At 41.3% G+C, this 144,179-nt stretch overlaps 1 protein-coding gene across 2 annotated transcripts; it reads left to right on the top strand.

Annotated features, from left to right (window-relative positions):
* Positions 1 to 37,450: 37,450 nt before the first annotated feature.
* NETO1 (neuropilin and tolloid like 1) lies at positions 37,451 to 126,361 on the top strand. 2 transcript variants are annotated; one of them, XM_040985119.1, is made up of 11 exons: positions 37,451 to 37,762; positions 39,521 to 39,574; positions 39,808 to 39,945; positions 46,436 to 46,684; positions 100,158 to 100,199; positions 100,317 to 100,444; positions 110,760 to 110,988; positions 121,054 to 121,167; positions 123,640 to 124,198; positions 125,119 to 125,191; positions 126,005 to 126,361. In XM_040985119.1, exons 1-10 carry the CDS (start codon positions 37,735 to 37,737, stop codon positions 125,177 to 125,179), a joined length of 1,602 nt encoding a protein of 533 aa, XP_040841053.1. In that variant the 5' UTR covers positions 37,451 to 37,734; the 3' UTR covers positions 125,180 to 125,191; positions 126,005 to 126,361. The 2 variants fall into 2 exon arrangements, with proteins under 2 accessions (XP_040841053.1, XP_040841054.1); XM_040985120.1 differs by lacking the exons at positions 100,158 to 100,199; positions 100,317 to 100,444; positions 110,760 to 110,988; ... (2 more) ...; positions 125,119 to 125,191; positions 126,005 to 126,361 and adding an exon at positions 46,885 to 47,105 and having other exon boundaries at positions 37,489 to 37,762.
* The last annotated feature ends 17,818 nt before the right edge of the window (positions 126,362 to 144,179 follow it).

Below are 144,179 nucleotides of genomic sequence, written 5' to 3'. Positions count from 1 at the left end.
AGAGCTCTAAAGTTGCTTTATCGTCAGTGGAAAGACAACAATCATTGTTGCAAAGGAGGGTTTGGAAATCGGGCAACCCTGTCAATTAACAGGGCCACTGGAGGAACGTCCAAAGAAGAATATACAATTGATAAAAGCGTATAAAATAAATAATGCACCACAATGGCAAAAGAGACAAAGAAACGCAGATAGGATCAACAGAACAGGGCTTCGATCAAGCTCAGCCTCCCCTCATTCCTTGGGCCACCAGCATGGAGACTTTCTCACAGGCTTTCAGGTCGCGCACCAGTGTTCCTCAGACAACTACATCGCCTCGCTGGAATCATACCAGCTTTGGAAGTTCAGGCTGCAAAAATGAGTGTTTGCAGCCTCCCCCCTTGCCGGCCCAGGTGTGGTGCACAGCCACGCACCACCAGCACCAGGCAGTAACGCGTGGCAGCCACACACTGCCACAGAGCAGCTGGGCAGAATCTGCGATGAGTAACATCCCAGGCCAGAAGGCAGGGGCAAGCCCCCCGTTTCTTTCTGAGCTCGCTAGGATCGCTTCTCACACTAAGTCTCATTTAAACTCCAGTAAAAGCATTTGGGATCAGTTCATTTATCCATGATCCTGGGGAAGGTGAAAAAGGAAAGCAGAGGGAAGGATCTGAAAAAGGAAAGAGCAGAGTATCAGTAGACGTGTGAGCAGGCGAGAGCCCACAGGACACCTGCGGAGGCCTCTGAGAGAGCCAGGGAGGTGTCTCAGTCACGGCTGGTAAGCAGGGAGGCCGGGGCAGACCCATCCTCCAGGGTTGAAGGTCGCTGGAGGGAAGTCAGTTTCCTCAGAGCTTCCAGGCTGTGCTCCCCTGAAGGATGCTTTTCCCACAGTGTGTCCTCAGGGCCGAGGAAGGAAGCAGGAGAGGAGAGCTGCTGAGCTCTGAGCAGGCTCCTTGCAGCTTCCAGCCGGCCAGGGCAGCCCAGCCCAGCCCAGGGAGCAGAACAGCTTCCATTCTGCAGCCTTTGGGTTCCAGAACTGCAGTGCTTTCCATTTTATCCATTTCACTGTATTTATTATGTGCTTTGGTGAGTAGAATTTCCTGATTGTAATCCTGTTCAATTATTTAAATTCCCTTTTGTTATTGCTTATTATGTGTCCTGTGGAGAAAATCTTCCCTCTTGTGAGATCCTAAAGCTGTTTTACTGTAAATTACCATATGAAAAAAAATTTCAATTTGGCTTCTTTTGTTTAAGGCTTTTCTCCCCAAAGATACAGAGGCTCCTGGAAAGTTGCCGTTCAGAAAAACACTTGGTGCTTAATCACTGTTCAGGGTCTCCAATGGTTGTTACAAACACGGTCAACATTGGCAGGCCGAGTGCTGTTCCGAGGACTCTGTGCAATGATATGTTTTGGTCCTCACAACAGCCTGGGACTCAGAAACTGCTGTGGTTCTTTCCAGGGTTGCAGAAAGTGACTGAGACGGCTCTCCTGCTTGTCTGCCCTGGCTCGCTCTCAGTGCCCCGTGTGCAGCTTCTAACACATGTGCTCAGTCGGTGGGCTGGGATGTCTGTGAGCCACATGGAGACCCTCCATCCTGCGCAGAACTGCCTGACCCATGTAGTCCATCTGTTGGGAGAACGTTTATGTACAGGACTACTTTTAAAAGCTTGAGGAGAAAATAGAATTGAAAGAAAAATATATCTGGTTACTAAAATTTCATAGCTTTTCTGTACCACAGAGTTTTAGTGAACTTTTGTGTGCCTAAATTTCCAAAAAAAAATGTTCTTTTTACCAAAAATAAATGTATCTCTTAATTCTACTTCCACAAGTGTTTGAGTTGTCCCTGTATTCCATGCACAAAATGACCCGAGAGAAATGACCGCTATCCATCTACAGTTTTGCCTTTCCCTTTTAGGATTGTTAACAGCAATGTGAGGTTTGCATGTTTCCACACACTGCCACGCATGTACACACTGAGTAATGCACACTCAGGGCAAGCATGTCTCCTCAGGCTCCCTCCATTTCCTACATTGAAAAAATTCAAGTGCTGACCCTGAGGTTTTATAGCGAAATCACAGACATTAATTAATTCTGAACATAGTCACCCTACTCTGAGGTAGAACCCCTCAACCTCATCCTCTGACCTAAGCAGGGCTTAGCACCTGCCAATCATCTTTGCCCCAACTGTTTTCTTTCCCACTCCAGTCCCTGTTAGCCATTTTTAATGTCTGTGCCGTCACCCTCTTAAGTCTGCCATGGTCTGCTCTAGGAAAAGTTGCCACACGGGGTCTTTCTTCTCCAGCCCTGTGGATCTGTAAAAAGCCCTCAGTTCTCCACAATCTTTCTGTGCCTTTCAGCTGGGTGTTGACTTCAAGCTGCCATCGGAAGTCATTTGTTGAGGATGTGGTGTCCATCAGTGGAGACGTTTGCGCATGTATCTGGGCAAGTGGCCACCAGGTTCCTTGGATGTCAGCTGAGCTCGATATTAGCAAGAAATAAACTTTACATCTTAAGCTAAGGAGAATTTAGTTCCCTTTTGCAGAAGTTTGCCTTGTACTTTGATGCAGTAATGCAGTTAGCCATGATAGGTGGAAGGAAAACCAGTTAGATCCCATCTCCTTTGTTTATTCACAAAAGAAACTATCCAAAGTGGAAAGGACAAGGGCACAGACATGACCGGCAGCACAATGAAGGTCAAACACAAACGCTGCGGGTGAGACAAGGCTCATGTCCGGCCACTGAGGCCATGCGGGAGTGAGCCAGGCTCATGTCCGGCCACTGAGGCCATGCGGGAGTGAGCCAGTGGACGGAAGTCTCCCGTCTCTCCCTCCCTCTCCAACTCTGCCTTTCCAATAAAAACAAGATGATCCTTTATAAACAGATGGCTCCACTGTTCCTTTGTGTTTCCTGCACCCATGAAGCCTGAACTAGCGGCTCGGGACAGCCATGTCATCCTTGGGTCAGTTCCCCTTGTGCTACCTCCTGGGTCCACGCTGGTTTTGCATGGGTCCCATGCTACGTTACGGATTCTGGCTCAGTCCCACCCCTGTTACCCATTCGTATTTTACCTTCCATTACTGAAGTTTTGCCCTTTGCTGCCCACGTGCTGCCCAAGACCAGGTCTTTGATCTGAGTATTTGAAGAAAGGCTGTGCCACATGACAATTCCCCTCCTTTCCCTTGTCCCTCTTGGGCTTGCCAGTTCTCTACAAGCCCTGTGGGGCTCGCTCTTGCATCAGCTGCCTTCCTAGCCCGCACCAGGACCTCCTTGAAGCACTGCGCTCCTCATTCTGCCCCTTCCCAGCATCCCTTCGGCCTCTCGCTGACTCCAGTTCTTTACCATGTCCTACCGCCTCTCTGCAGTGCAGCTCTAGCCTCTTGATCTCTAGACCTTAAACCTGGAATATAAAAATATGAGCTGAATATTAGCAGACAGTAGGTCTGCTGGAAGAAACGCCGTTTTATAAATCACTCTTTGATATGCTTGGGCATCAGCCAATCATGAGCTTTAATATTTTGTAATTCACATGTCTGAATATAAATGTCACTTAAGCAAATATATCAACAACAAAGACGTTGTAAGCTTTTACATAGTTTATTTAAAGAAAAATAGGATTTTCCCATATTTCATTGTTGAGGAAAAAGTGAGTTTAAAATATTTAAAAATACTAGTCAGCGTTGCTTCACAGTGTCAAGTACATCAAGCATGAGAAATATTTATTGTTATTTCTTGTAATTTCCTATTGTTGAACATCTACTGATAACCATAAAACATTTGTTAAAAACTTATCACGAATATATCTCAAGTGCCTGTGTCTGGAAACCCTACAATAATATGTCTGTATTTAAAAATTCACATTGCATCATGCTGAACAGATACATAAACAACTATTTATTATGTAAGCAATGGAGTTTAGGCAAATGCAACCGATCTGGAAAGCAATCAGTATAATAAAGAGACTAAATGTTAAAACCAAAGAAAAGAGGTGCAAAATCTTGTCTCAACAAACCACATGGAGAACTTTCCAAAAGTTCTGGCCAAAATAGGACCACAAGCTTCTGAAGGTCTAAAAGTGTGAAAGCATCACACATAGGAAAAAAAAAAAAGATCATTTACTTTAAAACATAAACTTCAGATCTTTTGTCGAGGTAAGTATGATACTACAGCTATCCCTGGAAGACATTTTCAAAGCAGCCCCAGAGCCCTGCGCTTGCCGCACCTGCACTGATGAGGCTCCAGGTATGGGCAGTTTTGTCTCCAGCCCAGACCACGCTCTAGCTTTAACCACTGACTGTGATGAGCTGTCAACAATGCAAACGCGGCTGAAATTAGGAAACTAAGGATCTTCAGTGTTCCCTGAAGCTGAATCTTTGAGTTCTGCATTCTAAAAACTATAGGGAAGTATGACATATTTATGGGAGAAAAGTCTCCCAAATAAATGCCATAGTAGCTTCCCACTGACACACGTAGGAGGTGTTCTGTTCTGCTTCTCTTCCCGTTCTGATGCAAGACTGTGGGCAAATTGGTGTTCCTTTCTTGGCCTCCATACCTCATTATTCTGAAGTCAGGTGAGTCACAATTGTCTCAGCTTTATTTAGTGTCTCGCACCTGAAATGATAGTTCTGTCATAGAAAGACGTGAGCATGCGGAGGAGCTACTGTAACAGAAGAACTTGGCTGGGAACCCTGCTTCATCGCAGAGTGCATGGGGGGGTGCGTATCCTCGACATGACCGTGCCCTTGAATCCAGGCAACAGCAGGGAAGGTGCAGGATGGCTCACGCAGCAGACCACAAATAGTTTGAGAGAAACATGTGCACAGATGATATAATGAAGCTCTCCAGGGTCCGGGAAGGTGAAAATAGAAGTGTCCTGAATTCCTTGCTCCACAGCATCTTTGAAGTATAAAGAAAACTTAGGTAAGCCTTCTTTTCAAGCATTAGCCACTCAGGCAAATCTGGAGATCCGATCGATCGATGGATCAATGAGGCAGGCCTGTTGAGCACTGGAAGTCAGTTAACTCTTTCCTTGAGGAGCAGTGATGTCATGTTAACTCTTTCCTTGTTTCTGTGTTTCAAATGATTGAAATACACTGTATCTTATTTAAGCAGAAGCACAAGACCTGTAAGATGAACACAGCTCACTCTAAGATGTGCTGTTACAAGCAGAGTCAAGAAGCCACTAAATGTATCTCTTAAAAGCAACTATTTATACAATTGACCTTATGTTTCCAGTTTTAAATCATCATCAAACTTTGGACAGGTACATATTCTATTCTAAGAAATTAACCTTTAGGTATTTTGAGGCATGAAAGGCAAGCTCAAGGCCTGCTGGAGTCCGAAGGCTTCACCACTGGGCTGAGAAGGCCCAAGTGCCTTTTCTATCTTTGCACTTAAACTTAGAAGTTACATTTCTGCCTCAGCCCTTAAAATTGGCCTTTCCCATCACACAGAGGTGATGAGCTTTGCGCTGCTATCTCAGCCGAGTGATTGATCTTTGCTATGCCGCCAAGCATCAGAAATCTCACAGTTCTAAGTTTAGATGGGATTCTGCAGTAAGATTGAATGATTGAAATGTAACATCTCCTTCTGTGCAATAATTGAAGGCACATCCTCTGTGTTATTTTTGTAACTTTCCGGTGAATCTATCGTTATTGCAATATAAAGACATCATTCAAAGTCACAACACACCCAGTCATATGTACTTTACGCCTTCATTGTAAAAATTAGTTATCTCTGTTAATAAATTTTCTTATCTGTTACAACTTATATTATAAAAATTATCACTTTTATAGCTTTTAGTGTGGAAATTATTAATTCCAATTTTTTCTCAAAAGGGGGGAATAGCTTATATTCTCATCTTGCCAAATTGTGTCATTCTGGCAATGGAAATAAAAATGAATTTACTAATTAGGATGAGTTATTTTCATGTTTCCATTTGTTTAGCAAGTAGTATTTTGCATTTAGTAAATTTTACATTATTTTTGAAACTCCAGACAATGATCTATCACCATCCAAACACAGGAAAGTATTTTTAACCCAAACGGGCTAGCGCACTTCTTACCCCTCAGACTTAGGCACATCAATTTTAATACTTAACAATGATATGAAGTGTCACTGAGAGTGACTCCCACGTTGCCAATGATTTATGGCTGCTGCATTCCTTAGATCATATGTTGCCACCACAGAGCGGCAGATAGGCAACCTCCATCTCAGAAACAATACACGCGCCGTCATTTTCCAGGGAATGTGTTTGTTTGTCAGGTGTTAGGAGAGCTCAAGCTGGGATGCAGATCCTGCCTGCCGGGAGCCACTGCATGCTACCCTGTTTCTGGGAGGAGACACGTAGCTTTCAGTGTTAAGAAAACCAACACCTAGAACATGTAAGGGCACAGCAAATTTTATTGACTAAATTATAAAAGCCCTTCTTCCAGATACTTGCTCTAAAACAGGTCTTGAGAGAAATCAGAGATGAGCTGCAAGCCTGAAGAAGCAGGACATTACCCCGCTTCATCTTCCGAAAGCCCGAATCGCTTGTCACTAACAACGGGATCAGTAGCATTTGGGATCGGGAAGCAGGATGAGATTGAACTTGAGATCTGTCAGGTACAGTTCAAACTGGGGCGGGAGCAGGACTGGGAAAAGCATTTCCCTGCGCTCACTGATAATGGAAATCAGAATTCTGAAGAAAGCATTGTAACACAAGGTGGCTAGGATAAGAATGACGCTGTGGGCAGACAGCCATGGGAGCTAGGTGCAGGTGAGTATGGGAGTTTGCGGAGGACCTGCTGTAAGGGCGGCCGTTCAGCAGTCAGACCTGTGCAATGGCAGGAACAGCGGCTTGAGTGCCCTCGTTGCTCATGGCATCCCTTGTTTGTGACACCATGCGCCTGTTGCCCAGAAAGTAACTTGGTTGAATGACTTCTTTCTTCAGCTATGGAGAACTTTATGCCCAAAGCACTACCTCAGCAGACAGCACGTGCCACTCACCTGCTTGTTAGAAGTGGGTGCCCTACGAGGGTGAGAAAAGTAAGCATGACAGGCACAAGCAGGACCACAGGTAGCTCAGGATTGCAAAGGACTCCCATGAAAAATGAAGCAATGTGGGAGAAATAGAGAAGTGGTATCCCGGACACTGAACTTATGCACTGTGTGGCCAGAGCAACACTCCACACATTCAGTGGAGACCTGGAGGAAACAGAGGAGGAAAGAGAACAGCTCACAGGACAGCAGAGCAGTCAGTGTAAAGGCCCTGGAGTGGCAATGAAGTCTGTCTAAGGAAGGCAGCGGACTGGCAAAAAGGGGTGGGAAGCAGAAAAAAATCAGAGAAGTTATAGCAGCAGTGGCTCACCAGAACTTTCCTTAATGCGAAATCAGAACCAGATATTACTTGAAAGTCAATGAGGACTTGAGCGGGGTGAAAAGACACAGCTGTACTAAGCATCATCATTGAGAACACGATTACATCATCAGGCAAGTGGGGACAGGATGCTTAATGGAGTCAATTGCACAAGCAATAAACAGGACTAGATTGCTGCTAATGGTGCTGAGGTGGCCTGGGTGAGCAAACCACTAAGCATCCCTACAGCATGTGTTTATCTGATCCTCTCGGAGCAAAGAATACCCTCCCTTTCCATGGCAAAGCCAAGTGGAGAGCAGAGTGGAATGGAAATCAGCAGAGAGGGATGGATTGTGCTTCCAGTGAGACAATAACAGAATATCCAAAGCCGTGGGTCTGGTCTCTGCAGAAACACAGCCTGCGTAAAGACGAGGAGTTGCTACTGCCTTTGGAAGGTGACACTCTTGAGTGCCAGAAGAAAAAAGAGAGAAAAAGTGATAGATGAGGAACACAGCCTCTCCTTTGAGGACAGCTAAGGCCACGGCCGAACTAATAACATCTGTAGTCAGACAGCCACGGGAGAAGATCCATCTGGAGAGAGAACCGAGGCAGTGGAGTTCCCTAAGGATGAAGGGCACTGCTGACAGGTCAAGTGCAGCAAAGGTAAGAGAATAGGTGGGAATCGAGAAACGAGGCAGAGAGAAGAAAAGGAGCTTTCATTTTAGTTATGCAAAGAAAGAGAGAGAGACCCGATTTACCATCCTATGGCTCATTCCCTAAGCAACTGAGAGGGGCAGTGTTGTGCCAGACTGAAGGCAGGATCCAGGAGCTTCAACTAGGTCGTTCATGTGCGCGGGAGGGGTCCAAGTCCTCGGTTATCCCTCACTGCTTTCCAGGAACATTAGCTGCAAGCTGGATTGCAAGTGGAGCAGCTGGGATCGAACCATTGCCCATATCAGAGGCTGGCATTCCAAGAAGCAGTTTAACCTGATGTGCCAAAGTCCTGGCCCCAAGAAAGAGTTTTTCAGGAAACATTATAACTCAGTTGATCCATTTCTTTGTTTCTTAAACAACTCGCTCATCAAACATAGATCGTATTCATTTTTATTTTTTCAGACAGTATTTTCTTAAAATTATTTTCTGAACATTTATCTTTGAATTTCAACTTTTATGAATGTTGAAGGAACTTTGAAACAGTTAAAACAGACTTGTTTTTAAAATGATTTAAAATTGATGGGTAACATATGATGCGTCTTCTCTGTTGTGTCCTGCATGCTGTTTGAAAGTATGTGCACATTGTTAAATCTAGCTAATTAATGAATGTGTTACTTCGTGGAATCAGCTTTTTGTGATGAGGGCACTTCAAATCCATTCTCTTCATATTTGCAAGAATAAAGTATGCCATCACTGACTACAGTCGCCATGCTGTGCAATGGACTTCTGGACTTCACCCCTGCTTTAAACGTGCGAGTGCAGTCTGGCCGGCATGGACCCACTCCTTCCTCTGTCCTCTCAACTGCCCTGATCGTCAGCACGGTCTCCTATTTCTGTGCGACGCACCTGCGACTGAGATCACGGGAGTCTTGCTTCCCTGTGCCTGACATACGTCAGTGCTCATAATAATTACATTGCAATTTTAGTCATGCCTGAACAAGACGGAAAAGAACTAAAGCTCACACCAGAACTTGCTACCTGTAAACTTCTACAGATACTAACATAACAGAAATCTTGGGATAGATTATATGGCGACCCAAAGGATCGACTTCAAGCACTGTTGTGTTACATCCCTTATCATACCATAAAATATGAGAATGAAATGGAAGATAATCCAGGTATAAAATAAATGTATCGGTGATTAAATCAATATTGTCCAATGACCACAGCATTATCAGTGGCTCTCTTCTATCTTGGCTTTGGGCTTTTTCTTCATGTTTCTGTGTCCTAATGGATGGGGGACAGAAAGACCTTCCAGACACAGACTGAACTTTCCAAAGGACAGAAAGCTGTGAATGTGTAAAGCTGAGAGTCCTAATTAACAAATTCATTTCATTCAAGACATTTTTTCCTTCAAAAAGGTACTGAAATTAAATGCTAAATACAAAAACCACTGCTCTCCTCCTGTTTCCAGAGGCTGTGCAACAAACTGCTGCATACCCAATGGCCTAAAACAAGCGAAATTAGCAGTTCCACGGGCCTGAAGTCTAGAAGCAAGGGTCGGGGCGGAGACTCCCAGGGAACAAGGGCTCCTGAGCTCTCCCTGAGCTTCTGGAAGCTGCCCTCCCAGCGGCCCCTCCATCCTCACAGGGCCTCCTTCTGCAGGGTCTTCTGAGCACAGAGCTCATGGGCCCAAAGGCCCTCTAACACCTGGACAATGTCACACCAGTATCTTCACCTCTGCCAAGACCCTTGTTCCAGAAAGATCAGAACTGCATTTCCAGGTAGACAGGATTTGGGAGGACACCATTCAACTCACTCCCGTGGAGACACAGTCTTTATTGTGTGCTAACACTTAGTATAATTATTGTGAGATTGATTTCAGTCACTTGACAAGCAGAGAGAAAGAAAGACACGGGGGAAGAGGGATCTTCCATCCTCTGAGTCACTCCCCAGTGATCGCAGCAGCCAGGTGCAGCGCAGGCTGAGCCAGGGTCCCTCTCTGTGACCCCCACAGAGGTGGCAGTGGCTTCCAGGCACATCAGCCACGAGCTGCAGCTGAAGCAGAAAAGCCAGGTTGAACTGGCCCTCCAGAATGGGATGCTGGGGCCACAGGCTGCAGCTGAACCCACTGTGCCACAAGATTGGCCCATACGGGGTAAATCTTGATGCTTGCTTTTGCTCCTCAAATACATTTCCGTAGTTTTCTATTTATCCTTGAGTCCAATTAGGTAAATAAATGGAAAACAATAACATGCTCTTTAAAATGACTCTCACTTGACCAGGGCAACTATTAGAAAGCACACAAGTAGTTGAATAGCAATCCATTAGTATTTATAATGGTTCTTAATTAAAACAGCATTTCACTGTAAATCTCAGAAGCAATTATTTGTTCTGCTGCTGGTCAATTTTATTAACATAACAGTTACTCTAGAAAACAACAGTTAAACAATTTACTGATTTTTTGGAGTAACATACATAGAATGTATTGATTAAGTTGATTTGCATTTAGTGGAAATGAGAGCATAGAACATGAAGACAATAGTCTGAACTAATTTTTTGTATATTTGAGTTTAGAATTAAAGTTACATGATGGTAGAACTTTGGCTATTTTCTAAAATCTATTTATTTCTATTGAAAAGTCATGTACACAGAGAGAAGGAGAGACAAAGCTCTTCCATCCCCAATTAACTCCCCAAGTGACCACACAGCCATAGCTAAGTGGATCTGAAGCAGAAGCCAAGAGTCTCTTCCGGGTCTCCCACTCAGGTGCAGGGCCCCAAGGCTCTAAGTTATTCTCCACTGTCCTCCCAGGCCACAAGCAGGGAGCTGGGTGGGAAGTGGGGCCGCTGGGATTAGAACCGGCGCCCATATGGGATTCCAGCACGTGCAAGGCAAGGACTTTGGCTGCTAGGCCACTGCACTGGGCCCAAATTGTGGCTATATTTTAACATTAAAATTTAGTGATACTAAGTTTTATTCTAGCCGGTACTTGTAATAGCATTATATACAAGTTTGATCCTCTGGAGTTAGAAATAATTAAGCTCTCTTAATGCATCTACTCTGGAACAAAGAACTTATACAATTTACATTTTCCTCCTTCTATTTAAGAGATTTATTTTATTTTATTTTACTTTATTTTACTTTATTTTATTGAAAGTCAGAGGTAGAGAAAGAGAGAGGGATCTGCCAGTTGACTCCCAAATGGTGGCCACAGCCAGAGCTGAGTTGGTCTGAAACTGGGAGCCTGGGGTCTCTTCTGGATCTCCCACATGGGTGCAAGAGCCCAAGGTCTTGGGCCACCCTCTGCTGCTTTTCTAGGCCATAGGTAGGGTGCTGGATCAGAAGTGGAGTAGCCCGAACTTAAACCGGGGCCATATGAGATGCTGGTCCCACCGGAGCAGAACTAGCTTGCTAAGCCACCACACTTCCCCCCACCCACCTTACACACATCCACCTCTTTTTCAGTCAGCGCCATTGACCACATCAACACTTGATGGCCTGTGTTATTTACTTGGGTGAATTACAGTTTATGGCAACTAACTTTTCTCAATGTTTTAATTGATAACTCATCCAATTAAATGCGACATCCTCTTGTAATGATAGGTACTCCAGTAATTTAAGTGCAAGCCTTCTCTATATGCCACCTGCAGTGTTACCAAGTGACTGAATAGACATAATAAACCCCCTTTAAGGAGTAGCTATCAGTTGTAATTGATACAATTTTAAATATTAGCAATAACTACAAAAATTTTAAACTTTCTGATTGAGTCAACATTTGTAGCATGTCATTCCTAGGGACATCGGTGTTCCACTGTCATAAACATAGAGATTTTTAGTAATTATCCGTCTTTAAAGACCAACCTTTTTTTTTTTTTTTGCGAAAGTTCAGAATTATGAAGTGGCTGTTATGCTTGAAGGTTTGTTGGGTTTCTAACCTTTACTACTGTGTGAAATCTATACGATTCCCTAGTTACAGCAAGAAGGTCACAACTCATCGCTCTATCCACGATACACATGGGAGAGATGCCCAACATACTGCTGACAACATGCTTAGGGTGCAAACACTCATAGGAACTCAATTTCTATTTTATATTGAACCATATAAACACGATATAGCTAAATTGTAGCAAGATGTGATTCAACTGTGCAACACACATTGGGTTTGGAAAACTATTTGAAAAAGGCAGTGTCTGATGAATGTTTTTGAATTGACTAAATATTAAAATCAAACACTAAGTTTTGTTAAATATTACAATTTTTGCATGAAAATATCAGATAAGATATATTAAAATTATTTCATCTTTTAAGCTTTAATGACATAATGAGCTCATGAGTAGGGATTTATTATATTCATGACAAATAATATCTCATGTTCTACAGAGTCTCTTCGAAACAAACTAAAAGTAGGAGGCAGAAATAAGATGATTTCTAATTTTATTAATCTCATGTCATTAAAATTACACGATTTTATTTTCATTAATAGTACCAGACACTTACTTTTTTCAAGGCAATGCTCCCTTGAGAGGCACCTTGCGGTCTTTTGCTCACAGGAGACTAACCAAGATTTTCAAATAGTTAAGGACTGACAGAAGCTCTCTGAATGATGTAGCTTTCTGTCCCTTGCACTTCACAGGTTAAATGGCCTCTGGCTTTGTCATTAATTCTGTGACAGTCATGATTAAGTCACTTTCTCGTCTAGCGCTCACCTTCCCCATTAAAAGCCCAAGGATGACAGAGAAAAGCATTTGACTTCATCGCAGCAAAGATATGAAATGAATGAGACAGAATTCTGAGAATGAATGAATGAAACTGGTTTTTAAAAATAATGATCATAAGAACATTACAGCTTGCCTGCTTCCTTCAATTAATTTTCCAATTAGAGAGCCAAGCACCGAAATGGCAAATCAAGGCAAAGACAAGCTTCATCCACAAGCCAGTTGTTAAGAATTTATGGTCTTGCCTTTCACCATGTTCTCTTTCTGCTGTGTGTTTGGAATAATATGAATGCACTTGCGGTGTTAAGGGTTTTGCTGTGAAGCTGAACCAGTCAACTCCTTATAAACTATTTTACCCAGGGTTGGGAGACACCCTCCTGCTGCCTTGGACTCCACTGATCTAATTACAATGGTCTTCTGTTGCCCTGGAAAGTTCTAGAAACAAATCCAACTTGATTATTGCTTGCATGAAAAACAAAACAATACAAAAATGAAGTCTCCAAAATCTGCTGTTATTCTCAAGCGATAGAGACTTTTGTTTTCAGTTTAAAACCAAATACTACTATAAATATCCCTTGGACATTCTACTTAATGAAGATGCTCTAGACATAAAAGCTGCCAATGAAAAACTTAGTTAAGTTTCTCAATTAACTGCATTTAATTAGAACTATGTAATATGGAGTGGATCTATTTGTATAGCTTATCCTAATCAGAGAGGTTGTGGTTTGGTCAAACCAAACAGATCATTAGAAAAGTAATGGATATCAATAGGAGAAAATGTTCTTCTTTCCAAATTAAGCCCTCATCAGGCTGGCACAATCAAGAAGAAAATTAGAGCATTCTTCTTGCGTCTACACATGGTGAGCACACTCCCATGACTTCAGTAGGCAGCAGTTGAATTTGCATGCCTGCTGCAAGACAGTTGCAACACAGCCCAAGAGTGCACCTTGCTCGTGCACACAGCTCAAACCTGTCACCTCCCCATTTTTGAGGCTTTGATGTAAAAAAGAAAAAAGATAAAACAAACAATAAAACCAAACTAAACAAAGAAATAACATGCAAATTATATGATGTTGGTGGTGTGTTATCGTCTGTTTCAAAAATAAAGAAAACAGAGTTTCTTCCAGCATTCAGGAATGCACACCAGTGCTTAAAATGAAATTGAGTAACTGTGCCATTAGCACAATTACATGAACAGAATAATCACCCCCACCCCCCCGGGGGGCAGGGTGATCGTTTCCGTGCGTGGAGGCAAACGTGACACAGGGACATCACTGCCAGCTGGAAGTAGGTTGTTTGTTCTCCATGAAATTCATTGCTATGAAAACAAAAACAAGAGCATGGAAGTGCAATGTCTACACCATTCTGTATTCATGATCATGACTTAATACTGCATGTGAAAATGGTTCATGTTCTTACAGGTCTGAACAGTCTAGAATAACAGTTTTGCTTGTTGTTAAAACTGAATATAAAGGAAAAACCTGAGCTACATAATTCAGTTTCCTATTAGTGCTGGGTCTGACCAGAAACAATCGGGGAATATTAAACTCACACCAGCCTTGGCTTAGGCTAAAGTGAGAATAAGAAATCTGAGTGCCCACAGCTAAGGAACTAGTTTGCTGTCATATGATTCGTATCTCTGGGTTCACTTTGGATTGATTTAGGTTGTTGATTGTGGCAGTAACGTTCGGCTGGCAACTAACTCAGTGGAGGATCCTAGGCTTTTGCAGGTCTACACCTCCCATTGCAGACTCCACGTCTCTCTTCTGGCCTTCCAACTTCACTCGGCGTCACATTCAATGCGCACAGAGGAGTGGACACTCTTCAGCCTTAGGGCTGAAAACAGAAGTAACCGAATATCTCTAGATGAGAACCGTGGGCCACCTTCACGTACGGAAAGGTGCATACTGGTGGCCCTCCTCCTTGCTATGAAGGTGCAGGTGTCACCACCGGGGGAGCTGAACTTTCTTGAGGAGGAGTTCCATGGAATGGACGCTAGCTGACCTTAACAACACTAACACTTACCTTGTTTCTCATGACTCTAAACCAAATAGAACAACACATTTCGTAAATAAACTCAGATTTGTCACCTTTTTTAAAACTTCTTTTATTCTGGAAACGATAGAGTAAAACACAAAGAAATACATGAGAAGACAACCAATGTGAAATATACACTAAAGTTCCCAGCAAGATGAATAAAAACAAACTGCACTAATGTGCATTCTCATTAAATTTAAAATAATCAGGATAACACAATGGAGAATAACTTCAGATAAAATTAAATTAATTGTAGCAGATTCTTAGAATATTTAAAAACTTTTAGCAGCACCAGACTGTAAGTGCTAATACAATATTAAGAAAAAATGTTTTTATCATATACGTTTATACCTCACCAAAGTATCTTTAAAATAAAGAACTGATAAAGGAGTTTAAGAAATGAAAGAGCTCATGAAATTCTCCATCCTGGTCAGCTTTTCTTAGGGAATTATATGATGATGTGACCCAGCCAAACAAAGTGTTAGAAAGTATGAAATATAGAATGTATCAATACAGTTCATTGTTAACTCTAACTAACGGAAAATCAAGCACAAATAAGGACAGGCAAGTCTTCATGAGCATCGCCGGCACCTAAACTTGCCGAGTGTTGAATGTTCTTTGAGTCATCTGTGTACTGTTAAAATTCCGAGGTCAGTTGGGTTTATTCCTAAAGGCTTTATGCACGATTGATTTTGACCATCTTCTAGGTCACTCTCTTTTATCTGTTGCCTTGCTTCTATTTCTCCTGTTGAATGCCAGTGAATATGAGAAATCCAGACAACATCTTAAAACCTCATGTCCCCAGAACAGATATGAGCTTCTTTGCATCCTCAGCACCCCAAAACCACCAAAAACAACAACACCACCAACAACAACACAGACTAGACCTAGACAAACCTAGTTCCTCAAGCAAAACACAAATGACAAATCCATTCACATACATAGCTAATCTATCCATTATCCATCTCTTATTATAAAGCTTGGGCCAATCCCATAGAGGCCACGCTATCTGAGAATGGACTGGCACAAGTGCATGTGTCAACACCCACGGATCGATCTAGCAAGGAGAGGATGAGGGAGAGACAAAGGTCAGATGCCCACTGAAGTAAAGAAATCACCACTTAATTCCTAATTTCTAAAAATCTTATTAATGTAAGGAGAGCAGACTTCATGCATCTCATAAGAACAATTCTAAGATAACCCCCTCCACCAGCCTCTCTCTTCCCCCTCCTTGCTGTTTTTCTAGATTCCAATATGAGGGATTCTTTACTACAAATTCAAAAGTAAAAAAATAAATAAACAGCTATATCAATTCATAAAAGCAAACAATTTTATTTAAAATTTTCAGTGAAAAGAAAAATTCCTGCCATGAAATGCTGTTTAACTTCATAATGACCACTGCATGATCCTATTGTTATAACACTAAATATTCGTTTTCTTGTTCAGTATATCACATTTTATATGTTAAGAGGTAATAAAGTGAAAGAGGAACTGAGTAGGTAAAGATGGCTAAGTCCTCCGTCTTACTGCATGGAGTAAATGTTTAGGACCCAGCTTTCAGAAACCAAGATAGAGTGGCCCATGAAAATGTGCAATTGCTGAAAACAATCCCTGAAAGAGGAGAAATTCGAGTCAGACAGAAAGAGCCCAAGAAGAGCAAGAGGGACATTGTTTGTCTCTAAGAAGCTTTCTGCATTATTTCGTGTTTATTTATCTTCATGCATTGTTTGGTTAAAATTAAATCTCTGAAATTATGAATCAAGCAATGCTATATTTCATAATTAATATCTGGGATAGATTTTTGTCCTTTGCTGTGCAATATATAACCAAAAATTAGCCCCTAGTGATCAGTGGTCCAAAGTTTGTAAAATCCAAGTGGTGATGATGTTGATCACCAACTGAGCCTGGCAAATGGAATCGACAAACAGGATTCGGTCGTCATGAAATGGACAAGCCCTCAGGCCTACCACTCACCATCGTACAAGATATTAGAAATTGCTCTCAAGCAGCAGCAACACAGAAAGAAAATAAATGGGCGAAAATTAACTCACATAGGTGTCTTGATTCTTTTATAGCTTAATATATTTTAAATTAAAAAAAAATCAGCAACGAGTATACAGCAGGAGCATACGATAAGGGAGAGCAGTGGAGAGCAGCTGGAAGGCGGTTGCTGTTCCGCAGTCTCTCGGGTCATCCATTTAATCATGCGTTCATGAACTCGTTAACAGCCTCGCACTCAGTTAAACAAGCAGTAACACAGTGCAGAAGAGGCACTATCTAACGTATCAAACTGTTGATTCTGGGGGCTGGCCTGTGGTACAGCAGGTAAAACTACTGCTTCGGATGTTGGCATGACATATGGACTCCAGTTCAGGCCCTACTACTACACTTCTGATCCGGTTCCCTGTTAATGGCCTAGGGAAAGCAGCAGATAGAAGAGCTTTCTCTCTGTCTGTGGGGAGCTGTAGAGAGCCTGCAGCCCACACCCTAAACAGACGGGCGCGGAACTGCTGCTTCCTGCTGTGGTAGAAAAAACAAGTCACAGGAAGTCTGCTGTGATTGGCCCAGGGGTGCGTGGGTGGCGCGTGGACAGCGCATGATCTGTGTGATGATTGGCCTGCCCGCTGCGTGCACAGGTGACCTTTACGTTGATTGGCCGGGTTACCCAATATATAAGGGAGCCAGAGAAATGAGAGAGAGAAAGAGAGAGAGAGAGAGAGAGAGAGAGAGAGTGAGAGTGCCTTGCCAAGATGTAGCTGCTGCGCGCCTCGCGATGCGTGGTGGCTGCATGGCGGCTGCTGTGCGGCCACTGTGCACCGGTTTTGCTGTGTCATCTCTACAATAAAGGTTCCACAAAGTCAATGAGTGTCTGGGTTTGACTTGCTGGCCAAGGGACCCCGACATCTGTCTCTCCTTCTTTCTGTATATCTTCCTTTCTCATAAAAATAAATAAATTAATTAAAAAAGAAAAGATTGGCTCTGCTGGATAGGATGTGCTACAGCTGGGTTCGATCTTTGGCTTCCTGTGCAGTTGAATATTGCTGAAACCCTGGAATTAACAAAGCGCACCCCTATTTGCAGGGAACTGCGACACTTCTTGTGAGCATAATTATATCTTCTCCATGCAAATGCAATGATCAATATTATTTTTAAATCAACTTGTGTGTCTCAATTTAAATAGGCTGAGCTGTTGCATGACAAAATATTTATGTAAGTATTATTTTTATGATTTTTTTTCTTCAAAAACTGCTAGACTGACAAAAATAAATGCAAATTAATATAAATCTTGCAAAATGAACAATTGCTTACCAGGTAAGGGAAAGGATGGTGGGTTATTGCAGCAAAACCATGCAAAACAGCAGGATCTTTGTAAGATAAATACTGACCCAAAGCCACACGGCTAGACATGCGGGGGCGTTTGGAAATGGCTGCAGCAGAGGGTGTGCACGCTGAAGTGAGTCTGTCTGTAGCTAAACACCTACCTGAACTAATATAATAGTTTTATCTGATTAAAAATATGCAACATTTAGTTATTCTAAACATTTAATTATTTGGTTATAATATGTAGTCTTTTCATGTATACCTCAATTTCACAATTTTTGAAGAATCTGTGAGCCTACTACAAGGTACATCTATTCAGGGCCCAGTAAAATGGCTCCACTGGCCTACAAATGCGGGCATCCCAGCTGGTTTCTAGTTCGTGTCTTGACTGTTCCACTTCCCATCTAGCCCCTTGTTGTGACCTGGGAAAGCAGTGGAAGATGGTCCAGGCCTTTGGAACCCTGCACCTGTGTGAGAGACAGTTTAGGCAAATTTTATAAATCTCAAAGTCAAGTAAAAACAGTGAGTGAGTGAGATTTTATTAGCAGTGATATGAATGTGATGCTGTTCTAAGCGCTTTGCATATAGAATCTCACATAACTAAAAAAAAAAAAAGGATTTGAAAGACAGACTTATAGTAAGAAATAGACAAAAAGAGAGATCCTTAATCTACCGTTTCACTCCCCAAACTTTTGCAAGCTATTGCTGAGGCTGGATAAAGATAAGCAAGGAAACTAGACTCCAGCTGTGTGCCCCATGCATGTGTGAAGGCCCAAGTGTTTTCTGACTTCCTGCTACTTTCTCAGATGCATTAGCAGGGGGCTGGGTCAGCGGAAGAGCAGCAGCCACTGGCACTGGGGCTCTGCAGCAGCCACTGGCACTGGGGCTCTGCTGGCAGCCACTGGCACTGGGGCTCTGCTGGCAGCCACTGGCAGCCACTGGCACTGGAGCTCTGCTGGCAGCCACTGGCAATGGAGCTCTGATGGCAGCCACTGGCACTGGGGCTCTGCAGCAGCCACTGGCACTGGGGCTCTGCAGCAGCCACTGGCAATGGAGCTCTGATGGCAGCCACTGGCACTGGGGCTCTGCAGCAGCCACTGGCACTGGGGCTCTGCTGGCAGCCACTGGCACTGGGCTCTGCAGCAGCCACTGGCACTGGGGCTCTGCAGCAGCCACTGGCACTGGGGCTCTGCTGGCAGCCACTGGCAGCCACTGGCACTGGAGCTCTGCTGGCAGCCACTGGCAATGGAGCTCTGATGGCAGCCACTGGCACTGGGGCTCTGCAGCAGCCACTGGCACTGGGGCTCTGCAGCAGCCACTGGCACTGGGGCTCTGCAGCAGCCACTGGCACTGGGGCTCTGATGGCAGCATGCCATGGCCATCAGTGGCTCACTCCACTGTGCCACAATACTAGCCCTCATACAATGTAGAAACAAAAAACTACCTGTTCCATTAGAAAATTATAAATTTACTGAAACAATGAATTATTGCTATGCCCAGTTTTCAGACAAAGACATTTAGGCACAAGGAAATTAGACTTTAAAAGGTCATGAGAATATTAAGTATCGGAACTGAAAGTTAAACATCATTTTTTTGGTACATATGAACTGCCAAGACACATTCATGAAACTGATCCATCCATGTGATAGGATGCTATTAAACAATGAAATAGAGCTGGGTACTAATTTACAAAAAAACACAATGAACTTTAACTGTATTTTACTACCAAGGGAAGCAAGCTCAAAAGGGCACACATTGAATGATTCTATTTAAAACAAGTTTTGGTAAAGACAAAAGAATGGGTGTGGAAAATAAACTGTCTTAAGGAAAAGAACTGGGAAGGATTTAGACGATTGGACGAGGAGTTTTAGTTCTGTATATTAATTAGATGATGCTTATCTGACTATACATTCTTATAGTCTAGATATATGTGCATCACAAAATTGAACCTTAAAATATTTTAATGTTATTTTGCAATTCCATAATTATCTTTAATTGCTATTATAGGTCTAATCTAGTTGTTGGGCAGAGGGAATGGGCTTACATGACTAAGGAAAACAAGAGTCTCGCAGCTGCATGATGAGTCAGCAGAGCTGCTGGGTTAGCTTCCGGCTGAGTCTGAAGGACCAGCATTAAGACCCAGTCCAAACACTGACAGTGTCGAGGCCCAGGAAGTGCCAGGGAGAGGTGAGGAAACAAAACAAAGCAAAAACAGTCACCAGGAAGGATGCTCTGCTGCTCAGTCCGCGGAGGCCCCTCCTTTTGGCCAGTCCCATCTGCATTAACAATGTAATCTGCTCATGGAAATATATATTGATTCAATGAAGAATCTTATACACAGATACCGCCATGGGTCCATCCAGAATAATATCTGATCACATGTCTGGAAGTCGTGTGGCCTGACTAAACTGAATGAACTTTAGCTATCCCATTCAGTTCATCAGAACATTCCAGGGTGAAATTTAGCACGGGACAACTGAATCTACCTATTAAAATTGTGATATATGGAGCCCTGCACTATATTTCGGTAGCTAAATCCTCACTTTGATGCTTCAGGATCCCATGTGGCCACCAGTTCATGCTCTGGATGCTCCATTTCCTAACCAGCTCCAGCCCAATGGTTTAGGAAAGCAGTGGAGAATGGCCCAACACCTTAAGACCCTACACCTGTGTGGGATACCCAGAACAGGCTCTGGTACTGGCTTCGGAGCAGCTCAACTCTGAGCCATTGTGGCTGCTTGGGAAGTGAACCAGTGAATGGAAGATCTTTTTCTCTGTGTCTCCTTCTCTCTTTAAGTCTGTCTTTGCAATACAAATAAATATGTCTTTTTAAAAGTGTGATATAGCATTTCTGCTGGTGGTTGAGATAAAAGAGATGACATCAGCTACTTCAAAAGTGGTGCTTTGGCTGAACACAGTAAACCTAAAGAACAAAGCAATCGTACTTCATAACCTTTGCTTTGAATTTTTCATGCAAATGCAGGTTACCTGTTCTGAATGTACTGAACATATTCACTGGAACAGACGGGTATAAGTGAGTGGTTTTTTAGGTTTTCTCTCATGTAAGCAGAAATCCAAAAGGAACCTCATGGTACTGGATTAGACTTGGAGACAATAATGTTAACTTGTGGTTAGCTCAAGATATAAAAATGGCTACACATAGAGGCAATTACAGAGTCATTATATGTGAGCTAGCGGCACGCACACACACGGTTCTAAGGAATAGTGTCCCAAGGGTAAAAGAATACACACCTTCCAGATATTAGTTACTGATATTTTCCAAGTCTACGACCAGGTCAAAGAATAAAACAAGGTGGACTTGGTCTTGTGGTTCCAAAATATAGGGAGGTCTTTTAAAAACAGAAGGATATTACATGTCAAAGATATGCCAGATTCAATTGGAAAGAGCTCCCTGCAGTTGAAGCTGGAATGATTTGTGCAATAAAGTAACTAAAAGTTTCAGATAACAAATTGAGGTTAAACAAGTATGCGTGAACACAGTAGCAGCTTGTCAGATGAACAATTTGCGTTAGGTGTCTCCCATCCTACAGATTGTCCTTTTGCTGCATCGTTTCATTTGCTGTTGTTCACTTACTGCATCATTTCATTTGCAAAAGTGTTACTGTGGTTGTCTTTGTCTGATATGTTGCTTTTCCTGTTTTTGCTCACATTGTCTGAGCTTTTTCTGTAGTATCACAGAAACCACTGCCAATACAATATCAGGAAAATTTCCTGCTATGTTTTCTTATAGGAGTTTAACAATTTCAGTTCCTATTTTTAAATAATTTGTTTTTGGATGATTTTGTGCACAGTTGCAAGGGAATGGGGAGGTCTTAGAGAACTGCAAATAAATCTGCCATATGACCCAACTATCCCGCTCCTAGGAATATATCCAAAGGAAATGAACTCTGCATATGAGAAAAGGATCAGTAATTCTTTATTTACAATAGCACAATCTACAATAGCAAAGACATAGAAACAACCCAGATGCCTGTCCAAAGAGGAGCGTTTAAAGAAACTGTGGTATATCTACTCCATGGGATGCTACTCAGCCATGAAAAAGAATGGAATTCTACCATTTGCAGTGAAATGATGCAACCAGAGACTATTATGTTCAGTGAACATGTCATATGCTTTCTCTGATATAAGGCATCCTTCATGCAAATCATAAGATCAATAACCCTTCCAATACTGTTTTTGCAACTCATGGGTTTTGATAGTGTTTTTATTTCCATTTCTTCAAAATAGTTTCTTTGCTCTTAGTAAATTCTTACTGACTTGTAGATCACACAGAAGCATCATTTCCTCCAAGGAGATTCTCCGTTTGCTCTTTCATTTCTACATTGACAAACTGGCTATTCAGTAGCATGATACTTAACTCCACCTTGTGTAAATGTTTTTTAACTTTATTCCTGTTGAGTTTGTCTTATGGCTTCTCATTTAAAAGAATGTATAGTAACATTGTAATAGAGACCAGCATATCCAGTAGTGAAGATGCAATGCAGCATTCATCTCTACTTCTAAATCAAAGATGGACTCCCAATGCAACTGTTAAATATATCTTGACAACAGGATGCTTGACTGTCATTGTTTCTGCCAACAATGTCAGGACACACTTAAATAGCAGAATGGTGGACTTATGACTGCCTATGAAGGGCTATGCTATTGCAGTAATATGGGGGAAATAGGCTGGGGAAAGTGGTAGGGGAAATCTCAGAGCCTATGAATTGTATCATAAAATTAAGAATAAAATGGAAGAAAAAACACAAATTATAAAAAAATTTAGAAAGTGTATATAAAAAATGTATGATCCATTGCAGCAAGTAACTTTAAGGTACATCATTAAAAAAATTCACTGTCATTATTTGGAAGAGCTACAGACAGGGGGAGAAGGAAAGACCGGGAGGTCACTTTCACCTGCTGATTTGTTCCCCAGATGACTCTGATAAGGACTACGATGAAAAAATTATGTGGATGAATGCAAACACCAGTGTAGGGTCATGTACTTAGCCAAAATATAATTAAAAGTTGAGAATAGATTTCCAGAAATAAAACTATAAAAAATGCACCCCTTCTTTGCACATTTTATCAAAGCTGTTTCTCTAGACGTGTAGTTCTGCAATTCAAAATAAAGGTATTAGATTAATTAGAGTTAGAATTTAAAGGAATCAAAAAGTGGGTATGTGTAGTCACGTGTGTGTCTTTGTTTGAAGATTTTCCATGGCAAAATACTGTGAGGTATTGGTAGATATCATGGGGAAGTCGGTTGAAGCCCCTCGATGGCTACATCAGCATCAGAGAGCGCAGGAAGAAGCCCTCCTTCTGCTCCACTTCCAGTCTAACTTCTTGCTAATGTACTTGGAAAGCAGAATTTCCTAGTTCCAGAACTGAGTCCGCACTGGGGACCCAGATGGAGTTTCTCGCTCCTTACTGAGCTTGGCTCAGCCTCCGCTTCTGCTGACATTTGGGAAGTGAATCAGCAGCTGGAAACGCTCCATCTCTTCCTTACTCTCCTCTCTGTCTCTGTCTCTCTCTTTCTGTTTCTGCCTTGCAAATAAAAATAAATGAATACACATTTTTAAAACCAGTCAAAACTGATTTCATGTAATTTTTTTCTTAACATCATTTAAGACTTCTTGAAAAAGAAGTAATTAAGCAAGTGAAAATTCTTGCTCCAGTTAAATATCTATTTATACATATACTAGTGGATATACACGCATAGCCAAACACGCTGAGTCATAGTGATGACTGGAAGATGAACTGAAAGTATATCATAGGAAGATGTATTAATAATTACAGTAAAATAAGTGAATGACTGTCACTATTAAAGAAATGGAAGTTTTTCAGGTGTTCCTAAGTGGCTTACCAAAGCAAATGTAATCCAAAATGCACCAGTGGAATGCTTCTTTATTGCCTAAGCAAAGTACAGGTACACCATATTTTAATGGTGCAAGTGAAAGTCTATCCTGTCTTCCATTTTTTCCTCCAAATTCTGCTTGCAATAGGTTTTAATTCTATATTCAGTTTTCTAGGAGAGCAGATTTTCTTTTTAAGCATCTCTATACATATGCATGTAGTTATGAATCCTGGGTTATGTGCCTAAAATAAAGGAATATGAGTCAAAGGTATGCACTAAGAATACATTATAAAAAAATCCATACTGCTAAGAGTAACAAGAATAATGTGTTAAATTTTTAAAGTATGTAAGCTTGCTAAGAAAAGGCAAATCCTTCATTTCCAAGAGACGAATGAGATTATATTTACATGTAAATCTATACAAATGAAATATAAAGCATTATTTGGATATATGAGCATTTACTAATTCCTTAATTATTATTTAATCAATTTATCTACCTTCTCATTTATATTTCTGCTTTCAAATACGGACCCCCTTTCCCCAATTATTGGGAAGCAAGCGCTGCTTTCCGAAGGTGCTCCTTACTCTTCCATTAGTGGAATCGCCTGCTGCACTTGTCCTTGGTTTTCCAAAACACACAGTTGTAAGAAGGGTGATTTTGGTTCCGCTCACTGCACTCCGCGCATCAGTCCGACCTGCTTCCCTCACTGCCTTCTGATGCTGTTGCCTGTTGATTCTGCCACGGTCTTGAAAAGGAAAACCAAAACTCCAAAGATGACCCTTAATGTAAGAGCTTTCATCTTCCCTGCAGAACTTTGTCATTTTGCAAAATAAAGCAACTAAAAACTAAAAGTAAAAATAGTCTCTACTAAGGGTTGGCGTCATGAATATAGATTTATGCCGAATGTAAAGGCAGCATTAACACGGCTGCCCTAGTAAGCTACTAAAGCTGTGACAACTATTGCAAATATGTTTCCCATTCTTCAGAGAGCTAGTGTGGATCAATAATTGACACAAGATATTAACTGGGAAAATAAGATAAAGAGCATGTGGACATGCTTCATATTACTGACTCACAAACTTTGTAAATTCAAAAGTATTTGAAAAAATTCTCCAAAATCTATTAGCAAGATTTGAGATAAATTTTCAGACTGACTCTAAGATACCTAGGGAAACACTGTAGTAACTCTCCATATTTCATGTTGCATGCCTCATGGCAATTTGGAAATGAAGTGACATGCAAAGCAGAAGGAGGCTATAGGTATGACTACAATACGGTTGACACTCGGTGTGCAAGAGGACTTCGTTCAGAATCATCAAGAAAAATTATCGTTGAATAAAATCCTTTCTGAATTTTTACACTTTTGAAAACTTTTGAAGGCGTGCTTTTGCCTCCGTGTAAGTCCAGTAACATAGTATCAACCTGACATATTTTCCTATTAGTTGGCACACACACATAGCAGCAGTTCTAATGAGCTTGTCCTGAGACTATTGTCAAGATACTAAGTTTTGATCTGTTACATCTGTTTGACTTGGGTGTCTTCCGCCAGACAATTTTTCTCAGTCTCTTTATAACTGATGTAAATGGATTGCTTGCAGACCTGGTGATGCATCTCATTGTAGTAACGCCGTTGGTCTCTGCTGAGAGGCGGTGAGCTTCAGTTGCAGGTTTAGTGAGTATGGCGATGGTAATCTCATTATGTTTCCCATGGATTCTGTTACCTTGCTTTAATTTTAATTTTCTTGCTCTGTTTTTCCACAGATCTTCCTGCATTCATCCAACATGAACATTCTGTTTTTTTTCTGGCTGTGATTGTCTTTATGTAACCTTGCTAAGATTTCCTACCAGGTTCTAGTTTATGCAGTTTCTGTTACCCTTAAGCCAAAGAAGACAAGAAACTTGGACAGCAATTCCCACTCTACTTTCTCCCCACATAACTTCATATGCAAAATACTCACATACTAGTTGCTTATTTAGACAACAACATTTCTTAAGAATTTTCTTCACCTGCACTTCCATTTTGCAACATCTCCCTAAAATCATTATCATTCTTGTTAAAATATCTCAATTAAGTATTTAGTAAGCTAGACATGTTGGTAGTTTTTCTTTTGGCTTTTGAATTTAAGTGCTACTTATCTGCATGACTGCATTTATGAAGGTTTTCTCTAATAGCTTGATATCATAAACCATTACATTTTTTTCATAATGGCTGTGGCTTGATCAGGGCAGAATCTGAAGACGGGAGTTCAGTCTGGGTTTCTGACATGGTGCTTCTTTCCCTTGTGTATCAGTAGGAGATCGGATTACAAGTGCAGTCAGTAGGGCTCAACTTCCCTCATATGAGATGCTAGCATTACAGACAGCATTACAGGTGGACTAACACCCAGCCCCACTGGTCTTGCTTTTTGCTTTGGTTACTGTGTGGATATGTGTTACAAATCTGCTTTTGGTCTTTTTCTGAGGTTATCCACATTTGATATCTTCATTACTTTCCTTTTTCCCATGATTTGATGAAATGCTGTTGTGTGAATTTGCTTTGGAGCACTGGTTAAGAAACCCTGGTGGAATACCTACCTGCCAGCAGAGTGCTCGGATTGGAGTTCAGCTTTGGCAGCTGATGGCTCAAGCAGTGAGGCACCCATCAGTCATGTGGGAGACCCACAACAAACTCAGTGTTTCTGGCTTTCTGCCTGCCTGCCTGCTCCAAGCTCATTGGGCATGTGTGAATTAATCACATAGAGGTAACTGACAGTTTTGCTTCCTTTAAATAAAAATAAACAGGGCCCGGCATGGTGGCCCAGCAGCTAAAGTCCACAGCCTGCACACACCGGGGTCCCATATGGGTGCCGGTTCTAATCCCAGCATCCCCGCTTCCCATCCAGCTCCCTGCTTGTGGCCTGGGAAAGCAGTCAAGGATGGCTCAAAACCTTGAGATCCTACACCCATGTGGGAGACTCAGAAGAAGCTACTGGCTCCTGGCTTCGGATCGGCTCAACTCCAGCCATTGCAGCCGCATGGGAAGTGAATCAACAGACGAAAGGTCTTTCTCGCTGTGTCTCTTCCTCTCTGTATATGACTTTCCAATAAATAAATAAAATCTTTTTTTAAATTAAAATAAACAATTTTACAAAATGAATTATTTTGTTCATCTGAGTCTAGTTATAGATTCAATACATACTTTTAGATTGAATTATTTTATCTTTTACTCACATTATCATTCATTTGAAATATTCCTTCCCCCTTTCTGCTACAAGCTTGCCCGCTCCCATTCTGAGTTACATGCTTGCTTCCTCACATTTATCTTTCAGGTCAGTATTGTTTTTTCTCTGATGCTTTCAGCAAAAGTCTTCAGTTTTGGGTATTCTAATACATTCCTACAAATAAGTTTAGTTGAAATATTATGCAATTCATTTTCCCTCTGTTCCAGTTAAATATTGCTGTAAAATAAACCGATCCAAAATGATCATTTAAAGTAACAACCAATTAATTTGCTTATGGTTCGTTGTTTCAGGAGTTAGACCTGTGTGCACTGGGCAGTGCTTGTGGTTGCTCTGAGATTACCCATTCAATAGCAGCATTTGTTGGTCTGATGAATGTTTGGTAGTCTGAGATTCTTCCTCGTAGATATCTTGTAGGTGTGATACCAGGTGACAAGGAGATTGGTCTAGGCGCATCCACTCATGTGGTTCACCAGGCATTGTCATTGCCAGACAGCTTCAGTGATGAGTCAAGTCCTCTCTCCAGCAAAGACTCAAGCTCCAATTTGTAAGCACTAGGTGTGTCAACGCCATCATTCGTTTGCTTGTGTCTCATTGGCTTCATTAAGTAGAGTTAAGTTGATTTTGTGACGGGGCATCAAGACCTTATTGCAAATGAAAATGATGACAAGGAGGAAGGAAGGAACTATTGCAGCCATGCTTTGATTCATTTTTTAAAAATATTTTTAAAGACTTACTTGAGCCAGAGTTAAAGAAGAAACAGATAAATTCTTCCATCTGCTTAATTGCTCTCCAGACCCTAGATGGATGACATGGGCTAGCACTGGTCCAATTCAGACAGGAACTTCCTCCAGGAATTCCACATGGATGACAGGGACCCAGGCACTGAGGCCATTTTAAGCTGCTGTTTTTAGGCTAGTAGTAGGAAAATGAATCAAAAGTGGAACAGCCAGTACTCAAGGCAGCGTTTATCCAGACGTTAACTGTGGTGTTTGTTTTTTTTCCCTGTTCTTGCACAAGTAGTGTGATGTAACTCATTTGTCCTATGGTACTGGAAGATGCCTCTCCTTCGTTCCTTCCTTCCTTCCTTCCTTCCTTCCTTTGTTCCTTCCTTTTTTTTTAGTGTTTTCCTCTTTAGCCAATTAATCCTGGCCCCCAATCCAACCTTACAATATTTATGTCCTACTATTATTCTTGGTCCAGAGATTCCAGAGACGTTTTTGATTGCCCAAAAGAGAGCTGGAATGGAGGAGGTTAAAGGATTGAAAAGCCTCTGTGCCATTGAGCACGCCAGCAGGTGGCCGCCCCGGACTCCTTGACATCTCACTCAGCCACACTTCGATCATGTTGAGGAGTACAAGTGTGTCAGCTTAGACGTACCGGTGGTCTCAACAAAAGTTCAAATCTCACATACTCTTCTGCAGTGATTGGAGTATTCTTCTTTGAAGAGACCAAAACTGTTTCTCTGGCCTTTTTAATCTGACTGTGTCCTGAGACTGATACGGCAGAAAGGCAAGATGCCATGTTTGGGTGTTACACATTAGTTCTGTTGGTGTTCTGTTCTGTTCTAACTTCTGTTACCAACTTGTAGAAGTGCTAATAATCTAAGACTACCACTTTGTAAGACCCTCAGTCCCTCTGTAAAACATTGCAGAAGTGAGTGACATTGTGATGCAGTGGATGGAAGTTGTCACCTGAGACACTGGCATTCCATATGGCACTGGTTCAAGCCCTGGCTACTCCACTTCCAATCCAGCTTTTTGCCAATGTGCCTGGGAAAGCAGTAGAGTATGGCCCGAGTATGTGGGCCCCTTCCAATCATGCAGCAGAGCTGGAGGAAGCACTTGGTTGCAACCTTGCCCAGCTTCAGTCATCAGGTCCATTTGAAGGTGAAACACTGATGGAAGATTTTTCTCTCTCTTTCTCTCCTCCTCTGAAGGAAATAACAAAAAAAAAAATCTTGGAAAAAAAACACATTGTAGGATGAGGTATCATTGCTGAGAAGGGCAAAGTCAGAGAGTTGAGTGAGTGAACTACAGAAACCAAGGACCACCGAGCCATCACACTTACTAAAATAGTAAAGCAATTAATCTGGAAACTGATCCTCAACTCTGGCTACTCCAGGTGATGCCACATGGGACAGAAACTGCCTTTCCAAAGCCTTTTTGATGACTATTTTAACACAAATCTAATAGTAGTTTGTTGCACAGCAATGCATTCCTATAATAGCATTTGGAAATGAGCTAGTGCTCCCAAAATAAAAAGCTGAAAGAAGTGACACTGCCTTTGGAGCTCAGCAGGAGTTGGAGGCCTGACAATGCTTGAGAGGACTGCTAATAGAGCTGGTAAGACAGTGCAGAATTGCTAGCAGAAGTAGAGAGGAGTTGGCATGTCTAGTGATGGAAAGTTTACTAGAAGTGTAGCAACGGAAAGGATGCCTAGTGACGTGGTGAATTTGGCTGAGAGGTGTGAGAGGAATAATACCAAAGTACTTCATTTACTTCTATCTGATGACACACAAAACATAGCTGGAAGTAAGACTGACCATCAACCAAGAAGGAGAATTCAAAAGAAACTTAAAAGAACAGGACCTACACCTTGGTAAATTCAAAACAAAACATTTCCAATTTTTCCAGATGGTGAAACTCTGAAATATTAAGAACAGCTACCCAAAATTTCAAATATGGAACTTAGTAAATGAAAAGGAACTTCATGATTAAGCTGGAGTCAAAATTTAGTAAAAAATTGAAAGAAACTGCAAAAGATTAGCTTTGAAACACTTGAATGTTTTTTGTGGAGTCTCATCACTAGACAAAACATGACAATGAATATTCTGGAAAGCGTTCCCCAGCCTCTCTCAGACAGCGACATTTCCCAAAGAGGCTTGAGGATACAACTTCTGTCTGGCCTAAGGAACCCCAGTGAGATCTAATGGAAACCTAGATTGAGAGAAGCATCTCTGCTACCCCGAGACCATGTGCCTTCTCTGTCTAAGCCAGTGCTCAATGCAAGGCCCTAGCTCTCTGCAGTCTTTTTGATACAATTGTCATTTTCTGGGAGATCAAACTATCATTCTTAGTTTAAACACTGTGTCAAAGTCTACTCATGTTTAAGGAAGCTGCTAAGATTTTGCCCAATTAGTAGTTTTAAAGGAAGGAGGAATTACACAGGTTTGAACACATGACTCAAAAGCAAGCTATAATCTTTAGGTGAAAGAACTCTGATTTGTTTTTAACTATACGTTAAGAACATATGACCCAGCTATCCCATTCCTAAGAACATGTCCAAAGGAAATGAGATCTGCATATGAGAAAGAGATCAGGAATCCTTTATTTACAGCAGCACAATCTACAATAGCAAAGACATGGAAGCATTGACACTAGTTATTCAGTAGCATGTTACATAACTCCATCGTGCAATAATTTTTTGTTTGTTTTAATTTTACTTAACTTTACTCCTGTTGTTGATTTTCTTGCATGGCTCCTTGTTTAAGGGAATGTATAGTAACATTGTAATGGAGACCAGCATATCCAGTAGTGAAGATACAATGCAGCATTCATCTCTACTTCCAAATCAAAGATGGACTCCCAATGAAACTGTTAAGTATATGTTGACAATAGGATGCTCGACTGTCATTGTTTCTGCCAACAATGTCAGGACACACTTAAATAGCAGAATGATGGACTTATGATTGTCTATGAAGGGCTATGCTACTGCAGTAATATGGGGGAAATAGGCTGGGGAAAGTGGTAGGGGAAATCTCAGAGCCTATGAATTGTATCATAAAATTAAGAATAAAATAGGAAAAAAAGAGAAATAAAGTGAATGCCTGAAATTGTATCTATGTACTTATAATCTTCATTTTCCCCCATGTTCCTGCCAGCCCACTCATGTGTACCTATGCTGCGCTGGGAACTGTGCTGGCATCCCTCGGAATGCCATTGCGCTCTGCAGTCTTGAACAATTGTTTTCTTTCTATTCCACTAAAAAGTTAAAAAGAAATGCAATTGTGACAGAAATCATAAATTGCAGTTAGCCCATTTATAACTACAAAAACATTTAGTGCATTCTAAAGAACTTTAAAGAAAATCAACTGTGTATGTCAATTAGAAAATTATGTTGAGTACTATTGTTTGAAATGATAATTTACTTTAAAAACATAGATGGTATTTTTCCTTGGATTCAGAGAATCACCAAAGCTGTAATAGTTGGCAAGAATTGTCCTACTTTGTTGCTATTGCTGCTTTCTGAAACTGTATTGCTTTGAAACTTCCTCTACCAAAAAAAAAAAAAAAAAATGGAGGGAGGTGGCACACAGCTGCCTTATCTTCCTTTGTTGTATCATGAGTGCATATGCAGACTTTAAAAACATTTCCTTATAGCATAGCAAGTAAAAGAGAGAAGGGACACTAAGGAAAAAATATGATGTAAATAAGCAAGGCTTTGTTTCAAAGTTTACTTCTGTTTTTCTTGCCACAAAATGTGTTTCAAGGGTCAAATGTAAGCATGACTCTACATTCCACATAGGCGTATTTTTTAATGAGAGTTTGAGAGAGAGCTTCCATCACGAGTGACTCTTCCAAGGCCCACAATTGCTGGGATTGGCTCAGGCCAAAGGCAAGAATCCAGAACTCATTCCATGAGAAGCAGGGACCCAGATCTGCAGCTCTGTCCTGCTAACTGCCTTTGCGGGGAAGACTGGAAGCACAGCCACTGCTCAACCTCATGTTCTCTGAGAGTGGCTGCAGGAACCACACACCCCAAGCAACTAACACTGCCCCCAATTCACTCCCACGGTGATCTTCAACAGCAAATCTTGATTGTTGTTGTCCAACATATCCACATAATTACAAATCACATCACACCATAGATCCTAAATAGCCAGATCTAGAATTTTTGTGTTATGCTAGTAACTAATAAAAATTATATTTGATCCAATGAATGTTAACAATATTAAGAAATGTTTCCTTTGCATTCATTGCCAGATGTTTTGACGTTGATGATATACAGTTGCTCTTCATCCAGTAAAAATTCTTTTCTCAGCTAATAAGGGAACTGGCCACCCCCATGGTCAGAGGGGCTGCCTTGTCATTTGAATCTGTAACAAAGGCAGATCCGGTACACACCTCTGCCCTCTTGCCCCAGGATGCAACCTTATCAGCGTTCCCTAGTTGGAGTTTATTCAAAGAATATCAGTTATTAATTGGTCTGGAACTTATAATTTGGTGCTATCTTGACAAGGCACTATCAATTAATTATCAACCACAATGAGATGAAAACTTGCAAAAATTTTAGCTAGACTGGTGAATCATCCAGCTGATTTTCTCCAGCTCCTATTTTCCCCAAATAGACAGTATTCTGCTTTTTTGGACTGCATTGTCACTGTGAAGGAAGAGCAGCCACTGCATACTAGGAGGTGCTGGGTAAGCACCGGCCAGGTAACACGTTGCTATGAATACTCCTGCCCGTGAGTGGCTCGTACTCTTGTGCTGTGCTGCAATGCAAAATATTTATACTTCCAAGGAAACCGCATGTTATGCTTCTGTAGTCACAAATGTAAAATACGCTGCTGGCCTTGGAAGTAGGATTGGTCACATATTCTGCTCCAGGAAGAGTGTCTGCTCTGTCAGAATACACCTGAAGGGTGTTGAAGAGAAATATTTAGCTGTTTGACCTAAACCTGACTTCACAGTAGTACTGATGCTAGTCAAAGACTACCATGCTAATGCCACAGTGCTAACAATTTTGATAATGCAACAATATGAGTTATACATTGTAGCATCAGTGAATCAGAAAAGAAAGCAGACTATATCATAACCATGTAATTAAACCAAGTTATTTAGCAAATCAGGCACCAATGTAGCATGAAACATGTCAAAAGTATTTCAACTTATTTTTTTCTTTTGAAACATTGCATTTTAGCATTGGAAAGACAACTTTTTTCTCAACATGAGTGTTCAATGCACTCATCATAGGCTTTTATTTTATTATTATTATTTTGCTTTATGACATGGTTTAATAGGCACTGGGGTCTCTCCACTTCCTGCCCAAGTTCCCTCCCTTCCCCACTGATTTCTCCTCCAGTTTTATATTAATGTCTTTTGTAAACTTTCACAAGTCCATCATGCTGCCACTGAGATGCCTCTTAATGTGAGCATGGACAATGTCGGGAAAGATAACTGTTAACATGACATGCATTGCTACGGTTGCCTTCGTGCAGAGTTAGTGTGCTCTGGGAGTTTCATTATGTCCTACAGAGAGTTACTTATACAAATATATGCAAGTACAGAATTTGCGTAGGCAAATACAGTGCACATTAGGATAACAGCAAGTGCTCTATACCATTTGTCTACCGGATTTTGGAAATCTTGCTTTCATTATTATGAAGGTGCAAAGTAAAAGGAAACCCAAATCATCTGATCATCATCGCCGTAGTAACTATGTTAGGGTTAACCTCAGGGAACTGAGGCAGAGTTCCCCAGGGCAGCCTATCAGCTGTTGGCTTACAACATATTTCTTGAAAGTGGTCATGGATTGTGTAACTTGATTACAGGCACGTAACCCTCCCTGGGCTTTTCTCCCTGGGCTCCTCTTAGGGAGGACTCTGCAAGTGCCACTCTGTGATCCCACGTGAGAGGGCAGCTTGCCAAACGCGGAAGATGAGGTGGAGGATCAGTCTGCATGTGCAAAGGGAGAGGAGCAGACGTTAAGTGGAAAGTGGGACCTGCTGCCAGGAAGGCTGGGATCCAGGTGGGCATGGTGCCAGGCCTAAGTGTGGGTCCTGGCTGGGTCCCTGTTATCTGAGGGACCTGCATGAGCCGTGGCCCACACCTGCCCTGGGGTTTCACTCCCACGTGCTCAGCAGGTTTCCCGCAGCCTCCTGCACAGCCCGGGAAGGAGATGGACAGCAGTGCTTCACAGCCACTGTTTGTGAGAATTTCAGGTCCTTGTCAGTCCCCTTCTGCCCTCTCCCTGGGATTTTAATCTCCTGTATCCACACACCTCTTGCCTACACACCAGCACTGCTCTTATAGAACTCACCAAGGCAACTTCTTAGCCTGGGTCACAAAAAAGCATGTTCTAGGAAGCCTACTTGGGATTCAGAAAAAAAAAAAAATCAAGTCTTCCTTCCTGTAATTGCAGGTGAGAAATGCAATCATTCTATTTAAAATAATCACTCTTATGCCCACCAGCATGACTGTGGGCTAGAGAGTGGAGTCGGTTGGGTTGAACTAGGCTCTGATACCCACTGATGTTTACGAGAGCTGAATGGGATGTGGGACAGACTGGACCAGCTTTTTTCACACACTGGGAAGCACAGGAGCCAGGGCTGGGGGCGGGCCTGGTGGGGGTTACTGGAGGTCACTCTGACTAGACTATAGTTCTAGCTGGTGTATGCGAGGGACAAGTGTTAGTGGGATGGGTTGGTCTGGGCAGCATCCATTGGTTTCTGTAACAGATGGGGCTGGAGAGAGAACTGATCCAGCAACTGCAATTACCAGTGCGTGCATATGCTGATGTAGGTGAAAGACTGAGGCAGACCCCTTATTGGCAGCACACAAAAGATTCAGGTCTGGGATCACCTCAGACGAGGTCTCTTTGGGAATCTCTCCAACTGAACTGGTAGACTCAGAACCCCAACCATGGGGAGAATTGAAGGCTCGGAGGACTGACTGTCAAGTGCATGTGTCAGAACTGAGCCTCCTCAGTGGATAATACAGAACAGTGGACGGCATGACCAGATGCATGTGGAGGGTATGTCAGTCCCTGGGGACTGCAGAGGAATCTGATACAATAGCACAGAAAGAAGGGCAGAACAAACTGGGCAATGACCCCAGCCAAACATTGGTAAGAAACATCTGGGTGAATGAGACTCTGGGATGGACTGTGTCCGGCAAGGTGCCTTGGAAGGATTTTTATCATCCTTGGTCACACACCATCTATGAGCATGCAGTACATATACCTGGTAGCTCACGCCTCATCACCTGCCTCTCCTCCCCCAATGCAACCCACCGCTCTACACCTGCAGCCCCTGTGGGTACACGCCTCCCTCATCTGCCAAGCGCCTCCAGGACCTTAGTCCTGGTGCCCCTACGTGGCCGGGGACCCGCCCACGCCACACGCAGTGTCTTGGTTCCCTTTAGTCCTGGGGGTTCTGCTAGCAGGCCCCGCTCTGCAGAGCGCACAGTCTGCCCAGCTCTCACTCTTCTCTCCTCTGTGTGTGTTTCAATCCTCCCTTCCCCTCCCTCTTCCTGTCCCTTCTTCCTCACGGCCCACCCAGCCAGCTCAAGTGAACACACACACACACACACACACACACACACACACACACACACACACACGTCTCCGTCACCGTTAGAACTGGAAATGCCCGGAGCTGGAGACCGATGAGCTCGAACCTCCTTGGCAGGAATGGTGGAGCTGCGTTCAGGGCTCCAGCGGCCTCTCCTATCCTGAGCCAGGGCCTGGGGAGGGCTCTGTCAGCTCATCCCTGTGCATGGGCCTGAGATTCCACCTGCTCCCAGCGCGGCTCAGGACCGCGGAGAGCACCTGCACCCCAGCCCGCCTGCCCGCCCGCGCGCGGGCGCCCACGTGGGCACCCTAGCGCCACAGCAGCAGGTGCCAAGAAGTCAGCCTGGGCCGGGGGCCGCGGGCAGCTCCCCGGTCCGAGCGCTGGCCCTTCTCCTCTCTAGGCCCTTGTTTTCCTCCCGGCTTTTGGAGGCGACCCTCTTAGTCACAGCTCAGCGCAGATCCGCGGAATTCCGCCCTCAGTTCTTCTTACTGCCACCGTCCCCACCCGGTCTGTAGAAGCAGAGGCGTGGGATTCGGCGGCGCGCTCTCGGGGGCGTCCCAGACGCCTGGGACCGGGGAGGGGGTCGGACTGGCCTCTGCGGGGTCTCGGCCGTGGTCAGCGAGGGCGGAATCCGCAGAGGCCCGAGAGGCCGGGACGGACCGGGAGGGGGAGGAGGTGCTGCGGCAGCGTCGAGGGTGGGACTCCCCACACCCGCTCCCCGGCGTCCGCGGCGCTGCCCCGCGTGGGCCGCTATTTCCTGAGCTTGGACTCGCTGTCCCCGAGCTGGGGCTCTTCCGCGCCGACTCTCCCGCAACTCCTGCCTCGGAGTTGGGCGCGCAGGGCGCGAGTGCCCGTGTGTGATGGACTAGGTCTGGGCAGAGCCGGGGTTGTCTTGGGGGTGGGTTCGGTGCCTTGCTGAGGACGAAGGGGCGTCCCCACAAAGCCCGTGACCGCTCAGGACCGGTTCACGGTGGGCGACCTCCGCGTTAGGCCCACGGAGGAGCCGCGAAACTTTCCCCGCCGCTGGGACCGGTCCTCGCCGGCTCACCCGGCCAGATCCCGGCTGCGCGGCGAAGCCTTCCCCGCAGCACAGCGCAGCGCAGAGGGGCTGGCAGGCTCCTGGACTCCCTCGCTCCCAGGGGCGGTAGGGGTAGGGGACAGCGGGCGCGATGCCTTACCCTTAAAGACTGAAAACATCACCCTAGAAGGGATCTCCGCAGGATTCTTCGCCTCTGCCCCTTTCCCGGCCAGAGGATCCAGCTCGCCTCCACTGCCCGGCTCCGGCCCCTTGCCCGGGGACTGACCCGTGGCCGGCTCCCAGCGCGGGCCTCCCCCTCCCCGCCCTGGGACCCAGGCGGCTGGCACTGTCCCTGCGGCCACCTCCAAGGCGTTTTCCGCCGGGCACCAGCCCAGAGGGGGGGCTGGCCACTAGGACCTGCCCGCTGTCACACCGCGGATCGCCCAGCTTGGGGCAGGGGCTGAGGCGCCCCCGCCCGCCCCGCTGCCATCCAGTAACTCTGCCATCTTCCCGCTGCCTCCGCCCCCACCGGTCCCCGCCCCCTTGGCCGGCGCGCTCCCCTCCGCCACCCGCGAGCCCTCCTCCCAGACGCCCACCCGCGCGCTCCGCTTTCCGCAAGATCGCAGAGGTGGCGCGGAGCCCGGCGAGCCCATGACGGACCCCTTCCCCCGGTCTTCGATGCCTCAGCGGAAGATCCCCAAGGGCTGGCCAGAGGACGGCTGCTGCTGGACACCCTGCCCGCGAGGCCGCTGCGACCTGCAGCTCGGCGTGGACGCAACTGGCGACTGAGCGAGCGCCAGCCGTCGCGGCCGTCGGTCCGGAGTGGCTCCACGCCGCGGCGCCCGCAGCCCGGCCCCGGCCCCGGCCCCGGCTCGGGGCGCCCGGGCGCTCTCCCCGCGCCCGCCGCCGCCCGCGCGCCGCCTGCCCGCCGCGCCCTGCTGACAGCTGCGGCGGCGGCGGCGGCGATGCCAGGGAGCAGGGCGCAGCCCGCGGCCGCGCTCAAGGTGGCGGCCGGCGCCCGGGAGTGATGCGAGCGCCATGGCGAGGCTGCTGGCTTCGCGGCGGTGAGCGAGGAGCGAGCGCGGCGAGCGCGAGCCCGGGCGCGGGGCCACTCCTTCGGGTCTGGCTGCCCTGTGGGCTCGGATCTCCCTCTTCCCCTCCCTCTCTCTCTCTGCCCCCTTGATTTTCTTCTCGATTTGCGTCTTCACCATCTTCGGACTTCATCCTCTGGCCGCACCACTGCGAGTACCCCCGTCTCTAAATGGAAGTAGTGGAGCTCGGAGCCTCTGGTGTAAGGCACAGACATGATCCATGGACGCAGTTTGTTTCCCAGTGAGTACCTTTCCCGCCGCGCCGTTCGGCGGGCCCTGGAGCCCGGTGCAGGGACCCCGCAGTCCCCGGGAGTCTCGGGCAGGTGCAAACTTTCTGCGTGGCAGCCACCCAGGACGCGGCGCGGGGGCCGCTCGACCTCTGAGTGTGCGGGGAGGGGGGCAGCCTTTGCTGGGGAGTACCACCCTTCACTCCGAGGAGAGTGCAGCCGACGAACCCCCAGGAGTGCACAGGCGGGAAGCCGAAGCTTGTGGGGGTTAAGACTTTGTGAGATGGGGAAAGAGGGTCCTTCTTTCAGGGGTCCCACATCACTAGGGGCACTAAGGTGTCGCCCAGGGCGAGCGCCAGCCTCGGCGGAGCTCTGGCGCCCGGGGACCTGGAGCGTGGCGTGGCAGCGTGGAAACGTGCGGAGCGGAGGTGGGAAGGCTCCGGGTGAAAGGAGACATAAGAAAACTGGGGGTGGAGATTGGAGCCAGCCTTCGGTGTTAATCCTGTGCCACGCAATTCAGACACTGGCTCGGCCGTGAATTCAGCGCGGTGCATGCTTGAGAAAGTGATTCCAGGCAACACGGGGAAGGCAGTCAAAACCCTACCGACTGGTGTGTGTGTGTGTGTGTGTGTGTGTGTGTGTGTGTGAGAGAGAGAGAGAGAGAGAGAGAGAGAGAGAGAGAGAGAGAGAGAATGAATCATGGCAAGTTGAAACGCTTACTGCTTACAAGCACACTCAGAGTAACCACCACCAATGTTTGAAAGACGGAAGCAGGTGACCCGGCCGAGTGTAAAGTAACGCTGTGTACACTTTCTCTAATCATTGGTATGGGGCCCAGATCCTTGCCCACAGCACTGGGAAGCAGAAATATATGAAAGGCAGGACATAGACCCCATATGTGCTTGTGCAATTGTCCACTACAGTACATTTTAATAACTTGAAGATGAAAAGCAGAGGCGGTGAGGACTAGGTGCTTTTGCACCTGGCTGGCTTGCTTTAGGTTTGGCCAAGGGGCTGAATGAAGGCAGACCTTGGCAGGAGTGCAGAGGTCCCTGTCAGACTGCGCTGCCTATGGGCTGTTCAGTTACAGACCAGAAATTCTTTGATCTTGAAAAAGACTCCATCACCTGCCAGTAGAAATCACCTTTTTCAAAACACTGATCTCTTTCTGGAAAACTTGAAGCACTAAAGCAGATGGAGCGTTGGGAGAGATGGATTTTACAGTTAGCAGGTGCCGAGGAATGGTGACATTTTGTACAGGGCTTTTAGAGACATTTCTTCAAGCTACTGAATTCCAGCCATAGGAATCGGTTCTGCTCCCTTGCTCCCCTCCTCCAGATCCTATGGGATCTTCCTAAGTGTTTTCCAAAACAGTCAGTTTGGCATCCTTGGGGTGGGATCTTCTGGTGCTCCGGGGACTCTTGCCTTTCCTGTTTTATGACCAGTCCTGTCCCTTAGGGAAGCAGGCTGGCAAAGCCGTTCCCTAGGGTGACTTAGGGTGGGCCCTGACACCCCAGCTTGCCTCTGAGTCAGGGAGCATTTGTCTAAGGAGTTTGTGTGTCTTCTTTTCTCAACTTGCTTTACTTCCTTAAGGGATTGTCAAGTTCTCCTAATTTGTATGTTTTTATTCTGTTTTTCCAAGTTGTGAGTTAGTGTGCAACAGTTGAGAGTGGTAAAACTTATGTACTCTGGTATCATTTTTAAGTTATTATGTTTTTACAAAATTTGATCATTTGTTGTATACTATCTCTAATTTTTCTTTTCTGTTTCAGTTGTAGCAAGTTTAATCATCCTCCATTTGTCTGGGGCAACCAAGAAAGGAACAGGTGTGTTTCTCTGGAAAATGCTGGTAGAAGTCCCCTAATTACTTTAGATTTTACTATTTCCCAATAATTTTAACATTCCAGAAAGTCTGAGCATTTCATGGTATGTGTAATTGATAGGTTTTAAGCAAGACAACATTTAGAAATTAATTTACTAATGGATATTCTAATAATGTGCTTTAAATTTAATATTGTAAAAATTATTCATTTATTTATCCATTTACTTATTTTTGCAGAAAAGCAAACCACTTCAGAAACACAGAAGTCGGTACAGTGTGGGACTTGGACCAAACATGCGGACGGAGGTATCTTTACCTCCCCCAATTACCCTAGCAAGTACCCCCCAGACCGAGAGTGCATCTACATCATAGAAGGTGAGGGCAGCCCCTCCGAGATTGTGGCATTTCTGGGGACAAACAGCTGTTAGAGCTGGATGAATACACACTGGCAGCATTAATACAGGGCTAAGGCAAAGAATTCTGAGAAACGGGAACAAACCCACAACTTACAGCTTGTAACAATTGACTAGGTAACTTGGGGTTTACGAAGTAATAGAGTGAATTGGGTAGCTGGCATGTCATTCCCCAATGTCTAACCGTTTGAGAAGATGACCTGTTAATCAGTTTAGCAAATATTAGAACATCTTACACATTTTTTTTCATTTTTCTAGAATATTATAAGATACAAAACAATGTTACAGCTGCATGTATAAATTGTGTTTTCAAAACACTAATCTGATAGGCATTTTCACAGGAGATGTCATCATATTTTACAGTTTTATTTATTTATTTACTTCTTTCTAAAATTATCATTATCATTTTATGATACAGTTCCACAGGCCCTGAGATTTACCTTCCCCCTTCCCCAATTCCACTCACCACCCCCAGAGATTTAAAAATGTATTTTTAAGTGGAAGAGAGAGAGAGAGAGTGCCTCCGTCTAGTGAGAGAAAGGTATTAACTCTGCAAGTGGCACAATGGCAGCAAAGGCAAGGACTGGGCCTACCCTACTGCTAGAGAATTTATACACAAGAACCAATCGCAATCTGCCATGTAAGTTTTTAGAACCCGATATTTGCGTCATCTCCTCCAGGGGTCGGCAATGATACGAATCCGGAGTCAGGAGCCAGAGATAGAAATTTGAACCAAGGACCCCTTTTGCATCAGGACATCTTAACTAAATGCCCATCTTGGACTAAATGCCCCTTCCCTTGCAATATTGTCACATTTTCTTACTTAAAAAGAAAGTAACAGAGACATAAAAATGTATGTATTGATAGCATATGATATGATATTTTGATACACACATTATAAAATGCCCAAACCTTTGAGCAGATAGTATTGCTTTTAAAACCAAGGTCAGAATTCTGAATGATGGCATTTTCTTTCTTTGCTTGTATGCCAAAACTCAGTGTGACTTCTCAGTGAACGTTTCGCATTTTCACTGACATTATGGACACCTCTCTGCTAAGTACAACTTGTTCAAATGCGTGAACAGGTTGGGGCCAGCACTGTGGAATAGTAGCCATTTTTAAAGCCATCATCTAATATTCGAGTTCTGGTTTGAGTCCCATCTCCTCTGCTTTCCTTCTGAATCTGTGCTGATGCGCTTGGAATGGTATCAGGCGGTCCTCCAAGTATACGTGCCCTGCCCACCCATGTAGAACCCCCCAACGGAACTCTGAGCTCCTGGCCTTGGCATGACCCGGACCCAGCCATCAGCAGAGAAAACCGATAGGTGGAAGCCCTCTCTTTCGTCTCCCTCTGTACTTTCTTGATCTCGGACACTCTGCCATACAAGTGATCGAAGTGTTTAATTCTTTAGGTGATATTACCTAATATCCTAAAACTTCCAGCCCTCATCCATCTTCCCCTATCCCAACTCACACCCATATGTGCGCACATGCCCACACGCAGAGGGCTGTGTTCATGTCAAAGACGTGCATTCAATACCTGCTTAAAAATCAGAGATGCTCTTGGTACCACTTCTGAGGCAGGCATCTGTCTGCTCCCTTTGTGCAAAAACAAAGACACCCCAAGCTACAAGAAAGAAGAGAAAGCTCTAAAATTAACCAATTTTAGTACAAGCACTGGGATCCGACAGCTTTACTTTCTTTTATGATTAATAGCAAAAGATATTGAAAAATGGAGATTGTGGACTGAAATTGGTTTTTCCTCATATTGAGTCAATATTTTATAAATATGCTAATTACATATGTTCTATTTAATATGCTATGAATTTTGTAAGAACTTACATATATTGGAGCTTTTAATCATACAAATGGGTATTTTTGTTGTCCCCATTTTTCAGATAAGTGAACTGAGACAGAAACGATAGTTGTAATTTTTAAAGCCATGTAATAAAACTTATGTTTGGAACAATGATATTACAAAAAATCTAAAGCTATAAAAATAAACAAAATTTACTAATTCCAATTTTCCTATTTCAAAGATCAACTCAGAAGCATTTTCTTATTATTTGATTTAAAAAGCATTGCTGAGCTTTCTTTTTAATATTACATGCATGAGCTCATTAATCCATATTTATGTCAGAACCCAAGACTAATATGGAGAAATAAATAGATCCTCCCTTTGTTACAATCTCAGACTTTTACTCTTTTTGAAATATATGAGGCTTTTCTTGTCACTCATTTATTGAATGAACTAACGCTGAACAACCCCAAGAAGTACCTGCTCTTCCAGGTGGAATGTAAGACACGAATCCAACAGACATGACGCTTCCCTGAGGCTGTTGTCTACACAGTGTGGTCCAGGAGTTCTTTCCCTTTCAGCAAACTGTCTAAGGTGATGCTAGGACAAACCCAGAATGGCCGGAGTCGACATACGGCAAAGAAGAGACTAGGAACAGGGAAACCCACCTTGCTCTTTGTTCTGGAGGTTATCGTCCTCCTCACAGACTCATGCGGAACTTTGGAGATTGGTGGGCCCAGTTGTTGTCTGAGGGTTCCACCTGCTGCAGAACACATCAGGAATTAGTCTCAGACGCAGAAAGCTCTGGTGTATCATCTGTCCCTTCCAGGAGAGTCTGGGCATGATGGTACATACAATGTTGTATCTTTCAAAAGTTTGAGTAGAGAAATAATGTGAAGTTTCAATGTGGAAACCACTAAAGAAAAATAGTGTAACTTAAGGAACTGTTGAAAAAGATTAAATATATCCTTTTAATAATCTATACTGAAGAATCGATGTTGGTAGTGGGATAAAGAGTGGAAATGAGGCATGTTTGGAAAGCTCATGCACGAATGGTGGAAAGGAGAATTAGAGAGTCCCACGGCTTTTCTGAGGTTTTCTCGTCACTTAAGGAATGCAGGTGCAGAGAGAGGGTTTAAAGAAAAACAATGTGTTCAATCTTAGTGTTTATGGTGATGTCTCATGTAGGAAATGGATAATTTTCAGTGGAGAGATCTGTACTAAAGTTACTATCTCATATTCACAGGTAGAGAGATTGTTGTTGAAAGCATTAGAGAATATTTAGGGTACTGTTTTTCAACTCTTGAAAAGAATAGACACCTGGGCGTGTCCCCTGGAATTCTTGTGTAACTGATCTTAGAGCATTGGCCATTACCGTAAGTCTTCCCTTGGAAACTATTGGCACACAGGCTGGTTGGAGTACAAAGGTGGGAGTAGAGATGTCAAATAGATTCTGGAAAATCTGTAAAGAGCAAGTAGAGTTCAATAAGAGCAACAGACTGATAAGGAGCCTCCCAGGAGCTGAGAAAGAGGTGAGGCAAGGGGTCTCATAGCACCAGAGGGGTGGAGTAGCATTCTAGAGTGTTCTGAGATCTCAACTCATATTTGTTTGCTTGTTTTGTTGTGTCTTGGGGGAAGAGAGTTGAGTGGACATTTGGGAACAGCAGTATCCATAGTGAAAACCAGTATCTCTTTCCATGCCTTTTTAATAGAAAGATGTATTCATTTATTTATTTTAAGGACAGTTAGAGAGGGAAAGAGAAAAACAAACACACACAAAGAAAGAGCTCTTGGATCTGTTGATTTTCACCCCATTTGGCCACAATGGCCAAGAGTGGGTCAGGCTGAAACCAGGATCCCGGAATCATTCGAGTCTCACATGAGGGTTCTGGGGCCCAATATGTGAGCTATGTTCTGCTGCTTTCCCAGGTGCCTAGCAGGGACCTGCACCAGAACTGGAACAGGTGGGGCAGAAAGCAGCAATCATACGGGGTGCTGACTCCCGAAGTGACAGGCTGACCTGTCTTACAATGATATTGTCTCCTTCCTCCATTAATTCATTTCTTCCTTCTTTTCTTTCTTTCTTTCTTTCTTTCTTTCTTTCTTTCTTTCTTTCTTTCTTTCTTTCTTTCTTTCTTTCCTTCTTTCCTTCTTTCCTTCTTTCCTTCTTTCCTATTCTTTTTCTCTTTTCTTCTTAAACGGGTCAAATTGTCTCTATTCCTTTCTAAAAAGCATGGCCATCTTGTAGAATATTATGAATTTTACATATAAGAAAGAGACTAGACTAGTAGTCATTGTCTTGCTGGGATGGAGAATCCAGAGGGGTTTCAGAGATCCTTGAACAGTCTCAGCTGGTCAGTGTCCCTCACTGAATCTGTGTCTCTGTGTGTGACTCACATGGATGTGCTCCTAGCTCAAAACCAGTCTGAAGATTCTCCAAGAGACTGAGACTCGCACGGAAACTCCAAAAATTGTGGCCACAGATAGTGAAGAGGAAATGCTGAAATGGAAGGCAGCGGTGAGCTGAGAGATTTGAAGGCAAGGAAAATCTGCGTGTATGGAGTCAGATCCAGATAATTTAAAACAGTTAGCTTGTATCGCATCAACACTTCTCACCTACAACTAAAACTATATAATGTGCTTATTTTTAACAGTTACACGACCACCTCCTAAAATTCAGATTGTATAGATTTCACATGTGAATTTGTACATTTAATTCAATCATAATCAATAAAGAAAATGAATCCCTCATGCAACATGTGAACTACTAAAAGCCATAAAAATTTCATGTTCTCTGAAAAACAAAACTGTTTAAAGGTTTGTTTATATCCATATTGGAAAGAATTTGAGTGTCAATGAAGCTGAAAGTAAGCATGAATGAATGTATGACAGATGGACAGCTATTTCCTAGGGGAAATAAGTGGGTATGTGCAGACTCCTGATAGATAAGGATTCTAAGAAATTGGCACGTTGATTTGTCTTTTCCTGGCCGCACATTGTTTATATCTAAAATGATTGTCAAACAATTTAAAAGAGTTTGCTTACTCATAAACATACACAAGCTTCTGAAAGACAAGATAATTAGGCATATGCGATTTTATATTACAGGATGATAATGATTTCAAATGGTGTCCAATGCTAATGGAAAAGGGGCCCAGTCCTAAAGTATTTGACTATTTGTAGTCCAAGACTTGAGGGATGAACATGGTTTTCTCAGTTGATTTTAGCAGAGATTTCCTATTTGCAGATTTCAAAAACTCTTCAAAGTTTCCTTAGTTCTGTCATTACGTTGTTGCCATTTGTCTTATATATTAATTTGAGATAAAAGTACATGTAATTTTCTTGCAACGATTATAAACACCTCTCTTGGATCTCCCATAATTTGGAACAACTTTGGAAATTAGATATAGTTCAAAAAGCTGTCTTTCAACATGAATTGAGGTTTAATTTACTGATCCAAAATTTTAAATCCCAAAAGTGCAAATAACGTAGATTATTGTATGAATCTTTTGATAGCCAAGTCATTCATTTTCCTTTTCTGAATACATTTTATATCCATGCATGCAGGGATTTCACTTGTAGGTCCTTAGTAGTTTGTGCTGTTACTATATATTTATGAACAAGTAGAGCATGGATGGCTGGGTGCTGCTTTTAGAGGTCTTAGCTTTAAACTTGCTAGAGGAATTTAATCCTGGGGAAGGTCAAGAAGGTGACGGAGCACTGAGAGAGTACCAGGCCAGTGATGCTTACCAACATGCAGGAATGACTGGGGGCTGACATCCAACAAACAGCTTGGCCTTCTGGAGAACCCCGCCTGCATGCAAGCCTGGACTGCTAGATTTTTTTGGACTGTTTGGTCCAGGGCAAATGAAGGATGGAAAGTCACATAGTAATGCATTCACAAGACAAAATTTAGCCGTGTTGGAGAGCTGTAAGAACATTTATGGAGATATGATTTATGAGATGTGAGTCTGGTCTTTCCTGAGTAGATGTAAGAAGGAGGCTTACTTTAACAGAGATTTTCTTAGAGGTGCAGGAGTTAAATTGCAGCTGTTCATGAGAGCAGTGAGCTACATAAACACTTGAAAGAACATAATGTCTTAGAAAACAGGGAGTCTTCGGTGTGACATGAGGTGACGAGATCCTGGAAGTAGAATATTCTAGAAGATGCTGTGTGTTGAGTACACTACTCATTGTCAATAGTTGTTAGAAAGCCTTTGAAGAATTTAATCTTAGGGTGGTCAGATTTTTGTGTGCCTACCTTTGTATATGCACTTGGGTCTAATCAAAACAATGCACCCAAACTACTTGAATGGTTGTATAACTGCACTGAATAATTTTCAAGTGGTTTCTTGCCTTAAACTTGAGAACTTGAGAAAATGCTGCAAAAGAGAACAATTTGGATTAAATATCAGATTAAGTTATAGCAGAATAATATATTGCGTAATATTTTCACTTTCAAAACTATCATTTAGGCATTTCAGTAAGAATATTATCTTCAGAATACAAAGGATTACATATTTCATCTTCATTATCTGGGAAATATTTTGTAAAGATTGATAGAAGATACACACATATAAGAAATGTAATAGGAAAAAAAATTAACCTCTGTATTTACAAAAGGCCTCATAACCATGATGTTTCCTTTTCACAGCTTCTCCAAGACAGTGCATTGAACTTTACTTTGATGAGAAGTACTCTATTGAGCCATCTTGGGAGTGCAAATTTGATCATATTGAAGTTCGAGATGGACCGTTTGGCTTTTCTCCAATAATTGGACGTTTCTGTGGACAACAAAACCCACCTGTAATAAAATCCAGCGGAAGATTTCTATGGATTAAATTTTTTGCTGATGGAGAGCTGGAATCTATGGGCTTTTCAGCTCGATACAATTTCACACCTGGTAAGTAGGGTTTGTTTTAAACCATCTTTTATCTCTTTAATTTCTGTGTTCATAGTGCAAAATCTTTTGTAATTCAACATTATAATTTCTCAAAGACGTTTCCGGTTCTATTTAAAACTAAACCTACAGTGTTCTCTATTTTCGCTTCATAAATTCTGAAAGGAAAATAAAATTTTCTTAAAACTTTTCCTACACTATAGGAAAAGCATAGTGACTCAGGAATTTTAAATGATCACCAACAACACAATTAATTAAATGGACCTCTGTTGTGCTGACATGTATAATTTGAGAAACAATCTGCAAGAAGTGTAATTCTACATGGAACCCGGCAAAATGTGTCCATCCAACAGTCTGTGCACAACTGAGCAAGGAGCAACTGAGCTGATTTGTTTGAAAATTATCATTTTTAGAGCAAATAGGTTCTATTTAAGGCAGTCCAATCTCTTTCAGAATGTAAATTCCTAAGAGTTTTTGATGAAAAGAAAATTGAGACCTGTAGGAGCCAAATTTTCATTGAAAGTTTGGCAGACAATTTATGCAATATAAGATTATGTAATCTGTGTCGATTTTCTTTTAACCTGCTAATATTAAAAACAATCTGTGGTGGTGAACATCTCACTCCATGAAGAGTTATTATGCATTACGGTAAAACTGCTTACCACACTTTAAATTATAAGAGCACCATGCTTATCAACTTGAGATTGAGGAAGTGACTTTTAAACAGAAGAAATGCTTTGAGTTTCATAATGCATGCTATCTGTAGCTCTGTTTTTGAAGTTTTCACTGTTTTATATAGAATGTAATGGGTAATAAGGGAATTTGGAATATCTGCAAAATTTGTTAAAGTTTCTATTCCGTTTTACAAAAGTGGAACTGAAATTTTGCAGTGAATATACAATTAATCATGACTTTCATTATGACAATACAATGTATATTGCATCAAATACCAACTCTATCATATGCTCTGACCTTAAGGATTAGAAACATTTTCATTTCACAGAGGGATTGTGATTTGAACTGTGTTTTGCAAATATTTGTACCTTACTGAAAGCATACATGTTTCATATGCCATGATTTAACCCATTTGATGTGCTTCAAAGAGCCATGATTGCTGGCAGTGGGTTGTAAGGGGCGATGCGTTGGGTTTCCTTGACTGATGACTGTGTATGGAACCTGGTCTGAGGCTGGCTCATGGCACTCTGTAGGCTTGTGTAAGTTGTATTTGCATTCTGAGTTTGGTGATCGTGAGTATAATGTCTAGGATTTAAAGCCGTGACTTCATGAAGAATAGATTGTCAGCTCATAGACTTAATCAACATAACTACCTGTTCCCTGCTTCTTGAGATAAGGACAGTATGGCGGTTGTGATGTGTAGCGGGTTTAAAATGGTGCTCTATTTCCTGGGCAGTGTTCTTCACTCCTCCTTTCTTTAGAGCCTTCCTTGTCGTCATCTGAAAAGCATTGCTAGGAAGAACTGAACCCAAAGGGAATTTGAGCTGACTCCATGAAATTAAGATGAGAGAATGATCAGTTAAGTTCATCTCCCAGATAAACTCGAGTACAGCCTAAAGGAAAACCTCCACTTGGCTAGGAAAAAAGAACAGGCCCACGGAGGCTTGCCTTGCACTGTGAGCTCCCAGGCAGGCGTGTGAGCAGAGCAGCACTGTAGATCTTGGTGTGTAAAGAGGCAACACTGAGGGGGCAACTAGGTACTGAAGTTCAGAGTGTACAGAGTTACGAGTGACATCTATCTATAAGAACTCCAGATTCTGGAGCCAGCGGGATTTTTGCTATTTTGGCTTAAAGTTGGTTGGGCAGTATGCGTCAAGTGATGGCCTGGTGACATTCTTCAACTCAGGTTCATGATTCAAGGTATGAAACATTGCCGAAGTCATCAGGGCGTGCAGGTGGATGCATGATGGAAGTGAGGTCTTGCTCTCCGGCCTACCTCAGAGTTGGATTCCAGGGCAACTGCAGGTTGCCCAATCTGGCTTCTAGTTGCATGGTTTGCCTTAAGTGTTGGGCATAGTCCTTACTACTCTGTCTCTTACTTATTTGAAGCGTAAAATCAGGACAATAATGACAGTTTCATGCAGCTGTATGAAGGACAGATGGATCAATTTATATTTATGAAGTGTGAGGACTTCTAAGTTCTCAAATGTTGGTAGCTATTGTATTTTCTCATAACCTGATCATATATTCTCTACAAATTAAGCAGGCTGGGACAACAGAAAATGTCCCAGATTATTTTTAAAATTATATTTCCTATTTTCTTTAGGAAAGGCTACTATGTAAATGTTAATAGATATACTGTGTTACTTTTTCTTGTTAGGCCCAAACTTTCAAGTGAGGTTTTAGCTATTTCTGCTGGCAATCATATAATACATCAACACAGAAAGAGTGGCAAAAAGAATAAATGGTCCTTTTAATTTTTAAAGATTTTTTTAATTTCTATTAGAAATTCAGATATACAGAGGAAACTTGGAGAAAGATCTGTTAGCATGTTCACTCCCCAAGTGGCCATAATAACCAGAGCTGAGCTGATCAAAACCCAGGAGCCAGGAGCATCTTCTGTGTCTCCAATGCAGGTGCACAGTTGCAAGGCTTTGGGCCATCCTCTATTGCTTAGCCAGGCCACAAGCAGGGAGCTGGATGGAAAGTGGAACAGCCCATATGAGATCCCAGCACATGCAAGGCAAGGACTTTAGCCACTGGGCTATTTTGCTGTCCTCTTAATTTTTAGGAATTGACCATGGTCCAGATTGTGAATACCCATTGTAGAGTTTCAGGAAGTTGATGTTGGTATCAGCACATTAAGGGTTTTTATAGCTCTTAAGGACAAATTATGTCTGCCAAGCTTAACCAAGGAAATGCATGATATAGTTATCTCAAGGAAGTTTATGAGGACCCATCAGTTATTCATGCATTATTATGTACATATATATAAACCACATGCATGCATACATGGACATATATTTTGTATACACTTGAGCATAATATGTACTTTGCATACATATAAATTTTTTAAATAAGAATCCTTGGAACTACAAAGCCAAAATTCATGTCTAGAAAAGTTTGGATTATGATTTGAAAATAGCATAGTGAGTATGGTATCCAAATAGCACATCTCATTTATTTAATGTGCACAGACCACATCCTTGAGCAACGGATTTCAGAATTCTCCTACATAACCTGGACCCTTGGGCCTGGTGGTGATTTATGTCTAACCAAGCAAGTGCCATGGGTTAGAAATCCCCTCATTCCCGGCTTCCTTCATGGCCGATCTAAACACCAAATGTATCAACTCTACTCCAGCATTGTTGGTACTTATCAATTTCTGAGGCTCTGAATTCTTTTCAGCTTAGCTTTTGATAAGCTAGCTTTATAACCCTTGGGTTCTGCTGTTCCTGGTGGCTGCACGCGTTCCTTCCCAACGACACACGTGCACTAGTGACCTGGAGGTCGTGTGTGCAGGAAGGGCAGGAAGGAAGTAGAGCAGACACCACAGAAAGCAGCCTTGGAGCAGACTCTCCCGACTCGTCTGGCACATTTTGGTGATTCCTCACTTTGCAGTTCACTGGTGATTATTTTTTGGATACCATGTCATTTCCCAAGCCCATGGTGCCATGACGGTTCATCTAGGGTTATCATGAATCATGCATGACAAGGATTGTGAGATTGTGGAAGAAATCAGCTGGTTCCGTGCTGAGGTCTGCACAGCACAGAGGGTTATTTTTTTTTTTTTTTGCAGAAGTGTGAAGTCCAGAACCCTGGTGGGTGGCCCATGGGCCACACCTGCTTGTTGTGTTCTGAGGCCAGCTTGGGGGTACTTGCCATCAGTTCATTAAAACTTGAAGATGATTTATACATAAAGCATGAAAACATACCAAACATTTAAAATGCTCATTCGAATTTCATTGTGTTGTTTTCTCCCTTATAAGTAACTTCATTTAAAAATATATATATATATATATATTCAAGCAGAATTTATTGGAGACAATTGAATAAATAGGATATATTTGGTGATATATTTGGTGATATAAGTTTCTGAAAATACTGGAATATATGCCATGCTCGCATCACTGATTCCTTCAAGTGTGGAGGAGAGAAATGAGGAAGATTTTAGGGAACCAGAAGGAAAATGTGTGTAAGTTGATTCAGTTTTCATAATTAATGCTTTGATTTTTAAAAAATAATGCTGTAAGTTTGATATTATTTGGCAAAAATAATAATTTAGGATCAACAATGATAAAGAAAGCAATGATGTTGGTAGTTTTAAAATGAGTGTTTGGGACATTATTTCATGATAGGCCACGTTTTTTGCACTCTAACTAGCAATGCCTTTTGATCACATAAGAATAGACAGTTGCTCAGACTCCTTTAGCAGTAAATGGTATTAAGGCAGGGGGAGGCGTGACTGTACCCGGGCAGTGTGCTGCTCTAGCCTTGCTCTCATCCCTGCGAGAAGAGCAGCGCCCAGGTCCTGCCTCCTGGGAGGTGCCATTCCAGTCTCTTTGGTTAGCCTTGTTCTTTACTTTGTACTGGAGAGAGATATGGGTAACTGTGCAATGGGAACTTAACAGAATCTGTCACTTTTGATGACATGCTCTTCTGTGCTAGTTTTAAGACACAAAGGTGGCCACAGCTTACCAGAGAAGACTTAACCTCAGAGAAATGCCTCAAGCAACCAAACCAATGAAGCTGTGTTGGGCTCTGGCATGGAAGTGAGTGGACTGCTTGAACATATAGAAAGTTTTGTGATGCTGATGCTTGCTGGGGAGTTTTCCTCTGAGACGCTGTCTTTAAGGCCTGTCCGCTGAGTTCAGCCCATCTCGCCTCATACTCCACGCTGACTGACTTCGAAAACACTGGCCAGAGTCCATTGCACTGTTGTGGTTTGGACTGAGTATTTAAAAAATGCCACTCTGCAAAGCAAATGACACATAGTGCTTGAACAGAATGTCATCACGACTTTGATGCTGTGTCAGTGTTAACCCTACGCCTTCTATGTTTCTTGTTTAATCAGCAAAGTGAGCGCATTCCAGGTGTTAACTCTTGTTCAAGTTTCTCAAGTTTGTTAACTGGATCATTGGAATTGGGTTACGTTCTGCCAACAAATACAATGGATTATTTCTTTCTATTTTTAATAGCTAAAATATGCATTAAAATATGAGAAAGTAGATAGTTTTATTAAAGTTGCTTAAAGGTGAACCTTCGTTACATGTTCTTCATGTAACAAAGAAAGTTTAAATACTTTTAGGTCAGTATGTGCTATCTTTTCTATTATATTTACATCATCACCTCAAAATCTTTTACTTTAGTCCTGGCAAAGATTGCCAAAGGGAAAATTTAAGCATTGAAATCAGTTTTCTTCTGGAGGCATATTTTTTGAAGAATGAAATTAAAATTTGTGATTCAGAGAAGTAACAAAATTATGAAAGGTGCCCTTCCTCTGATTCTTTCAGTGCAAGACATGGTTGATCTGATCTGTGCAATAGTGGGCTCATGAGGAGGACTGAGAAATAGAGATGAGAATGCTGTTTTGTTTAGGTGGGTGTTCAGGAGAGAAGTTGAGAGTAGGAGAGAAAATTTCCAGGATTAGCTCCCATCTGTGCAGAGAATATTGAAAGGTTTTTAAGAAGTTTCCTGTACAAAAAGAATACCTTCTTCATCTTGCTTCCTGAAGAGGCAGGGCCTCATGTTTAGATGTGTCTGTTTAGTGACTAATTGCTGGAGTGCATATTGGGACTATGGTAAATATGTGATTGGACCGCTCCGGGCAACCATGATGCATTCTGCAGACAGAAAGAAGACCTTAGGGTTCATTTCACTTAGCCTTCTAATTTTAGAGACAAAAAGCTAGAGGTCTAGAGAAAATAAGTTACTTGGGTTAATGAGTTCAGAGCAGCTGCTGTCCAGTGCTTATCAGGAATGGAACCTTTGGGTTGTTCCACCTGCCACGAAGCCTGAGACTCTGGCATTACTTAAATCACATATTTCAACCTTCTTGCAGTTATATTGAATTTTTTTAAATCAAAGAATAATACTATATCATCAAGATATCACTGCTCTCCAGTACATGAATTTAAACATCACTTGTTCCATTTGTCTTAAAAATCTTTCAGATACCAGTAACCAACACACTATGGCTTTTTCTTTCCTCTACCTTTCTCAGCCCAGCTTAGTCTCAAGTGTATGATTTATTCATTCTTAAATATCTGATATTACTGACATTGTCTTCTGTGTAGATAATCATCTCCTTAGTTGAAAATTGTAGCTCACAAGCCAACCACTTGAGAAATTGTTAATGTTTCTCTTAGCTGTAGCACAATGACTCCTTTTCCCTGATGCTTATCTCTTTGACTTACTCTTGTGAAATGTGGTGACTCCACCCACCCATCCTCTGTCCCAGGCTGCTGTAACAGGTGTGCAGAGCAGGGAGCCTCAGTTCAGAGAGACAGCTGGACTTAACCTGTACACCTTCAGACACGCTGGTGCAGACGTAGTTATAGGGTAGCTAAGGGCAGACTTGAGTCAGTCATTAGGTCAGCTCTTCCTGTCAGATGACTTGCATCTGCCCTTAGCTTAAATTCTCATTATGAGAAATGCATAAGAAAGCTTGGCAAAAATAAAATAAGGAAAAAGCGCACATACTTTGTCTCTTTTTAGTTCTTACGTTTCTGTGTGTCTCTAGTTACCAGGCTTCCTCCTATTCTGGTAGCATCTGCTTATGTGGGTACTTCTGATGCACATCTATCCTGTGATTACATTTGTAAAAAATGTATTTTTCAAATTATAAGCAGCCTTCATATTTTGCAAAAATGATAGCATTATTATCTAGAATTTCATTTCTTTTAAACATTTCATAACAATGGATAATTAATTTAAATGTATGGAAATTAAATCAAGGAATTATCAGGAAAACCACGCTCTGTGTCATTTGTCTCATTCACTAAAGTCATCTACATTAAGATTTGTACACGATTATAAGCACTTCTATTTATCTCATTACTCTCTTTAAAGTACAGGCACAGGTGACTCTAAGTCCCATGTGATTGTATTGACTGATTTACTTTCCTCAACAAATATTTAAGGATACACTTCACTAATGCTCCAAAAGTACACGTTGGTACAAGATCCTAAAATCCTGTGCCGTGAGTTTATGGTAGCCTAGAAGACCAAGCACACGTAATAGGTACATGATTCCTCCATGACATAGATGTCTGTGTCATAATTCCTGGCGTCTTTCCATCTGTTGTATTATATGGAAAAAGTACATCTAAGTAAGATATTTTATTAAGGCTGTTGATGAGTTAACTATGCTATGTGGACATTATCCTGGGTTACCGTCAGAGCCCACCATCATCACCAGCGGCCATCGGGGTGTGGAAGAGCAGGCAAAACATCTCAGGGTTACCAGACTTCAGCTTCTGTTGCTGGATTTAAAGCTTGAGGAAGAGGAAGTTTCTAGACTGTGGGTGGTTTCTAGACAAATATAGTGAAGAATTAACTCACCTTGAGCCTCCAAAAGGAAACAGCCAGATTCTAAACCAGTGACGCTCCTGTAGTCTTCTGATAGCCAGAATGATCAGTGGTGTGTTTGTGCTGGGCAAGCCGGCGGTCATGTGGTGGCTTGTTTCAGCAACAATGAGAAATTAAGTAGCTTTTAGTCCCTAAAGCTTGTAGACTGCTCCAGGAAAGAGTGGAAGGTTATGTTCATCCACTATAAGAAATAACATTTAAGGACTGGACACTACGCTGTATGTAATGTACCAAATGTATCAAAACTGTATGCAGTTTGCCGTTATACATGCGGGTCTACATGTCACCGTTAAACTTTTAAATGAGGAAATCATTTCGGAGGTAGGAAGTTTAGGGAAGCCTGTAAGAGTTTTGAAAAACGAGAGGGAATTATGGTAGAGAAAATGCACATATCTTAAAACATATCTGAATCGACTTAATGGACCATTCATAGAAATATGAAGGTTAAAATTGTGGCTGATGAGAATGTTTACAACATGAAGGACACGTATTTGAAAACTGAAAGAGAGGGAATCCTTGTATTGTGCCTGAAAACCTAGCAAATTCATATTCCTGGAGTTATGTGGAAGAAGAACTTTCAAGCGATGAATGAACTTGGATATTTAAGTTCACTGACAATTTCGGGACTTTCTGTAACAGATTGAAAAGAAGCATCCTACCCAGAAGGTCTGGCAGCCTTCTGTTAATCTTGCAGCAAGGTTAAAAAAAAAAATCAAAGCATTCAGTCTCACTGAAGGTTCTTTTAGTGGATTAAGTGAGTGGGGTTATCTAGGAAAGACTTTAGAGAAAGCTCTGGACACGTGGAGAAAATGTCCTGGTGTCCACAGAAGACACATGTCATTCTTGAATGTTGTATGAGCAGAAATAGTGCCATCTGGAGCCACAGGGGACAAAATGAAAGAAGCTGCTCTTACACCTTCCCTCAATGTATACAGGCAGGAATATAACGACTCACCTGTCAGTGTGCTGCCATTTATGAGCACAGACCATGGATTCCAAAAGATGGAGCTTTGAGCCTGGAAGGAAGGACAACAACAACAAACACAGGATAATCCCCAAACTGTGAAACCAGGAGTGGAATTTTTCAAGTGGAATTTTTCAGGTGGATTGTAAAATTAATTTTTTCTCTCCACTTTTCGTCTTTTTGTACAGTAACATCTGTAAATGCTATCCTCAGCCTAGCCCATCGTTGTGTTTTTAAAGAAGGCAATGTGCTTTTCTCGAATTTTATAAATTCATAGGTCTGAGTTAATTCTATCTAGAACCTTTTTCCGTACCTGGTTTAGGGTATTGGAATGCTGAGATGTAGAACGTTTGAGCTGATGGACTTGACACTCCAGTGAGTTGATACTTACAAGCACCTTAACATGAGGCAATGTGGTTTTCATGAGGCATGGTGTGACTTTGCAGCCAGAGGTGGGACTGTGGTAGGAAGAGTGACTGTGTGCAATGATGCCTGGATCCTGTGTGCGGAAGCTGTGGAGATGTTATGCTGAATGGCAAGGGGAAGCAGTATTCTTGGGGCTGGATTTAAGGCTGTTAATCAGGAGAGATGCAAAAGTAAGCAGGCACAGACATTGTGGGACCTGGTTAAAGCTGCTGCCTGGGATGGCCACATTTCTTTGGGAGTTCCTATGGTTGGGTCCTGCCTCCAAGCTCCCTGGCCAGTTTCCTGCTAAATGCACCTGGGGGATAGCAGATGTCAGTGTAAGTGCGTGCGTCACTGTCATCCATGTGGGAGAACCAGATGGAGTCCCTGGTTCCTGGCTTCAGTCTGGCTCAACACCAGTGTTTGGGGGAGGGGGATGAATGAAAAGCAACATATATACCTCTGCCTTGCTTTCATATTTATGTAACTGAATTAGTACACATTATAAAAGGGGAGAGCATCTCAGACTATGTAGGAGAGACCAATGCAATCATAACGATTTTTAGATGTTGTGTAGGCAGACAGCTCAGGGTCAGAATCACAGTGTGAGAAGTAGCAGGTGAACGTCAGCAGGTTCAGAGGCACGAGGCGCTGTGATGGTTAGCAGGTGGTCGAAGCCTGGGTATACCAGGGGGAGATTCTCTCTTATAGCCTCCAGAAAAGCACATGACTGCTAACATCTCGATTTTAATTCAAAAAGACACATTGTAGACTTCTGAGCTGTGGCACTGGAAGAATATCTTTGTATTGCTTAAAGCCCTTAAATTTGTAGAAACTTGCTATAGGAACAAAAGAAAACTGATACAGCATGCAAATGCATGTTTAAAATAGGCATTATTTTGGGAAGTAAATGATGTAAGAATTTACCAGTGGGATGAAGAGCTTAATACTTAGGATCCACCTGCGCAAACTTTGAAAATAGCTTGACTTTGAATGCAGGAAGGGTGTACAGTCCCTGGAACTGGATTTTCTTACACACAAACTAATCACCTGTGTGCGTAGGATCCTTGCCTTTTTATGTCATTTGATTTTACATGAACATCATCCTTATGGATCCGTCTGACTAAATCCCAACAAAATAATTTACAGCGCTTTGCAAAGATCTGTGTGAGGTGCTGGTATTTGTGTGCGGCAGGGATGGCTGGTGGAACCTGGCAATGCTACAGCCTCTGCCTCTTCATGGTCTGTCTGCCTGAGGCCTTTGCTTCAGAAGAGCTGCGCTGTCTTGGCTGCTCATTCTCTTGGCCGACTTCCCACCACGCCACAGCTGCGCTGACTTGCTTGAAATTCTGTTCCAGTGTGTCTTGATGCCATTTTCCTCTCCCACCTACTCTCAGACACCTCACTTCACCGAGACGATCCCCGCAATTACAGTGTGATTACCATATCGCTCGGGCTATTCACAATCAGCCAGGCAAGTGCCCACAGAACTGTGCAGTTGACTTTTTAAAGCAAGAGGAGATATTAGCCATAGATATGTCACTTCTATTCTATTCTCTATTGATCATCACCGAAACGAGAAGACTGTTCTAGTCCCTAGGAATTTTACTTCAGGAATTAACATTTCAAAGCCCTAGGAGAGTCTGAGAGAAATGCAGTTTAACAAGTCTGCTACAGAAGTCAGCACTACCTCAGGACATTCCCGAGTCTGTGTGGCCGCAGAAAGGAGTGGCCCATCCCTTGGCAGGCTTGGCGCTTGGTTCCAAATGGCATGGTCAATGGTTGTGGTGGTTAAGTAAAAAGCACAGTTGAGGGTTGCCATGGCAATGAGAGGTCACATCTGACATATAGTTTCCCTGGGCATACAAATGAAATCTGCTGTTGTAAATAACTGGTTGAGTCTTGAAAAAAATTATTTTTTAGCATCTTTGTATGTTCCCGTTACTCTAATAATCACCTCCAGATAATGCTTTTATCTCAATTCCAATTAAGAAAAAGTTGTTGTTTAAGCCGTAATGCAACAATGCTGCTTTTCTGTTTATAGCTGCTCGGTAGCTTGAAAATCCTAGCCATTCTGCTCACTTGCTTCTTTGTTCTCGTCCACTTCTGGAGACAGGGGCTGCACGCCTCTCTCCGTGCCACCCCTGGCGGCACCCCTGCTCCGCCCGCGGTCTCTCACATCTGCTTCTGCACCACACCTTTCGATGCTGCCAGCCTCATGTCTATGTCTATGGATTGTTCCCACATTTTGTAGAAAAAAGAATCTAGATACCATGTATATCAGAACTATTTGTAAGTCTTCCATACAGAATTGTGGTAATTATGTGAGTAAACAGGCTACTTGGTTTCCTGCTCAAATGTGACTGCCTTCATTTATGTTCATTGTGCTAAACATTTCACTGCCTTGGGTTTAAAATCATCTCTTATCCTAGACTGCACCGTGGCACACTGCACAGCCCAACTTCCTGTTAACCTTAGGTGAAATGGTCATAGAAATATAATTTGATGTGTCATTTTCATTTTTGGTAGGTCATTTATTCTTTTATGAGTAGAAAGTACACAAGTTCTAGATAAGCTTGAACATGGGCCTGCTTATAGTATTTGCTCACAGAAAAATAATTACTAGTGATTTGATGTCACAATTTAATACTTATATCAACTAAAAAAATGATTTTTTTTGTTTTAAATTGTGCTGGGTGATGTTCACTTCAATTCCAAGACTGGGAATAGTTGAGAGTATTTTAAGTCTTTGCTATTGACTATTGGTACAGTTATTCAGCTTTCCTTCTTTGTGGGCACTCATGCATATTGTAATATGAACATGGATTTACATTTAAAAGATACATTTTAAATACATGGTTAATACTATTCCAATTATATCTATATTGCATATATATTAAATATTTATACATTATATAATAATGTATGCATCAGTTAATGGCTCAAGCATATTTATAAAATAACAAAGTATAAAAAACCATCTAGATATTTTACCTATATATTATATTTAATGAAAAAGAATTAAATAGGCAGTTTGATGCATATTGATGACATACTGAACACTCTATCACAGATAGATACTACCTGTTTATGTGCGTTAGTGTATGAATGAGAGTCAAGTAGAGGTTACAATGAGACGATTGTGTTCAGACTGTTGCTTAGGCACTTGTACCACTGTAGGCAGCAGGCTCACGTCACACGTCAGGGCCCCTGACACACATCACTGCAGATGTTGCTGCCGTATGACCTTGTGTCCTGATATTTGTCACCTGTGCTCACGTAGATGTTCTACAGCAAAGGCTTGGTAAGCCTGAGCTGCTGTAGATCCTGTACTACTTGCTGAGATACAGAGGCAGCATCTTCCTTTGAGTACCTTGAGAAACTTGCAATGCGTTTCTATAAGAATTGCTCTCCAGTACGGTGCTTGCCCTAGCAATGTCAGGTGCACCTAGACAAGTGAGAGCCTCCCGTGGTGTGGCAAGCTGCGTGCCTTGCTGGCACAGCTCCTGCTGATCCACAGACCCTTGGGTTGTTCCAGCAGACCCACTGCTTCAATTTCCATCACTTCCTTCTGAGGAGGACACAGGAAAGGCAGCTGTTCCTCCTGTGACACAAAGTTTCTTGAAAGAATTCTTTGGATTCTCAGAGTTTTGTCAGTATTTGGCAACAACTGTTGCTTGATGAAATGTATTTGAATGATACCAAAGTGAGCAAATGTATGAATATGGGAAAGGATGGTGTTAAATTAACAGAAGGTAAAATGAATGAAATTCCTTGTGTAAGATTCAGTAATATGCCGGTGTGTATTTGGTAGTCAAGGCCATTTCTGGCTTTGAAAGGAGAGAAATTGAAATAAGACCCCAATAAATTTGATTCAAACAATAGAGCGTTCTGTAAGTCTCCTCGATATCGTATAATCACAAGAAAAGTGGGAAATACATTAATATTTTAAGTTTTATAGCCATATTGTAAACCCTTTTAAGTGGGTGATTTATAAGCATGTGGCTGGTGGCTTGAGTAAAATGCAGAACAAACGGAAACAATTCAAGTAATCCAGGCAAGCACTCACAAGAGACAACAGCAGAGGAATGTCTTAGCAATGTAGTGAAGGAAAACATGAATTCAGTTGCACTTAATGACAAAATAAGGATTTATGTTGTGATAGAGAAGTAATTATGAGTGAGATTATTATCTTTAATGATTTGCTGATTAGCTATGTCCTGAGTTACATTGGAGAATTTGAGAATAGAATGTCATGTTTACTTTTAAAGATGGTAAAATAGATGTACAACTGAAATATCTTTGCATTTGTTTTCTTTGTACTGTTATTAACAAATTAGATCTGATCTAATGAAGAGTGGCTGGGGAAGGTGAAGAACTGGATGCAAAAATCCAACCAATTAAAATATCCAGATATTAAAATAGAATGTTATTGTCTTGCTGTGCTGATCCGAAACCAGGAACCTGGAGCTCTTCCAGGTCTCCCACACGGGTACAGGGTCCCAAGACTTCGGGCCGTCCTCCACTGCTTTCCCAGGCCACAGGCAGGGAGCTGGATGGGAAGTGGAGCTGCCGGGATTAGAACCATCGCCCATATGGGATCCCGGCACATTCAAGGCAAGGAATTTAGCAGCTAGGCCACGGCGCTGGGCCCGGAACTGATGTTTTTAGATAATGTGTTCCACAGCCAGTAGAAAAACGCATGTTTGCTTTGGGATTAACTGCTCAGATACACTACGATCTCTTATCTATCGCACTCTTATTGGTGAAGCTGGGATTCGTTTTCCAGTGGTGCTACTCTTTATCTTCCATGGAGCTCTGGCATCTTTCTTAAAAGGGAACTATTTGTCCTTCTACCATTATTTAGGCAAAATTTCCCTTGGCCTTTCGACAAGCATAATCATGCTACTGCTTCCGTCATCATCATCATCACCATCATGGAAGTCATCATTGTCATCAGTGTTAGTAATGTCCCTGCTTAGCAAGATCCTTATGAATCAATTTCAAAGTTTGGTGTTAATAATTCTTATTTTCCAGGTATAATATATACTTCCCATAGAATAATGACTCATTGATTTAAATATAAATGGAAAAAAGTGAATAGCAATTTGAATAACAAAATAATAATTGAACAATTTTTTTCATTTTGAGTATGTTTTCCAGAAACATGCCATACATACCAATGTAGACTTAAAAATAATCATTTGTGAAACAACGCTAAGCTTACAGAAAAGATACAAGGAAGAGGCAAATATCCTTTCTCCCTCTAATGAACTTCTCTGTTCACATTTTATTGAATTGTATTATCAAGTAGAACAGAAGCTGAGTAAGCTCTAACTGCACATTAACTCCACGAAGAACTCAAGATCTTATTTCTTAGCTGAACTGTGAATATCCAAGTGTTGCAGTCCTTGGCTTCCTTGCTGGTGGCAGGTGTAGGGAGCACAGGACAGAGCCAGGAAGGACTCAGCTCAGCAGATGCAAACTCCAGGCTGGGGCGGGGACTTCAGACTTGGGTGGTGGCCGAAAGAACACAGATTGGGAAGTAAGGGGTGCTTGTTTTCTAGTAAGTTGTTCTGTGGCTAGGATACTACCAAGAAATGAATGAAAGCATACAGCCTTCTTGCCCTGTAGTTCTCACATGTCCAGTGTGTGTGTGTGTGTGTGTGTGTGTGTGTGTGTGTGTGTGTGACAACTGTGTGATACATTTGTAAAAAAAGTTAAATCAAATGCACACAATTAACTCTGAAAACACAGCCTTTGAGTGTTACTCTCCTCTGTGTTTATAGAGTACTCTCAGGAATCAGTCCCTGTTATGACACTCACACACATAATGCTCATGATAAAAAATCATTGGCCCACACTGACAATTTCTCTAAAAGTACACATTTTAATTTAAAAATCCTTAAATCGAATTTTTGGAATATTTGGTCTGATTATCTTTTCCCTCTCTTCACGGTAAGGATCTTTCTCTGACTTAGTTTCTTTTGGTCTGTCCACCAGCTTGGATTCACTCCCCTCCTCTTATATCCATCTTTTCCATCTCCCATGGACTCGTCACAAATAGAACCTAAGACTAGCTGGATTACTGGGCTGTTTGCTGAGCTATTCATATTTTCTAATGAATATTTATATACATTTTTACAATAATATAGTGGTTATAAATACTATTATGCCGGTTGAATTCCTTGAAAACAGCACTATTTATAGGACATTTACCTTATTGTACATTTATGTTACTTTAAAATTTAAGTTACTATAATCTTTTATTTATCTAACTTTAAATATTTAGATATACTTTACACTTAAATGCTGCAATCTTATATTTGAAATAATGATTACATGTAAAAATTATTTCAAAGATGCTCTTTTATCTGTCTTGATATTAATATCTTAGAATTTACTTGAGTTTCATGTTGGGTTGTGTAATGCAGATTTGGGGAGAATGCCTTCAGGTGCCTGGCATTTCCTGGGATCTTTATATATCACATTTCATAATTGTTTCCTTATTGCTTGTGCATCTGCAGAGGGATGTTTGAGATACGGAGGCTTCACTGGCACTCGAAGACTTATTCTTGTCCCGTTTGCTCTGTTAGCTGTCTGGTAGTTAGGAGCACAGCTTCTTGGTTTCAGCAGTGACTGGTTGTTGCTGGACCAAGAACAGAGACAGCCCTGCTTCCTGGAAGGAGAGAGGGCAACCTGGAGCAAAATTGTAGTCATTTTTCCGAGTCCTCCAACTTGGTGCCAGCTGCTGTGGCACCCCCAGCTGCTGTGGCTACCCGCTTCCATCCCCAGGCCCATCTTGGTTCTTTTTGGAGGTTCTCTCTTGCAGATATTTCTTTGTGCTAGATTCTCCTTGGAGAATGGTCCTATAATCCAATCCTTGCTGATGACGAACTTTACCTAATGAGAAATGTATTCAACAGCAATGGCAATCTATTTTGTTAGCTTTATTTTGCTTTTGATTAATGTAGAATAATTTAAAATGTCTGGGATACAGGGTGATATTTTAACACAAACATATTGATTGAATTAGAAAATGTAGCATTTTATTTTATTAGCATTTCTTTATGATGACCCAAAACTACTGAAAACTTTTTATTTCTGATACTTCTCTGCAGTGGGGTGAGCTTTGAGGGAGAAATACCTTTGAAAAGCCTGGATGTTGCTAATCCATGAACTCCCACCATGCACCCAGTACCTTGTTCACCAAGTACCTTCCAGTGTGGCCTTGTTTGTCAGGAGAGGAGCCAAGCAGGACAGTCAGGGTAAACAGGACGACTGAAAACAAAAACTTTTCTGAAATAAACTCCCACATTTGAGCCACAGGATATGTTTGCCTTTCTCCTCCCCTTTCTTTCATGTGGCGCACACTGCTGTAGCTATGTTTACTGTATACCTCAGGGAGAGCCTGTACTTTTCTGTGACAAAACAACACCAACAAAAAACAAACCACAAGAACTGGGCCTTTTAAAGACATTCTGGGCAAAGTCGTCTCACCTTCAAGCATTTACATAACACAAAGGATGGATGGGCCCTGGATTGAGAGCCAAGTGACCTCAGGAAAGCTCTTTGCACATCCAGGCCTACGTTTGTTAATAAACAAACAAACAAAAAGTGGGGTGGGTGTGGAACTTGGTTTCATTCATTCTCCGGAAGCCCTAACATTCTAACATTGTAGAATCAGTTGTTACTGCATGAAAGCATGTTTTAAAACCAGATCACTTAATTTCTCAAAATAAAATTTTACCATTTTTGTGCCCCTCTCTTGTAGATAAGTGAGTCGTTTGAATTTGGGATCTAAAGTGGCTTGCACCTGTTGATTTAGTTGATAACTGGAAGTGCTAACTTCAAGCACATTCTTCTCACTCTGAGTCTCCACCTTTGTATTCAGATTGTGAGAGAACTTTCTCAGATTCCTCATTTCACACTGTGCATTCAGTTGAACTTCCTAACAGTAACCCTGCAAAAAAAAAAATTATGTTGGTCAATTATCTTATTTCTTAAGTAACATACATTTACATTTGCTAAAGGTCTGGTGGTTGCGAATGCTTAGTGAAACAGCTGAGATCACAAGCAGGAAGACTGAAGTAGTGCTTTATGTTTTACTTTGTTTAATCTCCAAACTAACTCTGAACACTCGAGCATAATTATGAATACAGCAGCAGAGAAAAATAGGTGAAAAAGCCAACCTGAATTCTAGATACGGCGGCTGTACATGCTTACCTGCAGCACAGCTGGCTATGCTGCTGCTCGGAGTCCTACGGCTTTGTACTAAACAGAGAACTGAAAATGCCAAAGGCTTTCTTTAGGAGAATTTTTTCCTGGTTTGTTTAAAATGATCTAAGAAATCCTTTCCACAGAATCTAGATTCCTGCAGGAGGCAAATTAAGAAGAATTTCCTAGGCTGGAGCCCGGATTGAGCATCTAAGGGTGTCGGCAGCATGGGTGAGCAGCGCAGTAAATGAAACCAGAACGTGTGTAAATGAGCCATGAGTGGAGGAGTTTCTTGTGGGACAAGGGGTTACTTTCGAAATCATCTTGAAAGACCCAGCCTATCTGTGTCTTTAGGGGAGATAAAACCTGGTAGTGTCACCAGAGTTCTTTTGATGTGTGAGTGTGAGTCAGGGAGAGGAGCTCAGAGTCCTACGTCACTGCATGCCTCGGATGAGAATCATGATGTAAATACCTCACACTTAGTGAATATTCAGTTCAAGAGGTAACTACCAATATTATCACCCAGAAATACAAAATTTGCTCTTTTTCATCTCTTCTCCAAATGGAGATTTGCTGCAGGTAAACGCTTTAGCCTAGTAAGTAACAGACATGCCTGTAAGTGGGAAAGGGAGGGAGGTTTTAATCCTTTTAATCATTTGTGCCGTAACTGGTTGCTAACCAACACATGTACATTACAGAGAACCTTTTTGGTCTTTTATTTATATGAAGGGAACAAATCTCATATATTTTGGATATGCATTTTTAAAAGCATAATAATTACCACCCTGCCTTCCCTCCCATGACGATAACAAGGTGTTTTTTAGAATTGAAAAGAAAATTCTCTTTCAGTCAAAAGCTAAAGTTGGAATATGGCGAGATTATTCCTCTTTGAAGCACACAGAGATAAATTCTTTAAATTCGTTTTGTAAATAACTCTATTTCTCTATCAGAAATAAGACAATAAAAGCTGAGAAGCATCATTAAACTTTGATCATCTAGAATTACTCATTTTACAAATTATAGCAGAAGACTTCCAATCTTGTGCTGTATGGTCCTAACATTTGTTCTGGACTTTTCTGCCATATCTCCCATGAGAATTAACATAGGAAATTAAGCTCATGCATAGGCCACTTTGCAGTAAGGAAAAACAACAATAATGTGGTTCAAAATCTACCATGCTAATGCCATGTTTGTTTTTGCGTACATTCAGGTCACCTGATTGTTTATCTCACTGCATAACCTGTGAGAATTAATTCGATATTTAAAACTGTTGACTAAGATCTCTCCCACATGTATAAATTACATTTATAATGTACAAACATGAACCCATCAACTATATATCATCCATTGGAAAGTTACCCAAGTCCACATTCTGTTTCTCAAGTCAAAAAAGTGAGGAAACATATTTTGCTTTCCTATTTTGTATGATCTTCTTTCAGTAAAGTCCTGATGAGCTCCATTCCCAAAGTTCTTGCACACCTTTTCTCCTCTGACCTGCTGCAGCCATCATACTTGCTCTGGCTCTTGGGATGCCTCACCTGACCGGACACGACGGCCTTCTCCTTTCATGTAAATGCATGTCTGCTTTCCTGACAGAATGAAGTCGGAATTCTATGGAACACAGCTCCAGCAGTCCCAGTTCCCTGAAGCTGTTCAGCAGGTTGGCTCACTCTGTCCTTTCACGTCCATCAATTCTTGGCTGTCTTTGGCTTTCTGTCCACCCATCCTTCCTCCACAACCCTCCTGTACGAGCCCTCCACTTGCGGGATTTAAATCTGCACTTTTGCAGTATTCCTCTTCTTTGAAATGGCTTTGATGACTCACTCATTGTTTATTCATTTGTTAATTAAATAGGTATTGCTATTCATCTCTACTTTTATAAATATAATGGGAACATGTGACAATCTAGAGAATTGAAACTTAGACGTAAACATCTTTGACATATACTTATGAATAAACATTCATTTTTTACTTTTGTTTTATTGATGTTATGTTTATAATTTTTATTTGCTTTGAAAGGCAGAGACACACACACAAATCATATTCCATGTTCTGATTCATATCCCAAATTGCCCACAAGAACCAGAGTTCATCCAGGTGGATGCCAGGAGCTTGAAAATCAACATTAGTCCCTCAGTCTGTGCTGAGGGCACAGGTTCTTGGGTCAGCACCTGCTGCCTCTTAATGTGTACATCAGCAGGGAGTCAGAACCAGAAGCACAGCTGGGACTGAGCTCAAACTCTCCAATGTGGAATATAGATGTCCCAAGAGACGTATAAACTCATGATGCCAAATAAAGGCACACAACTCATGCTTAAAGCTTTACTTCTTGAAAGTATTTCTTTCTTTCTTTGTAAGGCAAACTTATAGAGAGAAAATGACACACACACACATGCAGAGAGAGAACTTTTTCCAGTTCTCCCACGTCAGTGGTCTGGCACCAAGTATTTGGGTCATCCTGTTTGCCTCCCCAGGCACATTGTCAGGAGTTTAATTGGAAGTGGAACAGTCAGAACATGGACAGGGCCCATATAGGAAGCAATCACAGTGCAGTTCCCTAAGCATTAGTTATTTACAATTAAAGGAGGCAAGTTCCATGAAGAAGATAACTAGAATATTGTAAAGAGGATGTTATATTGGGAGCTGACTCATCACATGAGACAAGAATATAAAAAGGGAGTTTGATTTGAGGATGATAGCTTGATGAGAGTCAGTCATGCAGAAGAATGAGCAGGGTGGGCTGGCAAGGAAGAGCATTGTGCACAAGGAAAGTGGTCTGTGAGTTTTCCAAAGGCTCCAAGCTGCTCAGCCCACTCAGAAACAGGAGAGGACCAGAAGATGCAGTGTGTGCGAGGCACTGATGGGCAGTCTGAGATGTCGGCTTGAGAATATCCTGCCTGCTTTCTCTCAGTTATTCCCTAATTGTTTCCCCCTCAATCATGATGTTTTCTATCTCTCTCGTCTCTTTACTAACACTCGGCATAATGCATGGGCACACACACACACCCTCTCCTTTTTGATCTCTCACATTGTGTTGTAATGACTTGTTTACTTATTTTCTCCCTCTAAACTGTGAGATTTCTAAGGAAATAATCATGACTCATATTTTTCTTCCAAATATGAGCCAAAGTACAGGCACATGGAAGAATATTCTTCACGTGTTATCTTCTCACCCCTTTGATTTCCACCTTTTGCTGTGTTCATTTACACGTGACTTTTGTTCCTTGAGTTAAATAATATCAGTATTTCCCTGCTGAAAAAAGTATTTTCTGTCTTTTTTCATAATGGCAGTGGTGGGTTTGCCAAGCAGTAATTTGTGGAGTTGTCCATCATTCTTTCCACTTAAAGGTCACATGCACCATAAACTTCCTAGTTACTTTCGGGGTTATCTGCTTCATCCTCCTGTTTCAACACTTACATCAGACTTTTCTGATTTCTTACATGGTTCACTAGAATAGCTATGTTTACCCCTTTCTCAGAACTGCTCCTCGCGTAATCTGTGTCTACCAGAATGGAATCCCTTATGATCCCATCTGATCATCATAGTGGTATAATGATCCCCTTTAATGACTTACCGTTTTGCCCAGAAAAAATGATCTATAACAGGACATACAGACTCTTGATTTTATTCTTATTCAGCCTCTCATCTCCGGATGCACAGTTTGGAATTACACCATGTGCCGACTGCACCGTGCTGTGTCTCACTGACAGCGCTGTGTGTTCCCCCAGACAGCTCTCCACAGTCTCCAAGTCGTCTAGTTCTAGTTCCACCTCAAGGTCTGGATGCAGCTTTCTATCCTCCCCAGCTTTTCTTCCCTTCTCCCTTTCTGTGTTTGGCTGCTTTTCCTATGTGATGATTTTTCCAATATGATTTTTCCCTCTCCAAATATATTATAACTTTTTCAGCAGAAAAAAAAGACTGCTTTATTCTCTTATTTTTGATACCTGAGAATTACCACATATAGAACACATTTTTGGTCAAACAACAAAACATTGAAAACTGGTGATAGTATTGTTTTTAAATGAGAAAGGCAGAAATGATGTTAAGTTAATCTACTGTACATCCAGAACTTTCTGATCTCCAGCTTCATTATTATCTGAATACAAAGTTGTAAATAAGTTACTTATTATTATTTTGTTATATCTGTATTACTATAATGTGATAGCAACCACAGTTGATTAACTTACATTCACAAAATTTAAGATACAATTAGGATTTGGCTCAATACTTTTCTACATTTTCTTTATGTGGAATGAGTGAAACATTTATTTCCTTATCTGAAATGACAGAGTCACAGAAAGAGAGAGAGAGAGAGAGAGAGAGAGAGAGAGAAGCAGAGAGACAGAGAGGGAGGTAGGGAGAGAGAGAGACAGACAGACAGACAGACAGACAGGGAGGGAGAGAGAGAGAGCACGCCATTCTCATTTTACCCAAATGGCTGTTATAATCAGGCTAGACTGCGCCATAGCCAGGAGGCATGATCTCAATCCAAGTCTACCATTGGTTGGCACGATCTCAATTATTTGAGCAATCACTGTTGCCTCCAAAGTCCCACATTAGCAGGAGACTAGGGTCAGGTAGTGGCTTTTGGACTTGAACCTATCTCAGTTGTTTGGCTGCTAATCAGCAATGTGAAACACGGACGTTCTACATGGCAGACAGGCGTCCTAATCAACCACCTCTTAGCTGCCAGGCCACACTCCCGCCCCAACGTCTTCTCTACCTACATTACTTGGTCTTGTTTTCAGATTCTGAATCCTCTTCCTGCTGAACAACTCTTTTTGTCTCTTCTTTAACAAAACTAATTAAACTACAGCTTTATAATTTATAAGATTACTACCTGGGAATTATCATTGAAAAGGTAGTAATACTGGTATCATTCCAAGAGTAGATAAATCTTACTTTACACTGCAGTAAGTAGTTTAGAGTGCAACAACATTTTATTTTTTTAGGTGTATTTCATCAAAGCATTAAGATGTTCAACACAGAACTATTAGAAGCTTGATTGTGTTCATCCTACACAGGGAGTCCCCTGAGACAGTAGAGCAGGGAAGAAATTTCCATCATTCTTTAAATGATAAGTTCCTAAATGGAAATAATCATGGTCCTGAAAAATTGCACATCAAAGTTTCATAAGAACTATGGATCTGATCACATTAGCAAAATGATACAATTAAGATAGAAATTATAAATATGGAAATGTATTTTTAAAAATAAGAGAATTGGGGGATAAGCAAGATGGCACAACAGGGAAAAGACACGTTTAAACAGATGGAGGATCGTTAGCCAGGGTAAAGCCCCTGGAGAATGATCCTGGGAAATCGGAGAGGACTGGCTGTTGACGGAAGGACATCAGGAGACCCGTGAACACGAGCAAGCAGCAGAGACAGCGGAGCAGTTTTGCAGTGACCAGATACCCCAGCAGGTGTCAACGATTGGTAATCGAAGCTCCACAGTGGTCAATGGGAAGGGTAGTTCACCTGGAGCTCAGGAGGTGAACCCATGCATAGAACTGCCCATCCTGCTGATTTCCATGATTCAACTATGATCAGAAGCAAAGTGGCAAGCCCAAGGGTGCAGAAACAGGGTGGACTTCATGCCTCAGACCCCCATCATAGCCACATCTGGTACCTTTTTGTGTACTGGGGAAAAGACTGTGGAGCTGGAGGAACAACAGCTAGCTGCTCATGCTCCAAGCCAGAAACCAGCTCATATCTGGCTTGACACATTGCTCAGATCCCACAGGGAAAACAGTACTCACTTGTTCTACAAGTTCCACCCAAGATAGCTCTGTGTGACCCCAGACCTAGCAACCAGCAGGCCCAGTCCCCCCACCAGTGCCACATCAAGCACTATTTTGTATCTTGGGGAAAAGGATATGGGGCTGAAGGAACAACAGCGAGCTGCACGGGTGCTAAGCCAGGACAGAATTCATTTCTGGTTCAATGCATTGTCCTGGTCTCACAGGGAAGATAGTGCTAACTTGGCATCCTGTGGGTTCCATCAGGCCTTCAGATGTGATGGCCATTATACTCCAACAAGACTGACACTGCTGACAACCTAGTAATTTGGCCAACTGGTGAACCAGGAGTGGGAGAAAGGCTATGCAGGCAATGGTACGGCAACAGCATAGGATCACAGGGGATGGAAAGTGGTGATCCAGGGGCTAGGGCTATGGATACCATGGTGGAAGCTTAGCACAAAGAGCCTGGGACTCCTGGAGGGAGCAGCTTAAGTCACTATAAGCAAAGAACCAGATACTGAACACAGTAAAATTGGACTGTAGACCAGGGGCAACACAGCTTAGAAACCTGCCCTAAGGAGAGGAATCTGCTTACCAGAATAACAACCAAGAGCAAAAGGAGAGGCAGAGGCACAATGAATTTTACTGATAAATGCCTGCAAAGGAGCATAAGCCTCTGTCAACTTCACAGTTAAGTGAAAAAGACATGGAGGAAATGGGGGACAAAGAATTTAAAAAGCTTTTTATATAACAACAATGAGAAGCACATACAGAAGCTCAATGAATTTAAGAAATTTGTCACATAGGAAATAGCAACACTGAAACAAAATCAAGACAAATTACTAGAAATGAAATATACAATGGAGCAAATTAAAAACTCAGTGGAAAACCTCAGTAATAGAATGATCAAGAAGAAGAAAGAATCTCACAATTGGAAGACATTTCTTCAACAATGGTGGAAAAATCAAAAGGTTGAAAAAGGAAATGAGTCAAGCTAAGAAGTATTCAAGAATTAAGGGCACCATTAAAAAACCAAAAATAAGAGTTATGTGAGTTCCAGAAGGCACAGAAAGAGAAGGTGGTTTTAAAAATGTATTCAATGAAATGATAAAGGAAAATTTCCCCCAATTTGGGGAAAGAATTGAGAAACAAAATACGGCAGGAGAACATAACTCTCAAAGTGATCTTTGTCATGGCATGTGATAATCAAGCTCTCTTCAGTGAAGCACAGGGAAAAGATCCTTAAATAAGCATGTTTAAAAAAAAGTCAATTATCATATAGGGGAACCCCAGTCAGGCTCACTGTTGACCCCTCAGAGGGAACACTATAGGCAGATGAGAAGGGAATGCGATTCCTGATTCTGAAAGAAAAAATAAAAAGTATTGGCCCTGAATAACTTACCAAGCGGTGTTTTACTTTGTCTTTGAAAATGAAGGAAAATTCTTACACAGCAAAAAAGCTGAAAAACTTAGCCTCTTCCAGACCTGTCCTATAAATAATGCTTAAATATGTTATATTGACAGAGAAAATGAATAGTGCCTACCAAAATCAAAGGTAAACATGGAGAACTTCCTGACAAAATACAAAAAGAAGTCTAAATCAAACGATGACAACCCATTGCTAAGATGACGGGACCAAATTACTACTTATTGATACTAACTCTAAATGTAAATGTCTTAAACTCATTAACCAAGCATCATAGAGTAGTGGGCTGGATCAAAAAAAAATCTATCTATTGCTTGTCTTAATAGTAAGGACCTGAGAGACATGCAGAGTCTGAACAAGGAGAGGAGTTTATGGTTAGTATCCAGTGTGCCAGCAGAGACAGCAGTATATGGTTATGGAGCAGTAACTAATTAATTAAACCATTTTTCCTTGAGAACTAGTGTGCTTGAGCCACGGTACTAAATCAGGAAAAATAAAAAGGAATGATATGCCACTTTTAGTTTAGTGACAAACACAACCTTAACCAAATCGCTGAACTGCGGCACATGGGTAATATGGAAGAGTGCTGACAAGGACTCCAGAATTGCTGAGATCAGAGAACGTGTCCTTGAAACAGTGCCATTCTGCTACAGTCCTTAAAGGACCATAGGATACAGTCAGGTTAAGAGCTTAAGCGTCAAAAATGTCTGCGACGCTAACAGTTCTGCAAGGAACATCAGTAAATTCATAATTGAGTAAATCTGTTTTGAAACAGCTGCCTCAGTATCCAGATGCATTCAGCCTTTCCCCATTGGATCTGATTTTCAGTTGTGATGAATAGAAAACATCTGGATAATATATTTATGTATTCTTCATCTAGGTAGCATTCACAAAAGCAATAGTTTGCAGAGATGTGTGGAAGCTTAGGATGCAACACAATTTATACACTCGTTTTTCAGGTAACTGACAAGTATTTGAAAGTCATTAGAGCAGATCCTTGTACAGCATTATAAAACCATCATCAAGTTTGGAAATAACAGCTTTAAGTCAAGACTGCACAGATAGTAGGACAATTTGTTTGGAAGGTGTATGGATATGTTCAGAAGACATAATTTAGGTTAGCTGAGGTATAGATCTGTGTTATTGTCTAGTCTAGACTGTATTTTTGCAGAATTGATTAGTATTTAATATTATAGATATGGCATAAAGTAAAATATACTCAAATCTTTTACCTACTATTCTAAAGATTTGGTATTCCACAATATAATCAGTGGTTCAAAGGAGGATTTCAAATGCAGAGGGTTTGGACAATATTCATCTTGATCCCCTGACACATCACCTTGGACAACTTCCAAATCTCCGACTCATGGATTGTAGTGTAAAGTACAGTGCTTCCAAGCTTTTGGGTATATTACATCACACATGATGCTTAATCACAATTATTCATTGCAATTATTGCAATACTCTAGACTTGCTGCAAAACTCCCGATACTTACTGGCTAATTGAACAATGAACAGATTGTATTGGTTTTCAGGTCAGATAAAGGTATTTGTGTGAGTCTATCCATAAGGTGAGAACAACCTACAACTCTCTTGCTTAAATTGATCATTTAATTAAACGATTTGTTTTGCCTTTTTTTTCCTTCTTTTGAATTATTTTCATCGAAATTTACTTGGTGACAGGTATATAGTCTACTGGCTAAGTGTTTGGTTAGGTCATTTTTGGAGTGTTTTGGGTTTGGTTGCCGTCTTCATCTCCCAATTCCAGCTTCCTGTTCATGTGGGCCCTGGAAGGCACTAGATGACTAATCAAGTAGCAGCTGAGTCCCTCCTACCCACTTGGAAAGCCTGAGTTGAATTCGCAACTCCTATATCCAGTGCCAGAGCCAGCGTGCAGATGTTTGGGAAGTTTGAATGCTTACTCTTGTTCTTTCTTTCCCAACTCACTTACTTGTAATTCCCACAACCAGCAAAGAGTGAAGGCATTAACCGAGAAGCAACAAGAGATAGCTCTCTGTTGTCTCAGCAATACCCTTTGCCACTGTTTGCCACAACTTTTTCAGATTCCTTACCATTAATTATAAAAGGCACACTTTTTCCATTTAACTTGTTGGGACCAATGTCCTACTTCTTGCATGGAGTGCTTCTTCCCCACATTCTCCTACCTTGGGGCCACTTTTATTTCCTTCAATTTCTAAAGCATATAATGTAGAAAAGAACCCCCAGAGTTTGCAGTACAACATAGTGTCTTCTGCCATTCTTTGAAGTTTCCTGTTCACATGGTAAATGTACCTCAGCAGGTTTGCCCCTTGATCAGATTTTGTGTTACAGAGTGAATATTGTGACTCATTGAAGATCAGTATGTCCTGAAGAGTTGTGGACTGGTGGCTAGGGAAAATAAGATAGATGGTTTCCATCAAAAATTGTTTAATCTGTTAAAGAGCACTTCTAACTATCGCTCATCTTATTCATCTTTTTATTATCAGAACAATAGATTGCTCATTACAGATAACCTAAAGGCACCATCACTTGCAAGTAAAAATCAGCAATATTACAAAAGCTTTATTAGACTACCATGACTGAGACATATGCATACAGAAATAGATACTGTTAAGTTTGATATTCAAAAGTAAAGTACAATACAGCATACTTCAGCTTGTCCCTCATTAGCAGCCTAAGCAAATGAAGGAAGTAGGCAGAAAATTAAGTTAGTTGTCACAAAGCAATTGTCTGGGTGATGCCAAGAAGCCAAAAGATGTTATGTAACAGGATTCATAAACATCAGCTACTAGATATTATCTGTGGGCTCAGGAAGAATAAGACAGAATTTGAGATCTTATTGCAGTACATGAGTTAATAAAATGTCTAAAGAAGACTGCTTGTTCACTACTCAATTCTCTTCCTACATAATTTAGAAACGGCTCTTCCTGAATGAAAAACATCAGTAAACAGAATCAGAAGTGTTTATAATGCCCAAAAAGAAATTAGATTCTTCTGAATATGTGGCACATTAACTTCAGACATGGGACATTTTAACTGTTGCAAATAATGATATTCCAGTTGCTCTGAAATATGTAGAGTCCTGTGAAACAATTTTAGCAATAAAATATTTATAAGAATTATAAAAAATGTTGCATCATAATTTAAGAATCAGGAAACTGAAGATTTAGCAGGAGATTTGATGGCACCACGCAGCCCATCTCTCAGGTATTCCTTTATTCTGGTGCTGGACAATAAATAAATGTATATTCTACTTATGTTGTGCCCACTGAGTTAGGGAGTAAATGAGATGTGAGCCATAGTGTAGGTGAATCTGTTATTTTAAGTAACAGACATTAATGAGTTTACTGCTCCAACAACAGAAATAATTGGAATGGATAATGTTTGACATTGGTCACGTGAATACCAGTGGATCACAAGACACAGGATCGCAAGAGCAGGTGGATGTGCTGATGAAGTGAGAGGCTGAAAGAGGCTTGTGTGGGTTACTAGATGTCCACTGGGAGTGCTGTGTGTGACCCAGGAGACACAGCTTTAACATTGCATATATGGTCAAATTTATAGCATCTTCTGATTATGTGTGAAGAGACAGTGAGTTATATTGTTTCGTCATTGGTCTGAGGAACCTTTGAAATTGCTCTTACAGAAGTAAAAGCAATGCAGTATTCTTCATTATCTGATAGACTGAATTGAAATTCCATGAAGTAGATCATTTTAATTCATTATTGCCGCTCCAGTTGTTGAATACAATTTTAAAACACAAAAGGGATTTGGTTTGTGGAATCAAGTGTGTTAGTCACTAGCAGGGAAGTGGTGGTAGAAATCATGGGTGTGGATGTCACTACTCAGCGAAGAAATATGAGCACAGATAATGACAGAACATTTGAGTAGGTGTGTTAGAGAGAGAACTGATGGGTTGATGTTTGAGCAGCATGAAGTTTGTTTGGAACCGGTACTGGGTGGTGGTGAAGGTCCTAGAAGGCAAGAGAAGGAGAGGGATTTGGCTGGGATATCTTGCAGTTTTTGGCCCTTTATTTTCAACAGAATGCAATTATAATTAGATTTTTCAATCAGAAGGGATAATTGAGGGTGCTCTAAACTACAATTTTCCTACAGTGGTAAATGTAGAAATCAAATTGTATGTAACAAAATAATGATTAAATCTAACAGTGAGATCATATAAATGTGGAATAATTCCATAAAAGGAATCAGGTGATACAAAGATTGAGAAAGAGTAGATAACGTATGTTAAGATGTGCTGCAGAGTCAGTGTGGGGATTTTTAAAGTTCATCCCTTGCCCCATCTTTATGAAAGTTTTGGTTCTGCCAGGAATCCAGCAACAGACAGATTTTCTCAAGCTTTGCCTCTACCTGATGAAATTCACCACTTCCCCATTCCACCAGTTCCTCAAATTGAAAGATGCTTCTGAAAGATTCTGGCCAACTTCAGCGTTGCATCTGCCCTGTTAGAAACTGTGAGCCAGCGCCAACCATTTGGAGCTTTGATATTTTTGATACTTTGTTCTTGCTCAGGTTCTTTGTTATATTCTATGAGTTCTTTCCACTGCTTAATAAAGATGATGCTACAGCTGCAGAATTTGGTGGTCATACCTGTCACAGCCTTTGCCAGCTCCAGCAGCACCATTCAGACTCACTCAAACTTGCATTGGCGTGACCTTGCTGTTTCTGTTTCATGTGAGGGCTTCTGTCTTACAAATGCTCACCCAATTCTTTGGATGATTTATACTCATTCACCACACATGGGAAAAATAAAGTCATGGATCTTTGCTGCTTTTTGATTTAATTTCAGTCACATATGTATAGTAGGAACATAATTGAATCAAACTCAGAGACACACACTAGAAGTTTTTCCAGATCACATACTAATAAATCTTCATTTGTGCAACCAGGAGTATCTAAAGTGCAGGAGAAGTTGGGGTGAAGTTTATTTTTTCCCTGTGGATGCACTCCAAATATATTCAGAAGTGTCTCCACATGCCTGATCAAATCCTGAGGTGATATAATTGTGCCCCACACTAGAAAAAGACTACTCATCCTGGTATACACAGTGATGTTATGAACAAGGAAAAATGCTTCATTCTCTTAGTGAAGAGCAGTGGAGCACCTGAATCTGTAAAGACCATACCACTCTATTGTTTTCGCCATGTTGGCTGTTCTGTCCTTCTTATAACTCATTCCTTCAGTCTACATTTGGGTAAAAGAGAATTTTTTTTTTTTTTGCTTTTCAAAGAGTAAATATACACCAATGTAAAATAAATATGTATCTCTTTTAATATTTAAAATAGGATCTGGTTGTTACAATATACGTTTAAGAACAAATATTTGACATCATAGTTAAGAAAGCCGGGACACTCCCAGTCCCTGTTGTGGTCCCTGGATTTGAGTCTACATTCTGCTGCAAATTTCAACTTCAGCTAATGTATACTCTAGAATTAATAATGGCTAAGCAGTTGAGTCCTTGTCATCCATGTTGGAATCCCAGGTTGAGCTTCCAGACACTACTTCAGCCTGGCTGACCACTGGACATGACAGGCCTTGGGAGAACAGCAAGCTGATGAAAGATTTTCTGTCTCTGTTGCTGAATTTCCCTTTTTCTCTGCTCTTTGGCTGCTCAAATAAATAAAACATGCACATAAATAGTCTAAACATTTAAGTTTCTCCGAGTTTAATGTTAGATATGTCAGGATAAGTGTTGTAAAAGTTTCAAAATATTTGCAAAAATGATACATAGTATCAACTGGCTGGGATATCTTGGAGTTTTTGATCCTTTATTTTCAAGTTTGCTTGTCAAGTTCTATTAAGGAAAATCTCTGCTGGACCTCTTTTGATGAGTGTGTGGGCGAGCTTGACAGAGCTGGCCTTCCTAATACGTTTCTATTTCCTGAACAATGCCCAAGGTGTGACTTGCTGCCCTTTTTTTTATTCTTTGATTTATTCCTGAGGACTGTGTTTTGCAATTTATAAGGGACATTCTAAGTTAAGTTGCAGTATAATCAAGTGATCATTTCATGTTCTTTGTGACTGTTTTTGTTCTGCTACCACTTCGTTTTACATTTTGGACTGTTTGTTTGATATTGATCTACATTCTTAAATCTCCCCTTAGAATAGGTCTGGCAGAGATAAGATCTCTCCGCATTTATTTGTTCTCTAGATGACTTTATTCCGAAGAGATTATTTTGTTGACTGGCAACTCTAGGTTGATAGGTATTTCTGCAGCTCTACTTGATATTATTTGGCTGTCTGTGGGTTTGTGCTTTTGTTACTGAAATATCTACACTTTTCCTGTCAGTTCATTTAATTGATTTGGTCTATCTGTCCCTTCAAGCTTTTATCTCTATCTCTGTGTTTTGCAGTTCCATATCCACGTGTCTAGGTTTAAGTTTCTTTTTGCTGTTTTGTTTTGTTGTTGTTGTTCCTGTTGCTGAGCATGTAACAACTTCTGTGTTCATGGCTTTATATTTTTCATGGTTTTGAAAAGTGAGTAGCTATTGTTTACTCAAATGTTGACATTTTTATAGTATTACTTGGAAAATATTTCTATGAGAAGCCAATCTTTATATTATCAGCTTTCCATTGCTTCAACAAAATACATGAGAAGAGGTTTTTGAAAGAGTAAAGGGTTCTTTGGTCTCACAGCTCACACAGAGGTGCTGGGGCAAGATGAAGTGACTGCATGAGACTGTGCTCTGTGCAGGCTGGCATTGGTGGGGCAGTCACGGAGGAATGACGGGGGAAAAAAAGAGAATCTGCTCAAAATCAATCTGAAAAGCACACCCACAAGAATGCCTTCTGAGAGGAATTCAGCGATCCACACACCTCCTGACATCACATCTCCCAGACACCAAGATCAGATCAAAAGGAACCAAGTACTGTTTACAATATTTTTTCTATTTTGTGCTTATTGTTTCAAATATCTCAGGGAATTTCCTGCCTATGGGCCCCAAGACCACTGAAGGCTGAGACAACTTGTTCTTCTGCAGCAGAACCACCGGAGACGTACTGGTGGGGGTATCCATTTATTGTAAAGTCAATTGACTAGGAAAGGGGAAGGCAGAAGGTCTTCTCCTGATAGTCCTCCACCAACTTCAAAAAATTAGAAAAAAAAAAGTGGAATCATACTATGCACCTTCTCAGACCACCAAGGAGTGAAACTGCATATCAATAAACCAAATACCCCATGAAATATGTAAACTCTTGGAGGTTGAATAGCATTCCACTAAATGAACAATGGGTCAGAGAAGAAATTAAGGATGAAATTAAAACATTTATGGAAACCAACAAAAACTCAAATACAACATTCCAAATCTTGTGGGACACCACCAAAGCAGTGCTACGTGGTAAGTTCGTTGCAATTGGTGCTCACATGAAGGCCCAAGAAAGACACCAAATAAAGAAATTAAACACACACCTCCAAAGATTGGAAAAACAGCAGCAAAATGACCCCACAAGCGATAGGAAACATGAAGTCATCAAAACAAGGGAGGAGATAAACCAAATAGAAATTAGAAAAAAAAAATACACAAAATCAACAAATCAAAAAGTTGGTTTTTTGAGAAGATAAACAAAATAGAAACCCCACTGGCCTGACAAAGAAAAACAAGAGAAAACTAGAATTAATAGCATCAAGGATGGAAAAAGCAATATAAGGACAGACACTGCAACCATTAAGAAAATAATTAGACATTACTACAAATAATGTACTCCAACAAATCAGAAGACCACCAGGAAATGGAAAGTTTCTTGGACTCCCACCACTTACCAAAACTTAGCCTAGAGGCAACAGAAGACCTGAACAAACCCATAACCAAGGCAAGGATCGAATCAATCATTAAAGATCTTCCAACAAAGAAAAGCCCAGGCCCAGATGGCTTCACTGCAGACTTCTACAAAACATTGCAAGCAGAGTTAACCCCAATCCTCTACAAACTCTTCAAAACAATAGACAAGGAAGCAACCCTTACAAACTCATTCTATGAGGTCAACATACGTGTGACTGTTAAGAGGCTGGGGGCCATATGCATGCCCTGCTCCTCATCACTTCTAGTGGTCCATGTCACAGGAAATCCTTGGTTGTCATCTAGTGATCAATTTATATTGAACATAACTAAGCACAAAGAATAAACAACAGGGAGTAAATACAAAATTCTGCATAAATCACTCCCAAGCATCTACAAATATTCATGGGTTACCATTCAATAGGCAAATTGGAAAAAAACACCAGAGTGAGTAGATAGTTCTCACGATGACCTGGGACCAACCCAACGATTCTTGATTCCTCTTAGCTGAGAAGAACAGCTATAGAATATATTGATAGTGCAACATTCTGAGATAAGGAAGTTCTAAAACACAAAATTGTATTCCAGTGCTGGAAACAGGATGCCATCCAAGACTCTAACACAGGAACATGAAGTCCAGTATTTAGGCAGGAGGATTGAAAATAGGAAATATTAAAGGACGGACATACTTTATCTTTGTAAAGAACCTGTTAAACAGAATTAATGATTTAGAATTTAGTTTTGCCTTTGGGACCACATGCTCCCTGTGTTCCTTCTCAGTTCTGCCTTTCCCCAGGAAGGCAGACTGGGTGCACATGAACACACCGCATACAACTTGGTGATGGATCCTGACTGAACCCGAACGCCGTCTTCTCAGCAAGTATCCGTCTCCATTTGCTCATGAACTGTACACAGTCAGGCAATCAGAGACATGGAACAGCCTTCGTTCTATAAGGTCACTCTGACCCCCACATCTGACTTTTGACCTCATTCTTAAGCGTCCCAGCCTCCAGGGTCACCGGTGTTAGTCACTGAACCCAGCCTGGGGTTCTGACACAAGCCTTTGTCTCTGTTTCGCTTTCTTTTTTATAGTTTCTGCAAATAGGTGTTTCAGGTGCCTTTCAAGCCTGTTGATCCTGATTTATAAAAGAACAACCCCTACTCATCTACAGCCTAGCTCCTTTCATAGTGGGCTTTCCTCATAGAATTCATTCCTTGCCATGACATGACTTTCTGGGTTTTCTTAACCTATCTCTTACTCTAATGATGTCATCAGGTTGGGCACTATCAACTGCAACAGAGAATAGGAAGACTTAGTAAATAATCACTGGATGGGAATAATACTATAAGGAAGTCAAAAGAGTGTCTGATCAAGAAATAGCATATGTGGGAGGGTTTTAGTTAACTCAAGTACTTGGGCCTTTGCCATTCAGCTGGAGGTCAGGAGCTGTGGCTTTGGCCTAGCTTAGTCCAAGCTGTAATGGTCATTTAAAGAGTGAATGAAAAGTAATGGAGAAGTTTCCCATCTTCCTTCTCTCTTTGTCCCCTTCTCATTCCTCCACCACTTCCCCCCCCCCCGCTTCAAATAAATAGGTAAACTTCTGAAAAAAAAATAGAGATATATGAAGAAAAGCTGCGAATCCCCCTAAAAACGGTGTCCTCCTTCCTCTTGGCAGTATTGTAACTCTTTGGTAGGTGAACACCCATGCTGTTCTCCCTGCTGGTTCTGAACAAACCCAACACAACCAGGCTCCCGGGTGAAGAGCCCCATTTGTTCCCTCCTTTCTTTCTTTTTATTCCTTTTATTTGCTGGGAATTGGAGAATTTGTTGCTACCGCTCTACTGCTGCCTTCTTATTCTTGTTTCAACAGAAGTGTGATTTTATATGCAAATTTAATAATTTATGAACAGTCTTACAGAACAGCGCCTGCCACAGCTTTCAGGTTTTATTCCTAAAAGAACTCACACAATTATTATTTATTTTGTTGTTACAAAATATATAAAACTCAGGGATAGAAAAATGTCACTTTCCAAAATAAAGTGTGTATTTTTATTTTTACTTTTTACTCTGAGACCATGGTTTTGCCTGGCAGTAGATTTAATTTTGCCTAGTAAATATTTTTAATATTTTTAAAAGTTATATCCTGGGCCCAGGTAACTCATTTCTTTGAAAAGAAAAAGATTTATTTATTTGAAATGCAGTGACAGAGATAAAAGAGAGGAGGGAAAGAGAGAGTGAGGGAGGGATGGGGGAAAGGAAGAGAGTGAGAGAGAGAGAGCGAGAATCTTCCAGTCTCCAAGAGTGGACCGTATGGAAGCCTGGAATGTACAGTTCCATCTTGATCTCCCACATGGGGGGCAGGGATCCAAGCGCTCAGATGACTTCTTATTGTTTTCCCAGCTGTGTTAACAAGGATCTGGTTGGGAACTAGAGCAATCAGGATGCAAAGCGGCACTCATATGGGATGCTGGAAACCCAGTGGCAGGTTAATCCACCATGCCACAATGTAGGTCCACAGTCAACGCCAATTTCTTTACTTTTCACTGCAAATAACTCGGATCTTCTTTGCCACCCCTCCCCCACCCCACCCCCTTGTCCTACAAGAGAACAAAGGATAGCAGTGTCCACCGTAACTCCCACCTTTGCTATTTGTGCTATCCTTGCAGTCCAACACGGCATAGCTCTACCCAGTGGTGCTTCTCTCAGAAGCACCTTGCGGGATGTGCAGCTTGTCACAGCACTGCCCACCTGCCCACCAGCTTGTCCCATAGCAGACGGGATGTGTAGACACTCCTCCTGTGCCTGCCTTCCCACCTCTGAGAGCCTCTGAGAATTAAGCTCATCTCACAGTAGGATACATTCTGACATCCTATCTATCTGTAAGTTACGCACACACTAAACTTGAGAAGGCAACAATGAAAACGAACTCGCAGAGGCTCACATAAGCCTTCCGCACTAGTTGTGTGTAGCCCTGGTGCGGGAGGTATCTTTGGAATAATGAGCCTTCCACCGTCGAATCCAATGAGGAGCCACATAATGGCCTGTCTCCTGCTGAAAAGCACCCCTGCCTCTGGGATAGGGGCACTTTGAAAACACCCAGGAATTCATAATGATCTTTTTCTGATTTATGGGTTATTTTCATTTTTCTGTCACTTGTTCACCTAGTGATTTGTTTAATTTTCTTAGTTTATTTATATTGAATAGCATAGTTCTTAATCAGCATTCCTACTTGCATCTAAAACCAGGCTCCTAGGGTCTCTTATCTCCTGCTGAGACTAAATCCTTCAGAGATTTCTTCCCTGAAAAAAGTTTGAGAACAATCTCAGCTGCTGTTCCCCAGGCCCTGTCTGGGCCTTTCCTTCCTTCTTCAGAGACCTTCACCGAGGTGTTGAAGTCTGGGCTCACACTGGTCTGCTCAGCTTCCTGACTGCCTCACTTCATTGTCTAATGGATCCCACTCCGCTCCAGGATCCGTCTAACTCTTGCTTTGGGGGAAGAGATTCTCCTTTACCTGCAGATATTCTAAGGCTCTTTCCTTTTCCACGAAATACCTCTTCCCTTTCTCAGAGTTTTCTGCTTGTTTCTGTCTCCTCCCGGTGCTGCACACTGAAGAATGGCTTTTCATGCTTTGCAGTGCGTTACTCTAGGCAGCTGTTACATGTTTCTATTAAATTGCTTATTTCGAATTTGTGGGCTTTGTTTCTAAATGTATCTGGGTATTTTTTGAAAGCCACAAGGATATTTTTGGTAATTTCTGGCTCTCTGCTGATATTTTCAGTCTTGTTTGCAAATTATTTTCACTGTAATAACTCGAGTTTACCTTGCAGCCTGTTCCATTTCCTGCAGTCTTTGAATCTCCGCTCTGCTGCAGCTGTTTTCAGTCTTTCTTGCTCATATGTTATGTTCCTGTGTTTAATATGTGCTCCTTGGGAAGTTCTCTGTGAGAGTTGTTTTAACCTATAGAAAAGTTACATGCACACAGAAAATAACTACCTGCTCCAACCATTTTAGATTGAATGTTCGGCTTAAGGTAGCTTGAGAATGGGAACATGTGCATTTTGACTGCAAGCCTGCTAAAAACAAATTTTGTTTAGAATTTCTTATGCATTCATACATCCCTTACACTTCTCTGCAGAAGTCCTTTTTCATGCGTTATTTTTTCTGGGGAAATGGATGGGGTGGAACGTCAGAATAAATAGGAGATTCCTACAGTTGGATTTTGTGTAAAGTGTTGACCTGTCCAATTGTAGCTTGACAGAGAGGTGACTGTCTTGGCACATTCTGAGTCTTGCACAGAGCATGTGGCAGATGAGGGTCTAAAGGTAATTGCTATAAAGATCTTTGAACAAGCTGTATGTTTGATTTTATTACCTTAAAATAAATTCTCTGGAATGGAATTAGTATAACAGAAGTTGTATAACATTCTTTTAATATCTTTGTTGAGAGCAAATTTAGTGTGACACTAGAGAATCTTACGTCTGTCATTGTTGTGTAATCATCTCACTTCCCTTTGATTCTTGATATTCACACATTGTTTTCAGTTGCTAACTTGAGACATAACATTTACCTATGATTAAATGCATATAAGTCATACGCATAGGGAAAGTTAACTCTGCTTTTCACACACATTGTACATTCCTTTCAAGTAAATATTTTAAGCTGAATCTATCAACACTTTTTTTTTTCATTTGAAAGCACCCATACATAACCTAAATGAACATATTGATGGCAAAACAAAGATTAGATTTTTCAATAACAAAAGTATAATGGTAATATATGAGACATTTTTATGGAATGAATTTTTTGACTTTGAATCAGCACATCTATAAATATATGAAATCAATTTTTGTGTGTTTTGCAATGTGGGAAGATTTGAAGAGCAAAGTCTTATATTTAGATGGATGCTATGATATGTCTATTCTAGGATTTTGTTTCCTTTAATAGGATACTCAAACTGCCTTTCTAAGTGGTAGAAAATAAGATGGATTACAAGTTAAGGCAGATTTGCTATAAATGTGCAATATGAATACATGTTCATAATTTTATCTGCACTTTTCTTCAAGTTTTGTTGTTAAGTATCGGTGGCTTCTTGAGCTGTATCTGTCCTCTGTTTTTTCAAGTGGCCCTTAGTGCTTCTACTGATAATTGTTGCATGTATCTCTATTTATCATCTTTATGGTCCTCATTCTACTGATTTCTAAGATGTCCCCTCATCTCCTTTTTTCTCATCTCTTCGCATATATTTAGAATTGAATCTTCTAATAGCTTTGTTTGGTTTTCTTCCATTACATTTTTCTCCCTAGATCTTTGAGTCTCTCTGTAGTATGACCTCCAAATGATAAGAAGGGACTTAGTATCAAATGAGTAGCCCAGGGGAAGGGTGTCTTATTCTATAGCTTTCATGATGATACACATCATTGAAAAAACAAGCAAACTAACAAAACTAGACCTACTATGGAAAAAGTAGGTTGCAACACAGACAATCCACATTTCAAATTCTAGGATAGGTCCCTTTGGGAGACAATGCTGCACAAAGCCCTTACCACCTGGATCCAGCTCTTCCCCGTCGAGGTAACCCGCCTTCTGACCCACCTGTGCCAAGACCACACAGGTTATAACCAGAGTGAGGAGTTATGGCCAGAGTGCATTTTTTCCAGATTAAATCAATGTGGGGAATTTGACCTGAAGGAATACTAATATATGTTGATTCCAGGGGAAAAAAAAGTTTTATCATAAGCTTTGGGCATTTTTATACAAAAAAAAAAATGGATGCAGTTTATACCCATTTATTTCATTTTTTGAAGCTACATTTCTTTCATTTACTAATAAATGCCAGCAAAGATTAATTTTCATTATGTTTGATAGCAGAATTTTTTCTTTTTAAGTCTTTATGTATATAGTCCTCTTTCATTTTATTTTAGATTTGCTTTTATAGTAAACTAATTGAAGTAGAGAAAGTATAGTCAGTTTTGTTGTATGTGTTTATATATACATAAATATATACATTTTTACATTCAGTGTGACTATATTTTAAAAACTAGTAGACATGAAATCAATTCTATGACATTTCAGTTCGTCTTTCAGTTTGTGGCTATTTCATAATGTTTCCAAAATTCTGAGAGCCTTAAGAAAAAAGAGCTGTATACAGCACTTAAAAAAAGAAGTTCAGTATGTATCAGCCATTACTCTGCTTGAATCAAAAGTCTAATTTCTTAACTGTATACATGCATAAATAATTATTATTTTTAATTTGAAAGTCATATTGAATGAAATGGACTCTTCTATGTTTTATGACACTGACAACTCAATTTATCTTTCTTCTAGTTCTCAATTCTTTATATGAATATTGGAATTAAAGTGCACTTATTTTTGAGGGTGTTCTCAAGTTTATAGGTAATTATTTGATGTAATTTGACAAAAGACATATGTTATCTGATTTATTACCTGGATTTATCACACTTTGTATTGACAAGCATGGCCAGATATTGGTAATTTTCTATAAACATTGTTTCATTTGGGTCCAAAACATTGAAATCTAAGCACCCATCCTACTTCTAGGTGAGCAAATGGTTTCACACGGTGCTGTGTAACTTAACCAGAGTGTCAGCAGCTGCAGTTCACAGTCAAACTTTGACAGGCTGCCTTGGGAATGAAGTCTGATCATGACACCAGAATGCTCCAGGCATAGGAAAGAAAGTAATCTAACAGTTACTGCAACTCGCTTCATATTGATTAGACCTGGATAAAAGAGAATTTGATTATCTTTAGGATTAGCTTAGCCTAGATTTTCCAATTTTTTGATAGCTAGTGATTCTTTCTCTCCTAATATTTAAAGTAATTCTTGAGATAATTTGAGTCTGTAGGTGAATGTGAGCACAGAGTGGTTTAAATTGAATAATGTTGCACTGTGTCTCTGAGTGTTTGAGGTCTTCTCCATCTGCTGCCTTAGGAGCTCTTAGATGACCTGGTTGGGATTTTGGCTCAGGAGCTGAACTTGGACGTGATCATCAGGGAATGTGCAGATGCACTAAGCTTTGAGGATTACTGATTACTAGAGCTATTTATTTTGTACCAATTTATTTACCGTTAAATATTTATTCCCATGGGTGAGTTAAGTTCCTGGAACAGCCTTCATTTTGTATTTGCTGCCTGGATTCCTAATACAGTGCAGCATTAAACTACGGATACCATCTGAGAAAGACCAGTTCAGCTTTGCAGAATTAAAATTCCAGTTGTTATTTAATAATCTGAAAGGGTTGCCATACCCTCAAAAATTTTCCCCTGCTATAAGGGAACCAATGGAGTCATACGAACAATTCTAATTGAAGGGCCATTTTGAGGAAAAGGCTAATTCTGTGATGCCATGGTACTTGAGAGTCGTGAGAGGAAATATTCCTTACTGCAATACTTGGAGATGTAGTTACGGCAGAGTCCTTGAATTGACCTTTCATAATGATGAAAGGTTTCAATCAATGAGCACATATTTGAAAGAGGAACATTTTGTTCAAGATCATGATTTAACTAACAATGTATTTTGTGCATTAAGGATTATAGAAATGAGATTGCTCACTCTATATGGTTTGTTAAATGTCCAAAAAAAAAAAAAAAACACTTTAAAGATAAGTCCTGACCTAATTGGTTGTTAGTAAGTTTACCTAAGGAATTCAAGCTTTATTCTGGCACTCACAGGAGCAACTGACTTTTGCAAGAAGTTGACATTATCAAAGGCATATTCCAAAGAGACTTTATTGAAAAGTGCAAAGGATTAGATCGGTAAAATAGAGTAGAATAAATGATTTTCAGTCAGTACAAGGAATAATAGAGAAGGTTGAGAAAAATACGTAACATGGTTTGTTCATTACAAGGTTGGGACAAAGCAAAACGACAAGGAAAGGACATGAACGATATTGGTGGAGTTTAAATCATAGCTAATTCAAGCTCATTGATCCCATTTAGCATAGCGGGATTTAAAAAAAAAGGAGGGAAGAGCATGAGCATCTTGGATGTGTCGCTCGTGATGTGGTAGCTAAATATCTCAGCCGACAGGTCAGGCTGACTGTATTGGTGCTGAACATCTTGAAAGTTTGACAGGGGTTCCTGGTCCAACAAATCAGGTATAAATATTGCCTCCTCACTGACTAATTCAATGAAATCTTTCAATTTATATCAGTTTTATTTATTGATGTTTTAAGATAAATGAAATACAGTTGGCAGTACTCAGCTTTCACCAGAAAGCATTTCAGAAGAGAAAGACTGAAGTCCAAGTACTGCAGTTAAAAGCATCTTTTGGAATACAGAAGCAGGAAACCCTGTGAATTGGGGGGAAAATTGACATAGGGAAATGAGACAGTGGAACAAAGGTCATTGCTAGTAAAATGAGAAATCAGTTATTCATAGAATGAACCCCATGAATGGGTGGCATTCAGGATGGGTGGGAACAAGGTAAGATCCTCCGATTATGTATTATGAATTCTGGCCAGAGCATTGGAAGGGCACGAGACAAGGGGTACCAGGTCCTGAAAACTGCAACCTCAGGGTGCTGAATGCTACAATTAACACAACTGCAGGAGGCGTGGAGAGTGAGGAGCATGGTGAAGGTTCAACAGAGAATTAGCAAAAGCTGTTGGTCTTGTGTATTAAAAAAAGACAGGATGAACAAGGAGCCATTTTGCTTCTGAAGCTTCTAGGAGGTTAATAGTTGGTCAAAATGAAAAGTCTGAAGGAATACAGCTAAAAGCATCCATACATCTAACTCTCTGGCTGAACAAGACATTCTTTCTATTAGCACATAAGGTTATGATATTGATTTACATTATGAGACTATAACTCTGGGGAAGTCTTGAATCATTTTCACACATTTTGATGAAATCAACTTTGATGCAGTTGCGTTTCAGTCAGAAGAAATGAGCAAAGCGATTGGAGCTTGACATTCTAATTCTTTCAGAACTCCAGCACCTGCCATTCTCTTGATCCTGTGAGATGGAGCATTTTCTAGGAGTCAGGAAAGGCTTAGGGAATCTTAGTCTGCATTTGTCAAAAAGTGAGCCAAATGAGGTTCCCCATGTGAATCCCTTCTATTTTTCTGAGTACTTCTTAAAAGTACAGAGTCGAATGGATATTTTGTTTAGCAGTTAAGCCACTGTTGAGGTGCTCACATCCAATGTCTGGTTTTCTGTTTTGAGACCAGGCACCACTCACCACTCTAGCTTTTTGCAAAGGCAAGCACTGGGAGAAGGCAGATAGCTCCAATATAATGATACCCAAATCAGAGACCTGATATTGTCCCCAGGTTCTGATTTCAGCCTGGCCCAGCTCTGGCTGTTGGGGTGATTTAAGGAGTGATCCAATGTGTAGGGGATCTGCTGCTGCCTGTATCCCAGGCTCTGCCTTCGAAGAAAATAAGTAAGTAGAAATTAATAGAATTCCTAGGTTCAGGCACCTGTCCAACCTTTCAGCATCACTATGATAAGAGCAAATACAAGAGTCATGAAAGTATAGCAGGAAAGTGCCTGAGGTTTTGATAAACAATTCCCCCTGTTTTGCTTAAAATGGAAATGCAGAATGATCATCTATATTCACATGGCACTTTGCATTGTAGCAAGTCTATCTTGTTGATATTGCAAGTATTCTGACTTGTGCCAATCCCAGTCAATGCGTTTGCTCCAGTTTATCAGAGGAGAGGAACATGGAATTTTTATCAACAAATACTATCAGGTATAGTTAGGTTCAGCATATTTTTCAGTATAAATATTTTTGGGTTGTTGAAGAAATTAGTTTTAATTTACTTTTTGATTTTATATTTTGATTTTACTCTTAAGCTCATGCTGTTTAGTATAATAGCCTTCCTTATTTGTCGCTTCATTTTTCTCTTGCTTCACTGGCCTATCCCATCGTTTCCCTCCAAACCTTTCTACTATATATGCATGATGTGTTGATTTTAGTAAAAGGTATGTGGATTTACAGGGAAGGTAAGTGGCTAGAACGCAGATTCTGACCTTGGTTCAGAGTTGAGAGTTATGAGTTGAAAGTTAGGAAATACTTACTTTGGAAGAAAGCTTGTGGCAATGCCATGCTCTTGTCCACACTGGCACGAATCCGTGCTATTCAAATCATTGCAATAGCTTCTCCAGGGTTCAGTAGGAGGGATCTTCTGCATGGTCTCAAGCCAATCTATTAGTACTAGCAGAACTTGGCTTTGTGTATCGGCTCCTTTCTTCCAATCCCATGATAACTCTACATGCCTATGTGTGCTGCTAGTCCCTGGCATGAAAACTTCAGTGTCTGTGCCAAAGGCACTGACAGAGGATGTTCTGAAACTCACCAGTTAGACACTGCTCCAACTCCATTTAGAAGCACAAAAGATCTTGTCTTGACACTATGTGTGCACGACTTTCAGTTTTATAATGTTCTTAGTATATTTATGAATATACTAATGAATGTATTGACTATACTAATGAACCATTACATTTAAAACATCTTGAATTTATAATAGCAAACAAAATTGAAGAAAAAATAGCATTTTCTTATGAAACAGCTTCAGTTTATAGTGATATAAAAGGGAGAGAAGACTCTGAGGGAAGAACACTGCCCCGTCACTTGTACACTAAGCTGCGTGCCATCACTGCTTACAACTCCTGCTGTGATCGATTGCTCCTGCTTGGCCATATCTCCTAGGCCCGTTCCCAAACATTGGGAGGTCCCTGTGACCTCAGATCCAGTCCCATGTTCTGAATTGTCATTATGTCTACTCTAACTGCTACCATGGCCAACATTTCCTCTTGCATCCTGAAAATTAAGCAATGCTTTTTTGTCAATGCCAATATGAACAGATATTAGACAAAGGGTAAATGTGGTGTGGTGTTGGCTCAACAGTTGTGCTAACAAAAATGTCCTCTTAAACCAGCTCTACTGAAAACCATGATCTGGAAAATGAACTGACTTATTTGAATTCGGTGTTATCTAGAGACACTCACTTCATGAGGCAGGGAAGATGCTCTGGGGGAACTGCTGATTATGAAGTCGAGAACTTTCTTGGAGTCCCTGAGATGGCCTAGGTTTTAATTTTTGTCTTTGTCAATTTGCTTCTGCCCTAGGTTTGGTCCTCTGATGACTTCTTCCTGTTCCTCACATTGTTTTATTTAGTAAACGCTTATTTTCCCAGTAGAATATTTCTGTTAATTTGTGGCTCTCAAAATTAATTTCTGAAAAGTCTGTTTAATGAAAACACAAACAGAACTAAATTTCTGTGTACTGCTGGTTGTAGGGAATAGTTCTATTTGAAAATATAGGTATAACCAAATAATGAAGCCCTATTTAATTGAAGCTCAGCAAAAGAGAATGAGAAAACAAAAGCTGTAAATGACATAAAATTATCAATATTTTTAAAAATTTGAAAACTTTTCTGTAAATCTTATAGATTTTACTTTTTAAATGTATATGTAACTGAAGATTTTTGTTAAACCATGAAAATGAATTCATGACCGCTGGCAAGTGAAATTCAAAATCAGAGCTACAACTTGCCAGCTCATACCAGGAAGGAACAGAGAATTAGGAAAAGGGGATTAAAACATTGTTACAAATTTCATACTAAAACGGTGCTGCTTCAACACTGGAGGGAAATAAATCAGATTAGTAAAATAATATCATTATGCATGCTATTTTAGCACTGTGTTAAGAAATTTTGGCACTTGATTTTTTTTTAAGATTTATTATTATTATTTTTTATTGGAAAGGCGGATATACAGAGAGGAGAGACAGAGAGGAAGATCTTCCGTCCGATGATTCACTCCCCAAGTGAGCGCAACGGCTGTTGCTATGCTGATCCGAAGCCAGGAGCCTCTTCCGGGTCTCCCACGCGGGTGCAGGGTCCCAAAGCTTTGGGCCGTCCTTGACTGCTTTCCCAGGCCACAGGCAGGGAGCTGGAAGGGAAGCGGGGCTGCCAGGATAGAACTGGTGCCCCTATGGGATCCCGGGCGTGCAAGGCGAGGACCTTAACCACTGCGCCACCGCGCCGGGCCCGGCACTTGATTTTTTAAAAGCACATTTTAAATTTAGTCAACTGGCTTAAAAATCTACAAGTATCCTGGTTTTCGATCTTCTGTAGGAATCAAAGGGACAAGAGCTCGAGGATGCAGACAGCAGGGTTAGGACATACGTACCCGTGTTTCAGTGCAAGTAAGGTTTGTCCCTAGACATTGTAGGTTAGTCACCTGTGAAAAGGAGATGAAGAAGTGGGGACCAGTTATAGATTTCATGCCAAAGAATCTCATCTGAGAACTTAATGAGGACAGGCAAGAGCGAAATGACACAGGGAAAAATATACAGAATACATTTTGATTTTAGATGAGAAGAGAGTTGAGTATATTTATGTTAGAATGGATGTAGATGGTAGAAGCTGGTGAAAATGACGGATCAGATCACGTGTGTGCTAAGTGATTGAGATAAGGATGATAGAGACTCAGGTGATTGAGGGAAAATTAAAATTCAGAGAAAAATTTCTGAGTTGAGCTTGCAAAGTGAGTCAGGAGATAAGAAAGATTTTATCTAATATTACTTTCATTATTTGCCAGGAAAATAAGAAATAACAAAGATTAAAGTATAGTTCATGATGGCAAAGTGTGGGAATTTGGTAAAAATAGTTGCTAACATTCACTAAGACTAACCTGACTATAAATCATAGCAATCTACACATTTATGCAGTGGAGTGTGGCATTTCATTACTTGCTTACAGTGAAGATCCTTTTGTCAGAAGCTCTGTAGATCTGCCTTCATGTCCCGGTCATGACTTGTGGATGATGATGCCCAGAAATGCTTCCTTCCCTGAGGTGATGGTATACAATCAAAGCAGCTTGAGGAAGGTCGGATGATTTGTTCAGCGTCCTAGAAAAAGCTCTAAATCTACGTCTGTCTTAAGTTAGAAAATAAACAATGCCACACTCCCTTTGGTCCAGTTGTGAAGTGAAGATCCTCTAGTGTGGTTTGCCCCTACTCAGCCAGCACACGGGTCCAGAACACAGCTCTTCAGCATGCCGGGGAGCGCACAGACCTCTGTGGATAAGGAAGTAAATGCATCCCACAGGCCTGAGTTTTTAAATACTAACGCATGTGTGGACACAGCCTTCATCCAAAGATCGGTGGAGGTTCTGAAGCTTTTTGGTCTTAAAACCTCTTCCCTCTCTCAGCAATTATCATGGCGCTTTGACTTATTGAGTCAGTACTTACCCTGAAGACTTTTAAAACACGTGCCTTTTTTAAACTTAGGTAGCATATTTTATTAGAATATTGATTAAGATATTTAGCAATACTAAGTTATTAATTCAAATAGTAGTTGTTCTTTAGGCGTGCAAACTTAGCATTTGGTTTATTCGGAGGTAAGTTTAGCTGCTCTCGGTGTGTTAAGCCTGCTGTGAGTGTTGCAGCAGAAGCAGATGAAGGAGAGAAACCAGCGTCATGGAAATAGACGCTTGGGAGAGGCAAGCATCTCCAGATAACAGTGGTTATTCTCTTACAGCAAACCACACCTATGCTAGTGACAGTTTACTAGAGGTTAGATGGAATAGGAAAGTTGAAACTGTATGAGTGAATGCTTTTTATTCTATTACATTTACATCCCTGAATATATTGTCTGCTTCAAATGGCTTCTTTACCCATGCATGATTATTCAACATCGAGCATCATTCCTCTGACAGTTATTGGATCACTATCATGCAAACTTCCAAATATTGACACATCCTTTTATGCAATATCAAAAATAATATTTGTTCATATCACCACCAGTCTAATTTATAAACTATCCCCATATTGGGAAACTGTCAACTGCACAGTGAAAAATATATTTCCCTCACTTGAAGCTTGAATATTATCACTGGCAACAAATACTATGTTATTTTTCTTAAAGGCAATAGATTCATTTTATTCATTTCCAAGAAAGCGCCTGCCAAATATGCGATTCCATAAAACCACAATGTGTGTTTCAAGCAAAAACGATGCTCCATCAACAAAGTAGTGCTTTCTCTGACAAAATCCACCAGAGAAGTCAACAACAGAACTGTTCTGTCCACCCTTAATATCTCAATATTTTATTATATTAAAAATTTATTAAAATTTTAGATTATAATGTATATTTATGTAAATTAAGTCTTACATATAATATATTTAGAAAATAATTTTCTTGCCTCAGAAAATAGACTTCAGCTATAATTTTGTGATTTCATTCCTCAAATGCAGGGTGTACTCAGTGAATGCCACCTGGATACAGCATTGCATTTGCACTGCCAACCCAAATGTCATCCCAGTGTGCTGGGAGAAGTTATCAGATTGCAAAACTATGCAAGGATTTTAATATTTCAGTACAACTTTCATTTGTCGACAATCACATAAAAGCTATTTTTTATGGTTGTGACATGCTGATAATGGCACAACTAAAGCCAAATAAGCAAGTTAGCCATGCTTGTGGTTTTCTATCCACTTATTAAGAGGAAAGGGAAATTTTGTGAAAAGGAAATTAACACTGCTTTCTTACTAAGGTAAAACTTTGAATCAGTGAGTCACTGTATTGTTTGACCTTGGCCCTCTCCGGGTTTCTTTTCTTGACTCTCCCCCAGGTAGATGTTCAGTAACGGCAGCCGACAATGCTTTCTTAGCTTCTTAACTCTTTGGGTGTCCAGCTCAGGCAAGGCTATGCAACAAGGCTTTAGGATTCTGAACGGTCCTTATTCCCACATCAATTCCTGCTGCTCGCTCCTTAATTGTATCTGCAGTGGTGAGGTTTGCAATGCCTGAAGCAGACACTGCTGTGTCCGTGTCTGTCTGAGATTTAACTGTTTGTAATTTGGAAAGATATTTGGCTGCCTTTTTTTCTTTTTTTTACACACCAGACAGTTGTGGTTTAGTGAACACACACACACAACCTTTCATCAGAAAGTCTGGTTAAATTCAGCATTAATTCGAGACTTCCAAAATCTTCTGGGAAAGCCACTGGTCCGTGCAAGGAATACAGGTCGCTTCTGGCAGGTCATTGGTGGAAAAAGAAGTAGTAAACCAATAAGCTGCCCTCATGAGTATTAAGCTCAAGTGGTGTCTTGCAAAAACAGATTTCAAGAAGTACCAAAGAGAGCATAGCATTCTTATCCCCTGCATACGAAAACTTCACAATGAAGTCTAAGGATGTAGAAATATGATAATAAACATGAATAAGTGATATGGCAAGCCTTTTAACCCTAGGAAACTAAAATGGAGAGACCTCATGGAGAGTTTTGAGCAGCCACCATAGCCGTGAGTGCTGTCCCGGTGGCAGCCCTGAATGCTGCCCCGTTGGCTGACAAAGTACGAGACAGCTCAGGAATACATCTCTGTAGATCTTTCCCATCTGGTTCTCTTCTCTTTACACAAATCCGTCTGTCCGACAGCAGACACAGACATTTGAGCATTTTGTTGTTGTTGTCTGTTTACTACTTTCCTCTTTACCCAATTCTCTCTAGCAACATTTGTTGAACCTGTTGAACTCAGAAGATTTGGAACCTAAGGGGAGGTCAACTTCTACTGGAAGAGCACTTAGGAAATGTTCTAGAAATGGCTGATTTTCAACTGATGTGACTTGTCAGAGTTAGGAATCCAATTCCAATGTGACAATGTCCAAAGTTAATTACTGAGCTGCTAGAACACATGTCCCAGAGTGCAATTGGACTCCTCCCTGGTGAGGAACCGCAGAGCCCCGTGTGCTAGCATCCGCTCATCTGAGACTTCCATAAGCACACAGCATCATTTTAAACCATCTCAGGAAAATAAAACTCCCCTTTCTGTCTGCCCATTAGCCTCGGAGGGCTGTCCCATCCTCTAGACTGCACGTTAACTGGGGCTAATTCAAGCTCTGTATACTCCAGCACGTCCCACTCTTCATGCCGCAGCACTGTGCGGTGATGGTGTTGATCATGAGCATGACCTCGGACAGGGGACCACAGGGACCGGGATGATATAATGGGCTGTTTTCCTGACACGTTCAAAATTCACGTCGCCAACTAGCTTCAGCTTAGAGGTTTCAGGATCTGAATGTTCCTTTTTCCCACATCAATTCCTGCTGCTCCCTCCTTAGTTATATCTGCAGTGGTGAGGTATGCAATGCCTGCTATGTCCGTGAGAATGGCAGGTTTCTTCAGCTTTGCTTTGGGAGTTTATCAATGGGAATTTCAAACAATGTGGCATTGTCGTGGGCTGCCCTTTGTCCCGTTCTTGCGCAGTGACCTTCCAGCCACAACCACATTTTTTACCCTGAATTGGAATGCTCATTCATGTAATTATCTACGCTGGTAGCTTAGAATCCTAGTCCAAACACATTGCCCACCATTGATCACATGGAGTGCGTCCATGTCCTTGCCAGGAGAAACTGCATTACAAATCTTCCTCTCCTCCATGTATTCTGAAAGAGGCAGCTGAATGAGGAGGTATTCTATGCTGTGCCATTGTTGAGTTTGTTGATCAAGTTTAAGAATTCTTCCTCTGACATTCTAGCTTCACAATTATCTGTGCCGATAAAATCAGCTGCCCTGATTTTGGATGTCGGAGTGACTGGCAGGATTCTTACCCAGCAGGACCAAGTTCAAACGCGGTGGCTTGTGGCTGAGGCCACCCACTTTTCTGCTCCTCCCACACTTCCTGCTTGATCTTTTGGACTGGTTTCATCCTGGAAATGACCACAGACTCCTTTCAAACACCATGAGGTGGAACACATGCTGGTCCAGGTGGCAGCTGTGTGCTGGTAGACTTGAGCAGCTGGATAGCCAAAATGGAGATGAGAAGCTGTAGCCATGGCCTAAACAGGTGCCAAAGACAGGAGGTGATGCGATGTATGGCTTCTGAAGCATCAATGATGTGCACATTTTAGAAATTCAAGGAGTGGACATTTAGCCTCGTGCTGAAGACACTCATTACGATTTTCACAGCAGGCTTTGATGACCAGCTCTGGCGTCTGAGTCCAGCTGGCTTCTAATGTAAGCCAGGAGACACTCAGGATGGCTCAGGTAATTGAATTCCTACCAACCAGGTGAGAGACCCGGGTTGAATTTCTAGATTCCAGCTCAACCCAGATCTCTGCAAGTATTTGAAAAGGTAACCAATGGCTGAGTGTTGTTGCTGTCTCTCCAATTCATTAAAGAGCAATGTAAAAGTCCCAGGATTATTTTTTTAAATCTAAAACTATTCATCTGGAAATAACTGCATAATTCTATGACCAAACTGCCATACTCACATCTATAAATCATAGAGAAATAGACTTTCCGTACTCTCACTGTTACGCATTTCATTTGAAATCAGGCTTTCCTTTCTATGAGCCCTCTCAGCAGTTATTACTATCTTTTTCTACTGCTTCAAGAACTAGACCATGAGTATGGTGAAAAAATTGAGTGCTTTATGCTCCTCTTTATGAGATACTCTTCCTTCACCATAAAATTCTGGCATAAATATATCTTCTTTTATTTACAGAAATGTATTATGAAGTTCTATAACTATTTTACTTTCAGGTACAATCTTAATATTTATTTCTTCAGAAAACTAAAGTGCTAATAGCATTTTAGTGTTATTATGGAAATAAATTAGAGTTTGGATACCATGAAAGGGGCTCCTTTGAGTTAGGGGGATAACAATTACAAAATCATAAGAATATACGATCTCGTCAATTCCACATAATTGAATGCCATTTCGTACTTCAGTGAAAGTCAAGGTTCTCTGTATTCCACACTCATTTAAGAAGGAAAATTGGTGAAATTCTGCATTTATGATGTGGTTTTTAAGGGTTAGCATACAAGAAAGAAGAGATGATGATATGTTTTTGTCACATTTTATGAGCCTAGCTTGCAAATAAAGTTCAAATTTTTATTAATTTTACAGTCCATAACTTAGTTATACAGCCCCCTGCAACTGAGTATACGCAGAAAAATTGTTCATCTGGTGGCTAGGAGGAAAATGATAGAAATTTTGTGAACAAGAATGTGATGGATTTGCTGTGAAAAACTGGACATACAGAGTCTTGCAAACACATCAACAAAGAGGAAAATTAATTTGGCATAAAGTTATTGCACTTTGCATTCTGGAAGTTATGTTCAGCTCAGTAGCATTGTTCTGTTTTCTAGTTCCTGAATAGAGAGAATAGAGAGAAATAAGTTTCCTCTTGAAAATGACTTGAATATAGACCAGTGTGCTAGAAAATCAATTAAAAAATAAGCAGATTCTGAAATTGTTTCAATTCAGGAGTGAGTAAGAGGAAAAAAAGGAAATTGGAGATAAGGTCACTTTATTTATAGGTGCTTTTAAAACATTTATTTGAAGGTAGAGCAAGAGAGAAAGTGTGAGAGAGAGAGAGAGAGATTAATTTTCCTTCCACTAGTTCATTTCCCAAATGCTGGCAACAGCCATGTCTGGGTCAGGTTGAAGCCAGGATCAATGAATTCCACCCAGATTTCTCTCATAAGAAATAGGGGTTCAAGCATATGGACCATTCTCTGTTGCTTTCCAAGGGCCATTATCGTGGAGCGGGTTGCAATTGGAGCAGTCAGTGCAGAAGTGAAAGTTCAACAGTGTCTCTTGGGAGAACATTTTCCAAACCAGAAGCAAGGAGCTCCATCTAGCACGTGGGTTCACGTACGTGGCTATCCTGTACTGCTTTTCCAGGAGCATTATCAGAAAGTGGCTTGAAAATGGAACTACCTGGATAGAAGTGAAAGAAGGGTGTCCAGCATGACCTTTCTGAGAATACAGCATTTGCGCTGCTGCATGGAGATTGGGAACAACTGAGCTACGAGGTTCTCGGGTACAGTCATGTCTATCAGCTGGACAATAGGATGGGAGGAGAGACAGGGCAGGACAGCGGTATAGAGCCAGGGGCCAGCTCAAGAGCACACAGGGTGCTGTAATCTGCTACAAAGAGCTGCGATCTCCTTCAAAGATCAGAAGAAAGACAGGGAATCCCAGGATTAGAAATACATTTCACAAAAGTCTATTTAAGTTGCTTCCAGGAGAATGGATAATATGGCAAGATCCATATTAGGGACCAGTTCCTAAGCCCGGCTTTATTGTTGGTCAGCATAATGTTTTACGTATTGTCCTTAGACAACCTTCGGCTAGCTCAAAGTGTTTTTCCTTATCATTTGTTTCTTCAGATTGTATGGCCCATGTACTCTTGTGATATTACTGTGACTAATACAAATGGAATTTTTAAAAAGCCATGTTTTCCTAAGCTTTTTTGAACCGTCAAGTACAGTCTCTATTAATAAAGTACAAAGACAAAAATAAAACTTCAATTCCCAGAACTGGCGTTTCTCGCAACAAAGTCTGGCATGAGTTATAAAAATGACAAATGTTAACCTTCAGAGTAGAGAATAGAATACCAACTGCATCTCCACGAGCAAAATACAGGAATAGCCATGTTCAGTTCAAATATTCAAATCATAATATTAATAATTGATATAATCAATACTATGTTGAATATTTAAAGAGAATATCAATATCCACACAAGTATAGATACCTAGAGTGGGTGAGTTTGATGTAAAAATAAGGAAGACATGGAAGAGCCTCTTCAATGCCACTGGAATGTTCAGTGGTGACCACCACATGGTGGTTTTACACAAACATAGTTCCTTTTTTGGTGTCTGTACATATTAAATATATACTTGTTGAAAGAATGAGTAGATACCAATTGAATTAGTGGAAAGACAGCCCTCCGTGGAAGAGCCGCAGTCAATAGCATCATTTCCACATCCTTCATGTGCATTGCCTGTGTGCATTTTTTTTTCAAATGGCATGAGAACTGTTTCCAAAATAGCTATATGTGTTAGCGCGCTGTTGTAATATCTTACCACAATGGAGTCTGCATAGCTGATTTGCTGTGTGACAGGAGATGTCTCCCTGTTTCAACAAACCCAAACATATTATGCATGGAAAAAATAAGAAATATGCTCACACAAGAATAAAACGAAATCTTGGTGAAAACAGAATGATTGTGTCAAGCCAACAAGTGGAGCTATAACTTGTGCATCTTAACTTTGTACTGTCAATATTTCAATGGAAAAATATGTTCAACAACTGGGAGAACACTTTGGACTAGAGAAGAGTTGTATCCATAGTCCTAGGCCTTGAATTACCTGGGGTTCCTAGGAGCTGATGTTCAGCCTGGCAGTTACGTCACATCAATTCCTGCGTTTAGATTCCTGTCAGTTCACACTTTAAGAAGTAGTAATGAGGGCGTATGTGATTGGTTCCCTAATCGCCACGTGGGAAGCCTGGATGAAGTTCCTAATTGTGACTATTGCCCAGCTCTGGCCATTACAGGCATTTGCAGAGTCAATCAATGTAGAGTAGTTCCAACTTGTATATGTAGTTGCCTCTCAAAACAAATTTTATCGTCAGTTTAAGGAGTTATAGAGGAAAAATAGGTTTTAGTGGATGAACACATGCAGGAACAACATTGGGAAAAAAAATTGTTCTGTTTGAGAGAGAAAGAAAGCAGAGAGAGAAAGACAGAGTGCACGTTCTTAGCTGTTGGACAATTCCTTGAATAGTCACGCCAGCCAGGATTCGGCTAGACCAAAACCAAGAGCTGGAGATTCGATCCTGTCTCCAGCATGGGTGATAGGAGCCAGTCTCTGAGCCATTCCTGTCTCCAGCATGGGTGATGGGAGCCTGTCCCTAAGCCATTCCTGTCTCCAGCATGGGTGATGGGAGCCTGTCCCTGAGCCATTCCTGTCTCCAGTATGGGTGATGGGAGCCGGTCTCTGAGCCATTCCTGTCTCCAGCATGGATGATGGGAGCCAGTCTCTGAGCCATTCCTGTCTCCAGCATGGATGGTAGGAGCCAGTCTCTGAGCCATTCCTGTCTCCAGCATGGGTGATGGGAGCCTGTCCCTGAGCCATTTCTGTCTCCAGCATGGATGGTAGGAGCCAGTATCTGAGCCATTTCTGTCTCCATCATTGGTGATGGGAGCCTGTCCCTGAGCCATTCCTGTGTCCAGCATGGGTGATGGGAGCCTGTCCCTGAGCCATCACTGTCTTCTGTCAGGGAAGGTGGAGCACTGAGGCACAGCCGGGAGTCTAACACAGACACTGAGACAGAAAATGTGGGTATTCTAACCTGCATCTTAATTTCTAGGATAAATGCCCAACTCCGAGAGGTTTTGTGAAATATTTTCTTTTGTATTGAGAAAAATCCAGTAATGATACTATAGCACATGAATTAATATTCGTCATGACTTTATTATCTACCTTTAATTTGTCATTTAATTTGCTCTAATGTGTTTTAGGTTGACTCCTGGATAATGTAATAGAATATCAGTCAACATTATTGAAAGCATTAATTGTGAAATGGGACTAACTGTGTTTTTCTTAATTTTTAAGATCCTGACTTTAAGGACCTTGGGGTTTTGAAACCATTACCAGGTTAGTAAAATAGATATTAGTTAATCCTTAGAAAACATTGTCTTCTGCCCTAAGACATGCTTGTGTTTTATACTGAAGCTCCACTGCTGTGTGTTGACCTGACGTTTTGTCACTTAGCCTGTGAATTTGAGATGGGCGGCCCAGAAGGAATTGTGGAGTCAATGCAAATTCTGAAGGAAGGCAAAGCTTCTGCCAGCGAGGCTGTGGACTGCAAGTGGTACATCCGGGCACCTCCACGGTCCAAGGTCAGTGCTGGGAAGAAGGCCGGACACCGACAGCTCAGTATGTATCTGCTGCACGTGTGAGTGCTGATGCTAAATGGTTTGAGAATGCAAACTTAAGTTATCGTTAGCTTTTGGTTTGGAAGTACTGTCTTCTGTGCAACCTAACTTCCAGCGGCCTAAATAGCAACATTGAGAGTGTCCCGAATAAATCAGTTGACAACCTACAGAAGTCTACCTTCGGGAAGAATGGCGTGAAATGAGCCATGGTTCTAAGGTTAATTACATTTGCGCCATTACTGTCAACATCTGTAGTATGTTTTCTAATCTCAAAACGTACAGTGGAAGAAGTTGTCCAGGGTGTACACACTCATGTGTTTGGCATGTAAAGTACAGGCGTTTGAGGCTGATGTCAAAAGGCAAAAAGATTAGGAGACCACGGGCCCATTTAGTGGGTAGCCCATTCCTATGTGCCTACTAAGTCTGTGAGTGTGATGAGCACTGCATGTCTAGAATTCTAAAATCCCCCATGATTTTACAAAATAATCAAGGTTCTAGATTTTATGTTGATTGCATTAATTTTTTGCGTGTAGGCAGCACATTGTAAAAATTTAGAAGTATTATGTTTATTAAAACTAACCCACGTGGACTCAGACTAAGGTATCAAGTAAAACATTCTTTGAGCATTTGCAAATTATTTGTGGATTTAGTTTTGGAAATATTGAGGTTAAGTAATTTTCTGCCAGTAGCTTTTATATGTGCTAAGTGTTGATATTTGCTATATTCTTCCTTTTATTCTCAGCATGAGTTATAAAGTTTGAACAAAACATTATTGATTTATTATATTTGCAGTTGACTATTTAGTGAGGTTGAAACAGTTTGTCTAATAAATTGCTTCCATGACTCCATACACTCTCAAGCAGCGTGCCAGAGAATTGAAATCTCATCAGCCCCTGTCCTTGGATTCTGGTTTGGCATTTAAAGAAAAATGTAACAAAAATCCAAGCAGTAAAATAATCCTGCTTTTTGTTGGGATGTGGAGTGAGAGGAAAGCCAAGAAATGCCCATGGTGCTGTAGACAAAACAGGATTGACTTAGCTGCTTCTCACAAGCTCCAGAATGAGCAAGGGTTGGGCACACCCAGGCTGAGAGAACAGCGTCTGTGCAGGTGTAGAAATCACGATAGCGTCTGCTTCCGCAGGACTTAGAGCAATTGTGTGTGACCTACAAACAGCAGGAGTGTGGAGGCGAGGAGTCGTTAATCTGGAGGGCTCCGCTGGATGCGTGGTGGAGCTTGCACCCGCCACGTATGGGAGAGCCAGGGCGGAAGCAAAGCAGCAGGTCTGCATCTCAAAAGGCTGCTTTCCTTCAGAGAGGACAGAGGAGCCGGGGAGTCATCAGGCTGAGCAGCAACGCTCCAACTGGAGACTCAGGATGGTGACAACCGTGGGAGTCCTAAGGCACACGCAGGAGGTTGCATGGCCTGACATTCAGGGCAAAAGAGCCAAGCAGAGCACTTTGTTGGGTTTCTCTGGTATTTCCAGAATGCTTGTACCTCGGAATATATGTCTAGGTTTTGTGTATAAAATTGAAGTGCGGTATCTTTCCCCCGGAATAGCCAATCACAGAGATTCAGAGATGATCTCACATTTCTGTTTTTAGTTTTGACTCTTACAGGTTTCTTTGCATCTGAGCAAATCTTTGAAAAACCCAATTACATAGAAGAAAGCCGTGCTTCTTTTTTTTTTAACTAATCAAGAGTGTTGGCAGCGTCAACATGAATACATACTACATGGCCTATGAAAGAGCCAGGTCGTACTTTATCATGCTCTGTTACGTAACCTGCAGACCCACATGCAAGAGCTGCTCATTTTTCTTAAAACCGTATGAATGAAAGATGTTTTTTAAAGGAAAATATGTGCCCCACTCCGTATAATCAGAACCTGCATCTATGCCCCTGGGTGGCACAGACGAGTTTGCCATCAGAGTGCAAAGACGTGCTTCTTTCTCCCGGCTGGTAAACAGGCTGTCTTCTGTACAGTTCCTAAAACAACAATAGCAAGTGCACCTGTCTGTTACACAAGCTGACATTCTCTGACCCAAAGGGGAAGCCGCCTGCAGCGCTGGACAAAGACAGTCCTATTGTGACAGGCCTTCACTGTTAAATAAAAGGTTAGAGGACAGGAAATGGCTTTGACTGCTGTGGAGAAAAGCAAGAACTGCAGATACTGCCTATGTGGGTTTACTATTTTTTTTATGGCATGCCTGGTAGCTTATGAGAATAGAATAGAATATCAAAGCCAAAGTTACACTTAAATTGGCTTGTAGGGAGTGTTCGAAGGTTCCTGGTGAGGGAATCATATCGCACAATGAAAGTACCAAGCAGCTTACTTGGATTCTATTAGAATTCATATCAACTATATAAGCTTCCTGACCTTGTGTCAAATACAAAATGTAATGATGCAGCCTTTATCTGGTTTCTTTTTAATTAGAACATGATTAATCCAGAGTTTTGGGGATTCAGTTAACCAGAGTCACAAATAAATAAATAAATCTGTAAGTGAATCCATCATTTAAAAGTTAAGTCAGGGGCTCGGCATGGTAGCCTCACGGCTAAAGTCCTTGCCTTGCACACACCGGGATCCCATATGGTCACTGGTTCTAATCCCTGCAGTCCCACTTCCCATCCAGCTCCCTGCTTGTGGGAAAGCAGTCCAGGACGGTCCAAAGCCTTGGGTGCCTGCACCTGCATAGGATACCCTGAAGTGGCTCCTGGGTTTGGATCAGTTCAACTGTGGCCATTATGGCCACTTGGGAAGTTAACCAAAGAATGGAGGATCTTTCTCTGTAAATCTGCCATTCCAGTACAAATAAATAAATCTTTAAATAATAAAATAAAATTGACAAGCCAGTCATGCTCGTGTTAGCATGTTACAGAGTTCAGAAGGAAATAGCACACGAGCCTTCACACGGAAACCTGTGGTTGCCTCTTGCACAGCTTCAGTAAGGCCTGGAAGCACATGTGCATACCCGGCAATTCAGAGATTTTAACTCTTCTTTTATATTTATTTTTAATGGAAAATGAGATATAGAGAGGAGGAGAGATAGAGAGGAAGATCTTCCATCCGATGATTCACTTCCCAAGTGACTGCAATAGCCAGTGCTGAGCCAATATGAAGCCAGGAGCCAGGAGCCTCTTCTGGGTCTCCCACGCAGGTGCAGGGTCCCAAGGCTTTGGGTTGTCCTGGACTGTTTTCCCAGGCCACAAGCAGGGAGCTGGATGGGAAGTGGGGCTGCTGGGATTAGAACCATCGCCCATATGGGATCTCAGTAGGTACAAGTCAAGGACTCTAGCAACTAGGTTATTGCACTGGGCCAGAGATTTTAACTCTTAAAGCTGAGAAATAGATGAGTGGGTGCTTATGTCTTTTTAAAGATTTATTTTTGTTGTTGTTTCTTGAAAGACGTAGTTACAGAGAAAAGTAGAAACTCCTACACAGAATTCTGTATGCTGGTTCACTCCGCAAGTGGCTGCAACGGCTGGAGCTGAGCCAATCCGAGGCCAGGACCAGGAACTTCTTCTGGGGCTCCATGTGGGTGCTGTAGCCCATGGACCTGAATATCCTCTGCTGCTTTTCCATGGCATAAGCAGGGAGGTGGATCCGATGTGGACCAGCCATGGTACAAGCAGGTATCCAAATGGGATGCTGGCACCACAGGGCAAAAGATCACCCTGTGGTTACACAGCACTGGTAAATAGATGCTTGTTTTATTAACTTATAAATGGTGCATATTGGGTCTGGCACAATAGCCTAGAGACTAAAGTCCTCTCCTTGTGACCTGGGATCCCATATGGACTCTGGTTTCTGGAAGCCCCGCTTCCCATCCAGTTCCCTGCTGTGGCCTGGGAAAGCAGTCAAGGATGGCCCAAGGCTTCAGATTGGATCAGTTCTGGCTATTATGGCCACTTGGGGAGTGAATCGTCAGATGGAAGATCTTCCTCTCTGTATATCTGACTCTTTAATAAAAATAAATAAATCTTTTAAAAAAAAGTGAAGATAATAAATATCTTTTGAAGTTAACAACAAGGTGTAAAAGATGCTTGTGTGAGCTAGTATTCTATGAATAAACATAGAAAACTAAGAGATGGAGAAAACATCATTGTGCAGTTCTGAAATTCTCCAGGAAAGGTCAGCTGACTAGGATGCTGGTGAGGCGAGCGGTGGGAGTCATCTGAGCTCCTCTGATTCCCGGGGCACCTGTGCTCCTGTCAAACAAAATTCATGGGATTCAATACAAATTAATGGGGGGGGGAAAGCTGATTGATGTCTGGAAAAAAGACCCTGCTAACAATGTTCAAACCTTAAGGCGCTGGCATATGAGAATGGAGTGAGCCAAGCTGAAGAGCTTTCAGAACTGCAATGTACTGTACCAGAGAAATAGATCTTCCAATTAAATATAGAAAAGTTCTCATTTCAAAAATGGAGATGGTGTTACATGCCACAGGGGGAAGCTAAACACAGTCTGGCAAGGATTTTGCATAATAATGTGAAGTCAAGCATTTTTTGGCATAGATGGCATGACTGTCTCTCAAGATGGAAATTTCGTAAATCCTTCACAAGTGACTTGCCCAGATACCTGTCATGTTAGTAACTGTGCTGGAGCAAGTCAGAAAGTCCTGGTCGAGTCGGATGTAACAAAACCACATTTTGGGGCGATTATGAAGGTTTAATTTTTAAAAAAAAATAATTTAAATTGAATGCGCTTTTCAAGCATCACTGTTAACTGACAAATCATAGTGTTGCGTATGTATGTGATACATTGCATTGTTCTGATGCAGGCTTACATTTTGGACAAATTAATACAAACTAATTAGCAAATCCATCATTTTACATTTGCTAATGCAGGATGACTGTTTAAAGCCATTAAAATGTAGATAAGTTATGGGCATTAATCGGTGGTGACCGTCACAGGCAGATAAAGCCAGCTTTCGCTGTCTTCCCACCACTTACTAGCGCAAATTAGTTTTAAATTTATTGTAGCTTAATTTGAAAGTACTTTGAATTAAATTCTTGTCAAATCAGTAAAAGCTTGGCAAATGCAGTGTCGAGTCTTTTATACTATAATTTTATTAAAATTATTTGGGTGATAAACTGAAATATTTTAGCTTGAATCTTATACAGCCAAGATTCCAACTCCAAGCTTAGGCCTCCAAATATGGTTATTGTTAAGTTATTTTTAAATTGAACTTTGCTGATGTCATTGAAGTTCCCTACCAGGGGACTCTGAGTTAATCCAAATGGAGAGTCTGAATGAGGTGTGGGCAAGAGGGGAGCTGGGAGCCCAGAGGACGGAAGAGTGTTTTGCAGGAGTGACGTGACCCCTGGGAAATGGTAATTCCAGAAACAGGGGTGCTCATCCTGCAACCTCGAGACCTGTGGGCTTCCAAGGCATCTAAACCAGTGAGAAGGTAAATGAGCGTGTGCGTGTGTGCGTGTGTGTGCGTGTGTGTGCGTGTGCGTGTGTGTGTGTGTGTAAGAGAGAGTTATATTCTGTTGATGGTAATTTGTATTGAGGCAGTAGGGAGTGAGTGTGATGGGCTAACTGAAATGAGCATAATTGATTACAACGAGATGTATGAAAGTTCTGAAGATTGTGTCTGGCACTTTCCCAAACAGTGAGAAGAGTGCATACCAACGTTTTTATTGGTCTTCCAACCACAGTAAAAATCCTGCTTCAGATTTAAGTAAAATCTCTCCCTTTTTTAATGCTGTCACTACTTAGATGGACTTGTGCATTCAAACTGGAAAATGATTTTGAGTTGTGAATCGAGATTTGTTGATTTGTTGATCTGTTAGTTTTCCATGCACTTGTGTGAAGCAACGCATATGCTACAGCTGTTGTGGGGACTACACACAACTTCCTCTGGCTAATGGAGTTCTGGTTTGCACTGAGAGCTCTGTTCCCAGTAAGACGGATATCCTACAAACATACAGTTAAAAACAAAGCCTTCAGCAGTTATTACACAAAACCCAATGACTGCAATGATTCATTTCATGTATAAGTAGCATTCTTTTTCATAGAAATGCTCTTTAGATACTGAATATCCTCAGATGAGAGTCATTGTACTTCACACACAATACATGTCAGTTACCTCACCTGGGAAATAGAGACGCTCTTTAGAACTGCCGAAGGAGAATCATGGGCCAAGTGTGCTAATTGAATTTCTAACTATAGAAATATCCCTACATAAAATCATCTCATTTTAAAATTTTAAAACAGTCACTGTCAAGGAGATGTATCATTTTAAAAAAAATTACCTTCAACTGTATTTTTGTAATCGTACAGGTTTCCTGGCGCCTCAGTAAAATGGAGCTCGTTTTGCTTCTGGCTTCCTTATTTGATTTCTGTTTAATTGCAGTTTGCCTTCCATATGGTTTGAACTTCCTAGAAGGCGATGAGAAGCCAAATCAGAGACACCACCCACACACCAATGCCAATGCATTAGCCTAGGGTCTGAATTTTCTACACCATTAATCATAAAACAGTTATAACAAAGGTCTGGCGTTGGAAGATAAGAATGGTGTGACACATTAGCTATATCCTAAAATCTTGTCCATGTTCCCTAAACTTTACTTTTTCTAATAACAATGTAACATTTCCAGTTGTACTTGTATATCCAGTGTAACACACTTGAAATAAATTTTTCAGATACAGTAGTCTAAGCCAATATTTTCATACAAGAATATCCAGTAATCAAATGTCTTTTTTCATGAATTAGTTGAGAAGTTCCCAAAATGAAATATATGTATTTTTTCCTACTATGGGCACAATGTTTAATATTCCCAGCTCTGCAAGAGTAGTGGGGGCAACTTTTGCAAGGAGTGCAGTGTCCTATATTTATTCTTGTCAGCGTTTTCTTCTGTTGATGATCTGCATTTCCAATTAAAACCACTATCGTTTTGAGAGCTGATAGACTGTTGCATTAGTTACATACTATTTTATGATACAAATGTGGATTTTTTCAACTTATTTGAATTCTCTGACTTAGAAAATCGTTGGTAGAAAAGGACATGGTTTTGCATTTATTATTAGTTTACTTGTTTTGTTGTAGTTTTTTTTTCCCCTTTAGGTCTAAAACACTGGTTTGCAGTTGTATGGTATTTTTACGCTAATCCAGCAAGGCAATGAGGTTTAATGAAAATAGCCTCATAACCAAACCTAGGAATTTTGTCTTTCAATTGTCTTTTTTTTTTTTTTTAAAAAAGAAGACCTGTTCATATGTTTAATACACAGAAAAATTCAGAGTAAGTGACAAAGGTTATGAGTATCTTCCACCTGCTTGTTCTCTCTGTAAATGCCTGCGGCAGCCAAGGCTGGGCCTTGGCTTGCAAAGCAGGCATGCAGGCATCCCTGTGGTTACAGTGATTGTTGGGACTCATGTTCTTGAGGCACCAGTGCTCCTCCCAGGCTGTTCCTCCTCAGGATGCTGCAATTGCAGTTCAGGGCTAATACTCTCCCTAGCCACTTCAGCATTGCTTGTGCTCATCCAAAAATGATGGCTTAACTGATTGAAAAATGCCCACCCATTAGTTGGAGATTTTATTCATATGTGGACTAGAACATCAACGTACTTATTTTCTTTTAGCAAGTTGTTTAGTCTATTTTGCTTCTGTTTTCTGTTAAAGCTCCTATAAAGAATTTGTTTTAACAAAAAAACCATGTGAACATTTATAAAATAAACTAATAATAGTTGGGGAGAGTTCAGTGTTTTTGGATATCTACTTTCATAGATTGGACACGTAAGAATTCTATCATTATATTCAAGCAGCTAATATTGTGTGGGGAGAGTAGATCATGGATTGACTGCATGAGTGCTATTTGGGATTTTTAGAAAATAAAACAAAACAATAATTTAAGCTTGAGACAGTGCATGGTTCCTGGGTGTGTTTTGTAGGGCTGTAGCAATGGCTGTTAGCTTAAAATTACTTTCAATATAGTTGAGGAATTTATGATAGCTTCTAATTGGAACATTACAGATTGCCCATATATAAAATTGTTTTCACAATGGAAAGCATAATACAATTCCAGCATTTGCATTGTTTCTCAATTGCATTCGTACCTGTGCATCTCTTAGCATTCTCTCAGATTTATGTCAGCATTTCCTCACTTGCAACTTCACGTTGCACGTTGGGCTTCTCACTAGCCTGCATGACGTAACTATTCCTGACACTTTGATGTTCGAGTTCTGCACAATACCTTCTTCTGAGAACAAAGACATGATTTCTTACAATAAAACCGTGCATTGCTCTATGTGAGTACCATTATTTGTGTAACATAAGGTATTAGATGGGTGCCTAGGAAGTATTTGGTGAAAGCTGGAAATTTAAATGAAATCAATAAAGAATGTAGAATCTCCTATGAGCTTATCATTCACAGGAACATTCCTCCACCCCCTTTAATGGAGTGTTTAGTGTGTGCGGAGTGTGGTGTTTCACTTAGGAGACAGAAAAACAGGTGACGCCAGTCAGTAGAAGGAACCTGTAGTCAGCAACTGCATCTTGAAATGCGCTCAAAATAGCGTTGTAACTGAAGGAGTGTGCGGAATACTGTCCCGGATGAGAGTGAAACCGTGGAATCCTCCAGGTGCGAAGCACAGCTCGACAAGTCAGGTGGACGTTTCTGGGCAGAAGAGAGCGCGCTGCTTCACACGGAACGAAAGGACAGCTTTTCTTTCTTTTTGTTTGTTTTATTTTGTTTTTCATAATAAGTGTGTAATACAGGGAGATCAAGAGAGAGAGCTAAACTTCCTTCTTTATCAGTTGTAAATGTGTTTGTGATTTGCCAGATGAAACATGACTAAAAACGAGTTGGTTACTTAGAAGCTTAACTTCGTGTGTGTATGTGTGTGTATGTATGTGTGTATGTGTGTATGTGTGTATATGCATGTGTGTATGTGTGTGTGTGTGTGTGTGTGTGTGTGTGAAGAGACAGAGAAATTTCCCTTTCATTGATTCACTCACCAGTAGCTGAAATGGCTGAGGCTGGCCAGAGCGAAGCCCAGAGCCAATCCTTCACCCACGTCTCCCACGTTGGGATGGGGACCCCGAGATGCGGGACATTTTCTACTGGTTTTTCAGGCTCACTAGCAGGGAGCAGGGTTGGAAGAACAGCCAGAACATGAACCGACATCTTCAAGACACGCTGGCATTGCAGGTGGCAGCTTTACGCACACTGCCACTACGCCGGTCTCAAAGGTCGCCATGACATAACCGACACTTTCATCCCTGGAGCCTGCCCTTTCCCTCACAATGTCTTTTAACTTTCATTATCTGCAGTGATGAGGCCAGAATTTTGAAATAGGTGAACCGAGAGATGTTAAGAGCACGCCGTTTTTACAGATGCGTCTTAGATTAAAATAACGTTTTTCTTTTACTTTGCTTGTACAATGCCACAGAGTCAAGTAATGCCTGCTCAGAGATGGCATTTCTAAGCTCCGTAACACTTAGGGGGACAGGGCAGCAGTGTGGGAGCCATCTTCTGTCTCTGCTTCTGTTTTGAACCATCTGAATTTGAATTCTTTAGTTTGAACATGGCCATAAAATAAGCCACTTTTTTGATCCCAGCATGGTAGCCTAGTGGCTAAAGTCCTCGTCTTGCACATGTCAGGATTCCATATGGGTGCCAGTTCTAATCCCAGCAGCCCTGCTTCCCATCCTGCTCCCTGCTTGTGGCCTGGGAAAGCAATTGAGGGAGGCCCAAAGCCTTGGAATCCCACACCCATGTGGGAGACCCGGAAGAGGCTCTGGCCTCGGCTGGATCAATGGACAGAGGATCTCTGCCTCTCCTCCTCTCTGTGTATCTGCCTTTCCAACAAAAACAAAATGCATCTTTCTTAAAAAGCCGCTTTTTAGACTTGCTGGTAGTATTGGAAATATTATGTAAAGTAGTCTACACGTGAATCAGCCTAGTCAGGTCAGATACGTTGAACCAGTTGAGACCAGGGGCTATCTTTAGGTTTCAGGCTTGTTTTCCTTTTGCACTGAACAAATGATTTGTTCGCAGACATTTTTAGAAGTAGAAGCAGGCCATAGAATTTGGTAGGAATGGATCAGGAACGTTTAAAATACATTTTGCAAACTAAGGGTTCATTTAAGTACAGAGCATAACATAACATCTGGATAAAACCTACAATCGAGTCATCTTCCACGGGAAAGCTATCATAAGAGTAATTATAATCAAGAGTTCCTTGTGAGATTGGGAAAGAGAAAGCACGTGCTGATACTTGCTGATCTGCACTCATTGTGATACAGGGAGATTGCGTGTCTTTGTTTTACAGATTTACTTGCGATTCCTGGACTATGAGATGCAGAATTCGAATGAGTGCAAGCGGAACTTCGTGGCGGTCTATGACGGGAGCAGCTCTGTGGAGGACTTGAAAGCTAAATTCTGCAGCACTGTGGCCAACGACGTGATGCTGCGCACGGGTCTCGGGGTCGTCCGCATGTGGGCAGACGAGGGCAGTCGCAACAGCCGCTTTCAGATGCTCTTCACCTCCTTTCAAGAACGTAAGATTCTCTGCGCTCGGCTGTGCTGTCTCAGTCGCGTCTCAGCAGCTGCTAACCGTGCTTTACTCTTGCAGTTTGGGCGCAACAGGGTATCCCCTTGCAAGTTGTTAAAATCACTGACATTGCTTTACTGCATTTTGATCTGATGGCAGCAGAGTCATCTATCATATTTTGATCACTTCTTTCAGCATATGCATCACGGCTGGGCGGTGGTGAGCTTTGCTTGTCTTTGGTTTAGCTCTTTTGAAGCAGGTAGGACTGCTGTGGAAGTTTCTGAGAAAATTTGAGTTCAAACTTTTTTTTTAATTCTACAATAAAATATTTAGCAGATTCTGTTTAGGAACTTATCCTTATAGTCCTATTTATTGCACAAAGGTTTGTGCATACAAAGTTCCAAGTAAATAAGCAAAGAGAGAACATTGCTTGGGAAGACAGTAAATAGAAAATGTATATTTTTTAAATATCTAGAATGATCCCATGGGTGCTGTCCAGTTATGTTCAAAATATAGTAGGTTTTAGAAAATATATTACAAAAATAATGTAAGAATGATAGAGTAGGACTGTTCTTTAGACATCCCAAGTATTTCATATTTTTTAAAATGTGAAAATTAAAAAGAATACTGAAAAAAATCAGATTTTAGGAAATTGTATCTCAAATATTGAGGCTCTACTTTTTTGCTTAAATAGAAAACATTTTTTAAAAAACTCAAGGTCTTTTTATGTTGTTAGTGACAAAGCAGCCACCATGTGGGGTGTGTGTGTGTGTGTTTTAGATTCATAAGCATTAAATGTATTAGATAGTTCTGTTCTGTCACAAATAAATAGCTTTGCCTTTGAAGTCCCCATGGTTTCCCAGCTGGGGAATCCTGAGGCTCTGGAATTCAAATGCCAAATCCGCGGAAGGAAAGGCAATGCGTAAGAGGAAGTAGTCAATGCTTTCAAAATGGCGTAACATCCGCAACTTTTCGCAAACTTACATCACACAGTGTGAAAGGAACAGCGGAAAAGTTATGCTTATTTTTCAAAAGTTTTCTGAACAAGAGAGGAGAGCAGCTCTGGTTCCTAAGATTTTCTCAGGTTTTTTGTCATCCAAGCTGCATGGAAGCAGCACTTTCATTTTAACTGACACACAATCGCAAGCTGCATTGGCCTTCGATAAGACGAGTACAATCTCAGGGTGCAAAGCGGCCTTTCAAGAAGTCATCTGGGCTGTTATCGAAGAGATGCTAATGAGCTGGGACTCAAGGGAGCAGGAGCAACCTCGTTCATAAGATGATGTCATAAAGAAGCAGCTTTCACATTTCAAATTATTTGTTGTTAAAAATACAATGACTGACTTTGGCTTATGCAGAGTGGTAAGGATTAATATAGTAAAGGCAAGATTAATGCCCCAAAATTATAGTTACTGTTTTCATCTTAATTTGTCAGGAAATGTCCAGCATATACGTACTGTAATAGTTGAAGTTTGAACCCATGACTTTGGAGGAAATAGTTTAATGGATGAGCGTGTGATCTGACAATGTATTATCGTCTGGCCTGAGCCATGTAGGGTAGATAACTGTGTTGCACAAAGAATTGGCTAATAAAAATTCTCTATCAACTCTAAAACTAGGCTCACCATAATGTCATTTGCATATGCATGAAATGGTCAAATATAGCACACTGTGAATTTGTTATTACAAAAATGTCTGTTTGAAATCATAAATAGGGCTTCAATGTGCATGGTTAAGTGATCTACAGAATTATAATTTTCCAGGGAGTTTTGTAGAAGACAGACTAATTTCCCTAAAGGGAAGACGAGACCCCCAGCCCTTGCTGTACCTCCTGTGCGGACGACTAGCCGAGGGATCAGTGCTGCGACGGCTTTGTCCGTGGGCATCACACACTTCTACAGTGAGTTACAGCGAGTTGGCCCCTGTGCTGTGCCGCCTGCCAGGACCTGCAGTTTACAAGGGACCAAATCCATGATGTCTGCGATGTTCGTCAGTCCAGAGGCAGGCAGTTCCTGCTCACTTTATTGTGATACTCTTTCTTCTTTCTTCTTATGCACTGGGTAGAATTATGCACAATGCCGCTGCGCCATGTGCCACATACAGTTCATCATGTACTGGAATATGTGGGTATAGAATCGATTATTCACTGAAGCCACAGGACTTCAGAGAAAGCTGAAAATTTCAAGGCGAGAATAGACTTCACCCGGTGCTGTGTTTTGAAAGTGAGAGGTGCATAATCACATTAGCATCCTGGTCAATGAAACCAGGAGAATCTTCGTATTGATTCTGAATTCCCCAGACCGCTTTGCTTTATCCAAGCAGCATTTGCAAGTACATTTTTTGTTGTAGTGATTGATCACAGTAGTTGTATAAATTATAAGTGCATATGTATCTATATATTATGCAACTGATTATAATAAGCAACAATCGTCTCCATTAACCAGGCCTGTTCTGTGTTTGAAATGTGAATTTGTGGTAACAATATGAATGGGTAATACCTTTTCTTGGTTTCCAAGACTGTACATTTTCAGCAGTTATTCTGCGGCATTACACAACTAAACTTTGCTCATTTTACACAAGAGCAGCGAGCAACATATTTGTGCTGAGAGAAGACATGCAAGCAAAATGTATGAGCAACAAATTTTTATTGCAATGATGTGCAGGAGTTGTTTCTGATAATCGGAAAAATCAGCTAATATGCTTCATTTCATATTGATTTATAACTATCGCTAATGAAGTCTAAGTTAGAGATTTATTTATGCTAAGGACATTTAAGTTCCACGAGGGTGGAGCTGAAGTATCCTCTAGAAGACAGATTCTGAGATGAGGCGATTGGTTCCTGCCTCATGTGTGGAAGCTGGATGTAGCCCCCACCCCCACCGCTTCTTCTCCACCTCCTGCCTTGGACGGGACCAAAACATTGTCAGGTGATCAACCTGCTTTCATGAGAAAATGCATTTTGCAGAAGAAATAAATTACTTAATCAGTCAGATTTGAGTCTTGTAGTGACACCGAATTAGGCCCAAAACTACCCCTGCAGTGATGCTGAGATGGGCTGGAGCCACCCCTGCAGTGATGCCGAGATGGGCTGGAGGAGCCACCCCTGCAGTGATGCCGAGATGGGCTGGAGGAGCCACCCCTGCAGTGATGCTGAGATGGGCTGGAGGAGCCACCCCTGCAGTGATGCTGAGATGGGCTGGAGGAGCCACCCCTGCAGTGATGCTGAGATGGCCTGGAGGTGCCACCCCTGCAGTGATGCTGAGATGGGCTGGAGGAGCCACCCCTGCAGTGATGCCGAGGTAGGCCTGGAGGTGCCACCCCTGCAGTAATGCCGTGAGTGGGTGAGTTCCAGGAGCCAAACATCACCTTGGCCATCAACTAGCAGCAAGACAAAGCTGGTTACTACCTGATTCCAAGGATTTTTTTTTCTGCCAGTGACCCTATTAAAGCAGGAGGACTCATACCCCAAGAAGACTCTTAGGCCCAGCAAGACTCTTGGCCCTAGCAGGCCTCTCAGCCCAGGAAGACTCTTGGCCCAGGAGGACTCTCGGCCCCAGCAGGACTCTCGGCCCAGGAGGACTCTTGGCCCAGCCAACACCTCTGTTTTACCTGGTGCAGAGGTTCAAGGCTCAGGCTTCTGGTGTATGGAACTGTGAAAATGGATGAGCAGTGTTTAAAGACACCAAGCTTGCAGTGATTCATTACACAGCAAAGGAAAACTGTAGGTCTGGGCACTGAAAATGAGGCTCTGCTCTTACAGACATATGAAGATTTGGAGCAGTTCAGGATTAGGCAGCGCGCAGTGATTGGAGGTCGTTGGGCAATGTGAGAGAAAAAAGCCTAAATTACCTGAGACAGATGGTTACTGGAATTCTAGACTTAATCAAAATCTAGGTTTGGACAGGTGCCAGTTAGAATGCAGATACAAATGAGAAACACTGTGCTAGAAGCCGGAAGGGATGTCCTTGTGCAGCTGCAGGAGATGTAAAGAAAAGATGTTCAGCAGGACCTGTAAGTCACGAATACGTGCTGCTTGGCTCAGTAAGTCACTGAGCCCCCTGTTCAATGTAGCCTGCTTTCTTTTTCTTGTGCCCAGTGACATGTGAGGGAGGATAAACAAACCCAAAGAAAATATAACACAGAAAAATTTAGATAGAATGATTTTCAAAAGTCTTGCCATCTTCATGGGAAAGGGCTTAAAACCTAAGAAGTGACTGCTGAATCAGAGTATAGAGAAGCTGTATTTATGGCTGTGCTCAACGTGCACAGTGTGTTAACTCACATTGAACCAGTGCTGGAAGGCTCATTCAAGGGGTCCACGTGTGACCCGGGTCTTCTGTAGAAAGTTTGGAGCCTACGGAAGGGTCAAGGACATGACCTTCAGTCCTCTGGGCAGGACGCCAGGAGAGAAATCGCCTACAAGAGAATCACGGGGAGGGGGAGGGAGGAGCTTAGCTGACTCTGCAAAAGCACTGAATTGATGGGAGCACCCCAAAGTTCTTGAGCATAATTGCTTCACCAAGGATTGCAACTACAAGGATCGGCAAGAGGTTGTTCGGGACACAAAGCTGTGATGGTGTTTTACCTATCTGATGTATCTCCTCACTTCCTGAAAATGTGCCACCTCTTGTGAGAAAAGAGGATTCTGGGAGATTATCCGAGCCTGTGCAACATCATTAAGCATCATCCAGTGTTTACCAGATGCATTTCAAAACTGTCTCAGTCACTCCCACTTACTGTCCATTGCTCGTTTCTGCACCAAGTCCTGTGGCATTTGCAACCACCATTCCTTCCTTCCTTCCTTCCTTCCTTCCTTCCTTCCTTCCTTCCTTCCTTCCTTTCTCTCTTTCTTTCTCTCTTTCTTTCTTTCTTTCTTTCTTTCTTTCTTTCTTTCTTTCTTTCTTTCTTTCTTTCTTTCTTTCTTTCTTTCTTTCTTTCTTTCTTTCTTTCTTTCTCTCTCTTCCTTTCTCTCTCTGTCTCTCTTTCTTTCTTTCCTCATAGCCCCCTACATGGAAAGAACGTGTGCTCCAGGGACCTATTTCAGGCAGCTCATGGAGTGCACCTGGAAACCACCTCTGCACCAGGTGCAGATGATGCAGATGGAGAGATTGGAGATGCTGTCAGCAGGGGACGTTTGGGAGATAAAGCAGTAGAAGCCAGAGGGCGAGTCCAGGAGGGAAGGACGTTAGCGTGACTGTGCTGTGCTGACTTGCTTGTACAGATCTCATATGTAGCACTTTGCTGGAGTGCAGCATGAATCTGTGGCTGTGTAGATATCACACACTAATCATATCGTGTTATATGGCTGAAGAGTTTCTAAGAGTTGGCGTTGAGCCAATCAAAGCAAAACGTTCGGTGTCCTTGGCCTAATCAAAATTCCTCCTAAGGAGAGGAATGGGAAAAATCAGAAAAATTCCAAACTTCAGTAAATATTTTTGTTAACCAAAAAGGAACAAACTGCCTCATTGTGCCCGTGACCAGGTGGCCAGGGACTTTGGGTGGTGGCATTGCCCCCTGTAGTGCCTGTAGTCTCTTTCCTTAGTGAAACACATTTTGAATAGTTTAATTTTATTATCTATCCCGATTTGCAATTGTATTTGACCTTGATTGTTTTAGAGAAAAACACATATTATTATAAATTTTTTCCCATTTTCTCTCTTAATTTTTCCAATAAGCCAATCTATATTTGAAAATGTGTTATTTCCATGTTAGTGAAAGTTACAGTTCATCTATATAGACCCAAACTGAGTTGGTTATATTTTGGTAGAAATCCTTAAAATGTTGCTAAGCATAATAAAATTGCCAATTAATATTTACTTTATAATTAACATTATTTTTTTCCTTTTTAAGACTCTATCAAGTTTAATTTATTGGTATCATATGACCTCTTAGTGCAAAATTAGGGGCTTGAATTATTTTGTTTAGACAAAAAACAAATGGCAAAATATGCCATGTTCTACCCAGGAAAAATATGTAAAACTCAGTGGTGGAGCCAACACCAAACAGTGCCTGAAAAGCAAAGTTGGAGCTGTTATAAATCAGCCCTGGGACAAGAGCTGCGTACGAGCAGCATTAGGTTTTCAGAATACAGCATTTCAGGTGATACTTGATAAAGCAAAAAAGGAAGCCTGACGGGCTTGCCACGTAAGTCCTGAAGTTCTCCTGCTGACATTGGAGTGGGGTGGCTGCGGCAGGATGGAGCCTTTCTATTCATTAAGACCTTGGGACTATTCAGAGTACAGGCTGCAAAGAAACTGAATATGCTCCTTACTGCAACCATCACATCTAATTCGCCATGTGAGTCACTCACCTGGGGTGTTAGTGCGGCTGTGTGTGGGTATGTGACAGTCTGCCTGGTGTGTGTGTGTGTGTGTGTGTGTGTGTGTGTGTGTGTGTGTGAGGTGGCTGTGAAGGGATGTAGAAGAGTTTGAACAGGTGTGTATGTCGCTGTGCTCACACAAGCCGGGACAGAGTTGAGTGAAATTTAGACAAATCCCGAAATAATGAAGTTAAATAAAGAATCCAAGGGAAGCAAGATGCAGAGAAATGTTGGTGAAAATTTAACAGATGGTGCCGAAGGGAGGCGGGGGTTCTCTGGCCAGGGAATCCAGATGAAGTAGTAGATTTTTTAAAAATTTTTTGAAAATTTATTTTATTTTTATTGCAAAGTCAGATTTACAGAAAGATCTCTGTCCGTTGGTTCACTCCCCAAGGGGCTGTGATGGCTGGAGCTGAGCCAAAGCAAGGCCACAAGCCAGGAGTTTCCAAATCTCTCATGTGAGTGCAGGCTCCCGAGGCTTTGGGCCGTCCTCCACTGCTTTTCTAGGCCACCAGCAGGGAGCTGGATGGGAAGTGGAACAGCTGGGATATGAGCCAGAATCGACGTGGGATTCAGACACATTCAAGGCAAGGATTTAGCCACTGAGCCATTGTGTCGGTCCCTGACGTAGTCGTCTTCACGGACAGCCCTACCAAGCTTCACTATTTCCAGGTATTTCTCATACAGTGCAGTGTCTCCGTTGAGTTTGGCCTCAGTTTCCAATGAGAGTTTCACTGATTATGAAGTACAGTTACTTGAAATGTGTGCCTCCAATAGACAGCTGAGGTTTTGTTGCAATTTTGCTTAATCTTCAAGAACAGTAGTTAGTGGCTTTCCAGAACTCAAAAGGAGAAATAATCGTCATAGAATAATCGTGAGTGGCTTCAGAATGAAAATAGCAAGTGTGAATTAAAACCTTCTAACTACAATATTAAAATGATCTTAATATGGAGAAAACTCTGATAAATCATGACACAGTCAAGGCTAGATTTGTCACATTATGCAATCCGTGTTTGTAAACTCTTGTTAAGCACATTAAATGGGATTCCCTTTATTTCTAGTGTTGCGGGTGTCAGTCCTCCCTTTGCCTTCCCTTAGTTAATTCACCTTTCTCAGAATTCTTAGCCATCCCTTAAGCACTGCGTCTCTGAAGCTTTGGTCATAGATGTAAACATCACCGAGACCTGGGGAAAGCGCCCCACCTTGTGGCCAGAATGGGAATACATGAGGATGGAAAAAATGAAGCCCCAAAACACAGCAACAAGATAATTACAAAATGCTTTCTGAGTTCATTTATTATTTGTATAACAAAACATGTAAACCAAACATCGTTTCATCATAATACTCGTTTTCATGGATATTTGAATTTTACATAAAAATTTTACATCTTTTAATTCTGTTCCACCATTTTTTTTTAAATCAGTTCTCTTGTATGTGAAAGCAATTATTTTCCTGGCTCAAAACTCTGAAAATTGGAGTGAGTGTTTAACCTAGTGTAAGACACCTATTTGCCATTTGGAGTTTCTGCGTGTGACACCCAATTCCAGTTCCCGACTTCAGGTTCCTGCTAATGTGGATCCCGGAGGAGGCAGGGAGAGCTGTGCCCAGTAGCTGCCAGCCTGGCACCTGGGCACCCAGGATGAGTTCTGGGCTCCCGGTGCAGCCCAGCGCAGCCCCGGGCTTAGCAGGCCAAGGAATGAGCATTCTCCTCTGTCTCTCTGTCTCTCTGTCTCTCTGTCTCTGTCTCTCTGTCTCTGTCTCTTTGTCTCTCTGTCTCTGTCTCTCTGTCTCTGTCTCTCTGTCTCGGTCTTGCGCACAGAGTGGGCAGAGTGGGGAAGGAGTGATGCAGAGAACTAAGGGAAGTCTGCTGGACTTCTGTCTTTGCCTTACACTGCGAGTATTGCTGATTTTTATAGGAATGTTTGTCTTATGCGAAGTATTCCCTTGACAATTTTGAGTCATATGGCAAATGTAGTAAAGAAGTCACCTCTGAAAAATTATAACATGCGCTTTTGAATGTGAAGCATTTGCATTGCTTACATAATAATGGTCAGCAATGCGGTTTTATTGATTGATGAACTGTCATTTCAAGGTATGTGTTGTGTGTGTTGTGTGATTTACATCCACAATGTGTTAAGTTCTAAACAGGGCAGTTAATGGGGGAATCCGCCTATGTTTTTTCCTGGCATTATTCTAGGAACTGGTTTTTCATCGCCCTTGCTTTTGCCAACGTTTGTAGAACTCCAATGAAAGAGAAAGGAATACAAAAGAAGCAAGCAAACCCTGCCATGACTGACAGACACTTAGCATGTCCCACTCCCTGCACATCTCCTGAACATTTTGCTCAGGGAAGATGAGCGCCGAGGGCAGTGGCACTGAGGCATTAACCGCTCGCGGTGAATCCGCTGGCAGGAAGAAAGACGTCTGCTTAGTTGTGTGAGAATTTCTACCCATACAGGGTTACAGAACCGTTACTGAAGAAAGTTAAAATTAAAATTTCATTTTGCGAGGGATCCGAAGGGAGTGGTATTTCCACGAAGGTAAAGCAAGTTGGCATTAAAGCCCCTCTGCCCACGATTGTTCCCACGCAGTCCCGAGCACAGACGGCTACAACTGTGCCTCGACTCGAACTGAAAAACGTGTGTTCTTTCTTAACTTTGAAGCCTTACAGCATTTTGTTGGCTCAGATTATTTTTCGTAATTGTTTATCCTGATTTCTTACCTTGCTGGGGATCAGGTTTTACTTCCCTTTTTCTCTATTTGTTTGCGACCTGGAGGCCGTGAACATTGTGTATCTTCATTGAAACCTAAATGTAACCCAGTAAGATGACTGCGTCACCACAACGGATTTTTTAGATTTTATTTATTTTTATTACAAAGTCAGATATACAGAGAGGAGGAGCGATAGAGAAGATCTTCCATCTGATGATTCACTCCCCAAGTGAGCACAACGGCCGGTGCTGCACCGATCTGAAGCCAGGAGCCAGGAGCCTCTTCCGGGTCTCCCACATGGGTGCAGGGTCTGAAGGCCTTGGACTGTCCTCTGCTGCTTTCCCAGCCACAAGCAGGGAGCTGGATGGGAAGTGGAGCTGCTGGGATTACAACTGGCACCCATATGGGATCCCGGTGCGTTTAAGGCGAGGACTTTAGCAGCTAGGCCACGGCGGCGGGCCCCACAAGGCTTTTACATGTGAATAGTAGACCTAATCATAGGTTGCTCAGGAGGTAATTATTCTTGGTTCTGAATTTCCAAGACTTTCTTCATTTTTCATATACTTCTCTGATGTGACAGGGTTTGACTGACAGTTTTTCTTTACAAATTTGTTGATAAGTTGATTTTTCATAATTGCCCAGGTAGACTCAGTGAGTGTTCTTGTACGTTGGAAGTCCACACAGAGAACTTCTCTCTGTGGTCTGATTCATACAGGTGATTGGCAGCTAAGTTTGCTGAGTGAATACAGCCACGATAATAGAAGCCACGTGGATCGCACGCTGCGCAAGGCATGTCATGCAGTGTGCACAGCTCAGCCCCCGCTCAGGAAGGCGGTCTGTGTGAGGGAACCCAAGACAGTTTGCCTCTCAGCAGTTCGTCCACCGTGTCACAGATTTCCCTCCCAGACTGTCACTCCTCACCCTTCTGTGTCCCCCACGCCTCTGCACGGACCCCAGCCGTGCTGTGTGCAGATTTCATTGTGAACGACTCACAACACAGAGTTGCTCACAGCATTTTCTGTCTTGTTTCTTGTGTTTTAGCTCCTTGTGAAGGCAATACGTTCTTCTGCCATAGTAACATGTGCATTAACAACACCTTGGTGTGCAACGGACTGCAGAACTGCGTGTACCCTTGGGACGAAAACCACTGCAAAGGTAACAACCAGTCCTTGGAATTTGCAAAGTTCTCTACCCACGGAAGTGGAAAGAAATTCACGTACATAGAAAAGTTTAAATCTTAGCTGTATGGTAGCTCCTGTGAGCTCTGCATATCCTGTAACTGATTTGCAAGCCCTTTTCTTCACCTTTTAGTCATACTGAATGTGGAGGGGTCCTTCGTTAACTCGCAGTGAACTGTCCTTAACACTGGAACATGCATTGTAGGCGCCCCGTTACTTCAGAGTGCCAAGCCACGGAAAGGGCCTTTCCAGGAATGCATCGCCCAACTGGTCCTTCCATACAACAATTACTTATTCCAGTTTGTCTCCGTTGGTCTTTGCGCACATAGCCAGAAAGAAAATGCACTGAAGGAAAATGTGTGCTTTCAAAAGTGCCTGTTTTGCCATGACAATGCTTTGCTTTCCTCCCAGTGATGTTGCTCTCGTTTTGCGCATGTGAACAGGAATCCTTGACTGATGCATTAATATTGCATGTTTTAGTTAAGATGAAGGCACAAGCTATTTTGTTTCGGTTTAATGCTAAGTAACTTGCAAAGGAAGATAAATAAGCTAAAAACTCTTTCTTCTTGGAAGCGCAATGTATCTATTAAAATGTCCTGTGGATGGAAGAGCGAAGTATTGTCACAGTAGCTACTGTGTCACGCAGTCAGTTAGAAAAGGAGGTCCAAGACCAACCGTCGTGGCGATGGACATGAGCGCTGGCGATCAGTATGTCTGTGCAAAGGGCCGCTGCTGAGTAGAAGGGAAGTTAAGCCCTTTCCGAATTGTGCAGACAGCTTTGGGGATGAGTATTAGCGTTGACTTTTTCATCCAGTGTGGTGTGTTCCCCTGGCGTGATAGGAACATTTGAAATAAGACAACTTTCACAGAAACGCAAAGTCCACAATCACTTTTCCCAGAAGGTAAGACCATCTGTTTGACTTCTGGGTCATGCGCTTTTGATAAAACACACTTTTTCCGATTTTAGTCTGGAGGTTGTTGTCGGTTGTAACACAGCATGTGGTACACCCTGTTTTTTGAAAAGAAAGTTCTGTGGATACATAGCAATGTGTAGATGGTGTTTAGGATGTGATAATCAGTGCCTATTTTTGATTTTATGCCCATTTTAATCATTATTGAAATGATAGTCAATTTTCTATTCCTTATGGTTAAATTCTTATTGAGTCTTCCATTATATAAAGTTTATTTGCTATTTTATTATTCTAACTTATTGTTAAGCCCATGTATGGTTATAAGTGGTTATATCTGAAATAGTCTTGTAAAGTGTGGTAATGTTTTGTTTGAAAAAATGTTCTATCCAAAATTAGAGTAGGATTTAGCTTATCGTGATTTTCTGTTAATCCCATCATGGCTGCTTTTCATATGATGAGCTGCTTTATTCTATTTTTATTTAAAACTTTTTTCTCTTTTCTGTATTTTTTAAAAAAGCATGTTGAATGTTATGTGTCCAGGTCCGGGTCTCTGCATTTACGATGGCCGGGATTTGTTACGTTTCAACATAAGATCCTCCTCCATTCAGAAAGTTTTCCATCTGTGTTTTGTGGAAGAGAAGTTTTTCCCTTTGTCTTTCTCATGCTCATCTCGTGCTCCTGGGACATTTTCGTGTGCATGATAACTTGGCATATTTTACTAAGACTGTTAATTTTTGTTTTTCATATTTCATTTTCACACTGTAGACAGTGTAATTGTCTTCATTTACATTATTAAGAAGGTCACTTCCTTTCTTTTCCATAACCTCTCTGAGCAGAGTTCCATCAGAATGGATGAAGTTGGAAGGCACAAATAGTGGCTCACCAGCCACAGGCATTAATGACACCTAAACAAATGTGGTGGATTTGCTTATATAAATACAGGACAATTGCCAAGGTTTTATTGAATTATACTTTAAATGGTTGACTTTTAAAATAGTTATTACAGTGATGGTTATTTAATTTGGGAAATATGCTATGCAGATCCTCATGCTAGCATTCTGAAGTATCTGTCTTTTGAGTTTGACTTGAATTACCTTTTGACATCAGAATAGTATTGTCACTTTGACTTCAGTTGTACCTGTCATGAACAAACTCACAAAAATACATGTGTGTGAATGCATAGAGCAGTGTGTGTGGTTTAGTTTTCATGTTTCCAATAGTTGAGTTCGAATGTTTTCTTACAACTGTGAGTATAAAAAAATTTGCTGTTTAAAAAATAACCAGATTTTTTCCTCAAGTATCATGATTCAGATGTTACAAATTTTTTCCAAATGTATTTTTCTTTAAATATGGATTACTGGCTATATTTAGCATGATGCATGTTATACATATTAACTAATAACTAGATGTGAATAAGGGAGGCTTACCCTGGTAGCATTATTTTGAAACCACAACACAGGGCCCTTGGAAAAACTCAGCCATTCCTGTTCACACCTGTAAGTGACTGAGAACTGTCCTTTGATTCCTTCCTGTGGTAGAGAAGAGGAAGCCCAGCCTCCTGGATCAGCTGACCAACACCAGCGGGACAGTCATAGGGGTGACTTCCTGCATCGTCATCATCCTCATCATCGTCTCGGTCATCGTCCAGATCAAACAGCCTCGCAAGAAGTACGTTCAGAGGAAGCCGGACTTGGACCAGACCGTGTTCCAGGAGGTGTTCGAGCCGCCCCATTACGAGCTGTGCACGCTCAGAGGGACAGGAGCCACCGCTGACTTTGCTGATGTGGCAGAAGACTTTGACAACTTGCATAAACTGCGGAGGTCATCTTCCAAATGCATTCACGACCATCACTGTGGATCCCAACTGTCCAGCACGAAAGGCAGCCGCAGTAACCTCAGCGCCAGGGATGCGTCCGTCCTGACAGAAATGGCCCCGCAGCCCATCAAACCCCTCATCCCGCCCGTGAGCAGAAGGAACATCCTGGTCATGAAACACAACTACTCCCAGGACGCTGCGGATGCGTGCGATATGGACGACATCGAGGAGGTGCCCACCACCAGCCACCGGCTCTCCCGGCACGACAAAGCTGTCCAGCGGTCAGTATCAGTCGGTTTTTTGATGACAACTGTAACTTGAAGACTGGGCATCCCTCCAGAATCTTGTGCTCTGTTTAGTTTTCTTATTTCAGTTCCCCTTTAATCAACGATTTAAACCCCTCTCCCCATTTTTCTTTCCTTTTCAGTGCTAGACATACGATTCCTAAAATCCAATTCACATGCGTGATATGTGTGCCCACACATGCACACGCAAACCAAAGATACCTCATTTACTTTTCTACATATGCAAATAGCTGTTTATATACAGAATTCATAGTGTGTAATTACTAATACAGATTTCTGTTGCTAGTTTGTTTTCTTACAGCCGTGAATGGCACACCCATCAATACTGACATTTTTTAAGATATGAAATGATCATATTTGTAACAATTGCCTTACCAAAATGGATAGCCCACATTGTTAAACAACATATTTTGCAGCAAAGTATATTTATTTTTGGTATGACAATGGAAATACTTTATTTCAAATATCGCATAACACTTATATTAATAATTGTATGTGATAATATAACGAAATGTGATACATTTACATACAAATGCAGGGAGAAAGAGTAGGAATATTTATTTTCCCTCCTATAATTTGTGAAATATTTGAGAAAATAAGATTTAAATTTTAAAAAGTTTATTGCATATCCCAACCCCAGTAGTGTTTGCGTTGTTTTGCATGTCTGCTGGTGGTTAGTGCATTTTATAAATTCATGTGATTTCTTTGTTCATTATGCATTCTTTAAACCTAAAATAATTTTAGTTGATCTAAAGCAGTTTGCATGCTGATGGAAAATAATCTATTTCCAAGCATTTTATGAGTTTCAGAAATGCTTTTAAGTAAATATTTGTGTGCATATGTTTATTTCCTGTGAAAATATTGCTTTGTTGAATGAAATAGCCGTAACATTCCAGGTTCTGCCTCATTGGGTCTCTAAGCAAACATGAATCTGAATACAACACAACTAGGGTTTAAGGAGAATTCAAGGTAAGCCGATGCTCTCGGTTCCTCCCCTCATTTGCCGTATTTTGTTTTGTTTTGTCTTGTAGTGCTTTAGGGTATGATGTATTCATTGATTATTTGCTGAAATGTGTGTTCCATAACATTCCATAGCCAGAAGTATAACTTGATACAGTGCTTTTGGAGAGGTGATTCTTAGGATACATTTCTTTAAAATAAATATTACTGGTATTATCACCAAGATCACACTGAAGTGTATTAAACTAGGTGTCATGTCAGTAAGCCAAATTTTATACATTTCAACGTGGAGATGCTAAAATAAACAAACTTTCTTCAAAAAATGCTAGAGGAAAAAAAAGACAAGATATTCAAAACAAGAAATAGGACATGCAGTCTCAACATGCCTGAAATCAGTACATGAAATCGGCGATGACTGATAGAATTTGGCGACACTCAAACACTAAAAATTTGGTCATAACCGATGCACTTTAATGTTTGCATGCGTATGTAGCTTATACCGTAGAAGCCAAACGCAGCATGATATTCCAGATTTTATACAATTTGAATGCTTACTCATGTGAAAGACCCCATTATTATCAGTTGTCTATGTGCACGTCTATATTGCCATTGGGTATCACTGTAGCTTCAATTTTTGCACTTGTTGGTCTGTTTCTATTATTAGCCTAATTTGTCTTCGGTTAAATTTGTTTGGCTTCTAACCTATCGGCCATTATTGAGTCAGGCGGATGCGTTTCTGTGCTTTGTACTACCTTGATAAGTTGGTGTGTTTGTATGCATTTTTCATTGGGAGAAAATGTCTTAACTGTGTTTTATTTTCAGAGAAGAACTATTTATACAAACATGGGGACTGTGAAAAGGAAATTCTATAGTGAATTGTGAAAAGCGGACATCTTTCTAAATTCATCCCACTGCCTTTGCCCAAACGTAAGAGTGGCAGACATTTCTGATTCCTTCGGCAAGACGTTCCCGCTGCGACGATCTGTTCATTTCCTGATTTGGTCACCGGCCACCAAGTGCTCCTTAGTTTTTAAATACATTTTGAGATTTACTGGAAACTTGAAGAAGAAATCAGTTCCTGAGCAGGACTGTCCTGACTTCAGCTTCACTGTCAGCTTCCCTTTTGTTTTCTTATTGTTTCGTGTCTTTGTTATATAGCTGTACTTGTGTGAAATGTGGAGAATGAAACACGGCTTTGGATGAACCTGTGTTGTGTGTACGCTGTTTCCATTGGACTGCTAGGGCCTAGTGCATTCCTGAATGATTCTGAACGTTCTGCGGTGAAAGGTGAGAATGCGGACCAAGGAATCCCCAGCTCCAGGTGTCCTGGACATCTGTTGTTACATTGTGATTCAATGCAGCAAAAAGTCATGAGTAACTGCAATAAGAAAAAAATCCCATTTTTTTTATCTTTCCTATATTCTTCAAATTTCCTTTTTGTTTTCTATCAAAGGAAGACACCGCATTTCAGAAATAGTTTTTGCAATCGGATATTTGCCATTCATACCTTCCTATAGAAATGTTTTTGGTTAAGCACTTAGCGACATGACTGAATTCACAGTGTGAGAGCATACCCTGCATGTCAGTACTGGATATTTGAGTTGGGAAAATATCCTTTTTATTAGACACATTGTAAAAAGCATGCATTATCAAATACTGCTGTTAATCTGACATTTCTTTGTGTCATATGCTTGCTACTTGTAATTTTTTATATAAAGATATATAAAATGTCTAATATTTCCTAACTTGAGTTAAGAGAAATGTTTTCTTCACTAGCTTGGGACACGACTGGCTACACAAACACACACTGTGTATCCACGGTTTCCACAGATTACAGAACGGGTAGCCCTTTATCACCAAAATTTAATTCCAAAAATATTTCTTTCCTAAAATTTTATGGTGTATGTTTTCCTTCTATGTAACACTTTTATCAGTGCTTTAAAGTCACATACCATTTTATGACCTAGACTCTATCACCCTGAATCATTGTTATACTCAGGCAAACAGACTATGGCACCTGGAAGCTTGGTGATATAATGGACTCCTCACAAATAAAAGCAAATTAATTTCTGTAGAATTGTATACATATAACCCATGAAGGCTGGTTCCGTGAGTGGATATTTTTAAATTGTGTAACGTGTATTCTTACACTTACATTTTAAGTACAAGAATTACTTTTAACTCTGAGTACCAGCATTTTCAAAACTACTAAGTTGCATAGCTTGAAGTAATTCTGTCTTGTAGGTATCTAAATAGTACGGTCTACAACAATTTAGACTCTGCAGTTCAAGCAGACTTTACAAATTCAATTTCTGTCATATAGTCCTAACTGGAGTTCAATTTCATGTATGTTTTTAAAGGGCAAACTAAAAAATGAAATAATTTTATAATAGAAAAATCAGAGTTACCACAATGTTACTGAAGACTGCATATTATTAAAAACCCTCCTATAAACATAATCATGTCCATAAATTCAATTAATTGGTGAATAGAAAATTGTATGAACAATGACAAATAAAGCTTATTTTCATTGTTATTCCACACATTCTAAACTCTATCAGTATATAATTACTTTTTTAATTTGGGTCGGCTTATTTACTTATCTCATGCTTGTTTTTATAATGTTCAATTCAAAATCAATGTACCAAAGATTTTTTGGAAAGACAGCCATGTTTTATGTCGCTTTCTGTATAGAGGAGTTTGAATAGGATCCCTGTCACTTTGAGTTAGTCATCTCAAGACAAACACAGTGTTTATCCGAGCAGTCATGACAGCAAGCCATCAGCAGCAGGTGTCCTGTGGCTGTGTGTCCTCCTCTGGCAGGGTCTCCTTAGCCCACCCCGTGCTGCTGATGCACTGCTTCTCGGCTGAGCAGGTAGCGACACCAGAAACCCACTCCAAGAATTAAAAGCAAGTTATAAAACTGAAGATCTGTGATAAGAATGGAAAGCCAGTGTGTGATTTAAGGGACAGCAGTTTTATAGCAAAACAAAAACCAGTTCAAATAATGAATACTGGATTTAGCAATGTGCTCACACCGGCTCTTCAGAAAGGAAGATCATTTGGTGAGAGGCAGCGTCCCAGAGGCCTCTTGTGGTCTCTGGCAGTAACCCCAGGTGCTGGGCTATGGGCACGCTGCACTGAAGTGGGGAGATCTTCTGTGAAGGCCTCTGAAGATGCATCTGTTAAAGCTAGGATGGACATTTACCAAGATACGAATTCTATTTAGTGTCCAGGCCCGTGAGACCACGTGCACTGCTTTCCACCTTTGACACATTCAGAAGGGAATGACACAGGTAGGTGAAGGATGAGATGGTTCAAGATGTTCAAGTTACTTTTTTAAATCTTATTTTTGATAAAGTGAATCTATATATCATCAATACAAATGTTTTATTAATTAAATAAGATATTTCTGATAATTAATTCTATCATATTCTATTGATTTTATCAGCTATTTTTTCCTTGTCTGTGTTTGAATTCACTTTTCAGCTTCTTAGTGTTATATCCAACTACTAAGCACTGCTACCTAGCAAGCTCCAAGCCAAGTCTTGTGCTTCTGTCCTGGTCAATTTATTTTCCTAAAATAAGATCAGTGTGCCGATAAGCATGATTGGGGATGATGTCTTTGGACTTGGAAAGGAATCCATCCCACATTATGGATGCGTTGTTTTTCCTGTCACATTATTTTTTGCTACAGAAATACTGCAGGGCATCTGATGGGTTCCTATCCTGTGATTCTCCAGCTTTGATAAACCTAGCTCCTTGGCATTGCTTAAATATTCATCAACATGACTGCATCAGATTTTTTCTATAATATTTCCTTAAAATTGTGTTCCCCCAAATATGGCTTTTGGAAAATCCCATGAGCAGATTTTCTTTAACCTCAGGATGTCATAGCAAATGGCAAAATAGGGTCCTGGTTTTCTTTTCCTTGTAAAAGGGAGAATAATTCATGGAGGATTTGGCGGTGAAATAAGAGATAACGTTATCATGAAGTTTGTATGAGCATTTCATTGACGAGAATGCCTCATGTCAGATTCCAACTGCAGAGAGAAAGTGTTTGCATTTTCTGAGTTATGAGCAGTTACAATCCAAGCCCTGCGCTCGTGTCTGTCCAGCAGCAGGTACTGGAGCGGGCTGACTCTTGTGCCGTGGCTGACCTTTCTCTCCATTATGGAACAAAGCAAACAAACCAGAAACTGTTAACTGAGTAAATAAAAGAAACAAAACTTAATTATCAATTTATTTTCCATTTAATTACTCAGATCTTCCCCCTGCTAAAGTTCTAATAAAATAAAAAAGACAAAACCATATGTGTAAGTAGGTAGAATGTACCTAAGTACTCTTGCTGAGTAAATATAAAGACCTTTGTTAATTTAGAATTATCTTGATTCATGTCAGTAATGAATTGTCTAAATTACATGTGATTTCTGTATGAATTGTCACTCCAATAGATACGAGTGAGACAACTGGTGGAGGTCCCAGGTGGCACACGCCGTAGAGCCATCAGTTCTGCATTTCCTAGTGCCGGTGACAATGCCATGGGATTCTTCAGACATTTTCTGGGGTTCCCTCCGAAATATCCTACACAGATGATCCGTTTATTCACTTTCCTTATTGTATAATCCACATGCTCTCCTCCCTCACTCTGCCTTCTACCTATGCAAACATGGAGACTCATTAATGGTGGTTCATTGTTGGAATGGTTGTTTTCCCACGTGCCTATAATTGTCACACAATACTTAACAGTCACCAGAATCATGATGTATAAATTTTTTTATTTAAAATAAAATGTTTCTTTATGAAGCCTCTACTCTCTATCCATAAGAATAGAAAACCCCAAATTATTTACTGTGATGACTCTTGTTTGGGCATCAACTTTATCCGCTCCCATGGAAGATACAACTATCACATTGTCAAGAATACACAATGTGCGTGCAGTGCGTAATTCAGCAGTTAGAAAGATAAACATGGAACAAACATGTCTTTTTAAAGATTTGTTTATATTTGTTGGAAAAGCAGATCTGCGCAGAGAAGGAAAGAGAAAGATTTCTCATCCACTGCTTCGCTACCCAAATAGTTGGAAAGGCCAGAGAGTCAATCCAAAGCCAGAAGCCAGAAGCTTCTTCCAGATCTCCCTTGCGGATGCAGGGTCCAAGGACCTGGGCCATCCTCACTGCTGTCACGGACTGGGGGAGAGAGCCGGAGCGCAAGTGGAGTAGGTAGGACACCCATCTGGGATGACGGCCGTTACAGGTGGAGGATGAACCTGCAGAGTCACTGTGCCTGCCCCAGAACAAAATATCTGAAGAGGATCAAGAGAAGTTTAGTGAATAGTTTATCTTCTATGTGGCTCTTGAAGGAGAGGCATTATTGTCAAAAAAAAAAAAAAAACTTAATGGAGAAGTGCCCAACGGAAGTGAATTGAGCAGAAAATCCTTTGAGTTGTCGGGAATAAGGAAGCAGATGGGGGAGTGCGAGAAACGCGGGAAGGCTGGAGTTTATGTTACTGCTGGTGAGTGATAGTGTCAGCCCAAGAGTTCACGTACTTTCAAAGGTGAGTATTTTAATTTTCTTGGGAAAAAGGTTGTTTAAAAATAATAGGGCCCGGCACGGTGGCGCAGTGGTTAAGGTCCTCGCCTTGCACGCCCGGGATCCCATATGGGCGCTGGTTCTAATCCCGGCAGCCCCGCTTCCCTTCCAGCTCCCTGCCTGTGGCCTGGGAAAGCAGTCGAGGATGGCCCAAAGCTTTGGGACCCTGCACCCGCGTGGGAGACCCGGAAGAGGCTCCTGGCTTCGGATCGGCATAGCATCGGCCGTTGCACTCACTTGGGGAGTGAATCATTGGATGGAAGATCTTCCTCTCTGTCTCTCCTCTCTGTATATCCGCCTTTCCAATAAAAATAATAAAAATAAATCTTTTAAAAAATAATACTTGGGGCAGAGTACTCTAACAGGTGTATGTAAGCTAGATTGAATGAGCATGAGGTAGAGTAGAGAAAAATCAAAATGATACAAAAGCAAGCATTACGAAGACCATGGATTATTGGGCGATGAGGAACATTTCTCTGAGCTATCTCTTTCTACTGTCTTTTATTGACTAGCAAACATGGTGAGTGTTACATTCAAAACTGTTGTGTTTTACAAGTAATCTTTACCTCGGTCATCTTTAGCTATTCTACGAAAAATAGTGTTTATTGGTGTTGTCATTTATTGTGTATATGAGGAAATTGAAGAGGATTCTAGTAACATCTAAAATTGCACAAAAGCAAATGATGGATTGAAATTTGATGCCAAGTTGACCAAATTGACTGCACAGTCAGCCAGAAATCTTTACCAATGTGCAATATGGCTACATCAGTATGAAACACATACGTTTTGGCTGACATGAATTATACCTAGGGATAGAGGTTCGTAGCCTTGTGTTTCCTCACCTGTGAAGATGTGTGATGGTGTGTTCTCCCCATCCTTCAGCAGGTGAAAGTCAAATGAGCAGTCAGCAGAAGATATTTTATAGCCTATAATGCATGAAAATAAATAATTTATCCTCAATTGTGTGGAAATTTCATTTATAATTTACATGTGGTAGATATGCAAGTTGTAAAAAGCAGCAATGAAGAATAACTTTCTGGTTTTCTTCTGTGAGATACATAATTTCTAGAACCCAGTAATTCTTTACTTGCTTGAATACCATGACAGGCTACTGACCCATCTTCCTTAACTCCCACTCAGCACCAGTGAACAGCACGGAATGCTGGAGCTCAGCTGTACGCCAGGAGCCCCAGTCACCGAGTGTAAAACACAAATTGTTTGACATTAATTCACAGAGCAGCTCGCTAGAATGTAACAAAACAGATAATCATGAAGAGAAGAGCTAATTCACGACTGTGTTTCTCAGATGCAAGCGTGGAGTACTGTGCTGAAAACTGACATCCTCCGGTCCAGTTCTCCAGAGTCGCTTTCCCCGCCTACTTCACGTGTGTGCTTGAAAATGTGCTTGTCGTTGCTAATTTTCACCTTACCAGGGGAAGGCTGCCCCTGTTGAAAGAAGCTTAAGATCTATCGGTGCTATGCATAAGCGACAGACAAGCACTACCACGATGGGGCCCATTATACTTACATTCCTATTTCACTGGCTTCAATCCACAACAGTAGAAATGGTTGTTTTATATCACACCTCCACACACCTGTAAATCAGACACTTATGACAAAAATGTTTTTTCTGCTTCTTATCTGGTTTGGAAAACTCCCCCAAAGATACTATCTTTTAAAAATACTAGTGAGCTGGCATTTGTGCAGGCTGGTGAAGACAGCATCGCCAAGCAGATCAGCCAGGTAAATGAGATGGAAAGGAATGAGCATCACTCATTGTAAGCTCGTCCGAGTCTGAAACAACTTAACTGAGGAAAGGATGCCGACAGGCAGGCCCTGACACCAGCGTGCTGTTGATAACCCATACTTCAGAATTCCCAGCTTCTCACATGGGTTGGAGGCAGCCAACAGAGTTGGCCAGTCTAGACATCTTTCAGAAAAATTGGGAACTGCTTCATTGCCATCGGCAATTTGCTTCTGTTGCAACAAGTGGGGAAATTGTATCTAAATGAAGAAGTGTTTCCATTCATTACAGAACATCTGTCCTGGTACGTGACTTTTATTTCTATAGGATATTGTTTTGTATGTGAATTTATGTTGTCATTGAAAACACTTTGTTTTTCCATTGGTAGCATTCTAGTTGTTTGAAAGAGAATGCCTTGAAAAGGAATATGTATATTTGCTTTGAAAATGTAATTCAACATTTTAAAACCATGTTATCCACTTGTGCATGCTCATTTGTCCTTTCAGAGCAGATTAACACTGCTATAAATGGTAAAGGTAGAAACAGTGGCTATGCTTGGGAATGATGTTAGATACTATTTACTTTATTTTCCTATTGATACTTGTTTCTCAAAATAAGGTCATGTGTATCGTTGTTTGGCTGGATTATCCAGAAAGGACTGCATCTCTCTACACAGGTTAATACATTTAAAATGCAAACACAGACAGATTGTTTTAACTATTAATTCATCTTTAGACTACTGCATCTGAGAGCAATAACTCAACACTTTAATTTATTCTTAGAAGGAATGTTTTATTAAGAATGTGAGCATGTTTCTTTGTTGCTGTGTTCAAGTATAAATCACAAAATAAGCATTTTCTAAGACAAGAGAACTTCCAGTTGTCTACCAGTTTAAAATATTTGTAAAATTTCCAGACTTATTGCAACAAATTATAGTTCTCAGTCTTGATGTAATTTCATTACTCATCAAACATTAGAAAATCAAATTATTATTCTAAATCTATATAATGATACATGATAAATTAATAATACAAATTGAATGAAAGTGGGTGTATAATTCACATCCTAGTTTTTCATTCAACTACTGAAAGGGACTTTATCACTTAGTATCATCATTTTCCTTCTTTTCAGCATTATTTTCCTCTAAATTTAATAACAGTGTGCTAATACTTCCCTAAAACATCCTTAATTTGAGTTGCATTCCATCAGCTAGAATGCTACATGATAATTTCAGATTAGCGTGGTTATACGCCATTATTTCTTGTTTTTTAATACAACCCAATGATTTCTTAGCCAGTGGATTGTTCTAAGCATAAAAAGAGAAAATGATCATTATAAAATTTAACAAGTTTTTGAGAACCAGTCTAAGCAGTTAATGCAAATGTACACCAGCTTGTTGGTTACATCAACTCAGCCAAATGAATGTGAGTCACTGTGGGGAAGTTCCAGTGACCCCTGGGCTGCCACAGAGCTGGAACCATCAGCAGCTCCAGTCTCGCCTCCATGCTTGCATGGAAGGCAAGAGTTGCAATTTAACTTACAGATTTTTACTCTACCTTCCTAATAATGTTACTTTAGAAAATTCCAAATTGCCTTTGGTTTATTTTGAAATACATGAACAGTAGTTTGTGAAATTCAGCCTACAAGATTTATACTCATATTTAATCTAGGAACTTTGTACTCTGTATGAAACTACTACCATGAATATACTTTTATAAACACCAATGAGAAACTCTTGACAATTGGGAAAGGAGGAGGAAATGCAGGGCAGTGCCGACTGACCAATCAAAGTTAGCAGGAACTTTACTTGCTAAAATCCCAGAGGTAAAGACAAGGTGTGTCTTCGGACAAATTGTTGCTTCTTGATGTTACAAAGTAACAGGAATAAAAGGTGTGCTGAACATGGCACACACTTTACTTGGTAAAGCAAAATCATCAATTTCTGGAATCTGAATGAAGCAGCAAGGGAAAGAAAAATTTTGAATGATTGGAAGTAGATTAAAAATTATAGGCTGGGATGGTGTCGTTGCAGGCTAAGCCCCCACGTGTGGCACTGGCACCCCACACCGACTCCTGTACAGTGCTGACTGCTCCACTTCTCGTCCAGCTCACTGCTCAAGGCCCGGGAAGACGGTGGAGGCTGGCCCAAGTCTTTGGGACCCTGCACCCCGGAGAGAGACCAGGAAGAAGCTCCTGACTCCCAGCTTCAAATCAACACAGCTTCAGCCTTTGTAATCACTTGAGGAGTGAACCATTGGATAGAAGACCTCTTTCTCTTTCTGTATCTTTCCTTCTCTCTGAAATTCTGTGTTTCCATTAAAAGTAAATAAAATCTTTTTTAAAAAATTAAAAAGAACTTAATAAAACAGTAAAAACTGAACTTCTAAGTATGTATGCTGTGTGATCAGAATTTTTTTAGAGGAAGTGTTAGCCGTTGTTTTTTTTTTTTTTTCCTGTATTTTCAACTACAACTGGATTGCAAATCCACTGAAATTCTTGTTAACCCTGGTTTTGTCTCATGTGGATTTTAATAATAATAATCAAACTCTTAAAGAAAAGAAGCCTTCACTCCCCCAAGTGTCTGTTCTCATGGTTTCTTGCTTTACCAACTTTCTTCCCACCACCATTTTTTCCCTTCCTGCACAACTTGTGTTTACTTTGAGTCATTTACGACACCAGATGTCTTAGGTTTCTGTCTCAGGTTTGAAGCTCTCATCATTTTTTACTACCAAGACAATTGATCTGATCATGATCCTGATTGTCACATAGGACTAATATGTTGTAAGGCTCATTTTTGTCTGCTGCTGTGGTCACAGGTAAATTTTGCCGCTGCTATTTTCTCCAAATAACGATGTTTATGGCATGGTATCTTCCTTCCTGCCTCTACTACATAATCATTAGTACAATGCTCAGCATTGGATTCACATGCTGAGTCTACCATCAAAATGTCAATAGGTAGAAGCTAGCAAAGGTGAAATAGCATGTCTGGATCCATGAATGTGAACATTGGCTGCTCTAAAGAAGATTCCGCTAATGGGCCCATAACAGATGGATGCACTTGCTGATCACGCCCACTGAACTGTGAGCAACAATCTGCATATTCTTACGGTAAGAGCAAAGCTCTTTCCAAATGCAAGCCTTCAAAAGTCCCCGGTCAGACATTTTCAATTGTGACAATTTCTTTGGCCCAAACTTTCAAATTGTAAACACAATCTGTTGAAGTGTAGATGAATTAAATGTCTCTCTTGTTTTAGTACTGAACACAAATGAAATAAGTGCAGAGGCAGAAATTTTATCTGCCTTGCCAAGCGATGAACGTAAAATCTCCCAATACAGATAAAAACTCAGGTGACACTCCAAAGCCAGAGTAAACTCACTTATCAGCTTTAATGGATATAGGATGCTATTTTATCATATTTTTTTTTCTGTTTTGTGTGCTATTTATCACTGTGACATTTTAAATATGTGCTTAACCCTAAACCTCACATCTCAAGCCTGAGTGGCCTTGCATGCTCAGTGGCAATGCAGCCACGAGGGGTTGGTTAACAGACACAATGAGTCGAGACAGCTTTGGATCGCTGAGCTTCGACAAAAGGTGGCTGAGTCCACCTTACTGCGTGGAAGCCCTACCTCCACATTGCCAACAGACATGTGAGTACTAACACTGCAGGATGCTGGGTGTTGGAGCTGTGCGGTCACTGTCAGACTCAGGTTCTCCCAACCAGGGTCCTTGGTCTAGCACCCTTCCTAAGTGTTTTTATCACCGAGTATTCTGAGCATGATAAATGGAAATTAAAATGAAGAATATTTAGGATGATGTATCACAAAGCGATCAAGAACCTCCTCTACCAGGGCCCGATGTCTTTGGCTCAGCTTCATCTGCTGCTGTCCTGTATGTCCCTTGCCACTTACTGGTTACTCTGTGCCCCACCTAAGAACAAAATGAGATCACCCAGCTGCTAGTTCACTCACCAAATGCCTGCAACATCTGGGGCTAAGTCACATCAACGCTAGAAGCAGGTAGCCGGAACCCAACTGTTTTGAGTCATTGTCTGCTGCTTCAGAGGATACATATCAGCAAGAAGCTGGAGTCCGAAGTGGAAATGAGCCTTGGACATAGCTGTTCCAGTCCAGCTTGTTTCTAGTGCTGTATTAAACGCCCATATCAATTACTCCTTCAGTAAATGCGAGTTGGGAAGGAAAGTGGGGGCACTGACCTGAATCCCATTCTTCTTTCTTCCCCTGCAAGCCCAGAGAGAAAACAATCAGGAGAAAAACAAATATCCAGTAATTTCTCCTTGCAAATTTGCTGTTACCTCTTGATAGTGAGTAATGTTGAAATGTAATGAGGAATATGTACCTGCAGAATGATTTTAGCATAATATGCATTGTCTGTATAAAGTGGTGATAAGCAGATTTACACTCATGGGTTTACAGTGCAAGATAGGATAAATATTCCACTGTCAGCATGTGATTGTCAAGTGGTCCTCATGTTGTCACAGAGAACTTGAACCTATGTCTGCAATCTTCCTCATGTGTTCCTCTGCACCATGGATCAGCTGTACCATTGCATTATTGGTACATTTGGGGCCTGCACGAAGCATTGGGATTTCTGTTCCTACTTTGAGAATAGAGCATGATTGTTTTACCCAGACATTCACTTGGGCTTTAAGGGGAAGGGGTTTCCAGGGGCCTGAGGTGAGGCTATGTTCTGTTTCGGTTTCTCATGGTGGTTGCAATAGGTGTTTCTCATTCATGCAGACACCACAATTAACATCAGCTCATACAGTAAATGTGTGCATGCCATATGCATGAACTCTGCATCAATAAATAGAAAGAAGAAGTTTCTGTTTAATGTCATGCATCCTGGTTTAAACAAATCAAATAAAGAACACATATGCAGCAACAATAACAGTAAAGATGCTATATTTTGTTCATGCATTGACTAAACATTTAGGACAGGAATACTGAAGGAATAGAGAGTGGGGAGGTATGGAATTACTTTTGAATAGAAGCAACAAGGCAACTTCTCTGATATTGTAATGCTTGGTTAACATCACTGACAAAATTAAACAGTGAGAAGTATCCATAAGAAGGAAGGGATTTCCAACAAAGGGAGAAAGTTTCCTGTGTCTCAAACCAGAAGTGTTGGGCACAGAATGAGGCATGACTATGGCAGGATATCAAGGGATAGTATGCCAGGTGAGCTAGACAGGAGCATTAAACTGTGCTTAGCTACTGTTCTCATTCTACCTGGAATAGAAAGTCAACAAGGGTCTTCAGCGATGGCATCGCAACACAATGGTACTTTAGCTGGTCTTCTCCACATGCTCTGCTAAGAGTGGGGTGCAAAGGAGTAAGTGGATCCAGTGAGAACTTGGAGGAAGCCAATGCAATAGTCGAGGTGAGGATGGACAGGTGTTGGTGTCTTTGTCAGGGTGTAGTGAGGACAATTAAAGGCACTATACATTTCAACACATTACATACGAGACTAGCTAATCAAGGGCTTGTTTGGCTTTGAAAAACTGGGAAAGATAAACATATGGAAGTTTTGTATCAAAATCTAAGTTTCCTCACCATATCTAGTTTCTCACCATTTGTCAAGATTCTGCAACTTCTAAGGTTGTCTGGGAAAGTCCATGGGACCTCTTTGAAGCTCCTGCTTGCACATATGTGGCCGATGCATGTGCATAAGCATGGCTTTGTGTGTCTCTAGGGAGTCGTATACTCTGCTCGCTTGATAAGTCTAAGGACGGCAAACTCCACCATCAGTGTAAACCTCCCAAATCTTGTTAAACAGGAATAATTACATTGGAATAATTATTTCTACCATTGCTTCTGATGAATTCTCTCTAGGTTTCATTTATGAATAGGTCAAGAGAGAAGATAATATGTGGTCTTACTTTTTCATATACAGGTAGAAATCTACTCCAAGGTCAATAAAATAATGAAATTAAATTATTATTTTATTTTACATTTCCTACTAGAGTAAATGTTTTTTTAAGGGAAAATAAAAACCCTCTTTCATTTTTGTATACAAGTAATTTAACAGTTTTCCAGAAATCAATCAACGAATCTATCTATCTATCTATCTATCTATCTATCTATCTATCTATCTATCTATCTATCTATCCATCCATCCATGTATCTATCGATGTTATAGAGAGAGAGAAAGAGAAGAAGCGGTAGAGAAGAGATCTTCCACCCACTGAGTCACTCCATAACTGACTCCAATGATCAGTGCTTAAGCTGAAAGCTCTCCCAGGTGCATTCGCTGGGAGCTGAACTGGAAGCACAGCAACTGGAATCCCAAAAGTCACTCCTATAGGAGGATGAGAGCAGAGGCAGTGGCAAACACCTGTCTTGCTACAACGACAGCTGCATCCTAGGAATATACTGAGTTACAACAAATACATTTTGTTGGATTAGAACCCACACCATAGGGCCTGGCGTAGTGGCCTAGCAGCTAAAGTTCTCACCTTGAATGCCCCAGGATCCCATATGGGCACTGGTTCTAATCCCAGCAGCCCTGCTTCCCATCCAGCTCCCTGCTTGTGGCCTGGGAAAGCAGTTGAGGACGGGCCAAAGGCTTGATATCCTGCACCTGCATGGGAGATCTGGAGGAATTTCCTTGCTCCTGGCTTTGAATGGGCGCAGCGCAGGCCATTGTGGCCACTTGGGAAGTGAATCATCAGAACACCTTCCTCTGTGTATCTCCTCTCTATGTATCTGACTCTGCAATAAAAATAAATAAATCTTTTAACAAAAACTGCACCATAACGAGGAGAATCATCAAGGAGTAAATTGAAAGCAAAGCTACTAAGACGATCAGGTTGAGCAAATAGAGAGATGGGTGTAACAATGATATGTACTGAAAGCAATTACCCACAGGAATCATTACATTTTGAATGAGTTATGAAAGCAATTCTGAACGTAAAGACCAGAACATGAGGAGCAGGTGGGAATTAAAAATACAAATCGAGTCCATGGCACATACAGGCTTAAGACAACAGCAGGACACCGCGTTCATCATCTCGTTGTGTTTTAGTGGCTTTTAAATCAGAAAAATCTCTCACCCATTCATGCTGGATCTAAAAGGAGAAATAATTTATATTCTCCTCAAGGTTTACTGAGTATAATTGAACAACATGCTTGGATTTCTTTCTTTCCTTTTTTCAAATACCATTACATTTATTTGGTGCAATGCATTGTAAATTGTAAATTGACAGCTCAATCTTTTTGTCAAATTCTGAAAGACTACATAAGACTATTCAAGAAAATATGCTGGAAGCTTATTACAAAACAGTAGTGCAATCACAGCAAAGCCCTGCTAAAACTTGAGTTAATGCTCTTGATTTCTGTAGCACATGAAAGAATCCTGGAGCCTGGTACAGGGGCACTGAGCAGCCACATATTCCCCATTTTACAGGAAAGTAAACTAGGTCTTGAAGAGGTCAAAACATTTATCCAGTGTGCAGAGCAAGTATATCAGGGACTCAGACTCGACTCTGTTTCCAAACAGCAAGTCATTTTCCACCTACTTGATACTCTGAGTGCTGAGCACCTGACACTTGAGATAGGTTCTCTAATTAATCCTCAGAAACACAGCAGAGGGTGGGTAAGCAAGGCCCTGGCTCCTCTTAAGTGAATGGATACTCAGTGACATCAACTAACGGAAGGAGAGGGTCTGGATTGAGTTAGGAATCCAGGAAAATAGAGCTGGGTGCTGACACTGTGGGGAGGATGCCAGCAGACCTTAAAGCACCTGTCTGACTGGGAAAGCAGCAGAAGAAAGATACCACCTTGTGAGAGACCCCGCAGGACTGGCTTCTACTTGGCCCAGTTCTGCTGTTGTGGCCATTTGAAGGATCTCTCTCTAGCTCTGTAACTCTCACAAATCTTAACACACGTGCAAGAGAGAGAGAGAATTCACTTCCATTGACTTCTCTGTTTTTGTCCGATCCAAGCCCTCAGCAGTTTGAGTGATGCTTGCTCACTCTGAGTGAAGGTTGATGTTCCTCACTGACTGTTAGCATGCGGTATGTGGCACAGTGGGAAGTCACTCTTTGGGACATGCGCATCCCATATGGTAGCTCCGGGTTCCAGCTCCAATGCTTCCAATACAGTGTCTTGCTGATGTGCATGCTGGGAAGCAACAGGTGATGGTTCAACTACTTGGGTCTCTGACAGCCACGCGGGGTTGAGTTCTGACGTCCGGGTTTTAGCCTGATGCAACCCTAGGAAGTGTGGGCATCTGGAAAGTGGATCAGCTTATAGAGGTATCTTTCTCTTTCAAATAAATAAAAATAAATATACTTTACAACATTTAAAATTAAATCATGACAAATCAAGTCAATTTACTCTATAAACACCGTTGTAACCACACCAGAAATAATTGTTTCCTCTCTATTTGATTATCTCTTAATATAGTCAAATTGACACCTAAAGTTACCCATATCATTGTAGAATCTAAAATAATGTGGTGGGTGAAAAATGTGTAATATATGTGCATTCCTATTTCTATGAAACTGCTTTTCCCATAAGGGGCGGGCTAATTCTTCATCGTTACAGGAATCACCCCAGCACATTTTAGAAAAGAACAGCGACATTCTCTAGCAGGCTGGAAGCCAGATTTATAGGCTGTCCTCATCTCTGGCTCGGGGATAGAGCACATTGATAAGGACCAGTATGAAACTGGAGGAAGGAATGGCATGGACATCGCTCAGCATGTCTTGGGCAGCCGCTTCCCACATCCACACCTCCCACTTCTTAATTGTGCTGATCACAGGTTGAGGCGCTTCCTCTTGGAGAGCTGTGGGTTCTCTCCAGTCCCAAACCCTGCTGATCATGTCTCTGATCTCCCACCTATTGCCTTTCTGGATGTTCTACCTTTTCTCCTCCTGCAGTTGTGGAAGTGCTAATCAACAAAGAGCTCATTTTTAAAATGTACTAGAAATTCTGTTTATCAGGCTACACCGTGACTAAGAGAGGTAAAAGTCATACACATACAATCTAAATTGTTATATTCCATGTATAAGTGCAGTATTTTGTTGGCTTATGAAATAAAGAGAATAAGCATTGGATAGAACTTCATGGCATTACATATCCCCTCAACTAATTAATGTGTATACACACACATATTGCCTTGGTCATGTATGTAACTCATCTTGTGAGGATGATGAAATTTGCAAAATGTCCAAAGAGGCATGAGGTAGGTGCATGGATTTTGCATGGATTTACTCTCTTTGCTTTTATCAATTTATTTTTTGTCTTCAATGATCAGTCCTTACGATGGTATTGCAGACACAGCTTGCATTAGGACGTCCCTGAGTTGTGTTCTTGCACTTGTTGACTCTGTGCTATGATTTCCTGGTTCAGTTTGGTCATTAGCTCTTTGCAGTGTGTTGATTCTACTTTCCTTCCTCAATATTTGCTGTTTTCTTTTTTCTCTTTTTCTTTTCAATTTTTAGATACTTCATGCCTATATTCTAATGCACAGACTTTCCCTTTGTCACACCTGAGCTGCTGTTAAACAGCTTTGCTATTGACTTCAATTAGTACAGGTTTTATGTTTAAATTTCATTTACATTCTCAATGTGTTTTTTTCTAGTTTCACTCTCCACTTTGACCTGGCTGTAACATATTAATTAATGTGATTTTTACTGTTCATGTCGTACAACTGAAACATCTGAATTATGTAGTCCTGTTTTATTGTTCGTTTTCTTTGGTTATTATTTTCTGGATTCTGGTATGCCTGACACACTTTTGTTATGGATACTATTTATTGAAAAATTGTAGAAATTTTACTGCTGGCATCTTCATTCTGTAAGATTTTACCTTTATTTTTGTTTGGGAGTTTGAGCTTTTGACCTTGATCCAAGATGGAGATGAGGTGAGTTTCAGAACAGGGGAAAGCCACTCTGCGTGTCTATCCTCAAGGACAGGGTCCTTCTGTCACTCAGCTGCAACTCAGGGATGCCCAAGCGGGCCCCTTCTCCTGCCCCTCCAGGCCTCACTTGGGTCTCAAGGCTGCTGCTGTCCAAGTGAGTCAGCCAATGGCCAAATGTGGAGCACCCCTGAGGACCAGGCTGACTTCTCAGCGTTTGCCTTTTCAATAAGGCCCGGGGACTTCACAGCCTTGAGCTGCAGCTTTCTCCATCGAGGTTCTTAGTAACTGGACTGTGAGTGGCCCCTTCTCCTTAGCCTCCTGCCGTCAAAGCAGGAGGAAATGGAAGATGACAATCAAACTCGTGTACTCCCCTTTCTCAGTGTTTGGGGCCTCCCCTTTTTAGCTGTATGATTGTCTTCTGGTGTTTACCAAAAATACATTTACTATTTGATTCAGTCACAGTGATTCTCAGAAGGCTGGGGTTAGAGAAAATAACCTTGTTACAACAGAATGCAGAAGTCTAATTAGTCTGGACGCCTGAGACGTCAATGTTATACCTGACCTCTGACCTTCCACATTCTCTGAGACCATTTCAGAGTTCCCATCACTGTCACTCTTGCCCCACTTCCCATCACTGTCACTGTTGAGCCATTCATCCACGTGTCCTCTCCACGTCTCTTGTACAGACTTTCCAGTACTGCTTTAACCTCATTTGGTTCAAACCACAATTGATTGACTATCAACAAAATAAATTCCTCTTTGTTCTAAGCATCTTTGAAATTGTCTTGGGCCTTCGTTTCTCAGCCACTGTGTATATTAGTCTGCATCAATCTCCATCTCTGATGGTCAGACATCTAAATTCACAAGTCTGACGTTTGAGATGAATTTACCTTCCTTCAGATGAAGGGCATTCCGGTCTAAATATTTCTCTGGTGACAAATCTGCTTTGAGAAAACCCTGTTTGCATCACAGTAGCTTCTGTGTTAAACTACTGTTGTGGGCATTGTGTCACCTCCTTCTCCCAGCAGACTGCAGGACCCTAATGAATGGGTTCACTGGCTAACCCTCCACGGGCTGCCTGACACTGCCAGTCCCGTGAGGTGGCTCCTTGTTCTGCTGCTAGACACGTGATGTTCTATCTCCTTCATTTTGGTTCTTTGTGGTGTTCAGGTTGTGGAGAACAGAAGATGCTCCGTGTCCAGTAGGTGAGGCTCATGTTCCTGAAGAAATGTTTATACACCGAGAGTAAACTCCTGCCGTCTCAACCTCATGGCGCAGCTCCACTGGTTAGTCCAGCTATGAATTTGGGTATTTTCCTCAAAACGACTTCATTTATTAATTATTTTTATGAGTTATTTTGTTATTTCGTTCCCCTGCACTGCATGGCAGTGAGGCGGAGTGTGACTGGACTGTTTAGCTTTCTGCTGGGGAAGAGCCCCCAAACAAGGTGGAAGTGAAGACCTTTTCCATTTCTTTGGATCTTGAAGTTAAAGTAGTTGCCTGTAGCAAGAGGAACCAAGCATACCTCAGCAAGACTTTCCCCAAGAAACCATTGGCTACTAATGTCAATAACAGCCATTCTATTTCTTCACATGAAGACAGCTAAGCTCTTGGAGGTGGGTAACAAAAGTTCATTGTTTTGGAAGATTCAGAATGAAATCTGATGGAGGAAATAGCAAAAGTTCAATTGTGATAAATGGCATGCTTAAACTGTTTTCTTCCACTCCTCATGTAATTAAATGGTTTTTGTTTTTGATTTTTGTAACCTATAT

The sequence above is a fragment of the Ochotona curzoniae genome, unplaced genomic scaffold (assembly GCF_017591425.1).
Source record: "Ochotona curzoniae isolate NIBS_2020 unplaced genomic scaffold, NIBS_Ocur_1.0 contig_43, whole genome shotgun sequence".
In the NCBI taxonomy this organism is placed as follows: Eukaryota; Metazoa; Chordata; class Mammalia; order Lagomorpha; family Ochotonidae; genus Ochotona; species Ochotona curzoniae.
Note: the sequence above shows the minus strand (reverse complement) of the source record. Positions and strands in the feature narration are given on the sequence as shown.

Bases quoted from the DNA above. Each gene is read 5' to 3' on its own strand.
- NETO1 (XM_040985119.1), top strand. From the start codon at position 37,735: ATGATCCATGGACGCAGTTTGTTTCCCA. The intron at 37,763-39,520 runs GTGAGTACCTTT...TTTCTGTTTCAG, and splicing joins TGGACGCAGTTTGTTTCCCA to TTGTAGCAAGTTTAATCATC. The intron at 39,575-39,807 runs GTGTGTTTCTCT...TTATTTTTGCAG, and splicing joins GGCAACCAAGAAAGGAACAG to AAAAGCAAACCACTTCAGAA.